At 36.2% G+C, this 144,179-nt stretch overlaps 5 protein-coding genes, 2 non-coding genes and 1 pseudogene across 10 annotated transcripts; 6 read left to right on the top strand and 2 right to left on the bottom strand.

Annotated features, from left to right (window-relative positions):
- Positions 1–73,995: 73,995 nt before the first annotated feature.
- On the bottom strand, positions 73,996–74,098 carry LOC120087365 (small nucleolar RNA R71). The gene has a single exon (XR_005484503.1). It is a non-coding gene; the product is annotated as a small nucleolar RNA R71 (small nucleolar RNA).
- Positions 74,099–90,528: 16,430 nt separating this feature from the next.
- LOC120085014 (U-box domain-containing protein 52-like) lies at positions 90,529–95,377 on the top strand. 4 transcript variants are annotated; one of them, XM_039040832.2, is made up of 9 exons: positions 90,529–91,070; positions 91,235–91,332; positions 91,625–91,746; positions 91,837–92,070; positions 92,515–92,674; positions 92,863–92,964; positions 93,090–93,527; positions 93,767–94,549; positions 94,798–95,377. In XM_039040832.2, the coding sequence occupies exons 1-9, from the start codon at positions 90,887–90,889 to the stop codon at positions 94,855–94,857; spliced, it is 2,181 nt and encodes a 726-aa protein (XP_038896760.1). In that variant the 5' UTR covers positions 90,529–90,886; the 3' UTR covers positions 94,858–95,377. The 4 variants fall into 4 exon arrangements, with proteins under 4 accessions (XP_038896760.1, XP_090173422.1, XP_038896759.1 ...); XM_090317296.1 differs by having other exon boundaries at positions 90,529–91,074; XM_039040831.2 differs by having other exon boundaries at positions 90,544–91,074; positions 94,848–95,377.
- A 10,700-nt stretch (positions 95,378–106,077) lies between these two features.
- On the top strand, positions 106,078–107,035 carry LOC120084841 (mitochondrial import inner membrane translocase subunit TIM23-2-like). The gene has a single exon (XM_039040657.2). It carries the CDS (start codon positions 106,169–106,171, stop codon positions 106,739–106,741), a length of 573 nt encoding a protein of 190 aa, XP_038896585.1. The 5' UTR covers positions 106,078–106,168; the 3' UTR covers positions 106,742–107,035.
- A 3,508-nt stretch (positions 107,036–110,543) lies between these two features.
- LOC150033577 (uncharacterized) lies at positions 110,544–116,294 on the top strand (annotated as a pseudogene).
- A 7,893-nt stretch (positions 116,295–124,187) lies between these two features.
- On the top strand, positions 124,188–127,097 carry LOC120086582 (eukaryotic initiation factor 4A-11). The gene is made up of 5 exons (XM_039043309.2): positions 124,188–124,512; positions 125,214–125,283; positions 125,388–125,494; positions 125,586–126,016; positions 126,263–127,097. Exons 2-5 carry the CDS (start codon positions 125,216–125,218, stop codon positions 126,896–126,898), a joined length of 1,242 nt encoding a protein of 413 aa, XP_038899237.1. The 5' UTR covers positions 124,188–124,512; positions 125,214–125,215; the 3' UTR covers positions 126,899–127,097.
- Positions 124,904–125,014, top strand: LOC120087428 (small nucleolar RNA snoR98). The gene has a single exon (XR_005484569.1). It is a non-coding gene; the product is annotated as a small nucleolar RNA snoR98 (small nucleolar RNA).
- A 4,805-nt stretch (positions 127,098–131,902) lies between the features above and the next one.
- LOC120086334 (uncharacterized) lies at positions 131,903–132,536 on the top strand. The gene has a single exon (XM_039042929.2). The coding sequence runs from the start codon at positions 132,046–132,048 to the stop codon at positions 132,394–132,396; it is 351 nt and encodes a 116-aa protein (XP_038898857.1). The 5' UTR covers positions 131,903–132,045; the 3' UTR covers positions 132,397–132,536.
- Positions 132,537–133,351: 815 nt separating this feature from the next.
- On the bottom strand, positions 133,352–139,549 carry LOC120085739 (ATPase E1-E2 type family protein / haloacid dehalogenase-like hydrolase family protein). The gene is made up of 11 exons (XM_039041909.2): positions 139,178–139,549; positions 136,630–138,554; positions 136,428–136,538; positions 135,946–136,222; positions 135,759–135,847; positions 135,572–135,656; positions 135,270–135,479; positions 134,996–135,121; positions 134,815–134,913; positions 134,495–134,686; positions 133,352–134,410 (listed from the first exon to the last, which is right to left on the bottom strand). The coding sequence occupies exons 2-11, from the start codon at positions 138,474–138,476 to the stop codon at positions 133,736–133,738; spliced, it is 3,711 nt and encodes a 1,236-aa protein (XP_038897837.1). The 5' UTR covers positions 138,477–138,554; positions 139,178–139,549; the 3' UTR covers positions 133,352–133,735.
- Between the last annotated feature and the right edge of the window lie 4,630 nt (positions 139,550–144,179).

Below are 144,179 nucleotides of genomic sequence, written 5' to 3'. Positions count from 1 at the left end.
TTTTGGTCAAGGCAAAATGCTGATATACAGGGCCACGTTGCAACACTACATATTTTGATGGAACGATAAAAAAATGCTCGCGCCTACGCAAGGGAACTTTGCAACGGTGCGACATATGTGTAAAAGAAGTTTTTTAGCCATTTTTACGAGAGAAAGACCCATTTTTACGATTTTGAGAGCTTTTCTCTATATATTTTTTTAGAGAGATTTTCGTAATTTTCTTCAATTTTTTTACAAATTCTTGCAAGACTCAATGAGTTTCTTGAAGATTTTGTCACTTTATGAGTAGGTAAGTTCTTTGATATTGGGGATTATGTTAGGTTAGCCAATTCTTGAGATTTTTCTTTAAATTTCCTCTTGTAATTTATTGTTCTTGAATGTTCTTGCTGTTAATTTCAATAAAATCTTATAGAAATGAGTTGATGCCTCAAATTTGTTAGATTTTTTTATGCAAAATTACATGGCTTTATAGCATAATTGTAATAAAGTTGCAAGAACTAGTAATTTTGATGGAAAATTTAGACTTCTTTTCCTATTATCTTGAAAAGATTTATTAGTTTGGAACATTTGTATTAATGATGCTTGATTTTAGTCTTTTTAATTTCAAGAATGTCATAGTTGAGAAAACCCAAGAAATGCATGCAATTTAGGAATTAAATGTGGAATGTCTTTAGGAAGCATTTATGAACTAAATTAGAGTTAATTGACCAATTTAGGTTAATTGGCTAATTAGGGCATTAGGGTTTAGCCTTAATGAACTGTAGAACAATTGAATTGCTTGAAATTAATTAAGTCTATGATAAAATTAGGTCAATCTATATAAAATCCCCAATATCCTTTTTCCATTGAAACTCTTGCATAATTTTTTTATACTCTCTCTCATTAATTCCATTACCAAAATTAATAAAGGTTCTCTGTGGATCAACCTCGTGCTTCTACTATTACTACATGTTAGTATTAGTAGTTGTGTATGTTTTACAAATTTTACTTGTTTTAGATTAAGTTGAAACTAATGACATCATTTTTAGCTTAAACAATATCCATCTGACAAATTGATTTAAGTAGAAATAATCAACTACTTGAAAAAGTAAGTGATTGTGGATCTCATTGACAAGGAGAGAAGTAGCTTTAGAGATAAAGTCAAACTCTTATGTGAAATTAACCATTCCATGCACCCTAGAGATAGGACAAATATGGCATAAAAAATATTGAGAGATAAATGCTTCATTTATGAGCTAATACATGGACGCAGGCTCGTGCATTGCTTAAGAAAATGCTAGTAAGCCTTCTCAACCAACTTTTATCAACTGATATTTTCTTTCTACTCCACTCTATTTCATTGTGATTACAATCACCATAATCACTTTCACTACAAACACTCGACACATCATCATCCACTCTCACTCACACCAATCACCATCATCTACTTTCACCACACTTGTGATTTAGTCATTTAGTTAGTTGTATGAAATATTCTCAACACATGTTTGAAAAACTAATTGCGTTAAGATCAAACCTGAAACAATATTCTCAACACATGTTTGAAAAACTAATTGCGTTAAGATCAAACATTAGTTTCAACGAATCTCAGTCGACAGTCCCCGTGTTTGACCCTAAATTTACCAGGACTCTATTTAGGCTTGCACTTGGGTCTTACTAGATAAAACATTTTGTTACCCATTTCCATTATTAAGAAAGGCACAACATGAGGCTCTAAAATTACGGCACGTCAAGAAGACTTTGGTGCTAGAAAGTAAAAATGCATGAAACAGTTGATTATTTCTACTTAAAAAGGAATAAACTTAATTATTCATTCAAAGTAGCTAATTCATACAATGCATCCAAGGATAAAAAGACTTTGAATGAAAAAGCAAAAACAAACAACACCCTCAAATTTCCTGTTTTCACATTCTCTTTCTTTTCAACCAGATTGATTGCTATCCACTCCATAGAGGATGTGGGAAGGTCTCTTGTCTTGTTTCAGGGTTGTGCTCAACTTCCTCTACCTCAACACTTTCATCAGAAGACTCAGTGCCTTTGTTTCTCTTTGTCTTTATTTGTAGGGGCACAAACTTCTCATCCTCTTCCAACTCCACAAGGTGAACGCCAGATGTTGTCGCCTTGTTTTCTTTCTTTTCTTCTTCAATTAATATCTTCTTCCTTGCTGACCGTATGGCCAACTCCTCTTCTTTAGGAGCTTTCTTATTCTCTGCCTCTTTCTTCTCAAATACGGCAAACATCGTCATGATAGACACATCCTTAGAGCAAATAGAGCTCAGCTTGTTAGATAGAAGCTCTTTAGGGCTGCTTGCCATAGGGATAGACCCATGCGGCGACACTTCTTCCTACTACTCAATGCTCTTTTTAGCCACCCCCTTGCTTGGTTGATTTACCACACCTTTACCATTCAAGCTCTCCAGTGGCTTCATGTTAGTGAGAATGTCTCCGAAGACATCTCTTTTATCTATTCTTCTTGCCTCGCTGGTGCCCACCAGGTCACTCGCAGATGGTTGAAGTGGACGCATTCCTAATTCAGGACTGTTGGGATGGACCTTCTCCTCGCATGGTCATGTGATGGTTTGGCTCAGCCTGCCTCCTCTTTAGGTGAAGACGAACATGATAGGGCTGGTTTTCATGTAAAAACAATGGCTAGAGATGAAAGGATACACGAGTAGCCATTGCGGAAAAGATCGCGTCCTAATTTTAATTTTACATAACGCGTAAAGAATATATGTGACAAAAATAGAATACACATGATCAATCAAGCATACACACACACACATACTTATATATATAGAAACTAAAAAGAAGAAAAGATTCGAAAAACGTACCCTTGAAAACTAATCTCTCCACGATTTCCTCTCCAAAAACTCCGAACACGAACAATAAAAAAAACACAGGAACAAGTGTTAAAAAACAACAGACATCACTAGGTGGAGACCTTGGTATTCTTAGGGTAGATAACCGTAGAGAGTTTATGGGCTTGAATAATTTGGAGAGGGAATGATTTTGTTTTGAGAGAAAAAACAATTTTTCAAAACCTTCAACAACTTCAATACTTAAAATCCCTTACAACTCCAACACATTTTGGAGTATTTTTAATAGTGCAAGTGGAAGATGAAAAAACCTTTCTTTTTATCTTCCAAATAATAATGAAAGAATTTATTGAAGAAAATGAAAGGTTTATGCAATTAAAAAAACTACATATAATTAAATAAAACTAATCTTCATTTAATTAATATGTACTTTAATTAACAACATATTTTATATAATTAAAAAACACACATTATTTTATTTAGTTTATATATATACTTTAACTTAATATTATAAAAACAAATTCTCTCAATTATTTAATATGAATCAAATTCATTATAAGTTTGATATTTTCTCTCAAATTATATCTCATATAATTTTATATAATTATTTTCATTTATTAATTTGAACAATTCAAATTAATCTGAATGAATTCGATTTTTTTATCCCAAATGAGCTAAGAGGGGATCATATGAACTTATAGTTTAAAGCTCCCATGGTACTTGATTAATTAATCAAACTCTTTGATTAAATTAATCAACTTCCATTAACTGTTAGTCACTCTACTAAAGACTGACAGCTTCATATTCGTACTACAGATATATTTTTGTATCCATTGGATATAACCAATTAATGGTGCATTGACCCTTCAAAAATTGCTCGTAAGTATAGCATGGCCAAAATTACCATTTTGCCCCTATAGTTACATTTAACTTCTTAAGTACCCCTATTCTCTCTAATGAACAATAAGTCATAGTCAAATTATGACCAAACCCCTCTTGAGCCAGAAAAGGGTATGACATCACATTGTTTATGCCCCAGAATCAGCTCTTAAGGGAGCAATTTATCTACAGTCTCTAACTATAGAGAATGAGTGAATTCCTTCTTTTATAACTGTGTTCTCAGCTCCCTAATCAGACAAATCCTCAAAATGGTAGGCATATTGAGTCGGCAAAACTAGCCACTTTCACCCGTACAAATCATAGAATTGCCTTCATGATGGAACAAACACATGTACAACGAAAGAAATAAAGGATCTAAAGTACTCTAATTATGTTAATTTCAAATGGATAGAGAATATACAACCTTTGTAGTTTTAATTCTTCTCAAAATTCGCTCCAATCTCCTTACAGTGGGTTCGTAGACCATTAAGAGAGTCTTCCTGACTATTCTCGACCTTAGAACGGGATGGTGGGATCCAGTGAGTGACCAATTTGGATAAAAAAGGGTAAGGAATTGAGAGAGAATTAGGTCAAGATTTTTTTAAACAAATCTCATAAAAGTCCACTTAGCCAAGAAGATTAAACATCATAGAACTCTTCTATTTATAGACCAAATCATGCAAATTTAAGTTAATAAGAATTTGACACTCAAATTCCATTAACTCAAAGTGGGATTAGTGTCTTTAAGTGGGATCGACACCTAGAATTGCAAAAATAGGATTTTCCCACTAAAAAATGTAGGGCTTTTCCACTAACTAGTTCAAAAGTCTATCTTTGATTTTAAAAGTCCGAAGTCAACAATTTGACTTTTTGACTTTTCAAAGTCTAAAGTCAACATCTTGACTTCTGTTGCAAATTTGACCTAGTCAACAGTTTTGACTTTTGTTGCAATTTTGACCAATTCCATTTAATTTCAAAATTAATTCTAATAATTAATTTAAAATTAAATAATAAATTAAAATTTTTCATTAATTTAATTTAATATTCAATTATTAAATCCAACGCTAATCCCAATCAGTATGGATCCCTATTCATAATCTTGATATTTAAATCTTATTTAAATATCTCCAATTCTCTCTTTATGTGTTTAATTCATAATTAAACATTAGATTAAGTATATTAGATATATTCAACACTTTACTCTAAAAACTGAATTTGAACACTTCAAACTCGTTTGTCACAGTGTTCTAAGGTTTAGTCCAATATGAGCTAGTAGGGGGACCTCATGGACCTATAGATCATGGGCTCTAATGATCCGAGATTAACCGGCTAAACTCTTTAACCCAATTAATCAACATTTGTTAACTATCGAGTCACTCCAATAAAGCCCAGTAGTTGCACTCCCCTCACTGTAGATATATTTTTTTCCACTTGATATAACCATAATTAGTAAGTCAACTCTTCACAGGTTGTTCGTAATAACGGTTGGGTCAAGAACTGTTTTACCCCCGAGATTACATCTTATTCCTTAAGTACCACTGATCCTCTAATGAAAAATTGGTTAATGATCCGATCACCAAATTGATTTCCTCTCAGGCCAATGAGAGGGTGAGGCCCCTTGTTTAAGTCTCAAAGTCAACAATTAAGGAAACAACCTCTGTACTATCCCTAAAAGCAAGTAGAAGTGAATTTCATCTTGCATCCTATGTCCCCAGCTATCTACCCAATCTTACCCCTGATATGAGAGGCCTATTGAGACCCATGCAAATCTAAGGATAATGTCGAAGAAATAGAAGTTCATAGTTAGTCAAGATTAAGGTCAAGTTACCTAAGTCATTGTTGGGTTTTATGTCCTAAAACTCATGGTTTGTAAACATTAAACTTATTTTGAAAATTCAATAAGTTGTTGTTGAATATATGAATTGTTTATTTCGTTTTAGAAATAAATTCAATAAACTAAAAGATCCATAATTATTATATGAGTACTTGAACTTTCTGTGGAGACAAAAAAGTGGATTAGGTTCAAGTAAATAATCAAAATGATCTATAGTATATGAATAAGATTGGGTGTCTTATTCTAGTAACACTATTGGATGTGACCCACTCTATAGTTGTTACAAAGAGTTGTAAAGTGCTACAAACGAATTGATCTTAATTCGTACATGTCATGACATGAGGAGTGGGGGCGTCCTGTGCAATGAGTTTGCACAAGATCGGACCACGAAATAAGTCACTCTTACTTTATAACGTTTTTTAATGTTTAAGACTGACTATTTCAAAGCGATGACCTAGGTAACTTGACCTTAATCCTGGGCTAACTATGAACTCCTATTTATTTGGATTATCCTTAGATTTTCATAGGTGAGGGTTAGCTCAATAGCGTCAGCTCAATAAGCATCTTATTCCAGGGGTAATATCGAGTGGACTATAGTGAGGGGAGTGCAACTACGGGCTTTAGTGGAGTGACCCAGTAGTTTACGAATGGGAGTTAAGTCGATGTAAAGAGTTTAGCCAATTAATCTCGGATCGCTGAAGTCCATGATTTGTGGGTCCACCAGGTCCCCTTACTAGCTCACAAGTGGATTAGCCTTATAGTAGCGTTATAAGTTTATTTGAAATGTTCAAATCAGAATTAAGAAAATTAGTAATTATATGTGATATAATTATACGTTTAATATTGGAATTAAACAGAATTGGAGAATCAATTAATATTTAAATATGATTTAAATATTAAATTCATGAATAAAGATTCATGGTAAAGGAATTGGTGAGTAATTAATTTAATATTTGATATTAAATTAATAAGATTAATTAAATTGTCTAATTAATTTATTGATTTTATTAAAAATATAATTATTGAATTAATTTTGTAAAATTAATAAAATTTCAGTTTATAAATTAAATTGATTTTTGAAACCAGATTTAAAAAGAAATTATAAAGAAAATTTGAAAATGTGGAAAAATCCCACTTTCAAATTTCAGCAGCTCACTCGCTTTCCATTCTTCTTCAACTCAATTAATTCAAGCATGAGTTGTGATTCATACAAGGCTATTAGTTGCATGAAAGTCATGCAATATAAAGCTATAATTCTGAGTGGAAGAAGAGATGAATGAGTTGAAACTTTATTGAGAAATAATGTTTGAAGAATTGTTCTTCAACTAGTTGATAAACCAAACCTCCTCTCCTTATTCCCTTAATCCAAGCTTATTCTGAATCCCACAACTCAATCCAAAGCACCAAGAGGATAGTAGGGAAGTCCTTGGAGTGGTTCACGAGTAGAAATCAAGGAGGTTGCAACTGGAGATCTCGATTCAAAGGTACTTCAAATGTTAGTGTTGAAACTCTATTTCTAGTTTATGAGCATGCTTAGTTTGAAGCCAAGATTAATGAATTAGAGTGCTTAATGATCCTGTTTTACTTTTGATGCTTGCTTCCTCAATTCAACAGTCATCGCTTTGACATAGTCAGTCTTAAACAGTAAACAACGTTATAAAGTATGAATGATTTATTTCTTGGCTTGGTCTTATACAAACTCTTTGCACAGGATGCCCCCACTCATATGTCTCCACATGTACGATTCAGGATCACATCATTTGTACTAAATACAAAGTAGGCTGTATCCGATAATATCCCCAAGATAAGGTATCCAGCCTTATCCGTATACTATAGACCATTTTTGCTATCTACTCGAACTTGATCCACTTTTATGTCACTACATAAAGTCCAAGTATTCATGTAACAACCATGGATCTTAGTTTATTGGATTTAGGTTCTTTCTAAAAATGAAATGAGAAATTCATATATTAATTAACAACTTTATTGAATAAACCTCAATAATATCTTTATTGATAATAGAATAAGTTTATTGTTTACAAACCACGAGTTTTAGGAAAATAAAACCCAACACTTCATAGGCAGGAGTTCACAACTCACTCAAGATTCAGGCCAAGTCACGGTCATTCTGATGAAATGCAAGTCTCGTCTATCAACGTTGTTATATAGAAAGACTATACATTTCGTGGTCTGGTCTTATACAAACTCTTTGCATAGAACACCCCTACTCACACATGAATGATCAGGATCAAATCATTTGTAGTACTTTACAACAATTGTAACAATTACAAAGCAAGTCGTATTCGTAGTGTCACTAGGATAAGGTACCCAGCTTTATCTATCTACTATAGATCATTTAGGTCATCACTTAAACATGATCCACCTGTATGCCTCTATATACATGTTTAAGTTTCAGAAAATAACCCTGGATTTTAGTTTATTGGTTTTTGTGGATAAATGCAACTAAATGATAAATAATATACCTCTTTATTTTATTAGATAAATAAATTATTTGTACAGTACAATTACAATTACAAGACCCACGAGATTTGGGGCATCAACCCCAACAATCTCCCACTTGTCCTAAAGCTAGTGGGGTGTACAAAAGAAAGAATAAATAAGTATAATGTACACAAAAACAAGAAACTAGGGCATACAATACCCACCCAATAATATCTCCCACTTGCCCTAGACACAGTGAGCCATGTCTTGTAGACCTAGACTCTCCAGGTGACCCTAAAAAATCTTACCATAAGGGCTTTGTAAATGGATCATCAATGTTATGTGACAATACCATCAGCGTGATGATCACGTTTCCTCGATGCACAATATCTTGAATCAAGTGATACTTGCGCTCAATATGTTTCCCACACTTGTGACTCCGGGCTCTTTAGAATTAGTCACAGCACCACCATTATCACAGTAAAAGGTTGCCTTTGCTGGTTAATTGCTTGCTTATGCGTGGGTTGCAGTTGCCTGCTTGTTCATCCAACCAAAATTTTAGATTTTACTTTCAGCTTGAATAACTTAAATTTTAGACTTAACCTCATGAGATTTCCTTCTAAGAACTTATCCTTACACGTCTTAACTAGCTTACCTTAAAATTTCAGCCTCTGATTCTTCTTCATGAGCTTGGAACTTATCAATCTTTTTTACTCGTCTGTATAGCCTTAAATTCTTGAACACTTAAAGAAATTCCTCAACTTTCAGCTCAATTCCATGGAAACTTTTCCTCTGGTAGCCCTGTTTCAACTCCTTCAACATTCAAGCTTCAAGTTGGCAAAAGTTCTTCTTCCTTAGCTCAAGTAGAACAACCAAACCAAGCACCTCAATTCAAACTCTCCTTTTATACTAAGGTTGTATGCTTATAGGGCTTTCTTAAAATGATATTTGACACACTAATTGGGTGATTAAGCTGAATGCTTAAGTTCTTCGTTAATGCCCATGTTTGCGTCCTATTTTGTCTTTCTTCTCAGCCAACGCATACCCCAGCTAACGTCGCATCCCTTTGCTCACGCATCACTAATCAACGCATACGCTGGCTTTACCCATGCTTAAGCCTGTTGCTCATAAATGCCTCCCTTAACTTCTAATACGCCTCAGCGTCTATCATGCTTTCACCTAGGCAGACTTAACTACCCGTATACTATCCATCATAGGCCTTTACTGGCCTTTAAAGGCCTTTGATGCATGATTAACTAAAATAGGTTTAGGGGTTTGCAGAATCCCTCTAGTTGCTACATATAAATGGTATCCTCAAGATTTTCATTCAAAAATGCAGTCTTAATGTCCATTTGCCAAATCTCATAGTCATAATATATGACAATGGGCTGGAGTATCCTGATAGACTTTAACATGACAACAGGTGAGAGAGTCTCCTCATAGTCAACTCCCTCAATCTGGGTATAAGCCTTTGCCACAAGTCTAGCCTTGAAGGTTTGCACATTACCATCTGCACCCCTTTTTCTCTTGTAGATCCATTTGTAACCTATAGATTTTACCCCATCATGTTGATCTAAAGATCCCAGACTAGATTGAAGTACATAAACTCCATCTTGAGATTCATAGCTTTGATCCATTCATCTTTGTCAACATACTCCAATGCTTTCTTATATAACAATGGATCTTCAACTTCATCATCAGATATGGTGACTAAGGTTTCTGTTAAACCCATATAACGACCAAGCGGATTCGAAGCCCTTCCACTACGTCAAGATTCCCTCAACGTTTGAGGTGGAAGTGACCTTCTAGAAGAACTGACATCAAAAACTCTTGTTGATGTACTTGGCTCTTCAATAACTCTTGTTGATGGTTCAATAGTTTTGCTGGAAAGCTCATTCAATACTATTTTACTGTGTGCTTTGTGCTCCCTTATGTAGTCCTCTTTTAAGAGTGTAGCATTTATCGATACAAACACTTTATTATCTTTTGGATTGTAGAGGTAACCACCTCTTGTTCCTTTGGGGTAGCCTACAAATAGGCATAATTTTGAACGAGGTTCTAATTTCTTAGGATTGGCCTTAAGCACATATTTTGGGAAATTCTAGATTTTGAAATGGTGTAAACTACCTTTACGACCATTCCATAATTTCAAAGGTGTTTTAGAAACACTCTTGGATAGAACACAATTCAAAATATAAGTTGCAGTTTGTACTGCATATCCTCATAACGATCAGGTAAAGAAGTGTAACTCATCTTGGACCAAACCATGTCCAACAAGGTTCGGTTTCTCCTTTCTACTAGACCATTTTACTGAGGCGTACCGGATGCTAAGAGTTGGGATACAATTTCATGTTCCATAAAATAGTCCTGAAATTTTAAATCCATATACTCTCCACCTCTATCAGATCAAAGTGTTTTTATTGTTTTACTTAGTGCATTCTCAACTTCAGTCTTGTACTTTTTGAACTCTTCAAAAGCTTCAGACTTATGTTGCAATAAGTAAACATATCCATACCTTAAATAATCATCTGTAAAGGTGATGAAATATTCAAATCCCCCTCTTGCTTTAACATTCATAGAGCCACATAGATCTGAATGTACAAGCTCTAAAGGTTATTTGGCTCCATGACCTTTACAATAAAATATCTCTTAGTTATTTTTCTTTCAAGGCATGACTCACATACTGGTAATGAATCGTTTTCTAACTCACTTAAAAGTCTGTTCTGAATCAATCTCTCAATCCTATTGAGATTAATACGACCTAATCGTAGATGACAAAGATGGGCATTTTCTTTAGGAGAAACTTGTTTGTCTTTTCTTTTGAGTTATCGTAGTTTTAAATAATTCAGTATTAAAAAGGGACTTTGCTACTAACAGCCTTAGCATGTAAAGATTACTCTCAAACTTTGCAGAACAAATCTCAACACCATTTTTTAAATAAACGCTTTATTCACATTAAAATCCAAAGTATATGATTGTTCTAATAAGCATTTATAGAAATCAATTTCATTTTTAAGTCAGGAACTACATAAACATTTTCTAATAAAAGGTAAGATTTTTTAAAACAAAGTCGGAGTCCTCCTACTGCCACAGTTGAGACGACGTGCCCAGTTCCAATCTGCATCATCATGTCACTAGTCTTCAACTGCTGCCAGGAACTAATTCCCTGAAATGAAGAACAAACATGGTTAATGGCGCCTGAATCAATTATCCAAGTAGAATTATCATTCTCCACTAAACATGTTTCTAACACTAGTAAATCACATCTACCTTGTTTAGTTTTCTTCTTTTCTGCCAAATATTTGGGACAATTCATCTTCTAGTATCCCCCCTCATTGCAATGGAAACAGATTCCCTTTACATCTTTCGTCTTCTTTCCCTTTTACGCAACAGAGGGGTTAGCTTTCCCCCATCCTCCCTTATTCTTATTTCACTTTTTGGTGCCAGAAGAGAAAAGTGCAGACTTTGTTCCAGAGGTCGAACTTTTATGGAACTTTTTGGAGGACGAGGCAACATTTGCCTTACCCTTCTATTCCTTGACTTTCATCAAAGACTGATATGTCTGCAGCTCATTGAGTAGGGTAGTTAGGTTGCAGTCAAGCTTGTTCATAATAACGTTACTACAGAGCTGTAGGAAACTTTCAGGTAAAGTTTCTAGGATGAAACTAATCTGACTGGCCTCATCAATGATAGACTCATTCATCTCCGCCACGTTAAAGTGGACCATCATGTTCAATACATGTTCACGGTTAGATGTTCCTTCTTTCATCTGGGCATTGAAGATATATTTGAGAGTGTCATGCTTGAGTTGTGAGAATAATTGTCCAAACATTCCCCTCAGAGACTCCATGATCTCACGAGTAGTGAGCATGAGCTCATACTTCTTGGCTAAAATTTCAAACAAATTGGCTAAGATATACACTCGGGCCTTTTCATTCACTTTTGCCCATCGTTCATATGCCTTCTGAACATTTCGGGATGCATTAATGGTTGAGGCTTGAGGACGATCCTCAACGAGGGCGAATCATAATGAGAACCGTATTAATAGTATTTTTCCAGCTTATATAGTTATCATCGTTTAACTTATCAGTAGAAAGCATGTTTAAAGTAGCGGTTGTCATTATGAAATTGCTAAAACCATACAATTTATTTATATTAGTTATTAAATGCTTTACCCAATTAATAAATCAATCAATTTAGCAAAAATCTAATGTAACCTATGTGACATCTATTTTGCAATGATACTTCAGTGAGGTAGGGTAAAAGCCATCATAGGATGATCAAATACCCCTTCACTGAATTCAGACAGTCTTAACCAATAATTACACCAAAACAACGCTTGCCTCTATAATTATTAGTCACCATTGTTTGGTCCAGAAAATATTAACTTAACTTTTTTTTTTAAGTGTAACCCCTTATTTTAGATTCTAACGTTCCACCCAAATGAGCCAACCGTAGGAAAAAACCGATTGGGACAAAATTAAAAGCAATCCTATCCATTTCTAGAGATTTGATAAAAACTTCAAGCAAATGCCATCCATAGAGGGACACAAGAAAAGTTGTCTTGAGGCCGAACATGAAAGTTTACTACAAACTAATGAGAGAGATTATGGGATGTGTTGACATACGTCTCGCTCCCACTTACTATAAACAATCTCTCTGTTCATCTTGATATTGACATTTAAGTAGAACATTTAAGTAGAAATGTAAAAGAAAAGGTGCCTCGAGGTCGAGCATAGATTTCATGGTGTGAACATTTAAGTAGAAATGTAAAAGAAAAAAATAAAGTATCAAATACCCATTTTCATCCCACTAAGTATTTTACCTAGGGTTGATTAACTTAGAAAATTCGACTAATAATTTTACTAAGTGTTTGTTAAAATTTACCCAAAGTAACATTTGCGTTGGATAGTTTAACAACATTAATTTATGTTTATTAAACACTTTACTAACATGAATCACTCATTGTACGCATGTAATAAATCTATCTATTCACCTTTCAGGTTAGTTCCCAGGCAGGGGTATTCCGTCTCCATCAGCTTAAATACCCCAGCCTGGGCAGAATTGTCCTTAAACAAAAGTCCCAAATAGATACATTTGTTACACATTTAATATTTTATTCAAGAACTCAATTTAATCCTATTAAACCAAAATAAAAGATTAAACCTATTTCTAATCGAATTAAACATAGGCCTTATTATGAAAGCATGCAATTCCTTTTCTATTACATATATAACACTTATATATTTAAAGTAATGAAAAAAATATATATCTATCCATACATCTAATCCATATATTACAGCAATTATGATATAAATTATGCATGAACATGCTTAATTTATCATGCAATTTTATGATATAGCATTTACATTAAAAAAATTATGCATAAACATATGTATCCTATGGTGGAATTATGCTATATGACATACATTATGACATACAACAAAAAATATCATATACCAAATGCATAAAATAAAAGCTTCAATTTGGATCAGGATTAGTTTCCTAAACTTTTAATTAAATTAATATAAAAATATTATTTAATTAAATCAAAATAATTAAACTAAATTATTACAATTAATAATGAAAAAAAAAACAATTGGAATCCAAACCATCAGAAGCTGAACCGTCAAACCATGTAGTATTGCAATGTTGTTCGCAGTGTGGCAACGCTCCACACAACTCTTTTGCCCGTTCATCCGTAATACTCCATCCTTCTCCGTTTTTCACCAAATTGAAGCTAGAACTTGATCACCATCGACACAGACATCAAATACAGACTCGATAGTTTATATACAAATTGTCTAAAATAACGAACCCTTTACATATCGAATCTTTAACAAGTAGTAAAAATCTAAAACCAATCTCAAAAACATCCAAATGAGAAAACCTCATTCAACATAAAACTATGCAGAATTAATAGTCCCACCATTATTCTGTATACATTTGAAAATAAATTAGAATGGAGATGCACACTCTGATACCAATTGAAAGGATACGCAAGTACCTATTGGGGAAAAGATTATATTCTAATTTTAATTTTACATAACGTGCAAAGAATATATTGTTGGATTCAGGAAGTAAGCAACGGAAGCAAAACAGGATCATTAAGCATTCTAATTCATTAATTTTGGCTTCAAACTACGCATGCTCATAAACTAAAGATAGAGTTTCAACACTAACCTTTCAATTACCTCTTGAATCACGAACTCCAACTGCAATCCTCCATTCCTTTGGATGTGAACCACCACAAGGTCTCAAAACAAGCTTGAATTAGGGAACAAAGGAGAATAGGTCACTGATTTTACACAGTATGAGGAACACTTCTTCAAACACAAATTCTCAGCATTCAGCAACGATTGCTCTGCCCATTCCACTCAAAATTTCAGCTTTATATTGCATGACTTTCATGCAACTAATTGCCTTTCATGAATCACAGCTCATGCTTGTGAATTTGAGCAAAACATTTGGTGGTTTAGTGACTAAGGTGCTAGCACCTAAAGTGGAAAACATTTTTTCCATTTCCAATTTTTTCTTTTATTTTTGATTTCAAAAATCAAAAATTCATTTCAATTAAAAAATTGAAAGTTTATTAATTTAAAAAAATTAATTCAATAATTAATTTTCTAACAAAATTAATAAATTAATTAAATAATTTTATTAATTTTATTAATTTAATATCAAATATTAAATTACTTCGTCACCAATTATACTACCATGAATCTTTATTCATGAATTTAATATTTAAATTATATTTAAATATTAATCGACTCTCCAATTTTGTTTAATTCCAAAATTAAGCATGTAATTATATCACATATAATTACTAATTCCCTTAATTCTAAATTGAACGTTTCGAATTAACTAATCACAATACTCTAAAGCTAATCTATTTGTGAGCTAGTAGGGGGACCTAGTGGACCTACAGATCATGGGCTTCAACGATCTGAGATTAATTGGCTAAACTCTTTATACTGAATTAACCCCCATTTGTTAACTACTGGGTCACTCCACTAAAGCCCAGAGTTGCACTCCTCTCACTGTAGATATATTATGTCCATTCGATATAACCATGATTGGTAAGCTAACTCTTCACAGGTTGTTCGTAATAATGGTTGGGTCAAAAGGTTGTTTTACCCTCGAGATTACCTTTTATTTCTTAAGTCCCACTGATCCTCTAATGAACAATTGGTTTGTGATCCGATCATCAAACTGAGTCCCTCTCGGGCCAATGAGAGGGTGGGCCCCTTATTCAAGACCCGGAGTCAGCATTTAAGGGAACAACCTTTCTACTATCCCTAAAAGTGGGTAAGAGTGAACTCCATCTTGCACCCTATGTCCCCAGCTATCTACCCAGTCTTACCCTTAAAATGGGAGGTTTATTGAGCTGGCATTGTTGAGCCAACCCTCACCTATGCAAATCTAAGGATAATCCCGAATAAACAGAAGTTCATAGTTAGCTCAGAATTAAGGTCAAGTTACCTAGGTCATTGTTTTGAAATAGTCAGTCTTAAATAGTAAACAACGTTATAAAGTAAGAGTGACTTATTTCGTGGTTCGATCTTGTGCAAACTCATTACACAGGACGCCCCCACTACTCATGTCTCTACATGTACGAATCAAGATCACTTTGTCTCTAGCACTTTATAAGTCATTGTAACAACTACAGAGTGGGCCACATCCGTTAGTGTTACCAGAATAAGACACCCAATCTTATTCATATACTATAGATCATTTTGACTATTTACTTGAACCTGGTCCACTTTTATGTCTCCACATAAAGTTCAACTACTCATATAATAGTCATAGATCTTTTAGTTTATTGGATTTATTTCTAAAATGAAATAAACAATTCATATATTCAATAACAACTTATTGGATTTTCAAAATAAGTTTATTTTTTACCAACCACAAGTTTTAGGATATAAAGCCCAACAAACTTCCACTTGGACTAAAACTCCACTAGTAACATACATATGAATATATAATACTGAGGTTTTAAGTTTTACGGAGAAATACAATAAATTAGGGCATCACATACCCATGGTTTGCCTTTAGGTATATCTATGGGTTTTTCTCCCAGTTGTCCTAGGTTATATACCTCGTAGTCCTAGCCTTACTAGGAGACTCTCGAACACTTTAGCCGAGAGAATCATTGTAAACACGTTAATATACAATAGACTTCTTATTAAACTATATAGGGAATTTATTGAAGAAAATGAAATGTTTATGAATTATTCGAAGAAAATAAAAGGTTTATGTAATTAAAATATATATATATATAATTAAATAAAACTAATATTCATTTAATTAATATGTACTTTAATTAATAACCTATTTTATGTAATTAAAAACACACAGGTAATTAAATAAAACTAATTTTATTTAATTTATATATACTTTAATTTAATATTATAAAACAAATTCTCTCAATAATTTAATATGAATCAAATTCATATTAAGTTTGATATTTTTCCCTTAAACTATATCTCATATAATTTTATATAAACATTAATTTGAACAATTCAAATTAATCCGAATTAATTCCATTCTCATTTTTATCCCAATTGAGCTAACGAGGGAACCATATGAACCTACAGTTTGAAGCTCCAAATGTACTCGTTAATTATTCAAACTTTAATCATTAACTGTCAGTCACTCAACTAAAGACTAACAGTTGCACTCTTCGCACTATAAATAAATTTCTGTATCTATTGGATATAACCAATCAACGGTTCGTTGACCCTTCACAAATTGCTCGTAAATACAACTAACCAAAATTACCGTTTTTCCCCTATAGTTACATCTAACTTCTTAAGTACCACTGTTCTCTCTAATGAACAATATGACATAGTCCAACTATGAACAAACCCTCTCAGACCAAGAGAGGGTATGGCGCCACATTGTTCAAGCCTTGGAATTAGCTCTTAAGGGAGCAATTTATCTATAGTCTCTAATTATAGAGAATGGGTGAATTTTTTCTTGTGTAGCTGTGTTCCTAGCTCCCTAATTAGACGAATCCTCAAAATGGTAGGCATATTGATCTTGCAAAACTGACCACTCTCATCCATACAAATTAATGGACCGCCTTCATAGGCTTGAGTTTACAACTCACTCAGGATTTATGTCAAGTCACTTATAGTCATCCGGATGAAGTCTTATTTATCAACGGTGTTATATAGAGAGACTATATATTTCGTGGTTCGGTCTTATATAGGCTCTTTACATACAACACCCCTACTCACATGTCTATACATGAATGATCAGGATCATATCATTTGTAGGACTTTACAACAATTGTAACAATGATTTGTTCTGCTAGGCTTTGAATTCTTCAGGGAACTGCTTGCATACCAAGTACTTTACTATATCTACAAACCAGAATGAAAGGTCGTCAATTTTAAACGGTGTTTCATCTAGAAATTGGGCATTAATTTTAGGTTCCCTTTTTTTGGTCGCATCATTCTCAAATCTAGACAAATAGTCAACTATGTTGTTTTAGGTGCCTTTGCAATCAACCACTTCGCTTGTGGTAACAAGACCCATCAAATGAGTCTTGGATTGTCATCGAATGAGTTGTTATTCTTACTTATTAGGGTCCGTATGAATAACAACTTTGGACCCTAATAAGTAAGAGTGAAATTTCTCCATTGCAAAACCTACGACTAACAACTCTTTTTTCATGGTTGCGTAATTTTTCTTGGCATCATTTAGAGTTTTACTACAATATGTGATCGAGTGCACCAATCTTTCTTTGCATTGACCCAGCATTGCTCCTACTATGACATTGCCGATGTCGCACATCAGCTTAAAAGGCCGCATCCAGTCAGGTTTAATTAGTATGGGAGTAGTCGTCAATGTATTAACTAAAGTCTGGAAGGCTTGATGGCACTTCTATCAAAATCATAAGTTCTATTAATCTCAAGCAATGCGTTCAGAGGCTTGGGTATTTGAAAAAATCTCTTAATGAACCTCCGGTAAAATCTGGCATGTCCCATAAAGTTTTCATTACCTTAACATTGGTTGGAGAAGGGAGATTGAAAGGAGTATGTGAATACCCACAACGGGAAGATCGTGTCCCAGTTGTTATTTTACATAACTAGAATTAATAGAGAATGGAAACTAATATACATTTAACTCTAATTAAGCATGCTTTCACAGAAATTTGGAGAGGAAGAAGGATTAAGAATGTATGTCTCATTCTCCCTCGAACACTGAAACTCATGAACATAAAAATTGAACAATACCACGAGGACTTCTTTGTTATTCTCTAGGTTGAATCTTTGGTAAGGGAGAGTTTTGATTTAAGAGCAAATTCTTTACAGAGAAATCATACACTGACATCCCAAGAATAGAATGGAGCAGATAAAAATCAAGATCTCTCTCTAAATACTTTGTATACTTCATGTCGGTTATGAGAGAATGGGTTGAAGGAGTTAAAATAACTCCCTCCCCAATTTTAAATTTCAAAAATTCAAAAAATTCAAAATTTGAATTTTAGTGTGTATATATATAAACTAATTTACTATATATAAATATTAAACCATATGTTATATCAAATATAACACATAACCTATAGTTTATATTATATTTATATATAATGTAACCTATGGTTTATTAATCTCTCATATAACCTATAGAATTAATGTAAATCATATTCATATTAATTTTAACCTAAATTTTTTATATGAATCATATTCATATCATTAATATTTGAATAATATTCAAATATTTATTTTCTTTCAATTAAAACTTTATAATATAATTTATTATATACATTATATTACGTATATCTCATATAATAAATTTTTTTATTATAATGTATCACATATATTATATTAATCTATCTTATATAATTAGTTCCCTTCAATTAATTTGAGCAATTCAAATTAATTCACAATTAATTCGATTCTTATTAATCTCAATTGAGCTAACGAGGGGACCTTATGGACCTATAGATTGAAGCTCCAATGGTACTTGATTAATTAATTAAACTCTTTAATTAAATTACTCAGCTTTCATTAACTGCTGGTCAATCCACTAAAGACTGACAAGTGCACTTTTCGCTACAGATATATTTCTATGTCCATTGGATATAACTAATCAATAGTGCGTTGACCCTTCACAAATTGCTCGTAAGTACAGTTGGACCAGAATTGCTGTTTTGCCCCTATGGTTACATCTAACTTCTTAAGTACCACTGATCCCTCTAATGAACATTTAGTTATAGTTCAACTATAACTGAACCATTATTGGGAAAGGAAAGGGTGCGCCACCACATTGTTCAAGCTTCAAAATCAGCCCTTAAGGACCAATTTCTCTACTTGCCCTAACAGTAGGGAATGAATGAATTCTTTTTTGTGTAGTTGTGTTTCCAACTCCCCAATTAGACGAATCCCCAAAATGGTCGGCATATTGCATCGGCGAAATTGGTCACTTTCACCCATGCAAATCAAAGAACCGCCTTCATACGTAGGAGTTCATAACTCACTCAGGATTCAGGTCAAGTCACGTATGGTCATCTTGGTGAAATGTAAGTCTCTTCTAGCAACAGTGTTATATAGAGAAACTATTCATTTCATGGTCCGGTCTTATACAAACTCTGTGTATAGAATACCCCTACTCATATGTCTCCACATGAATGATCAAGATCAGATCATTTATAGTACTTTATTATTGGGTTTTATGTCCTAGAACACGTTGTTTGTAAACATTAGACATATTCTATTGACAATAAACTTGTTATTGAGGTTATTCAATAAAAATGTTATTGAATATGTGAATTGCACCCTTTTAACCCTAAATCCAACAAACTAAGAACCGCTGACTATAGTATGAATACCTGAACTTTATGTAAAGACATAAAAGTAGATCAAGTTCAAGTAATAGCCAAAATAGTCTATAGTATAGGGATAAGGTTGGGTACCTTAACCTGGTGACATTATGGATGCAACTCACTTTTTATTTGATACAAACGATGTGATCCTGAATCGTTCATGTAGAGACATGTGAGTGGGGTCGTCCTATGCAATGATTTTGCATAAGATCAGACCACGAAATAGTCAACTTTACTTTATAATGTCGTTTATTGTTAAGATTGACTATTTCAATTGGATGGCCTAGGTAACTTGATCTTAATCCTGAGTTAACTATGAACTCTTGTTTATTCAGGATTATCCTTTAACCTACATAGGTGAGAATGACTCAACATCGACAACTCAATAAGCCTTCCATTTTAGGGGTAAGACCAAGTAGATAGTTGGGGACATAGTTCTACAAGATGGAAATCACTCCGACCTGATTCTAGGAATAGTAGATAGGTTGTTCTCTTAAGTGCTAACTCTGGATCTTGAACAAGGGTCATTACCCTCTCATTGGCCTGAGAAGAACTCGGTTTGGTGGTTGGACCACAAACCAATTGCTCATTAGAGGATCAGTTGGCCTAAAGGAGCAAGATGTAATTATAGAGGTAAAAACGGTAATTTTGACCCAACTGTAATTACAAAAAATCTGTGAAGGATTGACTTACTGATCATGGTTAAATCAAATGGACAGAAATATATCTACAGTGAGAAGAATGCAGTTGTTGGGCTTTAGTGGAGTATTCCGTAGTTAACGAATGTTAGTTAATTAGGTTAAGAATTTAGGCGGATAATCTTAGATCGTTGGAGCTCATGATCTGTTGGTTCATTAGGTCCCACTGTTAGCTCATATCGAACTAAATCTTAAGACAATGTGATCAAAGAATTTGAAGTGTTCAAATTCAGTTTAGAGAATTATTGTTAATTATATGTGATATAATTAATGTTTAATTGTTGAATTAAACAAATTAGAGAGTTGGAGAATATTTAAATGTGACTTAAATATTACACAGGAATAGTAATTCATGGTCGGAATTGATGTTTTAATTAATTTAATATTTATATTAATTAAATTAAATTATTTAATTAATTATTTAAAATTAACTATTAGAATTAATTTTGTTCAAAAATGTTTTAAATGAAATTGCTTTTATTTAAAATAAAACTTGAATTAATTTTATTTAAAATTGAAATTTGGATTTATGAAATTCAAATTTAAAATTAAATTAAAATCCATTTTAATTTAAATTTATGAAATTTAAATTCAAAATAGGATTTAGGGTTAGTGGAACATTCCCACTTTTCCTTCTACCAAAACACCTCACTTTCCAACTTCAAATTGGTGTCATTTGGAGAATAATTTCCTTTTGCATGAAATCTTCTTTAAATAAAAGATTTTTATTTGAGAAAAAATTCATGCAACTTGATTATTTGAAGAAGAAATTGTTCTTCAATTTATACACCAAAACTCTCAACTCTCTCAAAATTTCCTTCAATCTCACCATAAATTGGATCCCGCAATTCGTTTTAAAGCCAGAGAATAGTAGAGAAGACTCTAGCGATGATCCACAATGTGTTCATGATCAGAATTAACCAAGAAGTTGCATCAATTTTGAGTTTCTACAAAGATGGGTAATCTCAAACGCTATTCTCCTATTATGAACATGCATGCTTAATCCTCAAAATTAATGTAGTTAGAGTGCTTATAGTCTTAATTGCTTCTGCATGCATATTGTTGACTCTTTCATTTACAACAATTGTAACAACTACAAAGATATACATGTTTAAGTTACATTAGATAATCTTGGATCTTAGCTTATTGGTTTTGGGTTAATGCAACTAAATGTCGAATAAAATACCTTTTATTTTGTTAGATAAATAAATTGTTTATACAAATACAATTACAAACTACAATACCACAAGATTTAAGACATCAACTCCAACAGTTCAGAATTCACATTGATCTTCGCAGGATCGACCTCCAACCCATCCTTTAAAATCTTTTGTCCCAAAACTATTTTTCGATTACCATAAAGTGGCACTTCCCCAATTCAGGAACAAATTTATTTCCATGCGGCATTGGAGAACAGACTCCAAAATGATCAAACATTCATCGTAATAATTTTTAAATACTAAAAATTCATCCATAAAAATTTCAATCGAGTGCTTCAAGAATTTTGAAAAAGTGGTCATCATACACCGTTGGAAAGTACTTGGCATGTTACACAGGCCAAAAGGCATGCGTCAAAATGCGAAGGTTCCATAAGAACAGGTGAAAGTTGTTTTCTCTTGATCTTCAAGAGCTATCAAGATTTAATTGTAACCAGAATCCGTCCAAAAAGTAGAAGAACTCCTTGCCAGCTAAGCGGTTCAACATTTGATCCATTAAAGGTAGAGGGAGGTGGTCTTTTCTTATGGACACCTTGAGCTTCCGATAATCCATGCAAATTCACCAACCAGTAACTGTTCTAGTGGATATGAGCTCATTATTACTGTTGGTAATTGTCGTCATCCCCTCCTTCTTGGAGACACACTATACGAGGCTGACCCATTTGTTGTCAAAAATAGGGTAAATGACTACTGTGTCGAGCCATTAAATTATTTCCTTTTTTACAACCTTTTTCATAGTAGGGTTAAACCTTCGTTGACATTGCACAAATCCTATATGTTCTTCTTCCAGTCGTATCTTGTGCATGCAACATACTGGACTTATGCCATGGATGTCTATGAGTGATGCATTCTATTCATACGATGAAATAATGATACTTATGAGAATTAAACACTTAGTTTTCTTTAGTTAAACCCAAGTGCAAATCTAATAAAAGTTCCTAGTGAGTCCAGGGTCGAACACAAGGATTGCTCATAAGTATGTGATGAAGCTAAAAAATATTATCTTCGCGTGTGAAAAAAATTTCAAATGAGTGATTGAATAAATAAACTTAAATCTAAATATGCGATGGGGAATATGTCTAAAGTGAAGTAATGTATTGGATAACAGATATACGATAGGAGGGTTGAGAAATAATTTTACTAACATTTTTCAACAACTGAATGAAATATGCGATCAAGCTATACATTCAATATTACAACCAACACTTCTCAGTGTCTTTTGCCACATTATCTTATATCTAAGATGCATGCGATAGGTGTAATATGCAGAGAATATACTTATTTCTAAGGAATATTTTCTTCGTTTTATGAAGTCTTAATCTAAAGTCTCTTAAACTTAATTAGCTTTACTTAAAAAAATTATCAATTGATTCAAGCAACAAATTTAAGCATGCATAAAACAAGTTGATCGCATGATTCCTCCAGTTATTTAGTCGTGTTAGCTACAATCTTCCCAACCCATTAAATAATTTAGTTATGCGTGATATAGGTGGAAATGATAGATAAGATGTATAATAAACATGTATTTATACTGAAATTCTGGATTTTCCAATCAAATAAATACAATATGAATACACAAAAAGAGAAAAGGGTCAAAGAGTCAATTCGTGGTTTGCAGTGTCTTGCTTCCTCTAGCTTGTTTTACATCTGCTTCCTTAGATAATCGAACAAAATGATCTTCTTCACCTAGAACCCTAAGCTCTCACCAAGAAGTTTCTATGGAAGAATGACAGAAGTTTCAATCAGAATCCCTTCTCAGGGTGTTCTTCTTGTCTCCCACAATATATCCCCTAGTACAATAAGAACTTCGAACTCAGAATTCTAACGACTACTCCTCTCACTATTCACATATATATCTCTATATATCACTCTACATGGCATTTTCATGGGTATTTATAGGCGTTCACGATCACTTCTTTTCTTAAGTTTATGATTAAGTTGATGGGGCATATCAAATTCCATATCCTATTACGTCGATTGCAACGTATTAGTGGTTCATTGAATCTTCAACAAAGCTTTCATGTGGCCACCAACGCAGCTTGTGATGTGAAACCCACCCCTCAAGTCATGTCATGCCTCATCGCTTGCACCCTATACGATCGTCTTCATTTTCTTCTCAGGCCGTTTCTTGCTTTGAACGCATTAGTGGGCATACGATCATGCGATCATCAAACTTCAAAAGGGTATACTGCACAGAAGTAGCGTAATTAGTCTGGAATTTAAATATGATATGTGTTAGAAGTAAGTAATACCATGCTTTGCTTTTTGTATAAGTTTATTGGCAAAATTTATCAAAGTTGTGTGCCTTTGTCTTATTATTTTAAATAAAAGAGATATAATAACTTGTATTTTTACAAGTTATCAGCGAGCGTCTATTCTATAACCTTGCTATGTTTCTTTAAGATTTTCATAAGTGCTTCTTCATTTGATGCACTCAGTTGGATGAAATAATAACTGCCAACGTGTTCTCTCCCAAGTAGGCATATTTTAAATGTGCTAATAGTGCTTTTAGTTCTAGAATTGTGGCTCTTCTAAAGATGGCTTTGCCTTCTTAGTTTCACTGTTGTCAAGATCAAGTGATTCAAAATTCCTCTTTGGGTTGCTTAACGAATAGACAGATTCTAGAAATTCTTCTTCTTCACTTTTTAATGATAATTATAATTCACTCCCGTCAATCTCATTGGTCCATTCCACATCCTCTATCATATTGCATCATTCTAACTTGTAAGGATACTTAAATGCGTCAAATACATTGAATTTTACTTGATGATCATTTATGTGTATAGTGAGTTCACCTTGTGAACATCAATCAAAAACCTCTCGATGGATAGAAAAGGTCTACCAAGAATGATTAGGATGTTTTTGTTAGCTTTGTAGTCCAAGATAATAAAATCTACACGAAATATGAATTTGTCTACTTGGACCAAAATATCTTCAATCTTACATACAAGATATGTAATTGAACGATCAACAAGTTGAAAAGTTACTGTTATAGGTTGAGCTTTTCCAATCTCCAATTTCTTGAAGATTGACAAAGGCATCAAATTAATGATTGCTCCAAGGTCACACAATGCACGACCTACATCTATTCCCCCTATTGAGCAGGAAATGGCAAAACTACCAGGATATTTCATCTTCTCATGTATATTGTGTTGAACAAATGCACACTTTCATGCGTCAATGCAACAATGTCAAAATAATCAGGCTACTCTTTTTGGACAATATGTCTTTCAAAAATTTAACCTAGTTTGGCATTTGCTCCCTTCCATTAGTGAAATGTTGATGTGCAGTTACTTAAGCACATCGAGGAAGCATTTGAATTGCTTTTCATCATTCTTTTTCTTCAACCTATGGGGAAAAGGAGGAGTTGGATGCAACTCAAGTGTTGTGCTTGAAGTTGAAGCATTCATGGATGAATATCTACGTTCATTATCATTTTCATATTCTTGCTGCTTTTTCTTTCTACATTGAGATGATTCATTATGCACTATTTTTTCTTTTGTTGATTTCTCTACGATGTGATGATCACTGGTTGTCTTGGTTTGGTTAGTTAATGATTAGGTTGAGGGATTGCTTTTCTCTAAGTTGTCAGCAGTTAGGGGTTTTCCACTCCGTACTGTCACAGCATGACATTGCTCTTTACTTGAACTTCCTTGACCTCTAGGAGCTTTCGTGTTACTTGGCAATGTTACACATGGTAGATTATTTAGTTCTTCAGCAATCTGACCTATTTAAAGCTCTAAATTTTGTAGAGATGATACTTGGCTTTGCAGTAGGGCATCATTCTTCTGCATATATTCCTTTAATAGTACCTCTATTAGGGACGAGGAGCTTGATGCTTGTTGCAGCGGGTTTTTCATTTCTTGTCTTTAGTGTCCTTGATTAAACCCAGGTGGTCTACCTCGATTTATTTGTTACCCGCCTGGCTTATCTGTCTGCGGTTGCTTATTTCCACCTGAAGAATAGTTAGGATAGTTTCTCCACCCAGGATTGTAAGTATTTAAATACGAATTATTTTGGATGAAGCACACAGATTGTGGATTGTGTAGGCACATGTCAAATGAGTGTGGCTCCCAACATCCAATGCATCCAATTTCAACAACTTGGCTTACCGTGTTTACTTGATTACTGTTTCCTGCATTGTTTTTATTCAACGCTGTCATCTGTAGTAGGTTTGTCAAAGCGGTCGCTTAAGTTTGAAGTGCAACTACTGCATCATTGTCCATTGTTCCTTAATTGTTTCCTTTTCTGCTTGAGCTTGATCGTGATCCAAAACCATTATCCTCCTAGTCTTCATGATTCTGTGAAATCCTATGCAGAATGACCTTTGCCTCCATATATATATTTTCTAATAGGCCCCTTATCGTAGTCGAGTTTGTTGAAGTATGAGAAGCTTTAATAAGTCCATCATAAAATGTCTCCATCTACACGCAAATCAATAAACCATTATGCTGGAAATTTTCTCTAATCTCTTAAATCTTGCCCATGCGTCACTCGAAGTCTGCCGGCCCTTTTGTCAAAAATTGGTAATTTCTCTTCGTCTTTTTGCATTTTCAGTAGGCAAGAATAATTTCTTCATAAATTTCACCACCATCTACTCCCAAGAAGTAATTTTGCCTGGTTCTAACGCATAGTTCTATTGTCTTGTTTCATTCTTTAAAAAGAACGGAAACAAAAACAACAGAATCTCCTCCTAGGTGATATTTGGGATCACAAAGGTGTTACATATCCCAATGAAGCTTTTAAATGGGTGTGAGGGTCTTGCTTGGAGCTCCTCCAAATTGTTTAGTTGGTTGGATCATTTAAAGCATTACTTACTTTATTTCTTACTTGGCCCCTTAAGCTATTAGTGGCATAATTCCTGGTCAAAAATCCTATAAATTAGGTGACGTATACTCTCTTATAGGTATGTTCCTATTATTTGTAAGAAGTATGAGATTAGCTCATGTCAATGCATTGTTGACCACATTGTTGGTCGCATTTACTGCATTGTGATCATTGCTAATCTCTCATGATTCTAGTTCTATTCTTTTGTCTTCTTTTTCAATTGGTTAGAATTTGTTTGTAAAAAGTTTGCTCAATTTCAAGCTCATACAATGGTCCAGACATGGTGTCTTCACTCATATGATTTTTTGCAACACTTCTCGGTCAAGTGCACAATATTTCTTCTATTGAGTGCTTGCAAAAATAAAAAAACACAAATTTCAAACACAAATTAATTACACAAATTTCAAACACAAATTAATTACCAAAGTCCCTGGCAACAGTGCCAAAAACTTGTTGCGTTTCAGAGTGGTATGTAATTTTAGAGCCTTATGTCGTGCCTTTCTTACTAATGAAAATGAGTAATGTACTTTAAATGCAACGTTTATCTATTAAGACCCAAGTGCAAGCCTAAATAGAGTCCTTGTGAGTTTAGGGTCGAACAAAAGGACTGTCGACTGAGGTGTGTTGAAATTAATGTTTGATCTTAGCACAATGGGTTTTTCAAATATGCATTGAGAATGTTTCGTACAACTAACTAAATGACTAAACTAAAATTTTGGTGGAAGTGGATGATGGTGATTGGTGTGAGTGATAGTGGATGATGATACGTCAAATGTTGGTAGTAAAAATGATGATGGTAATTACAATTACAATGAAACAACATGGTGTGAGAAAAAAATATCAATCGATAAAACAGGGTTGAGAAGGCTTACTAGTATTTTCTTAAAAGATGCATGAGTCTGTGTCCATGTATTAACTCATAAATGAAGCATTCATCTCTCAATGTTTTTTATGCCACGTTTGTCCTGTCTCTAGGGTGCATGCGATGGTTAATTTCACACAAGATGTTGACTTTATCTCTAAAACTACTTTTCTCCTTGTCAATGAGATCCACAATCACTTACTCTTTTAAGCAATTAATTATTTCTACTTAAATCAATTTGTCATATTGATCTAAGCAATGTAATTAACACACATTAACAAGATGAACTTTAACTCATGCACAACTTGTGAAAATTATAATTGAAATCTTTTAAACCCATTAGGAAATTAGTTGCACATGATGAAAAAGAGAATACAAATGAATGGATGAAATGTGGAAGAAATCATATTTATATTAAGAAGAATGAGTTTTTCAATCTTAATTACTTAATACAAACGTAAATGAAAAGAAAATTATTATAAATAATAGAGAATGAAAGTGTCAAGCCGCCGGTCACGATCTTTTGTTTCCCATGGCTTGTATGGTGGTTGCTTCAACGGAGGTTGTAATGATGGTGACGGAGCTCTTTCTCCTTTTTCAGAGAGGAACACTGAGTTCTCACTCAAAATTCTTCAAGGAATAGCTTTAAGGGGTGGTGGTAATGGCGGATTGAGGTAGAGTGTAAGCAAAGCTTCAACCTATCTCTCGATGAGAAATCTATTGTCCTTAGCCATGTTTTGATGGGCTATTTATAGGTGTAAAAAATGGAAGATTCTTTGCCTTTTTCTAATGATTCACTGATACCTTTGTATTTAATTCCATGCTCTACTGTACCAACTACTTACATCACAGGTTCATTGGCCCTGCCGTGAATATCTTAAATCAACTACCAACTTGCGTTTTGATTTGACACCCACCACTCATGCCTTTTTTGTTTTCTTTCATGTTGTCTACTAAATGCCTGATCCCCTGCATGCAAGATTGGGCATCGATCTGATCACTTTCTATGCATCCATGTTTGCAGCTTTTGTCTCCTTGGTCGATTTTTACTTCATTTTATTCAAATCCTGAGTTCAAAGATAAAGATTTTATAATTTCCAAGATTTATGAGTTTTGTGATGCATGAATGCACGATGTGATTATTTGCATGAATTTCATATCAAGTTAATGCATTTTTCTCTAATTTTTCCTAATTATTCTAAATAGAAAGATATAATTGTTGGAGTTGATACTCTAAATCTTGTAAGTTCTGTAGTTTGTAATTGTATTGTACAAACTTTTTATTTATTTAATAAAATAGGAGATGTTTTATTTTACATTTAGTAGCATTAAACCTACAAACCAATAAACTAACATCCAAGGTTATCATCTGTAGCTTAAACATGTATATAGAGACATACAGGTGGATCATGTTTAAGTGATAACCTAAATGGTCTGTAGTAGATGGATGAGGTTGGATACCTTATCCTGGTGACATTTTGAATACGGCTTGCTTTGTAGATGTTACAATTATTGTAAAGTGCTACAAATGATCTGATCCTTATCATTCATATGGAGACATGTGAGCAGGGGTATTCTATACAAAAGAGTTTGTATATGATCCGACCGCAAAATGACTAGTCTCATTATATAACGTCGTTCATAATAAAGACTTACATTTTACTAGGATGACCATAGGTGACATGATCTGAATCCTGAGTGAGTTGCGAACTCTTGCCTATGAAGGTGGTCTTTTGATCTATGTGGGTGAGAGTGGCCAGATCACAGACTCAAAAAGCCTACTATTTTGGGGATTCGTTTGATTAGAGAGCTAGGAACAAAGCTACACAAGACGGAATTCACTCCTTCCCCAATGTCGGGGTAAGTAGATAAATTGCTCCCTTAATGGCTGATTCTGGGGCTTGAACAATATGGCACCATACCTCTCCTGGCCTGAGAGGGGTTTTGGTTATAGTTGGACTATAACTTATTATTCATTAGAGGGATCAGTGATACTTGAAGAGTTAGATGTAACTACAGGAGTAAAACGATAATTTTTGCCTAGCTGTACTTACGAGCAATTTGTGAAGGGTCATCATACTGTTGACTGGTTTTATCCAATGGGCATAGGAATATATCTATAATGCGAAGAGTGCAGTTGTCAGTCTTTAGTTGAGTGCTCGACAGTTAATGGATGTTAAATAATTTAATTAAAGGAGTTTAATTAATTATTCAAGTACCATTGGAGCTTCTATCTACAAGTCCATGATGTCCCCTTTATAACTTAACCGGGATTTATGAGAATCAATTTTGGGTTAATTTGAATTGTTCAAATTAATTGAGGAAATTAATTATATGTGATATAATTAATTGAATTTAATTATATATGATATAATTTATATAATGTATTTGATACATTATAATCTAATGTTTACTTGAGAAGAAATAAATATTTGAATATGATTCAAATATTAATTATATGAATTGGATTCATATAATTAAATTTAATATAAATGAGATTTATATTAAATATCATTGATGAGAAAATTAAAACTATAGGTTATATTTATATGATAAAATATTAAACCATAGGTTATATGTTATATATGATATAATATATATACTATATTAAAGTAAAACTAATTTATTGATTATTTTAATGTTATTTTAAATTAAATGAAGGGAAATAACTTCCTTCCCCTAATTTCTCTCAACTCATGTAGTGGGTGGTGGTGGTTTTTTCTGGGGTTGATATTGCATTTCCTCTGGCGGACCCCCTCTTTCCACCGTACTGGAGCGATCCGAGAAGAACGATTAGGGTCTATTACGTCCAGCCTTACTAGAAAGATAGACCCTGGAACTTCCAAGGCCAAGAAGGAAGACCTGGATGATCCGCTCCTCGTGGAGTAGATCCCGCATCCAACCAAGTCTTTGACCAGGGAACGGGAGAATTCCCACTACCGCTGGCCGAAGGTTTTTTGTAAGTTATGTTACAGAGTAGAGAGAGGGGTATAATCAGTGTGTTCGCTCTGTAAAAAAATCCCAAAAAAAATTCTCTATTCCTCTCAATTCTCTCTTCCCTTTTTCCAAAAATCAGAGAAGCCCACAATTCTCACTGTAATTCTCATCCCAATAGAGAATACAAGAGATTCTAATTGGTGGTGGCCATAGGAGATTGTTTTGACCATGAAAATTCTTGGAGAAGAGGATCACGTGAAGAAAGGTTTTTCAAGGGTAAGGTTCTCTAATTTTCTTTTTCTTTTCTTTAATGAATGTTGTAAATTTCTGATTATGCATAATGTTTCTATTCTGTAATTTGCACTATGTGAAAATTGAATTTGGGACCGATCCACGTTTTCGCTCAGGGTCTTCATAGATTCCTACAGTAATAACTTGTATTTCTACAAGTTATCACTGCTCGTAAGAGAAAGAGTTCGATTTCTGAAATTCTTTCAAGAGATGGCCATAGTTTGTTATCAGTGGAAGACATTGAATAGGAATTCTTGGATTTTTACTCGAAGCATTTTAGTCAAGATCTGGCACAACGTTTGATTTCTTCTAATCTTTATTGGTCTTCTTTAACCCCTTCTCAGGCTATTAGCCTCAAATGACTTTTCACTGAGGATGGCATATTTATTGTCGTCTCTTCTTTGGGCTCTTCTAAATCCTCTGATTTTGATGGCCTCACTGCTAAATTTTTTAAGTCTTTCTAGTCCACTATCAACTATGATATTATGTCACAATCATTGTTTTCTTCTCCTTGAGCATTATTAATGCTTCTTTGAATGAGACATACATTTTCTTAATCCCTAAAAAGGTTGATTCGAAAACTATTTTTGATTATTGACTTATTATTCTTATTTCTTGTGCATATAAAATTATTACTCAGGTGCTCTCTAATTGTTTGAAACTTGTACCCCTCATACTATTTACACAAATCAGCTTGCTTTCGTGGTTGATATTTGATTTTGGATGCCTCTTTAATGGAAAATGAGTAGATTGATGACTAGTTTCATAGTAAAAAGGTCGGTGTGGTTAGACCTTGAGAAGGCTTCTGATACTATTGATTGGGACTTTTTAGATGATGTGTTACAGGCAAAAGGTTTTGGACTGATTTCGTGTCGGTGAATTTGTGGTTGTGTTGCTGGTTCAAAGTATTCTATCATTCTTAACGGTGATCCTTGACGGAAGATTTTTCTTTCTAGGGGTATTCGACAAGGAGATCCTCTTTATCCCTTTTTGTTTATTATGGTTGATGATTGTTTGAGTCACCTTTTGGATCATAGTTTTGCTCTAGGGCATATTACTTCTCATCCTATTGGTACTTTTTCTCTCACTTTAAGCCATCTTCAATTTGCTGATGATACTTTATTATTTTCTATTGGGGATCATTAAGCTTTGTAGAATCTATTTTATGTGGTTGGTATCTTTGATCATGCTTTTGGCTTAAAAATCAATCTTGCTAAAAGTGAGCTACTTGGTATTTATATTGTTGATTCTGATTTTCATCGGATGTTGAACACTCTTGGTTGTAAAAAGGGCTCATGGTCGTCTTTTTATCTGGGTTTTCCCTTTGTTGGTAATTTTAAGTCTATGGCTTTTTGGCTCCCAGTTGTTGAGAAAATTAAGCACAAGCTTCATAACTTGAAATATGCATATATTACAAAAGGTGGCAAATATACACTTATTCATGCTATTTTGTCTAATTTTCCTACATACTACTTATCTTTGTTTCGAGCTCTCAGCTCTGTCATTTCTTTGTTGGATAAACTGGTTCCTGATTTCATTTAGAAAGACTCTCGTGATATGGGTGGTATTTATAATGTAAACTGGGAGACGACACAACGTTCCAAATTGATGGGTGGCCTTGATATTGCTAATTTCAATCATCGAAATGTTGTGCTTCTGGTTAAACGGATCTGGCATTTTCTTACTGAGTCTGACGCATTATTAAGAAAATTTATTGCTACTAAACATCATTTGCCTACTAGGGGTTGGCCATCTTTCAATTACCGTGTTCATATCTTCCCTCTTGCTATATATTTCTCAGAACATCGAGTTGATTGCTAGTCGCTTCGTCGACATACTGGTGATGGTGCTACTACCGCTTTTTGGATGGATCCTTAGCTTAGATATGGTATTTAATCTACTAATATTCTTCATTTGTTCCATCTTACCCTTCATCCTAATGATATGGTGGTGGAGGTCTGGATTTTTGTACTGATTCTTGGAACCTTAACCTTTATCGTATTCTTAATGATCAGGAAATTTCATAATGGGTTGTCTTATCGCACCATATCACATCAGTAAGACACCGTTCAACTGTTGATGTCTGGGTCTAGCCTTTAGACTCTTTAGGCTACTATATTGTCAATTTCCTTATATACGATTTGACTAGTTCTGTCAATTCTCACCGGAAGGATCTCTATTATGCTATGTGGAAGGACTTCTATCCAAAGAAGATTAAAATCTTTTATAGGAACTCAGTCTTGGAGCCATAAATACAACTGATAGATTGCAGCGTCGTATATCTTATATGCATCTTTCACCTTCTTGGTGCTCTATGTGTTGCCATAGTTATGAATCTCAAACTCATTTGTTTGCTCATTACTCCTTTACGAGGTGTGTTTGGAATATTATTTTGGATGTTTTTTTTTGGTCTTTGGTTCTCCCTAATTCACTTTTTGAATTCTTAGCTACTATGTTCGTGGGGCATTCCTTTGGTGGTTCTAGAATAATTCTTTAATTGGCTGTTGTGAGGAGTTTCTTTTCGGCTCTTTGGGGTGATCGCAATGGTCGCCTCTTTAGAGATATTCTTTTCTTTTGACAGATTTTTTGAATCTGTGTTTATTTATGCTTTCAATTGGTGTAATTATGAGTCTCCGTTAACCTCTAATAGCTTATCTTTCTTTCTCTCACATTGGAGAAGTTTCTTGTAATGACCTATTTCATTCATCAACGAAATGTTTCTATTTTCAAAAAAAAGAAAGATAAAAATATGGCGTCCATACTTGCTTTAAATTCTGTTCACAAACATTTTTAACTATACTTCCATTGCCAAATAATATTTGAAATTGGGTAATGATATAATCTATTTTTCGAATTTTTAGGAAGTTGAATAGGAATTTGATTTTATTTTTGTCTTAAATGACATAATTTCCCTTCTAAATCCAAGATAATCCACTTGGTGAAGTTTATTATTAGCTAATTTTAACATTCACCTTCCCAATAAATATATATATATAGAATGTTTAGATATAAAGACTAAATTAGGTTTTTAAAAATAAAAGTTAAAAATACACATATATTTATCTGTTATAAAATAGAGGGAAAATAAGATCAATAATAAAAACATAAAGAGATGGAGAGAAGAAAAATAGAGATCAATATGCATTATCTCTATTGAGGTGTGCTTACAAATGATCTCTAAAACCTCTATTTATAAGGTTATGAGAATAGTGATTACAATAATAAAACATATATATGGGACAAGAAATCATGGAGATTAATAAGAGGTTGATGTATGAATTTGTAACATATGGAAGTTATGGACATCTATATAATTATAATATTTATAACATTATCCAAATTTTTACGATCTAAATTGGCATGAATTTTTCTTTAATACCCCAAATTGAAGGAAAATTGTACAAAATGATCCAAAAAGCAAAAAATTTTCTATGACCAAAAACTCTTTCTAAAAAGTTGTTTTGTTATTAACCCTTTTAGCATGTGAAATACCACTTTTATTCTAAATATTAAACGTTCTCTTCACTTGTATTATTTATGTTTCTTTTGCCTTCCCAAAATTATTATGGGTGCAGAAAAGATGGGTGATTGTTGAAATCGTGGAGCACGATGGTTGACATCATGGTGGGCAATGCATGCATCATGGTGGGCGATCACTGACATCATGGTGGGTGAACGCTCACATTATGGAGCGTGATCGCTTTGCAATTTTGTTTTTGTTATATCTTCATCGATACAACTCCGTTTTAGCTAAATGACCATTAATTTTCATACGTTTTTCGTGTTCTTTCCGGTCATGCTTGTAAATTGAGCAAACTACTAAAAAATAAGAATATAAATGGCATTATAACATTTAAACTTAGATAAAATTTACTTTTGGAGTAATAAAGTCAGATTATCTAAGTTTTTATTAAGTTTACATGCATAATTGAAAAGCACATGGAAAAATGCATGAAAATGAGTGGTCATTCAGAAAAAATGGAGTTATATCAACGAAGATATGACCAAAACAAAATTGCAAAATGAAAACTGAGTGATTGCGTATGTTGATGTAGGTGATTGTGTATGCTGATGTCAGCGACGCATATACTAATGTTAGTGATCACGTACGCTGGCATCAACGATTGTACACTTTTTATGCACAAACGGTAATTTTGTGTTTGTCATATCTTTGTGACTCTGTTTTATCTACCATTTGTTTTCATACGATTTTTCGCATTCTTTCCAACCTTGCTTAAGTAAGCAAAATGTTAAAGTAACCACCTTTGAATTTTTTGTTTTGTTGTTGTTGTTAGAAGGAAAGAGTAAAAGAGACGTAGGTAATACAAGTGAAGAGAGCTTTTAATATTGAGGGTAAAAGTGGTATTTCACATGCCAAAATGATCTATCAAACAAGTTTTTAGAAAGATGTCAGTCGTAGAAATGATTTTACTTTTTGGATCATTTTGTACAATTTTCAAAATTGAAGTGGAGTCACTTTCAAGGTAAGGAAATAAGTAAATAAGTAAACCGCCTTTCTGACAATTAGATGTATTTACGATTTTCAAAATAATTCTAATCATGATACTAAATTTTCATTGACATTCATATTTTTATGGGCTCGATATGAGCCTGAAAAGTGATTTGTTATTTATAATATATTATAAAAATCTATGAAATATAAAAAAATAAACAACAAGATATCACTAATCAAAGTATGATATAAACAAGAAATATATTAATTGATTTAAAAAGCATACAATGTTTGTTTATTAATTTAAATAAACTTTTTGCATTTTTTACTTTTTATAATTTTTATTAGAAATATACATCAACATGGACATATTATCGATATTTCTATAAAATTGAAACTTCAATATTTCTATAGACATTGAATTTTATAACTTAATCCTAATAAAAAGTCTAGATTGATTAAAAAATTGTAAGTATGATAGATAGAGGTGTACGTAGGTTGGGTTGGGTTGGGTTGAGGGTGTTTTTTGGACCGACCAGAAAATTCGAATGGGTTGGGTTAGTAACCCCAATGACCCAAATAAATTCTCAAACCCAACCCGACCTAACTCTTAAAAATCGGGTTGGGTTGGGTTGTCGGGTTATAACTTGTATTCTCAAACCCCAATGACCCAAATAAAACACATGATTAATAACTAAAATTTCATAAAACTCAAATGTTAAATACCAAATATCTATGATATATATTGCAAATTTTAAACAAAGATAAATATCATAATAATTTTAAAAGAAAAATATTAAAATTATTCACAGATTAATCAATACAAAGTAATCAAACTTTAAACAAAGAGAAATATATATATATATATATATATATATATATTCTTAATATATATAAAATTCGGGTTGAATTGAGTTGACCAATACTATTTTTAAGCCAACCCCAACCCAGCCCAACAAAAATAGAAACATTTTATCCCCATCCAAATGCGTCTCTTAAAGAGATACATTCGTGAATATTTTATTATTTTTTTCCCCGTACGCTGCATTGAAAAAAACTAAACCGCTCAGAATGCGTATGTTGAACACGATTGTTTAGTAATCGTTTAGTAAATTACTATGCGATCGTTTAGTAAATTATACACGATCGCTTAGTAATTTATACACGATAACTTAGTAATTTATATACGATCGCTTAGTAATTTATACACAATCCGGATTGGAATGAGTCCAGAAAAAATTGTGTTGATAGTCATATGAAAGGTCTGAAAGTTAGAAATGATATAACAGTTAGTAAATTAGTGAGTATGATGCACCAACGACTGAATATCGATCTGGATATGTTTGATATACACTTCAATTGTACTATACAATATGTAATTTTAGCACCAATTTTAGCACCAATTATATTCTATACAATACCAACTGTATGGTACAATATGTAATTTTAGCACAAATTTATCTAAATGATCGCTTAATTATTTATTTGCTTAGTTAAATGTACAACACCAATTGTATTCTACAAATTTATCTAAACGATCGCGTAATAGTTAACTTAGCGATCATTTAGTATTATCTAAACGATCGCATAACAAAACCTAGACGATCACTTAGTATTATCTAAACGATCGCATAACAAAACCTAAGCGATCGCTTAGTATTAGCCAAACAATCACTTTATAAATTAGTACACGATCGTGTAATGGATATCTAAATGATCGCGTAATAATTAGCTAAACGATCGTTTAGTATTATCTAAACGATCGAAAACAAAACCTAAGCGATTGCTTAGTAAGCCAAACGATCGCTTTATAAATTAGTACACGATCACGTAATGGATATCTAAACGATCACGTGACAGTAGCTAAACGATCGCTTAGTATTAGCTAAACGATCGTTTAGTATTATCTAAACGATCGCTTAGTATTAGCCAAACAATCGTATAATAGATATCTAAACGATCGCGGAACAGATAGCTAAACGATCGCTTAGTATTCTCTAAACAATCGTTTAACAAAACCTAAATGATCGCTTAGTATTATCTAAACGATCGAATAACAAAACCTAAGCGATCGCTTAGTATTAGTCAAACGATCGCTTTATAAATTAGTACACGATCACGTAATGGATATCTAAACGATCGCTTAACAGTTAGCTAAACGATCGCTTAGTATTAGCTAAATGATCGCTTAGTATTATCTAAATGATCACTTAGTATTAGTCAAACGATCGCTTAGTATTCTCTACGATCACTTAGTAATATCTATCTGATCACTTAGTATTCTCTCCAATCGCTTAGTAATATCTATCCGTTCGCTTAGTAATATCTATGATTGATTTGATAGTAATATTGTTATTTTGAGATTAAGAAATTGCTATGATTGATTTGATATACTCAATATTAATTTTAAATTTCAAATTTTTTTTTTTTTGCTTAATGTTGTTAGAAACTTATGCAAAAATATAGATGTTTACTTTCGACTATTGTAAATAATAGTCAAGTTTTTTTAAGATGTGTTGTAGACTGCAAGTGCATTTTCGTAATTGAATTTCATTAATAAATTTAATCATATGTACAATGTTCTTTATTCACGACTGGAAGAAGATCCCCTATTACGCCTAGATCGATCATGTTGAGTGACATAGTATTCATGATCGCCACGCCCTCTTACACTTGGTGGTTGACTTTCCTCTGGAAAGTACATACCCTCACTACGTTGTCAATATGTAACATACTGGTCATAAATATTTGGATGGATATGTGAAGTTCGTCCTTCTTCCATGCTTAGTGTAATAAGGGTTGTTGGAAAAAAATCAAATGTTGAGGAAGAGGACATCATGGAAGTGTACTGATCGAGTGGTATTGTCGGATATTCATTTCGAACATTAGGTTGAATAGGAATATCCTCATGTCTTGCTGGATCACCTTGTTCTTCCATTGGAACGTCACCATCGAAATATCACACTCGATATATTGAGGTGAGTCTACGCAAGGCTCTTTGAGCAGATATTGGCAAATTTGGAAGTTCGGCCTGAAAAAGAATTGAATAACAAGTTAATGACTTTAAAATTTATTTTGGTGTGCAATGAAGAAATAAAATCAAACAATAATAGTAAATAATAAACCCATACCAATAAATGATAGAACGCTCCTGCTTTAGTTATGTACCGCCTACTTAAAGTGGAAGACCATTCACTATATCTAGGCTCGGTACTGTTGGAAGGTACTAATGCGTAGCGGAAGAAACTAGGATCCATAAGCACTCTAATTCATTAATTTTGGCAGAAAAGAAAACATGCTTCAACAGAAATGAATAGGTTTCATGACATACCTTTGAAGAACTTCCTCTAAGCTTTGAACCAGCTGCAAATCTCCACAAAATCTTGTAGTAAAATAATGGTTTGTAAAATGATGAAATAATGGTGTATAATTACGATGATCGTTTATGCATTGCACATGCAAGTTTTCCTAGTAAAACCCAAGTATAAGTCTTACTAGGTTGCCTGGTAAGTCCAGGGTCGAACATAGGGATTACTGAGGTACTATGCGTTAGTAAATTTTGATTTCTTTGCGGTGGCAAAAACAAATAAGTTTGGTTGGTGTTTTGTTTGAGTATAAATTCCATGCGACGGATTCGAGTAAAGAGTTGATGAAAATGAGAAGTACAATGAGTATACGGTGAATAGGCTGAAAAGGGATTTAGCTAACACTTCCTAAGATTGCATTCAAGTTATACGATCATGCTACACACACAACAGCAAATCATCTTCTAATGCAAATGCCATAATTCTTATTTCTAGGACGCATGCGATGTTTATGATAATGTCAATAGGACTCATTCCTAAGCCTATATTCTTGTCTATGCAATGATGAATGATGCATACATATATAAGGTGACTGCATACTATCATAGCATATCTCTAGGGTGCATGTGATGCGTTAATAGCAAACAGAACTTATTCCTAAGTTTCTATCTCTTGCTTATGTGATTCTAATCTAACTCTCCCGAGCCTAGATTCTAATCTGACTTTCCCAAACTTTGATTTTATCTTTAGACCACCCTCCTGAGCATCTCTAAAAGATGAATGATGCATACATAAGACAAGATGATCGCATAAAGTGAAGATCTCAGGTCATGCTAGCTAAGTACTTCTTAACCCATTTGGAAATTTAGCTACTCATGCAGAATATAGAGATATTGAGCACAAGTTGAATTATGATTTCCATTGTTTATAGATTAAATGCAGAATACAGAATACCAATAGAATGCAGAAATAAGAAGCCCGGTAGCAATGTTTTGCTTCCCATGGCCTTTACACTGTCTTTTCTTTCCAACTCTACTCAGATGATTGTTCTTGATTCAGCAAGTGTTGACCTTTTCTCCTTTTTTAGCGCTTCCCGACAATCTTCCGAGCTGTCCAGGAATGTCCTCTCAGTGTTTTCTTCCCTTCGCTCGCCTCGGCCTTCTAAGTAAAAAAATAACTATGAACAACTACAGCTATCTATCTTCTATAAATGGCGAACTATCAGGCTAAGCTCCTTTATTGGTGGTGGCCTTCGGTATTTATAGAGCTCAAGGTGAAGAAGCTTTTCATCTAATGATTGCAATGATGAGAGGTCATTAAATCTTCTGTCTGATGCGCCGATTAATTGTCACTGAAAAGTTGAATGTACTTGCTACAGTGTGTCATTAATGGCTTGTCAACTAAATTTGGATTCGACCATCATCAGCATTTTGTCCCATCATGATTTATTATGCTTTCACCTTGATGCGACGTCTTTATGCGGTCACCTTCTTGAGCAGATTCTCACGAGCGCATACAATCGTATGGCTTTGCGGTCGCAATCTTTTAATGTGTATGGTTCCTGAATTCCTTGGATCGCAATTTGCTTTAAGCCAACGCGTGTTTCCTACATAACGTAAGTAAATTAGCTGCTTTATGCGATGGGCGCATGCGATCGCAATATTCTTAGTTTAACACTTTTGGACATGATTTTGTATATTTTTACCATCGCATTCTTGCATTGTTTTACTTATTTACACTGTAATAACGTGCATTTCTGCCCATATCACACCCCCAAATTTAAAACAATACTTGTCTTCAAGCATAAACTAAAGATTTTCTTTAGAGAGTTAGCCGCCTTTTCCTACCTAGATTTCTCGAGGTGCCTTACTCAAATTTTATGACCAAAATCTTCTTAATTTCTATCCTGGTTTCTTCCTAAAATATTTCAAATACTTAGGGACCGTAAGTTTAACCTTCAAAAAGACTTTACTTGTTTCTAGGACATCGCATGATTTATTTCAAAAAAAATTTCCAACCGGGGTGTTTCTGAATGATTTTTATCTTTACGCGTTTTAGATTTTTTTTTTTTTTTTTTTTTTGTGGCCTTGTGCTAATCCAAGTGCCTTGCCTTCATTTTGGCTTTCTTCCACAGGTGTCATGCGAGCATCCAACTACGAGCACGATGCTCTTTCTCGGTCTAAACTCATACCCATTTGGCAACGGAGTTGTGATCACTTGATTTATGCGTTGATCACGATTCCTACCTTCGTTTTGGCTTGCCCCCATGAATGTCATGTTGACATCCAACTACGAGTAGGATCCAATCTCAACGTTATGATTTTTTTTTTTAATTGAAATGTCTAAAAGTAGCAAGGTTGAAAATAAATAATGGCACCCCCAAATTTAAATGCAGCAATGTCCTCATTGCTGATAGACTGGAATGATTCATGCGAAGTACTTAGGAACTTTCGTACGGATCATTTTGAAAGAAACCTGGTGGACCACTAACTTCTAGAAATATTTCATGAATTGACCATCCTTAAATTAAGTTTATTCTAGTACATGCGATGAGAAATAAAGGTATGCATTTCATCATTGAAATCATACTTGGTACGGAAAAAAATACGGTGACTAACTAAAGTAATTAATCATTCAATGATTGCGCCAATTAAAGAGGATGCGATGATAAACTTATCACTGTTAAGAATGAGATGCAATAGTGCAAAATTTGGAATAAAAAGTCAAAGAAAGATACAACTCGCAAATTTGCTTTGTTGCCCGCATCATCTGTGATCGCATCCTTCCTTGCAACGGTTGTTTTCTCGATTGTGATAGGCTGAACAAACTGGTCGCGTGTTTCAGTTATCGTGTAACTCCATCACAATCGTTTTCTACGATCGTTGCTAAAAAATCAAGAGGGTCAAAAATATGAAAGACAGAGCTGAAAATTCCAAAGAGTAGTGTTTGTACCAAAAAAATAAAGTAAGTTCAAGAAAGACATCAAAAGGATACTTCAAAAAAAAAAAATTTGCGTCTCTAATGAGTTTATGTCGTAGAACAATGCAGGGACCGCTTGTTTCTTCTTCAGTAAGGATGCCTCAGGTCCACAGAGGTATTTTCGCGATGAAAGTCGCCTCCGTGATACAACTTGACTCTTTGCCCATTGACCTTGAATGCGCGGGTCCCTTCTTCATTAGTCAATTCGACCGCACCGTGCAAGAATACTGCTTTGATTATAAAAGGTCCGGACCTGTAACAACCCAAATTTGTACGCATACACTACAAGAAATTAAATGTCAAATGTTAAGCAAGACAAAATTTTATTTAAGGGGTAGTAAATGTAATACCCTAACCCTAATTTAGAAAGCAGGAAAACAAATAAAATATATAATTAAGAATGAAAAATATATAAACTTAATAGGATAATCGGGTGAAAATTTAGAATTGAAAAAAAATAAGAAATTTATTAATTATCTAAAAATAATGAATAAGGGAGCAGAATCAGGGAGGATTAATTAGAAGTTGGACGCTAGCTAATTCAGGAGACAAAGAGCAATAGATAACTTTTGTTTGGGCACTGCTCATTGGAAGAATTGGAGGTGAATTAATTGCCCATATACTCTTAAAATTTGAAAGAGTTAAAAAGGGGAAGTGGAATCCACAAGGAGTGAAGGCAACCACGCGTGAAAACTAGCGAGATTGGAGAGAAAATTGGAGAGAGTGAGATTGGAGAGAAAATTGGAGAGAGCGAGAGTAAAGAGAGCAAGATTCTCAGCAAAACAGTGGGAGAGAGTGGGAGCGAGAGCGAGAGCGGGAGCAAGAGTGGGAGCAAGAGCGAAAGCGAGAACGAGACCAGCGAGACCAACGAGAACGAGAGCGAGAGCGGGAGCAAGAGTGGGCCATCCAAGCTGGAGAGTGCGAGCTTCTGAGAACAAAGAGAGCGAGATTTGGACAGAAGCATGGATTATGCATTGAATTTGGTCACGATCTTATAGATTATACATGGAGTACCCTAAAATTAAATACAAACAAAGGTTGAAGACGTAAGGGCAAACGTTAGCCAAAATTAGGTGTCTTATTAAGAGAAATTCTTAAACCAAGTAATTTTAAAGAAGCCATTTGTAGGATGAGTTGTCATACTGAGAAGAGCTGAAAACCACTATAAATAGGACCCTTTGTCGAAAGATTTAACCCATTCTCAAACAAATCCCAGTAACTAAGAATCTTGTGAAAGAGTAAGTGTGAGTAAGGAAGTTCTGCGAGGTTAAAAAAGATAAAGCTCGGGTGAGGTGCTGCCCAAATTTCCTTCTAGTTTAATAGGGAAAGCTCTACTGATCAAACCATAAGAAATAATAAGGAATAACTAGGATCGCAGTCAAGGTAAGTAGTTATCTCACCAGTGTTTCATGGTAATGTACCTTTAATATGTTGCATAATTATGTTATTGTTATGTTGCATTACATGTTTAAAATACGTTTATCGACAAGGAACCCCATGCATTATGTTTGTTCATAAGATTAAATTTTAATTAGATAAAGGTTATGCTTCTAGGGCTAGCAGGGCATGTATGGTTGCACCCCTCTAGACCCAATTCTATGTTAAGATTATTCTAGGGCTAGCAGGGCATGTATGGTTGCACCCCTCTATACCCAATTCTATGTCAAGTTTATGCTAGGGACTAACAGGGTATGTATGGTTGCACCCCTCTAGTCCAATCTTACGTTTATGTTAATGGTTGATGTTGGATGCGACTCTAGCTCTACTGACTGCATAACCCGCTAATCATCAGATGGGTTAGTTTCCGCCTAAGTCCTCATCTTCCTATCAGGGCGGAGAAATTTACGTTAGAAGCATAACCGACCACCACATGTTATTATATGTTTTCGGTCCCAATCATATGCTTTCAGAACATGTTGCATTTGATTGTGCATTTGGTCACTACCTTATGTGAGAACTACTTACTGGGTATATTATATACTCATCCTATTTTTACAGACTTTGTAGGTAAGGACACAGCATAGGTGGCAGAACTGGACGTCGCTCAAATAGCCAACCATCAAACTCACTATTATAGGCATATGTATTTTTGTATCACTACGCTAGTGTTTTATGGATCCTGGAGTTTTGTAAAATAAACTTTTTATATAGTTTTCTACCTAATTAATAAAATCGATATGTTCTTTTGAGATTTTTACCAAAACTCATCTCATAATAGAAAAGTTTAAGCATACATGTCGTACCAGTCAGATCATAATATGTAAGGATCCGGTCGTTACAAGACCAGTGTGACTTTAATTTACCGGGAAAAAGTCGTAGACGAGAATTGTATAATAAGACCTTCTGTCCAACTTGGAGATTCTTCTCGCATAGTCATTTGTCATGCCAATGTTTTGAGCGCTCCTTGTAGACCTTGGAATTTTCATATGCTTGAGTTCTTCATTCGTCTAGCTCGATTAACTGAAGTTTTCTTGCCTCCCCTGCGGTCTTCAAATCAAAATTGAGCTTTTTCACTACCCATATTGCTTTGTGCTCCAACTCAAGCAGTAAGTGGCATGCCTTTCTAAACACCAGTGCATATGGGGACATGCTTATAGGTATTTTATAGGTGGTCTTGTATGCCCACAAGGCATCATCCAGCTTCATGACCCAATCTTTGCTAGGATCAGCTTGATTTCCCTATTGGACACCTCAGCTTGGCCATTTGTCTGTGGATGGTATGCGATGGCGACCTTATGGTGGATATTATATTTGAGCAGCAATTTGTTGATGACGCCATTAATAAAGTGGGAGCCTTCCTCACTTATTATGGTACGTGGGGTGCCAAAACGAGTGAAGATATTTTTCCACAAGAACTTGGAGACTATCGCCACATCGCTTGCGACGCACGATACCGCTTCAACCCATTTGGAAACATAATCGATGGCTAACAGAATGTATTTGTGACCATTTAATGGTGGGAATGGTTCCATGAAGTCTATGCCCCATACGTCAAATAGCTCCAATTCTAAGATAATATTCATTGGCATCGCATTCTTCCATGAAATATTTTCTGTGCATTGGCACCTGTCACATTTTATTGAATAGTCTCTCGCGTCCTTGAATAAAGTTGGCCAAAAATATCCACTTTGTAACACCTTTGCTGTTATGCATTGACCTCCAAAATGTCCACCATATGGCGAGTCATGGCATTGAGATAGTATGCACAGGTGAGCAACCTCTGGTACACATAGACGTAAGATCTGGTCTGACCCCCTTTTGTAAAGATTTGGCTCATCCCAATAATAGGATTTACATTCGTGTATAAGACACCTCTTTTGGTGGGCTGTGTAATTCTCCGAAAATTTTTCACATACTAGATAATTGACCACATCAGCATACCATGGTAGCTCTTCAATTCTAAGCAGATGCTCATCTAGGAATGTTGCGTTCACCTCCGTCTGGTTGCAGTCAACTTCCGAATTTTCTAATCTTGATAGGTGGTCCACAACTTGGTCCTCCATCCTCTTATGATCAATGATTTCCATGTAGAATTCTTGAAGGAGGAGAACCCATCGAATCAACCTCGGCTTTGCATCTTTCTTTATCATTAAATATTTGATTGTCGAGTGGTCGGTGTGAACAATCACTTTGGATCCCAGCAAGTAAGCTCTAAATTTCTCCAGTGCAAAGATCACCGCAAGAAGTTCTTTTTCAGTGGTAATATAGTTCGGTTGGGCAGGGTTCAAGGTTCTACTCGCATATGCGATGGGGTGTAGCATTGTTTTCTTCTTTTGTGCTAGCACCGCCCCCATTGCATAACTGCTAGCATCGCACATCAGCTCAAACGGCTCTGTCCAGTCAGGACCGATCAACACAGGTACGGTTATTAATGCGTTCTTCAGTATCTTGAATGCGTTTAGGCACTGTGTATCGAAGTCAAATGTTCTGTCAGCCTCTAACAACGCACTCAATGGTTGAGAAATCTTCGAAAAGTCCTTCACAAAACGACGATAAAATCATGCATGTCCCAGGAAACTCCTGACAGCCTTCACATTTGCTAGTGGTGGAAGCTTTTCAGTGGTCTCAATCTTTGCCTTATCCACCTCCAGCCCTTCCTTGGAAACTTTGTGCTCGAGCACAATACCTTCATTCACCATGAAGTGACACTTCTCCCAGTTCAACACAAGATTTGTCTCTTCACATCTCCGTAGTATCTTCTCCAAATTGTTTAGACAGACTTCATATATTTGCCCATAAACCGAGAATTCGTCCATAAAAATTTCCATCGAATCTTCAAGATTCTCAGAGAAGATGGCCATCATGCACCTCTGGAATGTACTCAACGCATTGCATAATCCGAACGGCATGTGGCGAAAAGAGAACATTCCGTAGGGGCAGGTGAATGTGGTTTTCTCTTGGTCTTCAAGAGCAATCATGATCTGGTTGTAGCCCGCATACCCATCCAAAAAGCAGAAGTAATCATTTCCTATTGGGCGGTCTAGCATCTAGTCAATGAAAGGCAACGGGAAATGATCTTTCTTTGTCGCCGCATTGAGTTTGCGGTAGTCCATGCAGATCTGCCAGCCAGTGACGGTTCTTATTGGTATTAATTCATTGTTTGCATTTGGGACCACCGTCATTCCTCCCTTCTTGGGCACACATTACACGGGGCTGACCCACGTGTTTTTGGCGATTGGATAGATAATGCCTGCGTAAAACCGTTTGATTATCTCCTTTTTCACAACCTCTTTCATCGCAAGGTTTAGTCTGCGCTGAGGTTCGATCACCCTTTTTGGTTTTCTTCGAGACGTATCATGTGCATGCAATATGCGGGACTGATTCCTCTTATATCTGCTAGCGTCCATCCTATTGCTTTTATATACTTCTTCAGGATGCTAAGCAGCACATTCTCATGTTCTTCTTGAAACGCGGAGGAAATTATCACTGGCAGAGTTTCATTCTGCCCCAAGAAAACATACTTCAGGTGGCTTGGCAAGGTCTTCAATTCCACGGTAGGTGGTTGTTCCAAGGATGGTTTTTGTACTTTTCTCTCTTCATTCAACGTCAATTTTTCTTCTTTGCTTGTCATTTCCTTGATCGCATTGCAGGTTGCTACGGATGCGGTTGCATCCTCTCTTTCATCTTCATCTTCGGACTCTTCTTCTTCATTATAACTGGATTCATTGTCGGAATCTGTTAGGTCTTCTTCTTTCGAATATTTCATGGCTTTAATAATGCCAAACTTGAGCTTCTTTCCATTCATACTCAGTGTGATCTCTCCCTTGTATACATCAATTTAAGCGCGACCAGTGGATAAAAATGGTCGTTCCAATATGATGGGTACATCCTTATCCGCTTCATAATCGAGAATGATGAGTCTGCCGGTAAAATAAATTTGTCAATTGAGACTAGGACATCCTTCACCGTCCCCTCTAGATGAACTAAGGACCTGTCAGCCAGCTAGAGAGTCATCGTCGTGGGTGCCAGCTACCCCACATTCAACTGTTTAAAAATTGAAAGGGGTATTAAGTTGATACTGGCCTCGAGATCACAAAGCGTTTGACCTATATATATCCCGCCAATTGAGCAGGGTATCGTGAAACTTCTGGGGTCGCGCATTTTTTGTGGAATAATGGTTTTTGACCTTTGCGTTAATGCCACCATTGCGAACTTCCCTATGCTTCTTTTCTTCGTCACCATGTCCTTAAAAAACTTAGCGTACCTCGGCATTTATTCAATCGCTTCAGTGAAAGGAATGTTGATGTGCAACTGTTTTAACCTGTCCATGAAGCGATGATACTGCACTTCAATATTTTTCTTCTTCTTAAGTCTCTGAGGGAATGGTGGTAGCTGTATTTTCACGGTTCCATGTTCCATAGGCTTAGAAGTGGACGCAACTTCTGGTTCCATCATCTCATTTTCTTCTGTTCCTTTTGTGTCAATGGGTTCTGGGATTCCATCGCAACTGGATTAGTCCAACTTGGCTCCTTCTTCTTTCTCGCTATTGTTTTCCCGCTTCGCAAAGTCACAACTTGACATTGCTCCTTTCCCATGTTCCCCAGGTTACGAGGAAGTTCAGTTGAAATCAGTAATGCCCCTTGCGGTCTACTTTTAAGCTCGCCCGCAATCTGTCCTATTTGAATTCTGAGATTGCGGATTGAAGTCACCTGATTCTAGAGCATTGTTTCATTCTTCTCAATATACTGCTTTAATAGGCTCTCCAGAGATGAAGATTGCAGCACCTGTAAGCTGCTAGCTTGATTTTGCGATTGACCGTTTGTTCACGAGAAAAATCCCGGCGGCCCTTCTTTTTGCGCCATGGGTTGAAAATTTCGTTGTTGTTTTTTTCACGCAAAATTGGGGTGGTTTCTCCACCCAAGGTTGTAAGTGTTGGAGAAAGGATTGTTCTTTACGAAATATACAAATTGTGGATTCCTCGGACATTCTTCCATCGGATGAGCTTCTCCACAAGTGGCACAACTTGCACTCATCTGATCGATTGCATTGACCTGCCCTCTTTGTGTTCCCGGGATGTTGATTGTGATTCCCTGTATCAGATTCATCATTGCATTCATTTGATTTTGTAGGGATGCGATTGCCCCATTGTTTGTATCATCTTCTCTAATTTTAAGTCGTTGATTGCTTTCCCTCTAATCTTCGTGATTCTTCGAAATGCGATCAAGGATATATTTAGCCTCATCATATGTTTGGTCAAGCAAACCTTCAGCTGCTGACGCATTAGAAGCCGTCAGCGATGCAGGGTTCAAACCATGATAAAAGATTTCCATTTGGAGACAGTCGAGTAAGCCATTGTATGGACAATCTTGCACCAGTCTTTTAAACCTCGCCCAGGCATCACTGAGCGATTTGTCAATATCTTGTTCAAAATTTATAATCAACTTCCTCCTTCTTGCATTCTCTATCAAGGGGAAGTATTTCTTCATGAACTTTTCCACTACTTGTTCCTAAGACGTTATCTCCCCTGGTTCGAGAGAATAGGCCCATTTCCTTGGTTGGTCGCATAATGAAAATGGGAATAACATTAGTCAAACCTCTTCAGCTGAGATTTTTGGGAATACAAAAGTATTGCAAATTTCAATAAAACTCCAGAGATGGACGTGCAGATCTTCACCACACCTTCCACCAAACTATTCGGCCGTCTAAATCATCTGCAACATAACTGGCTTCATCTCAAACCACGATCCATCCAAGGCTAGACTCATGATTCCTGGTGAGAAATCATAGAAGTTGGGCGATGCATAGTCCCGAATGAGTCTATTGCGATTGTTCACCAGAAGAATGGGGTTTCCCATGATATTATTTTCGTTTATTGTTCTGTCTTCTGGTTGTTCCGCCATGTTGGGATTTCTCTCTTGTTGTTGTCGACAGTTGTCTCGTTGTCTTCTTCTGAACGTTCTTTCAATCTCTGGGTCGTAATTGGGCTCAGGAACTTATCCTTCGCTCATACCACCCCTTCTTCCCTTACCAAAGGAAAGGCAGTGCACAGAGGTTGAAAGTTGCAAAGAAAATCAAAAAGTTACTGTTAGCGCAATATGTATTGTCGTAGTCCTCGATAATGGTGCCAAAAACTTGCTGATTTGTAAAAGTGATGAAATAATGGTGTATAATTATGATGATCGCTTATGCGTTGCACATACAAGTTTTCCTAGTAAAACCCAAGTATAAGTCTTACTAGGTTTCTTGGTAAGTCCAGAGTCGAACACAGGGACTAAATTCGGATTTGACCGTTATCAGCTTCTCATCCCATCATGATTTATTATGCTTTCACCTTGATATGCCGTCTTTATGCGGCCACCATTTTAAGTAGATTCTCGCGAGCGTATACGATCGCATGGCTTTGCGGTCGCAATATTTTAATGTGTGCGGTCGCCGAATTCCTTGGATCGCAATTTACTTTGCGCCAACGCATTTTTCCTGCACAAAATAAGTAAATTAGCTTCTTTTATGCGATGGGCGCATGCAATCGCAATATTCTTAATTTAACTCTTTTGGACATGATTTTGTATATTTTTACCGTCGCATTCCCTCATTGTTTTACTTATTTGTACTGTAATAACGTGTATTTCTGCCCGTTATCATAAACCACCCTAAAATCTTCCCTACTATCCTCTTGGAGCTCAAGATTGAGTAGTGGGACTCAAAATAAGCTGGAATTAAGGGAAATTAGAGAAGCTCACAGCAGCAACCCAACAGAAGAATAGTCTTCTTCTCTCACAAATTTTTTCAGAAAAATTGTTCGGTTGCATTCACTTCAAAACACCCCAATCTCTTCAATATATTGCAGACATTCATGCAAAGAAATTTGATGCATGAGATGCAGTTCAAGCATGGAGTTAATGAAGAGTTAATGTGGGTTGTTGGTGAGCTAGTAGAAGAAGACAATGGAAAATCTATTTTCCAACTTTTGTGTTTTTTTTTTCAATTTTATTAAAATTGATTTAATAAATCAATTTTATTTAATAAAACTGAAAATATTATTAATTTTACAAAATTAATTTCATAAATTAATTTTCTTTAACGAAATCAATAAATAATTATTTAAACAATTTAAATAATTCTAATTAATTTAATATCAATTACTAAATTAATTTTTACACAATTCCATCTTCAAATATTTAAATCATATTTAAATATTATTTCTCCAATTTCATTTAATTCTAATTTGAACACTTCAAATGAACTTATCATGCTATTCTAGACTTATCCATTTACAAGCTAGTAGAGGGACCTCGCGGACCTACAAATCATGGGCTCCAACGATCCGAGATTAATCGGCTAAACTCATTAGACCGATTTAACCCCCATTCATTAACTAATGGGTGATTCCACTAAAGCCCATAGTTGAACTCCCTTCACTATAGATATATTATGTCCACTCGATATAACCACGATTAGTAAGTTAACCCTTCACAAGTTGCTCGTAATAACGGATGGTCGAATCTCTGTTTTACCCCGAAATTACTTCTTGTTCCTTAAGTGCCACTAACCCCCTAATGAACAATTGATTTGTGATCCAACCAACAAATCAAATTCCTCTCAGGCCAATGAGAGGGTGAGGCCTCCTATCAAGACTTAGAATCAGCACTTAAAGGGAACAACCTCTCTACTAACCCTAATCGGGTAGGAGTGAATTCCCTATTGCACCATATGTTCCCAGCTATTCATCCAGTCTTATCCCCAAAATGGTAAGCTTATTGAGTAGAGGCAGTTGGTCTACTCTCACCGTTTGCAAATCAAAGGATAATGTCGAACAAACAAGAGTTCATAGTTAGCTCAGGATTAAGGTTAACTTACCTAGGTCATCGCTTTGAATAGTCAGTCTTAAACAGTAAACAGCGTTATAAAGTAAGACTGACCGGTTTCATGGTCCGATCTTGCACAAAACTTATTTGCACAGGACACCCCCACTTCTCATGTCCCAACATGAACGAATTAGGATACTTCGTTTGTAGCATTTTACAACTCTTTGTAACAACAACAGAGTAGGCCGCATCCAATAGTGTTACCAGAATAAGGTACCCAATCTTATTCATATACTATAGATCATTTTGACTATTTATTTGAACCTGATCCACTTGTATGTCCTCCACATAAAGTTTAAGTACTCATATAATAGTCAAGGGACTTTGGCTTATTGGATTTTTAAAAAAGAATATATTCAATAACAACTTTATTGAATTCTCAGAATAAGTTCTATTATTTACAAACTACGAGTTTTAGGACATAAAACTAACAAACTCCCACTTGGACTAAAACTCCAGTGGTAACTTATATATCTAATATATAAGACTGAGTTTCTGAGTTTTATAGAGAAACACAATGAACTAGGACATCCCATACCCATGGTTTACCATTTGGTATGTCATACCTAATATTTCTCCTACTTGTCTTAGGTTATTAACCTCTGGTATTTCTAGTCTTACTAGATGATTCTTAAACACTTTAGCTAAGAGAATCATTGTAAACATATTACTGTACAATAGGCTTGTAATTAAATTATATGGGGAATGCATCTAATTCTCAATAATGGTCAGGAAGAACATTTCCTCCCACTACATTAAGGTACTCCCAACTCTTTGATTAAGATGCGTCTGACCTACTGTAACAACTCTTGTTAACAGTCAGATCTAGAAATCTTAAATTCTTATACTTCGATCTTGGCTATTATAAATATCTGAATATTTGCAAATGGCTTTTAACAATTTGATTCTTAACAAAAGTTGCTATGAGATAGAATAGACATATTTCTTGAAAATGAACATTTCATTCAAAACAAAAATATGTACAATAGGTTCATTACAAAACTTTAAAACCAGGTAATAATATCCTCATCAACAATGTCTCCCACTGGATGAGCTGAGCAAACGGTCTCCAAGATCTAAGCAACCTATTTATCTTTCTTTGCTCTCTTCTCTACAAGATATTTAGGCCAATTTCTCTTCCAATTCCCTTGTTCGTTATAGTGGAAACATTTCCCTTTCTCTGCAGCGGTTTTCTTGCTCTTCTTGCCAGCAAGCTTTTTTTTCCCTTTCTCTTTGTCTTTCTTCGCTGGAATACTCTTAGTCTGCGAAGAGGAGGCAACTTCAGGCTTGAAGGACATTCCTCTCTTTTTAGCAGAAGCAACATTTACTTCTGGTTCCAAACCCTTAGTTCTTAATATTGTCTGAAAAGCTTGTAACTCATTCAGTAGAGTTGTCAAGTTGTATTCAAGTTCGATTTCCAGGTTTCATAGTTGTCCCCAATCAGTTTTTCTGAAGCCAACAATTGTATAATTGAACTCATCATTCTAAAATTATAAACGAATTTTATAAGTGAATTGTTTTTAAATCCAATCATGTTTTAGCAAAGTGATAATGCACCCATAATCATTATTTTTGCAACGATACTTAAGTGATTTAGAACAAATGCTACTGTGGAGCAGTCAAGAATTCCTTCACAAAAGCAAGACAGTTCTTAACCAAATACTATCTCCAGAATAACTCATATTCTGATAATCATTTAGTTATCCTTTTCGGTCAAGGTCATTACTAATATTTAGTAAGTCTCGTAAATGTAGACACGCCATTTTCAGATCTTACAGAACGGTATGAGTATGCCTCTAAAATAGAAGACAATACCCAAGACGGAACTATAAGACCCTATTCATTTTACTGAAGCCTAGGTTGTTCTGAATCCTATGTTACAACCCTCTGTAGGGGTCGTCGCGGTTAACGACAGCAGGCGCGACATAAGAATCTCACAGTTCAAACTAATGGAGGAGGCCGTAGGACAATGTTGATACATTTCCTTCACCCACTTACTATGAACAACTTCTCTCATTCACCTTGTTATTGACCCATGCAAACACTTTCTGTATGGAGTAGTCGAGGTAAAATTGACAAGAAGCCGAGTATGGATCTCACGATGTGAACTCTTGAGGACGTGAGAGCTAATAGATTTTATTCTCCCACTGAAGTGTTTTAAATGTTTGGGTATATTTATACTTAGGTTCTTTTTGGCTAATAAAAACAACCCTAAGTCTAGGTGGTTTATCCAAGTATAACATTTATGAATGGATTTTAAACCTATGATGTCTAGGTGATAAACCGTTTATATTACCTCACACCGTTCACGATTGCTCATAAAATCGGTTACCAACGCTCAATTATTCGGCCATAATTCCCAGGTAAAAGGTGTTTCGTAGACCGTCAACTTAAATACCCCCAGGATTCGACAAGATTATATATCGGTTGAGTTTGTAACCCTAGTTTTACAAGTTTAACGACCTATTTTAACTATTAAAACAAGTGGTTAAACTAAGTGAACATGCAGCTGTTCTTTGTTATGGATTTTAAATGTCTAACCCAATTTTATAACAATTTACAAAATTTTAGACATGCTAAACATCCACGACAAACAGCAAAGGCATTTAATATCTAATATAACTATTATATTAAAGAAACCCTAACATGCATACTATATATTATAACATTTTATAACATACTTTCAATGCATGTAACATGCTTCCTATGGTGGGATTTTAAATCTACATGACAGCACATACAAGATTTAATTAATTATAACATACATCACATGCATAAATAATTAAACACTATTTAATATGGCTTTAGTTTTGGCAAAAACAAGCAAACAAAACCTAATTATTACAAAATAGCTTCTAAACCGCTCCCAGACTGCTCGAACAACTCCAAAAAAAACTCAAGTAGCTTGAGTCGGACCCGAACTGTCTGAACCAGACCAGCCAAGAACCATTCGAAGCTGAACCGGACCGAACCACAAGAGAATCGGTCGAACCGGCAGCTCTCGTTCATGTTCGACATCTCGCTAAGTCTCATCATTTAGCAATGACGACCATCGTCTTGCATTTTGCCTGATCATTTAGTATTTGCTTGATCGTTTAACAAAGCTACACAATCTTGTAGTATTTTCTTTCTATCGTTTAGTGTCTAACACTATCGCGCAACTCTATTGTTTAGCACGGATAATTTACTACACGATTGCTTAGCTCCATGTCTAACGCTTGAAGTCGATCGTTTAGCGCGCGTAAAAAGTAAGTGATCACTTAATGCCATCGTATAGCATTCAACACATCTCCTAGCTGCCGCACATAAGTAAGCGATCGTGTAGTGCTATCGTTTAACAACTCGACACATCGCTTAGCTTCCCCATAGAGGTAAACGATCGTGTAGTGCTATCGCTTAGTAACTCAACGTATCGTTTAGCTCCAGATCAAAGGTAAAAGATCATGGTAAATGATCGCTCAATGCTATCGTATAGCTCTTCATCGCATCACTTAGCTCCTTCCCGAAGCTACACGATCGTGTAATGCCATCGCATAGCAATACAACACATCGTTTAGCTTCAGCAGGTATATGATAGTCTAGCACACAACACCTCAACGATCAACGCCCAAAGCTACACAATCGCTTAGCTTTTCTTCACATCGTCTAACGCATGAATCTAAATGATCATTTAGCTACTGAAGCTCAAGGACAATATGAACAAAGGCTGATTTTCTGAAACTGCAACTCGGCCTCTTCGCTTCTTTCTTCGATTTACAGTTTAATTTTAACTTTAATGACTCCAAATAAATTACTGACTCTTGGGAACACATTAAAGTTCATCAAGCAAAAGCCAGTTACAAATTTAAATGAGAAATTAAAGACAAATTAAAAGCCAAAATTCAAAAAACCATATTAGTACAGCAGTTTCATATTTTTCACATAAAACACTCACCAAACCAAAATTAAATCGAATTGAATGCTTATTGATGCTCTGATACCAGATGTTGGAAGGTACCAATGCGCAGCGGAAGAAACCAGGATCTATAAGTACTTTAATTCATTAATTTTGGCAGAAAAGAAAACATGTTTCAACAGAAATAAATGTGTTTCATGACATACCTTTGAAGAACTTCCTCTAAGCTTTGAACCAACTGTAAATCTCCATAGAATCTTGCAGTAGACCACCCAAGATCTTCCCTGCTATCCTCTTAGAGCTCAAGATTGAGTAGTGGGACTCGAAATAAGCTGGAATTAAGGAAATTTGGAGAAGCTCACAGCAGCAATCCAGCAGAAGAACAACCTCCTTCTCTCACGAATTTTTCAAAAAAATTGTTCGATTGCATTCACTTATAAACACTTCAATCTCTTCAATATATTTCAGACATTCATGCAAAGAAATTTTCTGCTTGAGATGCAGCTCATGCTTGGAGTTAATGAAGAGTTAATATGGGTTGTTGGTAAGCTAGTAGAAGAAGATAATGGAAAATCTATTTTCCAATTTTTGTGTTTTTTTTTCTTTTTCAATTTTATCAAAATTGATTTCATAAATCAATTTTATTCATTAAATTGAAAATATTATTAATTTTACAAAATTAATTTCATAAATTAATTTTCTTTAATAAAATTAATAAATAATTATATAAACAATTTAAATAATTCTAATTAATTTAATATCAAATACTAAATTAATTTTTACACAATTCATCTTCAAATATTTAAATCATATTTAAATATTATTTCTCCAATTTAATTTAATTCTAATTTGAACACTTCAAATTAACTTATCACGCTATTCTAGAGCTTATCCATTACGAGTTAGTAGGGGGACCTTACGGACCTACAGATCATGGGCTCCAACGATCCGAGATTAATCGGCTAAACTCATTAGATCATTCTAACCCCCATTCGTTAACTAATGGGTGATTCCACTAAAGCCCATAGTTGAACTTCCCTCACTGTAGATATATTATGTCCACTCGATATAACCATGATTAGTAAGTTAACCCTTCACAGATTCCTCATAATAGCGGATAGTCGAATCTCTGTTTTACCCTAAAATTACCCCTTGTTCCTTAAGTCCCACTAATCCCCTAATGAACAATTTCTTTGTGATCCAATCAATAAATCGAATCCCTCTCAGGCCAATGAGAGGGTGGGGCCTCTTATTCAAGATCCAAAATCAACACTTAAGGGAATAACCTCTCTACTAACCCTAATCGAGTAAGAGTGAATTCCCTCTTGCACCCTATGTTCCCAGCTATTCATCCGATCTTATCCCTAAAATGGTAAACTTATTCAGCAGAAACAGTTGGTCTACTTTCATCATTTGTAGATCAAAGGATAATGCCGAACAAACAGGAGTTCATAGTTAGCTCAAGATTAAGGTTAAGTTACCTAGGTCATCGCTTTGAAATAGTCAGTCTTAAATAGTAAACAGCGTTATAAAGTAAGAGTGACTGGTTTTTTGGTCCGATCTTGCACAAAACTCATTTACTTAGGTGATACGTTGGTTTATCATGCAATAATCATACAAGTTTTCCTAACAAAGCCCAAGTATAAGCCTTCTTAGGATCCTGGTAAGTCCAGGGTCGAACACAGGGATTACTAAATAGATATGCGATGGACTCTCTGATTCTATTGCGGTGGTGATAAAGAAGTAGATGGTGTTTTAAGTTAGAATTTCCAATGCGATGGAGTTAAACGCAGAGCAATGAAAAGGTAGCGTTGTAGCAAGTATGCGATGACGGGGTTGAGAAGAGATTTAGCTAACATTTCTCAAGATTTTGTACAAGTCATGCGATCATGCTATACACAAATATTAAGTACTACACTTTTAATGCATAATGCCACATTTCCTATTTCTAGGACGCATGTGATGTGTATGGAATGTAGCAGATAACACTTATTTCTAAGTCTCTACTCTTGCTTATGCGATCTAATCCGACTCTCTCAAGCCTAGATTCTATCTTTATACTACTCTCTCAAGTATTTCAAATGATGAATGACGCATACGTAAGACAAGATGATCGCATATAATGCATAGCTTAAGTCATGCTAGCTAAGTACTTCTCAACCCATTCACAAATTTAGTTACTCATGCATGGTGTGGAGAGACTGGACATAAATCGAAATGAAGTTTTCATTTTTGCAAATAAAGTGTTGAGTACAAAAAAACAAATGGAGTGAGAAATATCAAGCCAGGTAAGCAATGTCTTGCTTTCCATGGCCTTTTACACTGCTTTTTATCACTTCAACTCTGTTCCGATTTGCGGACTCTTGCTCTCGCAAGGGTTGGACGTCTCTCCTTTGTATTATTTTCTGACAGTCTCTCGACCTCTCTGAAAATCGATTTCTTTCCAAGGATTCCTCTCCTTCGGCTTTGCCTCGCCTCCTTGCTCTCTCTCAATTTGTTTGTAGCATTGGGTATTTATAGATTTCAAGGTGAAGCAGCTCTTCTTACTAATGATTGCAAAGATGGGTAGCATTAATTTCTATACTCTGTTGTGACGTCTGAAAGTGACTGGAAGTTCAATGTATTTGCAACGTTATGGTCTTTACCGGCTGTCAACTGTATTTCGAAATTGACCGCTATCAACTTTACGTCCCATCATGATTTATTATGTTTTCGCCTTTATGTAAGGTCTTTATGTGATCGCTTTTGAGGTACTTCTTGCGATCGCAAACTCAAGTGCGCCATCACATTGTATCCTTAGATTGCAATTTCATATGCGTCATCACATTGTACCTGCATGGAAATAAGAAAATTAACTGCTTTTATGTGATGAGTATTAGCGATCGCAATTTCTTTTAGTTTGGCACATTCAGACATAATATTGCCTGTTTTACCATCGCTTTCTCCCATTGTTTTAATAATTTGAGCTGTAATAACTTGTATTTCTATCAGTTATCAACAAGAAACCCCCACTTCTCATATCCCAACATGAACGAATTAGGATCACTTCGTTTGTAGCACTTTACAACTCTTTGTAACAACTACAGAGTAGGCCGCATCCAATAGTGTTACCAGAATAAGGTACCCAATCTTATTCATATACTATAAATCATTTTGACTATCTACTCGAACCTGATTCACTTGTATGTCTCCACATAAAGTTCAAGTACCCATATAATAGTCAAAGGACTTTGGTTTATTGGATTTCTAAAAAAAAACAATATATTCAATAATAACTTTATTGAATTCTCAGAATAAGTTCTAATGTTTACAAACCACGAGTTTTAGGACATAAAACCCAACAAGTACCTACACCGTTGTTAATAAGAGGTCCATTAACAACCAAACTGTGTCGGTTTTCTCTGATTGTAATTTGAGGATCCAGATATGCAATCCAATCTCGCTCATGCCTGCCCCTTAGATCGTGTGAATGAAGTCGGGCGTCTGTGTTGAAAGGTTGAGGAATTTGTTGCAACATCCAATATTGACGCATCACATGATCTATATGATGCCACTCCACAATGAAGAAGCATATGAGTGGACACCTGGATGTCCATATCTCATTGCTATTGAGACAGTTGAAGGAACTCTTATTCAAGAGTACCTACGAGCGGAAGCGGATCTTTCCAATTCATTGTGACAGAAATACCGCGTATACATTCAAACATACTTTCATAATGCTAAAGGGATCAAGAAATCATACCAGATGAAGATTTCTCGAGTCTGAAGCCCAAACATCTACCTCGAACAGTCACCACTCGAACAGAAGGAATTGGAGGAGACAACACCACTTAGAGCCCTCAGTATTCTTGAAGTGAGAAACCAAATTAAGGACTTTGTTCGGATTTGGTAGAGGAAAGAAGGAGGAGCGACCATACACAACGATCAAGCAAGTGGGAGATGTGGTCGTCTGTCGCATAGACAATATGCTTGATTGTTTAGTTTAAGTATACGATCATGTAGTAAAAGTAAGCGATCGTCTATACAATCGTGTAGGAAAAGGTAAACGAACGTCTAAACGATCATGTAGAAAAAAGGGTGAGCGATCGTCCAAACGATCGCGTAGGAAAAACTAAGTGATCGTCTATACGATCGTTTAGTAAATACCGGGAGCTAAACGATTGCTTAGGAAAAAGGTAAACGATCGTTTAGATAATAGCGTGAGACAGTGTAAACGGTATGCGATCGTTCAGCAATATCATATATATAAGCAATCGTGCAGTCACTATCGTATAGACACTGTTTTTCTAAACAATGACACTATCTTTTTACCAATATCTGCGCAAACCGAGATCAACACACCGTCTGCTATATATAATGCACTCATCCGTTATTTTAAACAAAGGGGCGTCTTCCCATTTCCTTTATAATCGTCCAACGAATGTGATCTTATCACATTCATAACTTATAAATTAATATCAAATACTAATTATAATATTTTTTTTCCTCTACTAGATATAAATCATATTTATATCTAATTTCCTCTAAATTAATGTATCTCATACATAAAGTTAATTATATCATATGTAATTAACTCGTTCAATTATATCACATATAATCGAACTCCCTTTTGTCAATTTAAACATTTCAAATTGACCCAAAAACTGACTCTCAATTTGTATCCAAGCTACCAAGGGGACCTTGTGGACCTATGGCTCGAAGCTCCAATGGTACATGAATAGCTGACTAAACTCTTTAGTCACGATATCCACCATCTGTTAACTGTCAGGCATTCCACTAAGACCAACAGTTGAACTCTTCTTTCCATAGATATATTTCTATACCCATTGGATATAACTAATCATCAGTACGATGACCCTTCATAGATGCTCATAATTACAGCAAGCCAATTTACCTTTTTTCCCCTGTAATTACATCTTCCTCCTTAAGTACCACTGATCCCTCTAATGAACAATACAACATAGTCCTACTATGTGTGAACACCTCTCGGGCCATGAGAAAGTGCATGGCACCACATCGTTCAAGTCTTGAAATCAGCCTTTAAGGGAGCCATCTATCTACTTACCACTACCTCGGGGAAGGAATGAATTTCATCTTGTGTAGCTGAGTTCCCAGCTCCCAAATCAGACGAATCCCCAAAATGGTAGGTTTGAGTCGGCGTTCTAGCCACTCATACCCATGCAAATCAAAGGACCGCCCTCAATGGCAAGAGTTCCCAACTCACTCAAGATTGAGGTCATGTTTGTTGGGGTTGATGCCCTAAAGTCTCGTGTTCTGTAGTTTGTAAACAGTATATACGAACACCTGTGATTGTTAATATATGATATTTACTTTACATCTTATTATTTTTCTCGGTTATTTGTTTTATTTGCTTTACCACAAACCAATAAACATAAAATCCCTGGTAATCTGTATGTGACTCAAGCACGTATATGGTGACGTGCAAGTGGATCATGTCTTGAGCGATAACCAAAATGGTCTGTAGTACATGGATAAAGGAGGGAAACCTTATTATGTTAACGCTACAAACACGGCCCGCTTTGTGGAATGGTCACAAGTGTTGTGACTTGTCACAGATGGTCTGATCCTGATCATTCGTGTTGGGGACATGCAAGCGGGGGGCATCCTATACAAAGAGTTTATATAAGACCTGACCACGAAGTGTTAATGTCTTGTTATATAACACCATTCATGATAAAGACTTCACTTCATTAGGATGACCATAGGTAACATGACCTCAATCCTGAGTGAGTTGGAAACTCCTGCCATTGAGGGCGATCCTTTGATTTGTATGGGTGCGAGTGGCCAGGTCACCGATTCAAACCTACCATTTTGGGGATTCGTCTAATTTGGGAGCTGGGAACTCAGCTACACAAGACGGAATACACTTCTTCCCCGAGGCAGAGGTAAGTAGATAGATGGCTCCCTTAAGGGCTGATTCTAGGGCTTGAATGATGTGGCGCCACACACCTTCTCTTGGCCTAAGAGGTGTTCACACATAGTTGGACTATGTTGTATTGTTCATTAGAGAAATAAGTGGTACTTAAGGAGTGAGATGTAACTACAGGGGAAAAACGATAAATTGGCCCAACTGTACGTACGAGCATCTGTGAAGGGTCATTGTACTCATGATTAGTTATATCCGATGGACACAAAAATATATCTGTGGTAAGAAGAGTTCAGCTGTTGGTCTTTAGTGGAATCATTGATAGTTAATGGATGGTGAATCTCGTGGCTAAAGAGTTTAGTCAGCTATTCACGTACCGTTGGAGCTTTAAGCCACAGGTCAATTAGGTCACCTGGGTAGCTTGGATAAAATCGAGAACCAGTGTTTAGGTTAATTTGAAATGTTCAAATTGACAAGAGGAAGTTCAATTATATATGATATAATTGGACTGGTTAATTATATATGATACAATTGGCTAAATGTATGAGATACATTATTTTGGAGGAAATTAGATATAAATATGATTTATATCAATTAAGGGAGAAAATACTATAGTAGATATATGATTCAAACTATAGGATACAAATATAATATGATTATATTTATTAATTAAATTAATTGATTAATATTTTGATAATTAACGGATTAATCCACGTTCGGACGTGGGAAGTGGGGTTGTGATAGTTATGGTAACCGGCAGATTAAAATAATGAAAATCGTTTTCATTTTATTCAATTCGTGCATTCGTATTATCGCGCGCCCAAAAGAATCCATGAAAGCGATCACAAGAGCCTATATGATAGAAGCTCGTTCATCTAAATGATCGTCTGTTTCACGCTTTCTCTAAACGATCGCATACATTTTTCCTACACGATCGTTCAGTTTTTCCTACACGATCATGTAGCTCTACTATACGATAAGCATTTCCGCTATACGATAGCAGAGTTTCATCTCCCACTTGCTTATCATCTACACGATGTCTTCTCCTCCGTCCTTTACCAAATTCACCAAAGCCCACTCTTTTGATTTTTGACGTCGAGAATACCCGGGTTTCTCTTGTGGTGGTATCTTCCCCGTTGCATTGTTCGTGTATGCTTTGATCGTGCTGTTGTAGTCGACATACTCGTCGGGTGCCGGTAGATCGATGGGAGGTTTTTCGCTACTTAAGGTTCAGACATACGAGGAGAGTCTTCATCTGGTATGAACCCTTTTTCCATGTTAATTATTGTTTTCTGAGCATGTCGATAATGAGTTTTATATGCATAACTGTATGTGTGGAATGTATGTCGTTTATGTTTCAATCACTATGAAATCAGAGCGATCTAAACCCGCTCATGGAACTCTCGGTATGAGATCCTTCAATTGGTATCAGAGACAGGTTTCTGATACTCCAATTTCATCTGTTGCAATGAAATAACGTATACACAACAACGTTAATTCTGTTGTGGATGTGCCAGATTAATGGATGTTTTCGGGATGAATTGCCTCGGTTTATTTAATTCCTTTTACATTTACGGTTGTTTGTAAAGGCCCCTGCGTTTTTTGGCATAAATAATCGTAATCGAGTCTGTATACAAAATGTTTGGAGGCTTAAGTCGTTCGCCAAAGTTATGGGCAAAGGTTGCGGCTCTTCGAGAAAGGAGATGATCTAGGGTTGATCGCATCATGTTGAAGAGGTTTTATGTGATCGCTGTCTGTCGCATCGTGAAGATGAAGAACTATGCGATCGCAGTTGAATACATCGGTTAAACGATGGGGTATGCGATCAAGAGTTGGTCATATCGAGTTGATGATCGGCCATGCGATCGCTGAGTATCGTTTAATGTGCGCGCGAGCTAGACGATCGTTTAGGTCAGCAAGCTTCATCACTTAGTAACTGACTAAACGATTGCTTTGCATCGTAAGGTAAATCGTTTACCAAGTTGCACGCATTGGTTAGACGATCAGACGCTCGCGTATCGTTTAAAGCGCGCTAGACGATCGTTTAGGTCAGCAAGCTTCATCACTTAGTAACTGACTAAACGATCGCTTAGTAACTCAAGGTAAATCGTTTACCTGTCGTCGTGCTACACGATCGCATGGACGATCAGGCTTCGCAGCCTCGTCGTCGTCTACGCGATCGTTTGCTAATGTTCCTATCGTCTAGTGCACGCTGAACGATCGTCTACCTGCGGAAGTTTGTTACATGATGAAGATCTCCTGGCGGTTCAAAACCCAGTTCGCCTATGAACCTGTTTGCTCGATGAAAAATGTAATAGATAGGGTTTTTCATTCCGATTTTTTTTTGCTTATCCTGGTCCATTAATCTCTTTGTTTAATACATGTGATGTATGTTTTATATGTCATATGGTATGCATATATAGTAAATCCCACCTTAGGTTATGCAATGATCATGCATCATCTCTTTATTGTAATTGTTATAATTTAGAGGAGCATCATTTTTAATTATGTAAAAGCATGCTCATGCATCATATAATATAAGAGTTAATTTATGCATGCATAAAAAGCATTAACATACATCATCTTTATATTATAATTGTTATAGTATAAGGGTGAAGGATAGCATGTTTGCTTGGTTATTACGCATATATATAAAAGTTATATAGTAATGAACGAACATTGCATGAAGCATGACACATAGGTTACTTTATAATTGTTATAAACGCCACGTTATGCGCAATATTTTTTTTTTTTAGTTGTTTCTTTTTAAGAGTTAAAGAGAAATTAGAACTAAAAGAAATAAGAAAGACATGCATGCTCACTTAGGTTTAATTCATAGTTTTAAAATGTTTAAAACTTGGATCACATAGACCTAAGATCATGGTTCTAATATGATTAGCAACCTTAAGGCTTTAATCTTTTAATCGGCTTAATAGGATTAAATTGGCTAATAAAAGGTTAAAGTGTAGCAAATCTATCTATAAGGGACCTTTTGTCTAAGGCGGGTTCTATCTAGGTTGGGGTATTTAAGTTGACAGAAATGTAACACCCCCACCTGGGAACTTGCCTAAAAAGGTGAATTAGATAGATTTGATGCATGCATGTAAGTTAAGGACAGTCCATTAAAGTGTTTAAATGTGTCTACTTGAACTTGTTTATATTTCATAAACAAACGTCATTTATGAGCAGGCTTTAAGAAGACCACTTAGACTAAAATCAGTAGCCGGATTGTCTAGGTTAATGAATCCCTAGGTAGAACATTCAATGGGAGGTACTTGGGGCATAAGATGCTTCACTTAAACCTTTCACTTTTCTCCTAAAATCCACACCATGAGATCTATCCTCGGCCTTGCGGCACCTTTGGCATGACCCTTCAACGGATGGTGTTTGGGTAGGTCAATATCAATTGTGACAGCATATCCCTCGGTCTCCCTTGTTAGGTTGAATAAAGTTTCTTCGTATTGCCTCGAGGCACCCTGGGAGTGTCCCCCTAAATGATGGCAGTTTTGCGCGTTTCTTTATTTGATCTCTTGTAAGAGGATAAGGTAACTTAATCTCTTGTCCTAATCTGTCTTTTCCCTATGGTAAGCATATTAGGGCTGGACTCTGGCACTGAAAACAAGGGGTCACACTTACACGGAATAGTTAAAGGTTAACGATTCTGGACCCAAAAATGGTGGCTGTTAGGTTCAGTTCCAAGAGTTGGTTCTGTCTAATAGTTGAGAATATCACTTCCCAATGAAGGGGCAACAAATCACCCCACCGGTGGCATTTGTCCTGACTCACTGGGGCATCATTGCAAAATAGAAGTCTATAACTTAGGGTACTTAAAAATGTTTTGCAAAACAAATTAGTTTAAAGGTGGTTTAGCAAAAATCTAATAAATATTTGTTCGTATTTTTAGCGACTTTTTCAAATGGCTATAGACAACTTATCATTGTTAAGTGCCGAAAAATTAACTGGCGATAGTTTTTCAACATGGAAACACATGATCACGACGATCCTAATCAACGAGGATCTTATGTTCGCTCTCACGGAGGCTTGTCCTCCTATTCCAGCTCCAAATGCCACTCGAAATGTTCGGGAGGCATACGAGCGATGGACAAGGGCGAATGAGAAGGCCCGAGCCTATATCTTGGCAAGTCTTTCTGACATCTTGGCCAAGAAGCATGAGCCTATGGTCTCAGCCCGTGAGATCATGGAGTCCCTACGAGGGATGTTTGGACAACCGTCTGAACAGTTTATGCATGAGGCTCTTAAATACATATTCAACTCCAAAATACAAGAAGGCACCTCTGTTTGTGAACATGTGCTAAACATGATGGTCCACTTCAATGTGGCGGAGTTGAATGGGTCTACCATCGATTAGGGCAACCAGGTTAACATAATCCTGCATTCTTTGTCGGAGAGCTTCCTGCACTTTATTAGCAATGTGATTCTTAACAAAGTGAAATATAACCTTACAACTCTCCTCAATGAGTTGTAGACATACCAATCTTTATTGAAAAGTAAGGAGAGCCAGAAGGATGAGGCAAATGTTGCTTCATCCTCAAGGACGATCCATAGAGGTTCGACCTCAGAAACGAAGTCTGCACCTTCTACTTCTAACTCTGCAAAGGGGAAGAAGAAGAAATGTGGTAAGGGAAAAGGGAAGGCACCTGCTAACCCACCGTCTGTCGCCCCGAGGAGGCATCCACCAGTTGCTAAGGGAAAGTGTTTCCATTGCAACCAAGATGGACATTGGAAAAGGAACTATCCTCGGTATCTAAAGAAGAAGAAAGCAGTCAAGGCTAAGGTCAAGGCAGATAAAGGTAAATGTGATTTACTTGTGCTCGAAACTTGTTTAGTGGAGAATGATGATTCTGCCTAGATAATTGATTCAGGCGTCATTAATCATGTTTGTTCTTCTTTTCAGGGGATTAGATCTTGGCGACAGCTGAAGGCTGGTGAGATGACGATGCGAGTAGGCACCGGGCACGTCGTCTCAATTGTGGCAGTGGGAGGACTCCAGTTAACTTTACAGAATAGGTTTCTAATTTTAAATGATGTATATATTGTTCCTGAACTAAAAAAGAACCTTATTTCTATAAAGTGTTAGTTGCAATGTAAATACACTGTTTCTTTCAATTTGTGTAAAACATTTATTCATAAAGATGGTGTCTTTATTTGCATAGCAAATCTGGAATCGAATTTATATGTGCTAAGGCCGTTAGCCATTAATTCCCTCCATAATACTGAAATGTTCAGAATTGTCGTAACTCAATCAAAACGTCGACGAGTTTTTTCAAAAGAAAATGCCCAGCTTTAGCATCTACGTTTAAGGCACATCAATCTCAATAGGATTGAGAGATTGGTGAAGAATGGACTTCTAAATGAGTTAGAAGAAAATTCTTTACTAGTGTGTGAATCTTGCCTTGAGGGTAAGATGACTAAACGACCTTTTACTGGAAAAGGTTATAGAGTCAAGGAGCCTCTTGAGTTAGTACATTATGACCTTTGTGGTCCTATGAATGCGCGAGCCCGAGGTGGCTATGAGTATTTTATCAGTTTTACTGATGATTACTCCAGGTACGGGTATGTTTATCTTTTGCAATGGAAGTCTGAATCCTTTGAAAAGTTCAAAGAGTTCGAGGCTGAAGTTGAAAATGCATTAGATAGACATATTAAAACACTTCGATCATATCGAGGTGGAGAGTTTTTGGACTCCGCATTCCAGGACTATTTGATAAAATATAGAATCGTGTCCCAACTCTCAGCATTGGGTACACCTCAGCAGAATGGTGTAGCAGAGAGGAGAAATAGGACCTTGTTAGACATGGTCGTTCGATGATGAGTTACGCTTCCTTACCGGACTTGTTTTGGGGTTTCGTAGTGGAGACTACGGTGTACATACTCAACTGTGCTCCCTCCAAGAGTGCTGCAAGAACACCTCTGGAGTTTTGGAACGAGCGTAAAGCTAGTTTACGTCATTTCTGCATTTGGGGTTTCCCTGCACATGTGCTTGAGGCTAATCCTAAGAAGTTGGTACCATGGTCGAGGCTATGCCTCTTTGTAAGCTACCCCAAAGTTACACGAGGGGGTTATTTCTATGATCCAATAGAAAATAGGGTGTTTGTTTCAACAAACGTTACTTTTCTAGAGGAGGATCATATAAGGGAGCACAGTCCACGAAGCAAAGTCGTGCTGCGTGAACTTTCCAATGAAACTATTGAAACTTCAATAATAGTTATTGAAGAGCCTACTACATCAACAAGAGTTGTTGATGGGAGTTCATCCAGTAGGTCGATTCCACCTCAAAAGTTGAGGGAACCTCGACGTAGTGGGAAGGTTGCGAACCCACTCGTTTGCTATCTGGGTTTCACGACATTGAGGAGTCGTTTTCATATAAGAAGGCAATGGAGGATGATGACTAGGATGAATGGATCAAGGCCATGGATCTCGAGATGGAGTCGATGTACTTCAACTCAGTATGGGATCTTGTAGATCAGCTTGATGGGGTTCGCCCTATAGGTTGTAAATGGATCTACAAGCGCAAACGGGGTGCTGATGGGAAGGTATAGACCTTCAAGGCTCGACTTGTGGCAAATGATTATACCCAGGTAGAGGGAGTCGACTATGAGGAGACTTTCTCACCTGTTGCCATGTTAAAGTCGATCCACATCCTTCTGTCCATTGCAACTTATTATAATTATGAGATCTGAAAAATGGACTGGTTAATTATATATGATATAATTGGCTAAATGTATGAGATACATTATTTTGGAGAAAATTAGATATAAATATGATTTATATCAATTAGGGGAGAAAATACTATAGTAGATATATGATTCAAACTATAGGATACAAATATAATATGATTATATTTATTAATTAAATTAATTGATTAATATTTTGATAATTAACAAATTAATCCACGTTCAGACGTGAGAAGTGGAGTTGTGATGGTTATGATAACCGGCAGATTAAAACAATGAAAATCGTTTTCATTTTATTCAATTCGTGCATTCGTATTATCGTGCGCCCAAAAGAATCCGTGAAAGCGATCACAAGAGCCTATACGATAGAAGCTCGTTCGTCTAAATGATCGTCTGTCTCACGCTTTCTCTAAACGATCGCATACGTTTTTCCTACACGATCCTGTAGCTCTACTATACGATAAGCATTTCCGCTATACGATAGCAGAGTTTCATCTCCCACTTGCTTATCGTCTACACGACGCCTTCTCCTCCGTCCTCTACCAAACTCACCAAAACCCACTCTTTCGATTTTTTACGCCGAGGATACCCGGGTTTCTCTTGTGGTGGTGTCTTCCTTGTTGCATTGTTCTTGTATGCTTTGATCGTGCTGTTGCAGTCGACATACTCGTCAGGTGCTGATAGATCGATGGGAGGTTTTCTGCTGCTTAAGGTTCAGACATACGAGGAGAGTCTTCATCTGGTATGAACCCTTTTTCCATGTTAATTATTGTTTTCTAAGCATGCCGATAATGAGTTTTATATGCATAACTATATGTGTGGAATGTATGTCATTTGTGTTTTGGTCACTGTGAAATCAGAGCGATCTAAACCCGCTCATGGAACTCTCGGTATGAGATCTTTCAATATTACCTATGGTCATCCTAGTGAAGTGAAGTCTCAGTTATGAACGGTGTTATATAACGAGACGTTAACACTTCATGGTCAGGTCTTATACAAACTCTTTGTATAGGACACCCCCGCTCCCATGTCCCCTACACGAATGATCAGGATCAGACCATCTGTGAAAATTCATAACACTTGTAATCATTCCACAAAGCGGGCCACATCCATAGTGTTACCAGGATAAGGTTTCCCTCCTATATCCATATACTACAGACCATTTTGGTTATCACTCAAGACATGATCCACTTGTATGTCACCACATACATGCTTGAGTCACATACAGATAACCAGGGATTTTATGTTTATTGGTTTGTGTAAAATCTAAATGTGCAAAGTCAAGTAGTGAAGTAAATATCATTTATATTATACATCACAAGTGTTCATACAAATTTGTTTACAAACTACTAGACACGAGACTTTAGGGCACAAACCCCAACAATCTGCCACTTGTCCTAAAGCGAAGTGAGGAGTACAAGTAAACAGGCACAAAACAATAAACTAGGGCATAAAAACCCAGTGCAAAAAAATCTCCCACTTGCCCTAGTCCAGCCGCGGGCGGTCCCGTAGACCCATGCTCTGATGGTGACTCTGAAACACTGTAGCCGTGAGAGCCTTCATAAACAAATCAGCAACGTTTTTCTTCGAGGCGATCTCCTTGACGATCACGTCACCTCGATGCACTATCATGCGGATCGACTTTAACATGGTGAGAAAGTCTTCTCATAGTCAACTCCCTCCACCTAGGTATAACCCTTTGCCACAAGTCGAGTATTGAAGGTTTGCACCTTCCCATCAGTACCTCGTTTGCGCTTGTAGATCCATTTACAACCTACAGGTCTTACGCCATCACTTGATCTACTATATCATATATTGGGTTGAACTACATCGACTCCATCTCGAGATTCATGGCTTTGATCCATTCATCCCGGTCAACATCCTCCATTGCCTTTTCATAGGACAACGAATCCTCAATGTCACCATCTGTCACCATAGCTAGGATTTTCGTGAAACCTAGATAGTGATCAAGCGGGTTCGTAACCCTCCCACTACGTCGAGGTTCCCTCAACTCTTGAGGTGAAACTGACCTACTAGATGAACTATCATCAATAATTCTGGTTGATGAAGCATATCCTTCAACAACTCTTGTTGAAGCTTCAGTAGTTTCTTTGGAAAGCTCACTTAACACGACTTTACTTCGTGGACTGTGCTCCCTGATATGATCCTCCTCTAGGAAAGTAGCATTTATGGAAACAAACACCTTGTTTTTAGACGATCATAAAAGTAACCTCCTCGTGTACCTTTGGGGTAGCCTACAAAGAGGCACAACCTCGATCGTGATTCCAATTTCTTAGGATTTGCCTTAAGCATATGTGTTGGGCAACCTCATATGTGGAAGTGATGTAAACTAGCTTTACGTCTGTTCTACAACTCCAGAGGTGTTCTTGCAACACTTTTAGAAGAAACACAGTTGAGAATGTATACCGCAGTCTCCACTGCGAAACCCCAAAACGAGTCCGGTAAGGAAGCGTAACTCATCATCGAACAAACCATGACCAACAAGGTTCTAGAGAAACTCGTTGGCGTTTAGACTAAGTTACGGCAGATTTAAACATCTCTATGTTATGGAGAGAACTTACAGCTAAAGGTCTTAGCAGATATAAGTTATTTTCCAGTTTAGCTGTACAAATTTCAACGCCATCCTTCTGAATAAACGATTTCTTCAATTTAAAAGAAATAGTATAATTGTATTGTAACAGACACTTTACAGAAATAAGGTTCCTTTTAAGTTCATGAACTACAAAGACATTTTTTAACATAAGAAAATTATTCTGTAAAGTAAACTGGATATCTCCCACTGCCACAGCTGAGATGACGTGCCCGGTGCCTACTCGCACCGTCATCTCACCAGCCTCTAACTATCGTCAGGATCTAATCCTCTCTGTCTGCCTTGGCCTTAGCCTTGGCAGTCTTCTTTTCCTTCAAATAACGAGGACAATTCCTCTTCCAATGTTCATCCTGGTTACAGTGGAATCATTTTCCTTTTTCAACCAGCGGTGGACGCTTCTTCTGAGCGACAGGTGGCGGGTTAGCAAGCACATTCCCTTTCCCTTTACCACCCTTCTTCTTCTTCCCTTTTTCAGCATTAGAAGTTGAAGGTGTAGACTTTGTTCCTAAGGTCGAACCTCAATAGAACCTTTTTTAGGATGAGACAACATTTGCCTCACCTCCCTTTTTCTCCTTACTTTTCAGCAAGGATTGGTAAGTCGGTAACTCATTGAGGAAAGTGTAAGGCAGTATTCCACTTTGTTAAGAATCGTATTGCTGACAAAGTGTAGGAAGCTCTCCAGCAATGAATGCAGGATAATGCTAACCTGACTACCTTCATCGATTTTAGACCCATTCATCTCCGCCACGTTAAAGTGGACCATCATATTCAGTACGTGTTCACAAACAGAGGTGCCTTCCTCCATTTTGAAGTTAAAGATGTGTTTCAGAGCCTCATGCTTGAGCTGTTCAGATGGCTGTCCGAACATTCCCCGCAGGGATTCCATGATCTCATTAGCTAAGATCATGTCGTGTTTCTTGACCAACACGTCACTAAGACTGGCCAGAATATAGGCTCGAGCCTTCTCATTTGTCCGTGTCCAATGCTCGTACGCTGCCCGAACATTTCGAGTAGTGTCCTGAGGTGGAATAGAAGGACATTAGTCCATAAGGACAAACTTCAGATCCTCGATGATAAGTATTGTCGTAAGCATATGTTTCTAACTTGAATAGTTTTGGCCGTTCAAATTTTTGGCGCTAAGCAAATTGATAGTGGTTGATGCCATTAAAACTCGTTGCTAAAGAAAGCAAATAACCTTGTATAAGACTTTGCAAAAACCACATTTTAATTAACCAATTAATTTTTAGCAAAACAAATTCCAAGTACGCTAAGTGAAAAGACTTCTATTTTACAATGATGCCCCAGTGAGGCAGGACAAACGTCACCGGTGGGGTGATCGGATGGCCCTTCACTGGGATGAGACAATCTCAACCATTAGGCAAAACCAACTATTGGAACTAAACCTAATAGTCACAATTTGTTCGGTCCAAAATAATTAACCCTTAACAATCCTGTGTAAGTGTAACCCCTCGTTTTCGGCCCCAGAGTCCCGCCCCAATGCACTCACCGTAAGGAAAAGACAGATTAGAATAAGATACTAAGTAACCTTATCCTCTTACAAGAGATCAAATAAAGAAACGCGCAAAACAGCCATCCTATAGGGGGACACACCCAAGGTGCCATGAGACGATGCGCAGAAACTTTATTCAATCCAACGAGGGAGACCAAGGGATATACTATCGCACTTGCCCTTCCCACTTACTATGAACACTCTCTCCATCCACCTTGATATTGACCTACCCAAACACCATCCGTTGGGGGGACATGCCAAAGGTGCCTGATAACTTGTAGAAATACAAGCTATTTTTGCTCTTAAGTTAGAACAACTAAGGTTTTTAATGATAAATTCTCCCCATTTTTAGTAGAAACGCATGGAATTACTCAAACATTAGCAAACTCATGCAAAAGAAGTTTTATTACTAAATACTGCAGTGCTAATGCACTGTATTGCAGGATCTTTACAAAACGCTAACGAATAATTAAGAAGTGTCGCAGGGAAAGCTCTAACGCATGGGTTATGCGTCGGAGGGAATTCAACGTAGAGAAGATACATTGATCTAGGCTGATTGTGTCAAATCACCATTTGAAGTATGAGCATCTGTAGCAGGCGGCGTCTGAAAAGCTTCCGAGAGTCAGGCGGCTGACCAGGGCATGGACTTTAATGCTGCCCATTCACCAAGTGGACATGACCAACACCTAGATGAAGTTCCTTCAGAGTTAGTTAATAAGAGTTAGTACATAGAAATTATCAAGACTCTCACTCTCTGTAATTAGCGTAGTCGTAGTTTAAGTTGTGCTGTGGTGTCATGACGATCAGAAGGGTTGAGAACCACCACCACCGCCGGTCAGGGAGCGGAGGAAACCAAGCTTAAGAAAGATACTTTGTCCAACTCCTATACAAGTGATTGTATACAATAGAATTGAGCCAATGAGATACAAGAGATTGTACTCTGCGGCTTGACTCAGTTTATTTCATCTCATTATTCGCTTTCATTGCATTTGATTAAATATTGCTTTTGTAAAGACACTTTGTTTCTTTATAAAATTCATATATTTGATCTATCATACTTGCCATTGTTTATTTATTGTTTATGTTGAATGCATTAATACGCTGTGCAAAACTTCATTTCAACGCTTAAGCCAACTTGATAAATTGGTAAAAGCATCTTTAACTTAAATTGTTCAAGAGAATAACTAAGCCACATCAAGTAGAACGCCTAGTACGGGTAGAGATAGACTTACAGGTGTTTATTGCATTCTGTGTTAGACGCATGCATCCTAGAGATAGGTTTTGTATGTTGTTCGCATTGAGAAGTGTTGAATAAAGTCTAACGCATGAACAAAAGATAAGCAAATCATCCCATCTCATCCACATCACATTCTGGTTTGTGTACACTCATCATAGACCGACGCATATCACTTACATTAAAATCCATTTTCGCATGATCCATTTAATCACTACTCAACTCTTTTGTATCTTCTTGCACAGGCACAGCACTTTAGTGTAAATAACACATTTTTCTCATATATTTAGGAAAACCCCTATAATAGCTACAACGCAAGGTCTGCGTTTGTTTAACTGAATCCCTGAGTTCGACCCTGGACTTACCAGGAACCTAAATTAGATTTATACTTGGGTCTGGCATGATCCATTTAATCACTACTCAACTCTTTTGTATCTTCTTGCACAGGCACAGCACTTTAGTGTAAATAACACATTTTTCTCATATATTTAGGAAAACCCCTATAATAGCTACAACGCAAGGTCTGCGTTTGTTTAACTGAATCCCTGAGTTCGACCCTGGACTTACCAGGAACCTAAATTAGATTTATACTTGGGTCTGGTTTAGGAAAATTTGAACGTCAATATTAGGAGTGTTGTGCGTTCTGTGCATATCTTTAACGCACCAACACGTTACAAACACATAAACGCATCAAAGCATCAATACACCATTTATATTTGGAACTTACTTTTCCAATTTATTTTATACAATACACTCCCAGCTCGAATCACGATAGCAACGAACAAGTTTTTGGAGCCGTTGCTGGGGATTCAAAAACAAAACTAACTAGAAATTTTGTTTGTATCTGTTGTAGGAACACTTCAGTCGAGGGAGTATTACAAGCTAAGCCTAAGCTTGTGAACGTTTATGAGCAGGGAGAGCACTCCTGAATTCATATACGACCCCAAGATTGAAAGGACCTTCCGATGTAGGAACCAATCTAATCATCGTTGAAGGTTGAGGCAGCAATTTCTCAGACAACAGAACAGGCAACAAACAATAGCGGAAGAACAAGCAAATCAGTAACTAGCTCATGCTACACAAAATCTGATCCTGATGGCGAACAGCAGCACACGTCCCATGAGGGAGTACGCGTCCCCTGTACTGTATGATTTCTCTCCAAGAATCATATACCCAACGCCAAATGGGACGAGGTTCGAGATGAAATCTGTAATGTCCAAATGCTTCAGACTGCTAGACAATTTGGGGGTGGTCGAGGTAAACATCCTCACACCCACATGAAGCATTTCCTGGAAATGTGTAATTCATTTGTGATTCTTGGAATCAACCTAGAGGCGATCAGGCTGTCTTTATTCCCCTATTTTTTACGTGATGACGTAAAACAATGGGTAAGCTCACTGGAGCCTGGTGAAATCACCACCTGAGAAATGTTGGTGAAAAAATTTATGTAAAAATACTTCCCACCTACCACCAACGAGAGGAGGCGTCAAGAGATTATGAACTTTGAACAAGAGGAAGCTGAAACCTTAAGCGCCGCATGAGAGCGTTTTAAGGGTTTGGTCAAGAATTTCCCGAACCATGGACTACCACTAACTATCCAAATGGAGGCGTTTTATGGAGGATTAAATAGAGCATCACAGATGGCAGCAGATGTAGTAACGACTGGTGGAATTATGGATAAATCTTACTCTGAAGCTAAGGAGATTTTAGACCGCATTGCTAAGAACAACATGGAATGGGTGGACGATACGTATGATGGAAGATCTGACAAGAAGAAGAGATCTCAGAATGTTAATTCTATCGATCCCAACACAATAGCCACAGGCTGGTGCATCTGTATGGATTACAGGAAGCTCAACGCAGCAACCAAGAAAGACCACTTCCCCCTTCCTTTCATCGACCAAATGCTTGACAGGCTTACTGGCAAAGAATTTTATTGCTTTCTTGATGGATACTCTGGTTATAACCAGATTTTGATTGATCCAGAAGATCAGTAGAAGATAATGTTTACCTGTCCCTTTAGAATATTTGCATTCAGACGTATGCCCTTTGGGTTGTGTAACGCACCTGGGACATTTCATAGGTGTATGATGGTGATCTTCTCTGACTTCTTAGAAAAAACCGTTTAAGTCTTCATGGACGATTTCTCAGTCTTTGGAGACTCATTCCAACCATGCCTAGATAATTTGGAGGTTGTTCTTGCTCGATGCGAAGAAACAAACCTTGTGCTAAATTGGGAAAAATGTCACTTCATAGTGACTGAAGGAATTGTCTTAGGCCACAAAATATCCAAGGCTGGGTTGGAAATAGATGAAGCCAAGATAGATGTCATAACAAAACTTCCACCACCATCGAATGTTAAAGCTTTACAAAGTTTTCTAGGGCATGTTGGCTTCTCTCAAAGGTTCATTAAAGGATTTTCTCAAATTACGCGACCTCTGAGCGCATTACTAGAAGCGAACCGACACTATGATTTTAATGAAGACTGCTGTAATGCATTTGAAACCTTAAAATATGCATTGACGACAGCTCTGGTACTAATAGCACCGGATTAGGCGCAACGTTTTATTCTTATGTGCGACGCGAGTGATGTGGCAGTTGGAACAATGTTAGGGCAGAAGAAGGGAAATTTGATACATCCCATCTCTTACATATCCAAAATGCTAAATGACTCTCAGGAACACTACACCACCACTGAAAAAGAAATGTTGGTTGTAGTGTTTGACATCGAAAAGTTTCGATCTTGCTTAGTTGGTGCGTCAGCCACCACATATACCGATCACTCAACCATAAAATTCTTGATGAGTAAGAACGACGGGAAGCCAAGACTAATAAGATGGGTGCTGCTACTACAAGAATTTGATATTGATATTTAGGACAGAAAGGGGACCAAGAATCAGGTGGTTGACCACCTGTACAGGCTAGAAAATCAAGATATACAAAATCAAGAAAGTGAAATCAAGGACGCATTTCCTGATGAAAGCCTATTCAGAGTTGAAGGCAGGGAACCTTGGTATGCGGACATAGTCAATTATTTAACCATCAAACAATTCTCTGGAACTTTAACTCTCAGCAAAAGAAACGGTTAGTGCATGATAGCAAATTTTATTTTTGGGATGAACCGTTTCTCTATAAACAAAACCCCGACTCCATAATGTGTCGATACATTCTGGAGGAGGAGACACAATGCATCTTAGCTGAGTGTTATAACTCTCCTTACAGAGGGCATTTCAGTGGGCAGAGAACCGTTGCGAAGATCCTTCAAAGCAGATACTTCTGGCCTACCCTCTTCAAAGACATGAGGGAGTTTGTTCGTAATTGTGACCCCTGCCAACACACCGGGAATATTTCTTCAAGGGACAATGCCCTTAAACAATATTCTCGAAGTTGAGCTATTTGACATTTGGGGTATTGATTTTATGGGACCTTTTTCCTTGTCCTGCGGCCAACAGTATATCCTGCTTGCAGTAGACTATGTGTCAAAGTGGGTAAAAGCAGTAGCTTATGCTAGGAATGATGCGTCCATTATTTCCAAGCTTCTTACTAGGAACATTTTCATGCGATTTGGAATGCCAAGAGCCCTGATAAGTGACGAAAATTACTTGCAAAATATAATGTCAGGCACAAGATCGCTACTGCCTACCACCCACAAATAAACGGTCAGGCTGGATGAAGCGCTCTGGGCCTACAGGACTGCCTACAAAACCCCTATAGGTATGTCTCCATACTCTCTTGTATTTGGAAAAGCTTGTCACTTACCTTTAGAGTTGGAGCACAAGGCGTTTTGGGCAGTTAAGAAGCTAAATTTGAACTTGGATGCCACGGGCGCTCAACGCAAACTTCAGCTCAATGAACTTGAGGAATGGCGATTGAACGCGTACGAGAACAACAAGCTATACAAAGAGAAGACAAAACGTTGGCAAAACCAACGCATCAGTAAGAAAGAGCTTGTTGTTGGCCAAAAAGTTCTATTGTTCAATTCACGTCTACGTTTGTTCCCAGGGAAGTTAACATCCAGGTGGTCAGAACCCTTCATCATTAAGATAATCTTTCCATATGGAGCACTAGAATTAACACGAGAGGATGGCACCAACGCATTCAAAGTAAATGGCCAAAGAGTGAAGCTATACTTTGAAGATGGACTGGAATGCCAAAACTCATCTCTCGCACTACGTGAAACTAGCTGAGGCCCGCGTCGAAGCATCCCTGCGTTTGCATCGCCATATATTCCAGGGACGCTTCCTCTATCTTTGTCTTTTTGCATTCTGTGTTTTACACTGCGGTTGAGTTTGTTGGTTTGTTTGTTTGTCTATGTTTTTAAGATTGATTGTTCTTTGTTTCTGCCTTCATAAGTTAGAAATTTTTCTTTTCTTTTTTTAAAAGTTGTGTACAATTGGGATGGGAATAACGGACGCGTTAGACTCAAGTCAAACGCATGGCCCACTTGAAGGGACGTGTCTCAAGGACACAAAAACACTCGAGTGCTTAGAAACCCAAGACGTCCCTTCAACTTCACATTTATTACGAACGTCAGGCGTCACCTGATGTCACCCACTATCTCTCTCAGCCTATAAAAAGATCGAACGCTTCATTTTCCTTCTTCTTCCTCATTTCTCACTCGAGCCATCTCTAAAACGAAAGAAAAAAAACCCTAGCCTCTCCGTTTCCCTCATCGTCGATCTGTTCAAACTCCTCTCCGGCCACAATGTTGTCTGCATCAGATAGCCAGAACCAAACCATGAGCTTTGGGAACGACTCACCAGTAAGTTTCTACTCTTCCTCGTCTGTTTCGATTTCACCTCCTCTAAGCCCTAGAAAAACCTCCAAAGCTTCTATCCAAATCAAACCCACGCACGGCGAAGCCACTTCCTCTTCCCAGTAGCCATCTAGGTCGAAATCTTCTACAACACCCACAAAACCCCCTTCTAAAACCATCAAAGCCATCGAAACCCTTTCTTCTAAAACTCCTCAACCAAAACCCAAAACTATCCCTAAGCCAAAACCCAAAACACCTTCAAAACCGAGGCAGCGTCCGTCATCTACGGCTGCCAGTAAGCCCTACACCAAGCTTGCCCCACCACCATTCATTCCTAATATAACCCCAGTGGGTGCAATGCATGACCCACTTCCAGCCTACCTTCACAATGCACCGTTACCAGTCATGTGTCCACCGCCTCCACTTACTCCACCCAGACCCCCCTCTGACAGTCCTGCGTCAAAGCTCAACCCTGAAGAGTTGGTGGAATTGGCTCGACTGGACGAGCAGGAACATTTTGGTGCTATTTTGGCGAGTCTCAATCAAAGCCAAGAGGAAGACCAAGTGATGCATTCAGACCCACCTAATGCATCACTTTAAATGGACGAAGCGGAGCAGTACACTATGATGCTTGAAGAGGAATTAGAAAAAGAAGAATTAGAAGAAGATAAAGAAGAAGAAAGGAGAATTGGCCCAGACACGTCTCAATCACGCCAATCTGATGCGAATGAAGGACCCTTAAAATCAAAAAGAGTAACAAGGAAAAGAAAGTTATATTGGAGGAAGAAGATGAGCAATCTACATCCGGTCCTGAGGATACAATACATGGGAGTTGCTCAAGGCATGATGCACTAGAGAAGGACTTGGAAGAGTACCAGCCCGCGAGGCAAGGGGGAAAGAAGACAGCTCTCCCAAGGGAATTGGAGAATGAATTGAGAGAGTTAGCAAGGGAAGCCAAGGAACACACGGCAGGAAAACGCAAGGTAACCGACGCGTTACCTAAGAAGACCTCGGGAAGAAAACGCCAATTCAATGATATACTTGTAGAAAAAGGATTCTTTCCCGAGCGCCACCTACTGCTAATCTATATAACAGAAACAATAAACGCATTGGGTTGGAGTCAGTTCTGCGTTGAGCACACACGTATTTGGCCCAACCTCATCTGCATGTTCTACAATAGTGAGTTTGATATGAAGAAGTACACAGCCTTCGTTGATGGGGTATTAGTGCGTTTCTCAGCCAACAAGATCAACGAAGTGTTCAACATCGATAGAAATCCGAACGCGGAAGGTAATCGCATCTTGGAGCAGCCAACGCCAAGCCAACTGGAAGATGCATTAAGAACGGTAGCCAAACCTGGAAGCAAGTGGCAAACATCTAGAAACGGAGCAAAGATGCTAGCTTCCAGGAACTTGACCCCAGACGTAAACTTATGGTACTATCTGATCAAGAGGAGCATCATGCCTACAACGCATGATGAAACACTGTCAAAGGAGCATCCTGGCCACCTATTGCGTCATGCAATGCATCCCTTTAGACGTTGGAAGAATAATAAGGGATCAGATCAAGGCCATCAAGACTAAACCACAAGGGCAACTCTACTTCCCATGGCTGATTTATGCACTATGTAAAGACGAGGGCATCCCTCTAGGGGATGATCATGAAGAGATCGATGGTTTGATAGATATCAAGTTAGTAAGGCGTTTACTTCGCGGTTCACCGCATCAACCTGCCTTACCTACCAAAGAAGTGGCAACTAAACCTCGATCATCTAAGCGCGCCCCTAAAAGAAGACGCATCCAGATTGTTGAACACAGCGATGAAGCTTCAGAGCATGAAGAATACGAAGCTGAGCTTGATCTTACGGGTGAAAAAACATAGCCAATCCTCAACCTTACTCTCCATGACTCACCAATGGCCCCACCAGAAAGGAGTCTTGATTAAACGCATCAAGAACCTACTCAGATAGATCAAGACATCCCTTATTCCCTTCCTTCGCCCTCACCAAGTCCAATCTCATCTTTGTGCCTCCTCCAACAATCTTTTAACCAATTGAGTTATGATCGAGCAACGAGTAAACTTTGAAGACCCAGTTGGAAGAAATGAAAAACCAACACCACCTCAACGCAGCAATGACCTAGAAGAGTTGAAAGCTTTCATCAGTGATCAGCTCAGACCACTGGCCGTATCCATCAAAGGTCTTTAGCAATAGAACCGGGTTCTAAGAGATTATCTAAGGCAGTAAACAAGATGGATGCAAGACCAATTCGTCTATACAATGCAGTACATCAACCAGGTCTTGGTTAGGATGTTTGCTCTGCCTCCATTGCCTGCCCAGCTTAGAAACCCCTTGCGCTTTATGGATGAAGACCCTGGAGAAGAATGCAGAGATGATGTGCCAGAACAATGAAGTTTTGGGGTGTTTGGTTATTTTTGTATTTTGATTTAGTTGGTGTTCTTTTGTATCTACTTGACCTATTTGTTTGTTTCATGTGAATCTATGAAATGAATGAGAAATTCCTATCATTTTGTTCCTTGCGTTTGACCTTAGCATACTTGATTTTTGTTCTTTAGATATTTTCTAAGTCTTGTGCTTTGCCTGACCTCAATGATATCAACTATATGAAATCTATAAGTATAGAATAGGCGTTAGAAAAATCAACAAAGCCTGAACTTCTCTAAAAAGACTATGTTTTCTTTCTAACGTGTGCAAGCTTTAAGTCTTGAACTCCTTTCAGACTCTAAAAGCCTTTTTAAAATTTTGTTTCTCTTTTAGCAATGAGGATTTAGCTCGTCTTCAAATTTGGGGATGAGGGAAATCCGAGTTAAGACGCATCAAATGAGTACATAAAAAAAAAGGGAACAAAATAAGAAAAATTGTTAAACACAACTCCTCTGTCATTTACTTTAAAAGAAACACCTCAAAATGGCATGAGTTAAGTTGGAACAGGCACTTAGCCATAGTTGGATGCTCACATGACACCCGTGGGGGTAAGCCAAAATGAAGTTTAAGTCTTCTAGACCAACGCGTCCCATAGAACTCCTCTATCTAGTCTAAAGAAATTATATCTTGAAACATATGAATATTAGATATGAGTTTAGTTGTGAAGGGTTTTCACCCGTAGTTGGATACTCGCATGACACCCATGGGGGCAAGCCAAAATGAAAGTGGGATACCTGGAACAATGCATGGGTAAGTGAAAATCCATAATTTTTTCTTTTTATCCGGCATTTATCTTAAAAGGAGCATCTAACGCATTGCTGGTTTAGAAAAAACTGGAATGTTTTGAGAAACGAAAGGAGTTGTTGATAAAAAGGCTTACTGCATCTGAAACTAAACATTAGTCCTTTTAGAAAAGAGTCAATCTGAGTTACATTTTCCAAACTCTTATCTCAAGCTTATGACTGAATATGATGAGAGGCGAACTCTGCACACTTAAGACAAAGAAGTTAACAAAGAATTATTTTGGAATGCTTGAGAACAAGCATTGTTCGAATTTGGGGGTGATGATAACTTGTAGAAATACAAGTTATTTTTGCTCTTAAGTTGGAACAACTAAGGTTTTTAATGAAGATTCTCCCCAATTTTAGTAGAAATGCATGGAATTACTCAAACATTAGCAAACTCATGCAAAAGAAGTTTTATTACTAAATATTGTGGCGCTAACGCGTTGTATTATAGGATCTTTACAAAAAGCTAACGTATAATCAAGAAGTGCCGCAGGGAAAGCTCTAACGCATGGGTCATGCGTCGAAGGGAATTCAACGCAGAGAAGATACATTGATCCAGGCTGATTGTGTCACATCACCACTTGCAGTATGAGCATCTGCAGCAGGCGGGGTCTGAAAAGCTTCCGAAAGTCAGGCGGCTGACCAGGGCATGGACTTTAATGCTACCCATTCACCAAGTGGACATGACCAACACACTCCAGAGTTAGTACATAGAAATTATCAAGACTCTCACTCTCTGTAATTGGCGTAGTCGTAGTTTAAACTGTGTTGTGGTGCCAAGATGATCAGAAGGGTTGAGAACCACCACCACCATCGGTCAGGGAGCGGAGGAAGTCAAGCTTGAGAAAGATACTTCGTCCAATTCCTATACAAGTGATTGTACACAACAGAATTGAGCCAATGAGATACAAGAGATTGTATTATGCAGGTTGACTCAGTTCATTTCATCTCATTATTCGCTTTCATTGCATTTGATTAAATATTGCTTTTGTAAAGACACTCTATTTCTTTATAAAATTCATATATTTGATCTACCACACTTGCCATTGTTTATTTATTTTTTATGTTGAATGTATTAATACTTTGTGCAAAATTTCATTTCAACGCTTAAGCCAACTTGATCAATTGGTAAAAGCATCTTTAACTTAGATTGTTCGAGAGAATAACTAAGCCACATCAAGTAGAACGCCTAGTACAGTTAGAGATAAACTTACTGGTGTTTATTGCATACGCATGCATCCTAGAGATAGGTTGTGTATGTTGTTCGCATTGAGAAGTGTTGAATAAAGTCTAACGCATGAACAAAAGATAAGCAAATCATCCCATCTCATTCACATCACATTCTGGTTTGTGTACACTCATCTTAGACCGACGCATATCACTTACATTAAAATTCATTTCGCATGATCCATTTAATCACTACTCAACTCTTTTGTATCTTCTTGCACAGGCACAACACTTTAGTGTAAATAACACATTTTTCTCATATATTTAGGAAAACCCCTACAATAGCTACAATGCAAGGTCTGCGTTTGTTTAACTGAATCCCTGAGTTCGACCCTGGACTTACCAAGAACCTAAATTAGATTTATACTTAGGTCTGGTTTAGGAAAACTTGAACGTCAATATTAGGAGTGTTATGCGTTCTGTGCATATCTCTAACGCACCAACGCGTTACAAACACATAAACGCATCAAAGCATCAATGCACTATTTATACTTGGAACTTATTTTTCCAATTTATTTTATACAATACACTCCCAGCTCGAATTGCGATAGCAACGAACAGTGCCTCGAGGCTGAGGGTAGATCTCACGGTGTGGACTATGAGAGAGAAACGCGAGAGGTGAAAATAAGGCATCAAATGCCCTAAGAACCTCCCACTGAATGTTCTACCTAGGGGTTTATTAACCTAGACAATCCGGCTACTGATTATGATCTAAGTCATTTATAAAATTTGTTCAAAAACAACTTTAGTCTTTTAAAAAAATCTGAGTAGTCACATTAAACTCTTTAATGGACTGGCGTTAGCTTGCATGCATGCATCAAATCTATCTAAATTACCTTTCCAGGTAGGTTCCCAAGTAGGGGTGTTCTGTTGCCGTCATCTTAAATACCTCAACCTAGATAGAACCCGCATTCGACAAAAGGTCTACTATAGATAGACTTGCTACATATTAATCTTTTACTAATTATTTTAGTTCTAATTTCATTTTATAACCATTTATAAAATAAATAACTAAAACACTCGTCCCACATAACGAAATATTTATAACGCTTATAAATATAACGATAAATAAATAAAGCATACATAAATATAACCCTTATATTATATGATGCATGAGCATACATTTATGTAAATTAAAACATGCTTCTCTAAATTATAACATTTATAATAAAGAGAATATGCATGACCTAAGGTGGGATTTAACTATATGTGCATACCATATGACATATTAAAAACATACATCGCATGTAATAAATAAATAAAAGATTAATGGACCGGGATGAGGCTTTATAAAACCAGAATGAAATAACCTTATCTATTACATTTTTCATCGAGCAAACCGGTTCATAGGCGAACCGGGTCTTGAACCACTAGGAAGACTCCATCTGTAGTAAATGTCGTAGGTAGATGATCGTCCAATGCGAACTAGACGATAGGAGCAAAATTAAACGATCGCGTAGACGATGACGAGGCTGCGAAGCCTGATCGTTCATGCGATCGTGTAGTGCGACGACAGGTAAACGATTTAACGTGCGTTACTAAGCGATCATTTAGTTAGTTATTAAGCGATGAAGCTTACTAACCTAAACGATTGTCTAGCATGCACGAGCATCTCATCATCTAACCAATGTGTGCAACCAGGTAAATGATTTACCTTGCATTACTAAGCGATCGTTTAGTCAGTTACTAAGCGATGAAGCTTGCTGACCTAAACGATCGTCTAACGCGCGAGCGTTAAACGATATGTGAGCATCTCATCGTCTAAATGATGCGTGCAACCAGGTAAACGATTTACCTTGCATTACTAAGCGATCGTTTAGTCAGTTACTAAGTGATGAAGCTTGTTGACCAAAACGATCGTCTAGTGCGATCACTTAATACGGCTTCAGGTAAACGATTTACCTTGTGTTACTAAGTAATCATTTAGTTAGTTACTAAGCGATGAAGCTTGCTGACCAAAATGATCGTCTATACGATCACTTAATGCAGCGTTAAGTAAACGATTTATCTTGTGTTACTAAGCGATCGTTTAGTCAGTTACTAAGCGATAAAGCTTGCTGACCAAAACGATCGTCTATGCGATCACTTAACGCGGCGTCAGGTAAACGATTTACCTTACATTACTAAGTGATCGTTTAGTCAGTTACTAAGCGATGAAGCTTGCTGACCAAAACGATCGTCCAGTGCGCGCCGCATTAAGCGATGCGCAAGCATCACATTGTCTACACAACCCAATACTCAGTGATTGCGTAACCGATCTTCGACACGATGCGATCAACCCTTGATCGCTTACCCGATCGTCTACGCAATGCAATCATCAGCGATGGCGTACCCCCATCGACTGCACGATGCGATCAACACTTTATTGCATACCCATCGTTTAAGTGATGCGATCAACAGTGATCGCGTACTCCATCATCTTACCGATGCGTTCAATAGCGATCGCGTACTCCATCGACTAACTGATGCGATCAACAGCAATCGCGTACTCCATCTACTGCACAATGCGATCAATACTTGATCGCATACCCCATCGTTTAATCAATGCGATCAACACTTGATTGTCTCCTTCCTCGAAGAACCACAACGCTTGCTCCGATCTTCTTCGTGAACGATTCAAAAATCAAACAGACTTTGAATACAAACTCGATAACGATTATTAATGTCCAAAAATGCAGGGGCCTTTACAACCGCAAATGTAAAAGAACTCAAACAAATTGAGGCTAACATCCACGAAAACATCCATAAATCCGCACATCCACAGCAATTTGACGATTAGACAGTGTAGAAATGCACCCACCAAGAATATATTTGCAATTCTTTTGCAGCAATGAATTGGAATATCAGAAAACCGAGTGCTCTGATACTAATTGAATGAACTCTTATTCAAGAGTACCTACGATCGAAAGTGGATCTTTCCAATTCATTGTGACAGAATTACCGCATATACATTCAAACATACTTTCATAATGCTAAAGGGATCAAAAAATCATACCAGATGAAGATTTCTCGAGTCTGAAGCCTAAACATCTACTTCGAACAGTCACCACTCGAACAGAAGGAATCGGAAAAGACAACACCACTTAGAGCCCTCAGTATTCTTGGAGTGAGAATCCAAAGTATGGGCTTTGTTCAGATTTGGTAGAGGAAAGAAGGAAGAGCGACCGTACACAACAATCAAGCAAGTGAGAGATGTGGTCGTCTATCGCATAGACAATATGCTTGATCATTTAGGTAAAGTATACGATCGTATAGTAAAAGTAAGTGATCGTCTATACTATCGTGTAGGAAAAGGTAAACGATCGTGTAGGAAAAAGGGTGAGCGGTCGTCTAAACGATCGAGCGATCGTCTATATGATCGTTTAGTAAATACCGGGAGCTAAACGATCGCTTAGGAAAAAGGTAAATGATCGTTTAGATAATAGTGCACGACGGTGTAAACGGTATGCGATCGCTTAGCAATATCGTATATGTAAGCAATCGTGCAGTCACTATCGTATAGGCACTATTTTTCTAAACGATGACACTATCTTTTTACCAATATCCGTGCAAATCGAGATCGACACATCGTCTGCTATATTTAATGCACTCATCTGTTATTTTAAACGAAGAGTTGCCCCCATTTCCTTTATAATCGTCCAATGAATATGATCTTATCACATTAATTACTTATAAATTAATATCAAATATTAATTATAATTTTTTTTCTCTATTAGATATAAATCATATTTATATCTAATTTCCTCCAAATTAATGTATCTCATACATAAAGTTAATTGTATCATATTTAATTAACTCGTTCAATTATATCACATATAATTGAACTCCCTCTTGTCAATTTGAACATTTCAAATTGACCCAAAAACTGACTCTCAACTTGTATCCAAGTACCAAGGGGACCTTATGGACCTATAGCTCGAAACTTCAACGGTACGTGAATAGCTGACTAAACTCTTTAGTCATGATATCCACCATCTGTTAACTGCCAAGCATTCCACTAAAGACCGACAATTGAACTCTTTTTGCCATAGATATATTTCTATGTCCATTGGATATAACCAATCATCAGTACGATGACCCTTTACAGATGCTCGTAATTATAGCAGGCCAATTTACCATTATGCCCATGTAATTACATCTTCCTCCTTAAGTACTACTGATCCCTCTAATAAACAATACAACATAGTCCTACTATGTGTGAACACCTCTCGGGCCATGAGAAGGTGTGTGGCGCCACATCGTTCAAGCCTTGGAATCAGCCCTTAAGGGAGCTATCTATCTACTTACTCCTGCCTCGGGGAAGGAGTCGATTCCATCTTGTGTAGCTGAGTTCCCAACTCCCAAATCAGACGAATCCCCAAAATGGTAGGTTTGAGTGATGTTTTGGCCACTCGCACCCATGCAAATCAAAGGACCACCCTCAATGGCAGGAGTTTTCAACTCACTCAAGATTGAGGTCATGTTACCTATGGTCATCCTAATGAAGTGAAGTCTCAATTATGAACGGTAGTATATAACGAGACGTTAACACTTCGTGGTCAGGTCTTATATAAACTCTTTGTATAGGACGCCTCCGCTCACATGTCCCCTACACGAATGATCAGGATCAGACCATCTATGACAAGTCACAACACTTGTGACCATTCCACAAAGCAGGTCGCATCCGTAGAGTTACCAGGATAAGGTTTCCCTTTTATATTCATATACTACAGACCATTTTGGTTATCACTCACGACATGATCCACTTGTATGTCACCACATACATGCTTGAGTCACATACAGATAACTAGGGATTTTATATTTATTAGTTTGTGATAAAATTTAAATGTGCAAAGTCAAGTGGTGAAGTAAATATCATTTATATTATACATCACAAGTGTTCATACAAAATTGTTTACAAACTACTAGACACGAGACTTTAGGGCAAAAACCCCAACAACAGTATGGCGGCAATAGTTGGATCAGATGATTAAATTTATTATGAATACAATCAATAAATACAATCAATTAAATACAATGACAATTAATAAAGAATAAATAAGTAAAAGAAGTTATAATCAATTAAATACAATGAGAATTAAAAATAAATAACTAAGTCGCATCACGAGCTCGATTGGGACAATTTCGTCTATTATGCCCTTCTTGTCTGCAAATTGTGCATCCATCTCGTTTTGCATGCGAGAAGTACACGGTCTGCCAACCTTCCTAACTTGTGATTCGTCTGGATAAATAGTTTGGAAGTTAGGATCAGGCCAGCATTTTCTATCGGGGATGAGTTCGAACTGGGGTGAATAACATGCCAAATAAGTGAGAATTTTGTAATAGTCTTCAATGTAGAAAAAGTAGTCTACCCCAATGGTCTTACACGCAGCCATAGCGTGAGAACAAGGGATTCCAAAACTCTACCACTTATTGCATGTGCATGTTCTTTCACTTAACTTTACTTAGTGTGTGTTTCCACCCTTTAATGTTATTGGGTTGATTGAGGTGGTGACTCCACACAACCCTATTCGATGGCCAAATATGTTGACAGAATGTTTGGTTGCACGTTGTTCTCAATGACTTATTTTCTTTACCGCATACCTATGACAAATACGACAATTACTTAAAATACCTCGATGGTTAATATAAAAACATGGGTAACTAAGATGTGAATAATTTACCTCGTGAAACACTCTCTCGATTCAAGAGCAGTCTCTATTTCTACACGACAAGCAGTGAAATAAGCAATAGTTCGATAGAATATTGCTTGGACTAGTGCAGTGATCAGTAACTTTCTGGCTCTTTTCAAAACAACATTTGTACTTTAGGCCACATTCATGGTTAGCGATCCATAATGATGACCACCATCATGTGACTGTGTCCACTGCTTAGGATCTATGGAAGCAAAATATCATAAGCAATTAGGGTTTGCTGTTTGAAATTTGACCATACAGTTATTAAACTTCTAAACTTGAAATTTTGATCCTGCACTATACACCAAACTCTTCAATAAACTATTTTTGAACTTGTCGTTAAAATTACTCGCCACATGTCGCAAGCATAATCTATGATATACTCCAACCCAACCGTTGTTAGGGTTTCTAATTGCACATATAATGCATTTGTGTCTATCTGAAATTAGCCCTCCCTTCTTTGCACCACATGATCCCATAAATTCCTCAAAAACCAGACCCACAAGTCAGTACTTTCCTCCGGTATAATGACGTACGCAACCGAATAGACGTGACCATTTGCATCTACTGAGGTAGCTATCAACAATGTTCCTTCATACTTCCCATACAAATGGATTCCGTCAATTTGAAGTAGCAGCCTACAATGCTTGAAACTCTCGATAACAGGTCCAAACGACCAAAATACGCTACTGAACATTACAAGCCTTTCATCACAATCCACCTCATTTAGCCTCCAATGGACGACTGTACCAAGATTTGTGATTTGCAAGATATTCATCCATTTGGACAGCAAATTGTACGATTCGATCCAATCTCTGAATATCTTCGCAATTGCCTTTTTTCTTCCGTCCCACACTTTCCAGTAACTGACAGAATAACCATACTGTTTCAAGATAATATCTTGTAATGTTTTGATGTCAACTGATGGATTTTTTTTTACTATGTTATTTACCTCAGATGTAATTAGATCTGAGTCCAATTGACATTAACATTCAAACATTCAATATTCAATAATGAATACATCATTCCAAATAATGGTAAATAACTATATACATACCTTTTGAAATGACTTGATTGTAGAGTTTTCTTAGAAATAATAGCCACTATACAAAAAAAAAAAAAAAAAAAAACAAAAAAAAAAAAAAAAAAAAAAACAAAATTATGGATATTTTTTTACTATGTAATATTTTTTTTTAAACTAAAATAATAAACATTAGAAACATATTAATAATTTTACATTAATAGTCATTAGGAACATATTATATTATTTTTATTAATGACTTTTTTATATGTTTCTAAATTCTTAATTTTTAACTTTTTTATATTTTTTTTTCTTTTCTCAACAAAATAAAGTAATATCACTATTTTTTTTCCATTAGGAATATATTCTTAATTTTACATTAAAAACTACTAATAAATTTTAAAATTTTGGCAAAATGAAAAAGATTTAAATATAACTTTTATATAACTTTTACATTTAAAAAGATTTATTTTTTCCATTAAGAACATATTTAAATACCTATTTTTAAATTCCGTTAAAATTTTCTTTCAAGGTAAATTAAGGATAAATTTGTGTTAGATTATTTTTACTAAAAGTATGAAAAAAAAATATTTTTACTATGCAATATTTTTTTTATTAATGACTTTTCTATGTGTTTAAACCTAAACAATTGAACGTTTTAATTTAAATCTAATACCGTTATTAACTTTAAATTCTTTCTTTAATTCATTTTAGTTTTTTTTTTTCTTTTCTCCACAAAATAAAGTAATATCACTATTCTTTTCTCCATATATTCTTAATTTTACATTACAAACTACTAATAAATTTTAAAATTTTGGTAAAATGAAAAAAAGATTTAAATATAAATTTTACATTTAAATAGATTTATTTTTTTCCATCAAGAATATATTTAAATACGTATTTTTAGAATTCGTTAAAATTTTCTTTCAACCTATTTTTAGATTTATTTTTTTCATTAACAACGTTAATTTTTTTTTATTATTAATGATTTTTTTATATGTTTAAACATATATAATTTGAGACTATGATGTAATATTTTAAAAATCATCGTTGAACATTCTAAACTATATTTTTAAAATAATTATAATAATTTGATATACATAATAAGAAGACATACTTACAGTTTATTATATTTAACCAAATAAGACATACTCATTTTGATAGCTAAATATCAATCAAATACCAATCAGAAAAGCAAAATGTATCAACTTATTAAATATATCAATATACTTACAGTTTCTTTAATTCGTTTTAGTTAATCACATGTAATTCTCCCTTATGATAACCAACTATAAAAAATATATCAACTTATTAAAAGAAAAATATTGCATAATACCAAAAAAAACTTTACACTTTATCAAATATTTCAACTTACTAAAAGAACTTTGAATAATATCCACTGTAAACAAAATAAACATTAAAAAACCAGTAAAAATTATCAAAAACTTAATTCAAAGTTAAATAACAAAAATATATAACTTACCAAATAAAATACTACATTGAAACAAATGAAGGTAGAAAATGATTGGTATTTGAAAATAAATGAAGAATGCGGAAGAAATGGAGGAAATTTTGTTTTGGGTGACGATGAAATGAGGGCTTTGGTGATGAAGGGGAAGATGAAATGAAGGTTTCGGTAAAGGAGAAGATGAAATCGGTGAAGGATGATGAAATCTGTGAAGGAGAAGATGAAATTGATGAAGGAAGATGAAATTTGTGAATGGAGAAGATGAAAACAGTAGAATGAAGAAAAAAAGTGGGCTTTTTTATGCTAAAACGAGGAAAACGCCAAATTTGGTCAGAATAGACGCATTTTGACCGGTTTAATTTTTTTTTTAAATGTGACATACGAGAAAAAAATAATAAAATATTTCCAAATGCATAAAAAAAAATCTCCATTTTTCCTAAATAAGTTCAAAACCTATCCTTTTCCCAATTAAATTTTAAAATAACCCCTAATCTAAATAACCCGGATTCCTGGAAACTTTTGAAATAACATGGAGTAGTTGGAAGGAAAAATATGTCCAAATAAATAAAAAAGTAAATAAAAAATTATTTTAAAAAAACGATTTGAAACAAAAATATGGCCAAGCGAATGTTTGGTTACGTCTCTGTTATTTGGATTCCAAAACAGAGCATGCATTGGAGGGATGATATGGTTTCTTCTACAACTCTTCAAAGCAATGCGTCGCTTTCAGTTTAGAAAATCCGCGTTACAGAGAGGTTAAGCTACAGCTACTTTCTTCTTCATAACCCTAATTTTAGCAATCACAGATTGGATTTGAGGTTCTTGGCGAAGAAGATGGTGCTCCCTTTCTTGTTTCTGTTCCCCAAATTTAGTAAAACAATCGTAATCAAACCCACTCCCCACTCCCTTTACAGCAACTTACATTCTTTTCGTTTCTCCTCACCGTATTCCAATTCCGTCAGCTCTGTCGACGGCAGTGGGTGCGTTTTCGGGCTATGGAAACTCCCGTAGCTGAAGAAGAAACCAACGATTCACATTCCACTGCCCACACGGTGATCGCGATTAGTAGGGATAAGAACAGTCAATATGCGGTTAAATGGGCTGTGGAACATCTGCTCAACAGGAAGAACACTGGCGATTGCATCCTTATTCATGTTCGGGACCAGAGCTTGCATCCCCGTAGGTACCCGTCTCCCTTGTTGTTGACGTCGTTTGGCCGTCGTCATTTTGGTTAATTCTTTTATATGATTAAATTGTCGCGTCCTTAACCGAAATGTACTGGAGTACGCTATGGCGTTTGGAGATGAAGCAATGATTTCTTGTGATTTTGCCTTTATATGCAGAGGAGGCGGATACGGTTCCTAAGGAGTGTCGTCCACCGACTGAAGCTGAGTTGCATCAGTTCTTCCTTCCCTATCGAGGATTCTGTGCACGAAAAGGAGTAAACAATTTCCCAATTCTTTGTCATAAGCAGATAATTGGATAGTTCTCGTTTTCTGATGTGATAATGAATCATTTATGAATTAGATCAAAATGTTAGCAAACACTCCTATAATATTATTCCATAAGATTAGTTTTACACATATCCAACAAGGAACTACGAGCATGGCATATGGCATATTGAGTTGGTTCTGAGAAACCATTCGATTTAATTAGGGTTATTTTTCCCTCTTAAAATGCATTTTTAAGTCAACTTCTTAAAAGGAAATATTTGTATTTTTCGCAATTTTCAGATAGTCGCAAAGGAGATAATCATCCATGACATTGACGTTCCAAGTGCACTAATTGACTATGTCAGTAAACACTCCATTAGCAATATTGTTGTGGGTGCTTCCAGCCGGAATGCTATTTTGAGGTCTGTCTTTCTCTTTGCCTCTGGTAGGGAAGATTTTAACGGTGTATTTAAGAAATTAGTCTATAAGCTATTAGTATTACATTGATGCAGGAAGTTCAAGAATCCTGATGTCCCAACGTCCTTACTCAAATCAACTCCAGAATCATGCTCTGTATATGTCATAGCTAGAGGAAAAGTTCATACTAAGAGATTGAGAAAGCGACATAAGTCACAAACTGATGCAAGAGAAACACGAACCAGAACTCCACAAATCGGCAGGTCTCTATCAAAAATACAAAAATCAGCATATTCTAATATCTCAGGACTATCTGAAGATATAAACAGGTAGAAATTCAATATATAATTTTTTGGGTATATACAACATTCCACAACATCCATCTCTCTCATGTGTGACACATTTATTTGATTAACTTCTTTTTTTGCATCTTCACTAATTTCCTGTGTAGATAGAATTATTATCATTAGCTGATTGGGATACCGATGTAGTGGCTTTCTGGAATTGCGTACTTGAAATGTAATCCAAGTAAAAGAGCAGATAAAATTTCTGAAAAATTTGATTCTTTTTTTCTGGTGTGCCAAGACAAAAGCCCAATTTTCCTTTTAACTCATTCAGTGCTCTTTGTTTGTGTAGACTCATAGGATAAGCATACAGTCTCTTAAATTTTTTTCCCCTTTATTCTCCGTTAGTAGCTTTGGCTGCTAGCCTGGAACTGCCTCTAGAAGTGATGGTTGAAACAAATGACTAACAACAGTTTGTTTCAATTGTAGGGATAGTTCTGGCACCAGTAATGATTCAATGTCAGGCATTAGTGACTTTTCGGGGCCTCTCAGTTTCAAATCAATTGATACATCCTTTGAGAACACAGATTTTTCCTTAACCACCTCCTCAGAGAATAGTTCGAGGAGCTTTGTTTCCTCTAACACCCCGGTAAGTAAAGAATTAAACAATTTCATGTCCAGCTGAGGAGCTGTCTGATTTTGGTCAATTAATGGTTACATTTCAAACATCAGTTTTATTTGAGTTTATATTTGGGCGAAAAAATTTAATACCTTTTAAGTTATGTAGTTATAAACATGGATGATTGACTAAATAAGTTAGCTTATCTGCATTTGCAGCCTTCCATCGAATCTGAGATGAGAAAGTTGAGGTTTGAAATCAAACGGACAATGGAAATGTATGATTCAGCTTCCAAGGAAGCTGTAATAGCAAAACAAAAGGTAAGAACCGATGGCTACATTTTCTATATCAAATGATATTCTTAATCTAAGAAGTTCTAGACGGTATATTGTTTGAAGCCTGTTGATCCTGAAAGGAAAATACTATGTTTGATAACTGATATCAGGCAAAGGAACTCCAACAGTTGAAGATGGAAATGGAAGAAGACAGAAAAAATGAGCACAGTAAATCTGCAGAAGAGACTCTAACAGCATTGGCAGAGTTTGAGAAGCAGAAGAACAAGGCTGCGACAGAAGCAGCTCTAATGGCACAGAAGTTGGCTGAACTAGAGACCCAGAAACAACGAATTATTACTGAAGAAAAAGCTAGGATTGAGGCAGAGGAGAGGAAGAAAACAATGGAGTTATTTGAACACAGTAATATCTGCTATAGACGCTACAGCATTGACGAGATTGAAGCTGCAACAGATCATTTTAATGAGTCAAACAAGATTGGTGAGGGTGGCTATGGACCTGTTTACCAAGGCTCACTTGATCATACTTCCGTTGCCATTAAGATCTTGCGACCAGATAGATCTCATGGGCAGAGACAATTCCAGCAAGAGGTAAATTTCCCTTTTCTTTGTTTATCTTGGCTGGAAATAACTGCACTCAATTATCAGCTATTCGTAAGTTTCCTGTAATAGTACATCGTTTAGTTGACTGCTACTTCTTTGTCTCCGGTTGTGATAACATGAAACTGAATAAGAAAAATATATTTACAATGAATTATAATGCGTAAACTTTCACCCAATTTATGCATTTAAAAAAAAGTTCTTGAAGATTCGATGTTCATCATTTGCAGATTGAGGTTCTAAGCCGCATGAGGCATCCACACATGGTTCTCCTCTTAGGTGCATGCCCAGAATACGGTTGCCTTGTTTATGAATTTATGGAAAACGGGAGTTTGGAAGACCGTCTCTTCCAAAAAGATAACACTCCTCCAATCCCCTGGAGAACCCGTTTCAAGATAGCTTCTGACATTGCCACTGCCCTACTCTTCCTTCATCAAATGAAGCCAGAACCTGTAGTGCATCGTGATCTCAAGCCAGCCAACATTCTCTTAGATCAAAACTACGTGAGCAAAATAGGCGACGTGGGTTTGGCCAGGCTAGTTCCACCATCAGTTGCCGATAGTGTCACTCAATATCACATGACTGCTGCAGCTGGAACCTTCTGTTACATTGATCCAGAATATCAACAAACAGGAATGTTGGGGGTGAAATCAGATATTTACTCATTTGGTGTTCTGCTACTTCAGCTCATCACTGCAAGGTCACCCATGGGTCTTTCATATCAGGTTGAGGAGGCCATTGAACATGGCAGATTCCCACAGATACTTGATCCTGCAATTACAGATTGGCCTATTGAAGATACTCTAGGACTCGCTCAATTAGCCCTGAAGTGCTGTGAGCTAAGGAAAAGAGATAGGCCTGACCTCCGTTCAGTTCTATTGCCAGAACTAGTCAGGTTAAGAAATCTGGGGTCCGGCGAAATGCCACCAAAGGGCAAGCTCCCAAATGTCAACAAACCACATGATCAATGGGCGGCTAACTCGGCTCCAATTTTGAAGGGATCAGAAAGTGAGGTTAGTTTGCACTTGACATCTTAATTCCTAAACCAAAACTACAATTTCTTTGTTCTTGTGTACAGTTTCCAAAAAGCATCATGAAATGGGAAGGGATTAGGGAATTGCATCTTTAAAATCTCATGCTAAAACTTGTGTGAAAAAAGGTTAAACAAAAAAGTTTGGTCAATTTTTATTGTTACCAGGCTTTAAACTTTTTCACACACGAGAAACCTTTGCATTTATATCGTGTTATTATGTATAATCAGGAAGGAATGAGAAACAATCCTAACAACCTGCCAATGGAAATTCAACGTAGATCTATGTGAGAAAAAGATGGCAGCGATTGAAAGCGAATACGAGATTTTGGAGCCAAAAGGGTATTGGTTTGAATACCGTTTCTCCACAGATAAAGAAAAAGTGGAGCTGGAGCAACAGTGATGCAAATGTCTTAAATATGCCATTACCAATGAGTGGAAAACGAGTTGATGTAATGTCAAAGAAGCAGCAGCAAAGCAGCTCTGAACGCTGTTGGTCTTTTGCAAGTTGTGCTTCTGCTGCTAGTATGGGGTTGAAGAAACTACACTCCTTTTCATAAAAAAGAAAAAATAAAAATAAAAAAGAGAGAGAATTTATTGTGTAATTTCATTGTTTTTATATTTCTGTTCTTTCTGACCAAGCACTTAAATTCACTTGTGATTGCCTGCAAATGTGGTGTTTGTTCCCACATCAACAACCCACTTGCAAGTTGTAAGTTGTAAGTTGTAAGTTGTATTTCATTTCATCACACTTGGGTTATATTCTATTAATTAATTATAAATCAGTGAACTTTCTGATTCATAGCTCAAACGTTTTCCAGCTTTTTTTTTTCCCCTCAAGGTTTCAATTTTGTTTAGGGTACAAAGGTTGGATTAGGTTGAGAGAGATTTTTCGGACCAACTCGAAAATTTAGGTTGGCTATTCGAAAGATCCGAACAGAGTTTCCAACCTAACCCATAAAATTTGAGTTGGGTCAGGTATTTGTTTGTTTTTTCCTTATTAATTTAAAATACTTAAATTCATCTACAACACATGATTAATAACTAAAAATTCATAATATTCAAATGTTAAATACTAAATACACATAATATTCAAATGTTAACTTTAAGCAAAGACAAATATTGTAACCATCCTAAAAGAAAAACATTAAAATTTCAATCTAAAGTTAAACTCTAAAAATTAAAACATAATATGTATACATATAATTCAGGTTGGGTTTGGGTCCAATTGGATAAAAATATATATTTAACCGAGACCTAACCCAAACCCACAAAAATAGAAAATATTTGACCCAATCCAAGAACAAAACTAAGTCAATCCAACTTTTACTATTTGAGTTGGATAGTCCAAATTATTGGGTCATTTGAACACTCCTAATTTTGTCCATGTGATGTAAAAACTTGTATTATAGCACTATAATAATATAGCCTTTTTCAAGAAGAAGAGATCGAGAGATGATATAATTAGGGATGGCTTTCCTTGTTACGTTCATGCGTTTTATTTAAGGGACAGTTGCAAAATAACAATCAAACCTAAAGTATTAGGAGATATAACATAATGTAAAAAAAATTACAAATATGACAAAATTTATATAGTCTATAAGTGATAGATCATATTATTGATAGAAGTCTATCAATGATAGACCATATCACTAATAAGAGTCTATCAACGATAGAAGTCTATCGCTAGTAGATTTTGTTATATTTGCAATTTTTTAAAATATAAAAATGTTACCAAATGTAATTACCATTTATTTAATTGTTCGTTCTACTATGAGATAATCATACAAGTTTTTTAACAAGTGATGGATAATTATTATATATGGAAATAATTGATGTTTTTGGTTAAACTAGTTAGTTTAAGCTATGTGCATTGTACAGATTTGATAAAGTTGAAAATGAATTTTACATATATGAGTTGGAAACAATAATCTTATAATTGATAGTCATTTTTTGTTTATATATATATATACTTTTTTTTTTAATTTTCGATTTAAATCTGTAATCTCTTAGTTTAAGTATTTGATAGTAAGAAAACAAATAAACTAATAATATTGTCATTTATAATAAGAAAAAATTAAAATAAAAGCTAATCACTTTTATTAGAAATAAAAACATATTTCTAATATATTTGTAACTTCTATTTAACTTCCTTTATATTATATATATATATATATATATATATATATATATATATAAAATAAAAAAAAAAGAGAGAATTCAATCTAAATCTCAGTCACACACAAAGGTTAAAAAACACCATTCACATTAAATTATAAGAAAAAAGAAAAAATTGAAAAAGATGGCATACCTTAAACAAATAAAAAAATGAAGGTGCGATGCCTAGTGTCACGGTCATGCTTTCCAGGACCTGTTGCCCATGGCCACATGCCTATCTCAACTCCTTTTTATCATGCTTTCATCTTATGTATTTCATTATGTAAGTTAGTTTGCTTTATTAGTTCATCTTGTTATAAGTGGCCGCTCGCCTATGTCTATATGTAAGGGTGACAGTCACAAAATTGCTTAGAATGCACTATATGGGGATAAGACTAACTATTATATTTTTATACCTAGAGTGGTATGCTATAGCCGTTGTTGTTGCTTATTACTTTTGAGCCTACTACAGTCTTTCTTCTCTCAACTCATGCTTTCAAATGCTTGCAAAAACCTTTTCCTCTAAACCCGTTTTCTAAAACCGTTTTCTCTAAAACGGGGGTAGAGGTTGCAAGAGGCACTCAGTGTACCATCGGCGATCTGAATTCGAATTGGCTGACTTGTTTATGAGCGGGAACAAGTGTTGCACAATGGCTAAGTGAAGATTCTGAAAGTACGATTGTGACAGTTGGTATCAGAGCTAAGTCAGCTCACAAAGAGAAAAATCAATAATCATGTTGGCGACAAAGAATTTGAACAAGTACCAAACGTATAGGTTGGTAGAGATGGAAGAGCAAATGCTCTACCTAAGAGAAGTCCTTGATAGTATTCGTTTATTGGAAACTTGAGTGCAAAAAGTTGCAGAGAAAGTGGACGGAATTGATGCGGTAGTTGGCGGCCTAGACGGGTTACTCGTTAGAGAATTGATGATGAGGGTTGAGACCCTAGAGACAAAGACTGCACGATCTAGCAGTTTCGAATGTGGGGATAGCTTAATGAGCTCTATTGCTCATATAGAGGAGTGCGTCGAAGAATTAGATGGCTCCCATAAAGCAATTATTCAAATGGTAACTAATTTGTACGAAAATTTTCGATTGACCCTCGACGTCATCAGAGCCGAGATTGCGGATGTGAGCGCAAGAGTGAATCTCACTATTCGAGTAGTAAGGAACCAAGCCCCACCTAGGGGAGCAATCCAAGTTAACAAGATAAAGATCCTGGAACCAAAACCCTTCCGTGGAGTACGGGATGCGAAGACCTTGAAAAATTGTCTCTGACCTTGAAGAATACTTCAAGACGATGAACATCGTGATAGAGGACACAAGAGTCACACTAGCAACCATGTATCTAGCTGAAGATGCAAAATTGTAATGGAGATCACGATTTATGGACATGCAAGAAGGGTGTTGCCTGATAGATACCTCAGATAAATTGAAACAATAACTTCATTCATAGTTCTTTCCTGAGAACGTTGAGATTTTAGCGTGCGTGTGCGTGTGTATCTGTGTCTGTGTTTGTGTCTGTGCGTGATTGTGTGCATGTGCATGTGTGCAAGGCCTATTGTCAACCAATTGTACTTTTCTAGTTATAACTACGAAAAGGTGCACGATCCCGCGAATTACTTCTAACAAAATGAAGAAATCATATTGAAGAACCATAGCATTTCGTGATTCAATGGTAAATCAACTTTGATTCTCTATCAACCAATAATGTGGGACTATTAATATGGTTAAAGCTAAACCGTTTGATGTCCGGACACAGCATGGTACTCTTTCTACTATTATGTTAATACATAAATTGTTTCAAATTTGTTGGGATTTTTTTTTCGATATAGAACACTTATGTCAATAAAATGATTTGAACCCCATTTTTTTTCGTTTTTTATCCAATGCTAAATCGAATTCCATTAAATTTTGGCTCCGATTAATGTTTACCCATTATGTTTGGACTTTAGATTCGTATTTTGGAGGTTGAGAGTGTGCTATCCAGTTTTACAAAACATTGATTTTGGGTGATTCTAGCACGATTTTGGGTGAGTAGTTTGGTTTGGATCCTCTATTGGATCTAATATAATTGTTGTAATTTGATTTCTAATATAATTGTTGGATCTAATATAATTGTTGTAATTTGATTTTTAATTATCCATTATTGATTTGTCCAAAAGGGGTGATTTGTCGTTTAAAGCTTTGGAGGGATTTGGTTGCTAATTGTTTGAGCATAAATTATAGTGTTATGATTCAAGATTTTTGTTAAAGATTGATTTGCTTGAACATTATTTGGGTTTGTTGTTGAGGTAAGTAATCTTACTACTGGAACCGTCTTTGAGTTAAGGTACTAAGAAAAATGATTTAGTAGATTTGACTGATGATATTAAGAAGCAAGATATCTCTAGAATTGCTTTGTGAGCATGATGATTAAAGTATGTGACTGATATGATTATGATTAAAGTATATGACTAATATAACTGTAATATAAGTAAGTTATTGATATAATTATGTGTGGAACCAAGAGACAAGTACTATAATTTATGTTGTGAATTTTACTAAAAGCATGATATGTTTATAGATAGGAGTGATGATTTACTCTCCTAACACTACTATGTTATCGAAAGCCGACGGGTTTCCTACCACACTATCGGACATCTACGGTTTTCCTACTATGTTATCGGAAGCCTACAGGTTTCCTACTATGTTATCGAAAATCAATGTGTTCTCTACCATGTTATCGGGTATCGATGGATGCCCTACTATGTTTATGAACCTTCGGGCCACCAGATGCGTGTTAGGTTGAGTTAAATCGTTCACTAGATGACCATCCAGGATTTTGTTTATTATATGCATGTCTCACTAGTATGTTGCATTTATTGGATATAACTGCATAGCCTGACCTTGGTATGTTTTTCAGGTAAGGAAAAGGATACATCGGCGAATGACAGTAGGAATCCGTGATCGTGTCACTGGGACTAGACAAATGTTTCCGCTTATGTTTTTTTATGTTTTCATGATTTAAAATCTTAGTTTTTTTTTTTAATTAAAATTAAAAAGTTTTCAGTGTTTGCTCTGTTGGTTGTTTTAGACAAAAATTTTTAGTAAAATTTTGTTTAAATTAAGGGTACCTGATTAATGATTTTTAGTTGTTTAGTTTTAATAAAAGTTAGTTATTTTATAATATTTATTTGGTTTTAGCCCATTCATGAAAAGTATTGTTTTTAGATGTATGTATACATATAGTAATGACCTAGTATCATGGAATCGGATCATTACACTTCTAATTCTAAAAGGGGAACGCGGGGAGGGGGGGAGGGGGGTAAAAATGAAGAGATACATAAAGTGAAAAAATGGTAGGTGATGCCTAGAAGCTTTGAAAGAAACTTAAAATGTTAAAGAATAAGGAAAAAAATACAATGTGGTAATATTGCTTAAATAAGTTTTAAGAAAACATGCTACATAAACTTAAGAGGGCAGGTTAATAAAAGTAAAATTAAAAGAAGAAAAAAAGTAGAAGAAGAAAAGGAAGATGAGATATGGAAACTAAAAGTTTAAGTCATCTATATATTTATTGAGGAAATTTGGACTTGGAAATTCTTATTTGATTTTACAAAAATAATTTAAATAGATAATTTAAAAAAAAAAAAAAATCAAAGTAGATTAGTTAGAGATAAAATGTGATTTTTTTTTAAAAAAAAATTCTTTATTTAACATAAAATGGGTATTAGTTAGAGATAAAGTGTGATTCTTTTTTCACATTTTTTATCTTTATTTAACGTAAAATAGATATTAGTCAGAGATAAAATATAAAAAGTTTATTGATTGATTTTAAATATCAAATTACCTATAATAACCCTATGACCATCATCCCGGGAAATCAAAAGTTTCTTCTCATAACCCCTTCTAGCTCTTTATTTATTGTGAAATAAATATTAGTTAGAGATAGTGTGTTTTTTTTTTAAAAAAAAATGGTTTATTTAATATGAATAATATATTAGTTAGAGATAAAATGTGATTTTTTTTATAAAAAAAATCTCTTTATTTAACTTAAAGTAGATATTAGTTAGAGATAAAATATGACTTTTTGATTTAAAAAAACTTTTATTTAACATGAAGTATGTTTTTTTTTTTTTTTTTTTGTTAATATCTTTCTCTTCCAACGTATCAATGACATAAAAAGTATAAATCAAATTTTGATTTCTTTTTAAAAAAATTTCGTGTGATGCTCAAAATTAGGGGAAAAACTTTATTTAATAATTTAAATATCAAATTATTTAAGACAATCCTATGACCATCATCATCTAGAAGGGACAAAAGATGAAATCAAAAGTTTATCTCCTATAGCCCCTTTTAGATAGTACTAATGTGAGTTGCACGTGTTACATGAAGTTCTAAAAGGTAATTTGTTACGAAATTTTAATAACACAACTTTAATTTATGAGTAAGAGAGTTTTATTTTTTAAATAAATCATAAAAAACATTTAATAAAATTTTGGAAGTAGAGTGTGAAAAACTATAGTTATTTTAATGGAATATAGAATGTATTATAAAAGAATATATAAATTAAACATGCATAAAATAAAATATAAATTAAATATTTTGTACTACTTTTTTAAAAAGTGTGATAATTATCATCTTAGTAAAAAAAATGGTTCTATTTTAATCAGGACTATTTGATCATCTTCCTAATTTTATATGAACAAAATTTATTTTAAAATTCATAGTTACTTGGTTAAAAAAATGTATTTGATATTCGAATTTGGATTATTTGATTATCCTGTTAATTTTGTAATATTTTTCATTAAATTTCTTGATAATTATCATTTAGCTAATTTAATTCCCAAGATTTGATTGTCTTCTTAATTTCAAACTTTGATTTAAACCAAGTTTTTTTTTTTCATTTCATGATAATCCTTTCTTATTTTTGTTTAAACTTTTTTATAGGATGATTTGACTCTTACTTTTATTTTTTTTTCCTTTTATTTAATGTGAAGGAGAGATATTAGAAATAAAATAAGGTTTTTTTTTTAATAATTTAAATGTGAAACTACATAAAATATTCTCATTATCATAAGCTAAAGGAGCAAATGGAAAAATCAAATATTTCTCCCATAACCCTTTTTAAATAGTATAGATTAAAATTTTGTTATAATAATCTTATAGTTTGATTTTTCCTTTTTTGATTATTTGATTATCTTTTTAAATTCAATTTTTGATTTGAACCAATATTTTTTTCTATAAAAAATATATTGCGATAATTTTTCTTATTTAATAAAAAAAAAATTATTGGATGATTTGATTAGCCTCCTAATTTTAAACTCTAAATTTAAAAAAAGAAATATTTATTTGGTTTGGATGATTTGATTATTCTCCTAATTTTAATTTTAAACTTTAATTTCAACAAGAAAAATATTTTTTCCTATGCAAACAAGAATCACAAACTTAATGCCGTTTGATTTGCAACGATCTTTTTCATAATTTTAAATTGTATTTTCAAATTTGTATGAATTGGTGTGCATTTACAATATTTGTTTTTTTTTTTTTTTATAAAGGTATTGTAATTAAAGTATGAGGTGGGGAAATCGAACCTCAGACCTCGAGGTCAATAGTACGAACAAGTTGAACTACACTCTTGTTGGTTATTTACAACAAATTTGAAAAGAGAAAGAAATAATAAAAGCATGAAAATAGTAAATATATATATATATATTATAAACCCCAAACTCATTGATGTGCATTTACAAAAATTAAAAGGTGAAAAAACTACCAAACATTAAAACAATTACTCTCTTCTTTGGCACTTTGTCGGTATGTAATTAAAGCAAGGTATTTTCTCCACCATGTTTAATATGTGAGGATTAGAAAGTGAAAAAAAATTAAAAAAACCAAAAAAGAGAGAGAAAAAGAGGTGATATCTTCCTCAAGAAGATAGAAGATATATTTGAAACAGATAAATTAAACTTCTTAGGAATAGAAAAGAAACATCGAAAAACATATTGCTATTAATGAAATTAAAAAATATATATTTACAAGAAAATCCCTAAAAAAAAAAAAAAACAAGAAGTTAGAGATAGTCAATTGGGAAATTAAAAGAACAAAAAAAAAAGAGAGAGAGAGAGAGGAGATATCTATGGAAAATGAGAGGTTTAAATTAGCTATTTATAGATAAATTTTTGACATAAATCATAATTTTATTTGATTTTATTTTTAAAATTTCTTTATTTAATGTGAAGTAAAAATTTTATTAGGGATAATATGTGATCTAAAAATATCATGGACAAGAAATTAGAGAATTAAATATGATTTGTTTTTATTTTTATTTTGTCTTTATTTAATTTGAAGTAAATATTATAGATAAAATGAGATTTTAAAAAATATTTTCGTGAATAAGAGATTAAAGATAAAATATGATTTTTTTTTTAAAAAAAAACTTTTATTTTTAGAGAAGTAGAAATTATTAAAGATAAAATATGTTTTTTTAAAAGTATTTTTTGGAAATTAGAGGTTAGAGAACGAAATTTGATTTTTAAATTTTTTTTCCAACTATTTGATGTGGAGTAGATATTAGAGATAAAATAAGATTTTTTTTAAATAATTTAAATGTGAAATTAAATAAAATATCCTAATTACCATAAACTAAAAAGGCAAACGAAAAAAATGGTTCTCCTCCACAATCCCTTTGTATATAATATAGAATATAGATACATAGATACATTACAATATTGAATCTTAGTCGACCTTTAGTATTGTGTATGTATCTACTTACAAAGAAAATTAAAAATTTGAATCTGAATAGATTTTTACTTAATTTTGTGTTTACTAAGTTTATTCCTATTGTTCACACAATTAGTTATTGTTTATGAGATATGTTAGATTATTTTATTTAAGGATTATATGACAAGTTAATTTTGGGCTAAAAAAAACAGTGATGTAATACATTGGTAAAAAATTAGATATATTATTAGATAAAATTATAAAAAGGTTAGTGTCTAAACAAATATTTTAAGGACCACTAATTTATATCCTCAAACTTTGCACGTTTTGTTAATTAAAATATCGAATTTGTATATGCGAATGAGTTTAAACTCTCTCTTTCTATTCATGACTACATTAATTTGTTTTCATAAATCAACTCAAAATCATTTCGATAACATTATTCTTATCGAGTATTATGCAATTATTCTTAAACAAGTATAGAAAAATAGATGAATAAGAGATGATTTTATCCAACATTTCTCTCGGTCTAAATTCATTCACATTTAAATAATTTCCAAAACTTAGGGTATAGAAGTTTAAGTTTTTTTATTAACACAACCACTAGTATCTGATTTTAAATGATTCAATATGCCCATTTAGGGGTATATGTTGATGGTTATATTATATAAATACCCTTAAGTTTTGAGATATTGAAAGTTTCATTTGTACATTATAATTTTGAAATTTAACTTGGTTCATAAATATCATTGGAGAATTATTTTTTTCATTAAAACAAGAAGAAAATTAACACTGTTACAGATTTGTAAAAACTAAAAAACATAAGTATTTACAACATCATTCATATGTAAATTGACTTGAAAACTAATGTGTAAAAATTGATTAGGCATGTACATTTAATAATATATAAAAAATAACAACAATCTTATAACTTTAAATAGTATCAATGCCTTTTATTTAAAAAAAAAAAAAAAAAATCGACCAATTTTAAAGTTTAACAATATATATATTTCTTGTTGTAAAAGAATTTATAAACTTTTAAAAAATGTAGAAACTTAATTGAATAAAAAAATTTTTATATAAGAAACCTATCTCTGGTTATATATTTTCATAAATGTCTTTTTTTCAAATAGATCTTTTTAGTGTTATTTTTGGACAATTTTATCCTTTTTATATTTATTTATATTCGTTTTATTTATATATTTTCCTATTTTCGAAGCTATTTTAATGATTGAGAGAGAAAATACATTTATTATAAAGAGAGAAAATACATTTAATATAGTTTTTCTCATTTATCAATTGAAGAGAGAAAATGCATTTCTTTTGTTTTTTTTTTCTATTTTCCAATTTGAAAAAAAAAATCATTTAATAAAATTTTATTTTCTATTTATGTTGGTTTTCACATATCAATTTATTGGTTTTTTTTTTAAAAAAAAAATGTACGGATTAATGGTTATTCTAGATATACCTTTGAACATTTTGACAAATTCATGATTATTTTAAATATACCTTAGAACATTTTGTTAGGTATTTGAAAATATTCTAACCAATATATGAAATATATTACCGTTTTTAAATTAGAGATGAACTTGATACTTGACATAAATCATAACATAAACCAATATATGAAATATACTACGGTATGTAAATCTTCATAAATTTCATTTACACCATAGTATGTATATCATAATACAACAAATCTAAATAAAAAAAACACTTGTTTATATCAAATAAATGAATACATATACCACAATATATAGCAAATTTCCCATAAAAGCTAAATAAAAAAAAACATATATATCACAATATATATAAAAAAATAGGAGAAAAATAAAGTTCATATTCATATGGGGTTTATAATACATAACCCTCCATCTTCAGCTCTTCTTATTCAGCCATTATCGTCATGAATCTCTACCCGTCATTGTCGACCGGATTTGCTCACCCCTTCATGCCGTCAACCGAATCTGCTCAACCCATCACCGTCGATTTGTCCCATGCCGTCTGCACCATCGATTCGTCTCAAGTCGTTTGTGTCATCTTGTCGCCCCACATCGTTGTCTACCACCTGCAACTCACATCATCGGAAGGAGAAAAGAGAGGGAGGAGAAAGGAGAAAAAGAGGGAAGAGGAATATATGAGTGTGAATTACAAGGGACAGAATATGTGAAATATATTATTTGAGAGAAAGAATATGTATGACGAGAGAATACATAGAAAAGAGAGAAATAAATAAATAAATATATATATAATAGTTAAATTGTAAATAGACACTGATATTAGTGAAAATAGAGAACATTGATTTTTTTAATATAAAAAATGAAATGTTCAAGAATACCTAACTATTCTTTAGGTATTTTAGGTAGAAATCCTTGAATAAACCTCAAAGGGAAGGGAATGTTTAACCTTTTAAAATAAAATAATTAGAAACTTCACGTGGACAGCACGGGAGACTAAATTAATCTGCTGTATCTTACAAAAACCGACTTTGTAGCTGACGTGTTTGGGTTCGGCTGAGTTGAGCCGCCTTATAACCTCGGTCAACCGGAGATAGACTGGAAACTAGAAAGAGCAAAATTGAACCGGAATGGGCGGTTCACGGCTCCCCTCAACGGAAAACCGGTGTGATTCTTTTTCCCGCATAAAATAGGGAGAATCGCGGTTCTTAAGAATTTCTCTCTCTCCTTCATTTCTTTCTGGAGAGAATTGAGCGTAACCCTAAGCTTAGAACTCAAATCTCAGCTATGGCGGACCGTTCTTCCAATCGCGATTCTGATTCAGGGTTTGATCATGGGTCATCTCAACCACGTCTTTACAATCCCTACAAGGATCTTCAGGTTCCTTATCGAAACTTCCAGCTTCCAACCTCCCCAGAGTTTCTTTTCGATGAAGAAGCTCGCCGCCAGCGTCGATCTTGGGGTGAGAATCTCACCTTCTACACTGGTTGCGGTTACCTCGCTGGTGCAGTAGGCGGTGCGTCTACAGGACTCGTATCCGGCGTCAAATCTTTTGAATCAGGCGATACTTTGAAACTCCGGATCAATCGGATCCTCAACTCGTCTGGTCATTCAGGGCGTCTCTGGGGGAATCGGCTCGGCGTGATTGGGCTGCTATATGCTGGTTTGGAGAGCGGGATTGAGGCTGTGAGGGATACGGACGACGTGTGGAATTGTGTTGCGGCGGGACTTGGCACCGGTGCGCTTTATCGTGCAGCAAGAGGGGTGAGATCGGCCGCGGTAGCTGGCGCTATTGGTGGTGTTGTCGTTGGCGTGGCGGTGACGGGTAAGCAGATGTTGAAGCGGTACGTGCCGATATGAAGGTGGAAAGGAATGTTATTTTGCAATTTTGATCGATATACTTCGTGTTAGGGAGTCATAGTTTTATATGGGAAACTGTGATGAGAATGCTGAGGATTGAATTAACTAATTCACTTGATATTTTCTATACGAGGTTAACTCGTGCTTCTTCATTAGCTTCATTGAGTGATGTAATTCGTCGAGTTCTCTGATAATGAATAATCTTCAAGAATTTAGACTTGTGGTATGGGAATGATCAATTATTTCCATTACGTCTGATAATTTGGTTGTAAGTAAGGAAATTATTTGAGGTTTGATCGTTGTCTTATCTCATCAATTAGTAGTAGCTTATTGTTCTGCTGCTTAAGCAATTGTGCAATACATTATTTTCTTGTTTGAGAACAGAAGAGAGATCCATGTTTGATGCTTTCATGGCTTGATGGAGTTCAAAAGAATTGTGATCCCGTGGTCTGTGCGTGCCAATAATGGTGAAATTTGTAGAAAATTAGAATGCCCTTCTTGAGCTTAGGAATTTGGTTAGTCTTATATGTCTGGTATGAGCAAATGAATTTCAACTTTTATTTCTTACCTGCTCACGCTCTAATGGTGTTGATATGTGAGACTACCTGGGGTCATAATTTTTACCTTGCCGGTCATCCTTCATTCATCAATTCCAATCCTTTTTGTTGTAGAAAACTTTTATCTTGCTTATTGTTAGCAATTATCTGATCATCAAAGGGCACGAGAAGTGTTCTTATCAAATGAAATATGTTCTTTCAAGTTACCATCTTTTATGGAGATTTTGTTCAACTTCGGAAAAGTTAGGCTTATGTTTTCGATTTTCTGTATGGGAGACGAAAACGAGGAAGGTTATATTTTGAAGCAGGTTCGTTATAAATGTAATGGTAACTATTTAGTGTCTTGCTAATAGTTGGTTAGTTACAAATACGGCCTTATTTGAATGGATCTATTCTATAGGTTGTATAACTGTGTCCTTGAGTTCTAAGTTAGTTAGTTACAGATGAAATGTTATCTCTACAATGGCTTGTTATCTTGATATATGTCCTTTCAAAAATGATATTGCATATTGATTGAGCTCGGAATATTAAAAAATAGGAAAGATATGCTTTGAATTTCTCCATGCACTACCCTTGATTGTTATTATTTGAGAGGGTTATTACTTGGGATGATGAGACAAATCTGGGAAAATCGATCTATGGCGGTTCTGGAATCTCAATGTCCTTTGAATGCTTTGAGCCATTGGAGTGTCAACTGCCTCACAGGTGCATTTCTTTTATTGTTTCACATCTCTTTATTTACATCATGGTCAACTGTTCTCGTTTTAGCAATCTTAACTATATTATAGATTACGCTCACAAGCCTAAAAGAACTGGCAGGTACTACCATATTTTTACCACATTCTTTGGCTTCATCAGCCTGAGAAATTTACCAGTATAAGCTTTCTTTATGGCAACTGAAGGTATGGAAAGGATTCTCGCTGTAACAAAACTTATTGGAATTGACTGAACTTTGACATATGAACTAAAGACAATTTGGCAGTTTGAACAACTAGAGGAGAGGCATTCATCTCGTGGAGGATGACAAAAGCAACTGTTGAAACGAATAATAGATGGATATTGTCACTCAACAACTAGTCAGCTGAGGTATGTAAAAGGTTTCACTGAGATGAAATGGCTTCTCCTCTGTTCATAAAGCTCAATTTAAGCCAGTCAAAGCAATTCCTTTTCGTTGACTCTTCTGATCTTCTAATCAATCTTCAAGGTTGAATTAAAAAAACGATGATATTTTAATATCAGAAAGTACCCACCTGAATCCCCCCACCCCACCAGCCCACATCATGTAAACACAGAAAAGTCTTTGTATGTTCTTTTGTTGTTAGATGTTTTTATTTACTCTTTCCATTATGTTAATTCTTGGGGAAGCTTTGTTTATCCTAATTTCACTTTAGAAATTTCTTTTAAATCTAAGGTTTAATTCTTATTTTGGTATATGAACTTTCAAGTTTATGTTGTTTTTAGTCTATTTAATTCTTGTGTTGATCCATTTGTTTCCAAACTTTTAGAAGCTCTTTTTTAATCTTTACTTCTAGTTTGGTTTTAACAAATTAACTCAAAGCTTTGAGTATGCATACTAGCATTTACGTTAACACGAACATTGGACAAAGTGGATTTAAGGTAGAAAAGTAACATAACATGAACTAGAATGATTTCTTTAAAAAATTGAAGACTTGAAATAAGCATTTTGAAAGTTCACGAGGTCTTGAAACATCCTGAATTTTCGGAAGTAGCACATCCTTTGATAAAAAAGAAGGTAAAGAAATTGGAATGTATGGCCAAAGTCTGGTGTGTTGTATATGAGTTGAGTTATTACTATACGAATGATGGCATTTTGTTCTCATGAGCTGTTCAACATTGCTGATTTTTGTAGGCTTTCAATTTATGATAAAAACTTAATTCATTTTTAGGAATTGCCTTTCATAGCCATCTTCTTCCAAACAAAGTTGGATTCCCTTTTTTCTTTTTTCTTTTTTCTTTTTGAAAGCAAAGTTGGATTATTATTAGCAGTGACAATTTTGATATCTGCTAAAAAAAGAAGAAAAAGCCCGATCATTTTAATATAATTTACACAAAATATCACAAAAAATTGTGGCTACAAATCTAGTAAAAATCCCGAGGAATGCATTCCTAGCGTTAATTGTTTATATTAAATTCACAATAAAGAAGTTAAAGAGTTTGGAAAATATATTATTTAAATTCACAATAAAGAAGTTGTTGAAGGATAAAATTTTGGATCAATCACAAGTCACCACGTTGTTTGCTAAATTAATAACGAATTTCTAAATCATTAAATTTGGGTCCAATTAGAAGTTGACACATGTCCTAAATTGAATTATTAGAAGTTGACACATGTCCTGAATTGAATTGAAGACAAGTTTCGATGACGTAGTTGGCCCAATTTGATATTATTATTTGGGTTTAAAGTTCAAACTACAAAAAAAAAAAAAAAAAAAGTTGAATTGAACCTAAATTTCAGATCAGGCCCAAAATCAATTAATTGGGCCCAGGTCCATGGATCAACCAAACCCATGAAGCCCGCCTGAGAAGGATTTTTTTTCTACATCCAGAGGATCCTTGAAGACACAAAGACTCTTCCAAGACTTTTACTCCAAGATTTCTACTTCAAGCTTCCAAGACTTCTACTTCAAGAACGTTCGACGCTTTTCTTCTTCAAGTCAAGCACATTCACCCAACTAAGAGAGAATTAGAGGATCAAGTACTAGAGATCGAACCACATCACATCAAATCAACTTCAACATCAACACCAACTCAAGTTCAACTCCACGAAACACGTTTCTCTGAAAACCTCGTGTGAACAAATTAGCACAACCAGTGGGACCTCTCTACCTCTCATATCTCTCAGCATCCAAACAAGCCAAATGGTACCTAAGAAGATGGCATCCAAAGCTTCCTCCACAAACGGCTCGTGCATGGGACCTGTCACCTGCGGCTGCTCAAGAGAAATCATGCAGAAGCAAGAGCAGAGCTCCCTCATCGCCCACAACGTCTTGAGGAAAATGATGGAATCCCCGTAAAGTGGGGTTGTCATCAAGGAAAACCCCTTGTTTGACAACTCTACTTCCGCATCCAACAGGCTGAAAAGAGATTCACCGCTAGGTGTGATTTCTGTCATGATGGTGGATGTAACAGCGGAATCGGCCATGGCAGAAATGGAAAGGAAGATTAACCTCCTGATGAAAGCCGTCGAGGAGCGAGACCATGAGATCGCTGCCCTGAAAGAATAAATGCAGTCTCGAGAGGCTGCCGAATCAAGCCAAGCACCCACGGTCAAAGCAATTGGCAAGGGGAAGACCGTGCTACAAGAAAACCAATTGCAACAGTCAGCCTCGGTGGCCTCTCTATCGGTCCAACAACTGCAAGACATGATCATAACCTCCATAAGAGCTCAATATAGAGGGTCGGCTCAAACTTCCTTCATGTATTCCAAGCCATACACCCAGAGGATTGACAACCTGAGAATGCCTACAGGGTATCAACCACCAAAGTTCCAACAATTTGACGGAAAGGGCAACTCAAAGCAACACATCGCCCACTTCGTAGAAACATGCAAAAATATGGGAACAAGGGGAGACCTGCTAGTCAAACAGTTCGTCATAACCCTCAAAGGGAACACTTTTTACTGGTACACAGACTTAGAGCCTGAGGTGATTGACAGCTGGGAGCAACTTGAAAGAGAATTCTTGAACCGCTTCTACAACACTAGGCACACCGTCAGCATGATGGAGCTGACGAATGCTAAACAACAGAAAGGGGAGCCAGTCGTCGACTATATCAACCGATGGAGAGCTCTGGTCTGGATTGCAAAGATCGACTCACCGAATTGTCTGCTGTGGAAATGTGCACGCAGGGTATGCATTGGGAACTCCTCTATATCCTTCAGGGGATAAAGCCCCGTACCTTTGAAGAATTGGCGACCCGCGCTCATGACATGGAGCTAAGTATTGCCAACAGAGGAACGAAGGACTTTCTGAGCCACGAACTGAGGAAAGACAAGAAGGAGGTGAGGGGCTTCGAGAAAATTGTGAAGGGCGCCACAAAGGAATCAATGGTCGTTAATACAACCCCATTGAAGTTCTCCTCAAAAGGGAAAGAAAAGAAGATAAAAAATAAAGACGAAGAAGGCGAAAGACGTCGCCCAACCCTGAAAGAACGATAGGAAAAAGTCTACCCATTCCCCGACTCTGACATGGCGGATATGCTTGAGCAACTACTAGAGAACTACCTTATCCAGCTGCTAGAATGCAAATGACCGGAACAGGTCGGCAAGATGGATGATCTCAACTACTGCAAGTATCACAGGGTCATTAGCCACCCGGTCGAAAAATGTTTTGTACTGAAGGAATTGATCCTTAAATTGGCCAGAGAGAGGAAAATAGAGCTGGACCTAGACGAGGTGGTCTAAATGAATCATGTTGCACTGACGGTAACTCCAAGCGTGGCAGCACCAATCATATTTTATGAAGAAATGGAGAGTTCGATCCAGTTTGGGACCTTTGAACCTGTAGTAGTGCAGTTTCAGCAGGAAGTCCAAACTACAGATCCTCAAAATGGAGAAGAGCGTACCGACAATGACGATAACGAAGGTTGGATCCTTGTGGTGCGTCGTAAGAAGGAAAGACTGAACTTTACCCAGAAAGAGATACGCTCTCATAGAAGCTACAAGAGAGGGAGCAAGGCACAAAAAGAGAAGGATAGAAAAAAGGCTCGAAGGCCCAAGGTTGTTGACGGGAGAGACAAGGATGTTCCTCGTCCCAGACGACAGATGACCTTAGCAGATTTCCTCTCGAAGAACTTCTGCAATTGGGGTTCAGAGGAGATACCAGAGGCTACCGCATGTCGTGCTGTCAGTATCAGGGAGGAAGAAGATACCATTCCAGGCTCATTAAAGTCGACAAGAGAACCAAAGGGTTCGTCACTATTTAACATAGACGACCTGCTTTCACTCCCGCAAGAAGCTAAGACGACCCTTATTGAAGCGCTGTTAGAATCCAATGCCTCTGGTGCATCGACCTCCGCAGCACGTGCTTATGCCTCGTGTTGCACATCCATAGGCTTCTCAGACGAAGATCTGCTACTGGGATCCAAACTGCATAATAGGCCTTTGTACGTCTCTGGATATATTCAAGAACAGAGAGTAGGTCGAATCCTCATCGACAACGGATTCGCCATCAGTATAATGCCTAAGACGACTATGAAACAGTTGGGCATACTCATGGACGAGCTATCAAACAACAAATTAGTAATTCAGGGTTTTAATCAAGGCAACCAAAGGGCGATAGGCATGATACGCTTGGAGCTCCTCATTGGCGATCTAAAGGCCGACGCACTGTTTCATGTGATAGACTCAAAGACCACCTACAAACTGCTATTGGGACGCCTTGGATTCATGGGAATGGTGTGATTACATCGACACTACATCAGTGTTTCAAGTTTTACCAAGACAGGATTAAGAAGGTCGAAGCAGATTATAGTCCATTTTCTGAAGTCGAGTCTCACTTCGCAGATGCAAAGTTTTACCTAAAGAGCGAGAATTCCGGTGAGACTATCCCGGTAGAGAACTTGTTGACAAAGAAAGCGGGTGGATCCCGGTCGAGGTCGCCAGTAGACACAAAGAAAAGGGCAGGTAGCAAGGTACGAGCCTCCAGCCCAAAGGAGAATAAAATGTCCCTCAGCGTTGGAGAAACACCCGTGGTGGGGGATGAGAAAGCCTCAAAACCTCCGATTCTGCGCTATGTTCCTTTGTCGAGACGAAAAAAAGGTGAGTCGCCTTTTAGGGAATGCTCAAAAGGTTTGCAGGTCGGCGACATAGAAATTTTAAAGGAGAGTTTCGTCACACCCCTCATGCCGATAACGAAGCAGGAAGTCCACAAGCCAGAGGCGGAGGTGACGGGGCTAAAGCTGCCTGAGAGGCGGACTGAAGACGGATTCGATCCCAAAGCTTCCAAGCTGTTGGTGAAGGTGGGCTACGACTTCATAACTCACACTGAGTTCAAAAGTTTGAAGATTTACGAGCAACCCCAACTCTCGCCAACCCAAAAGAAGCTTTTGCAAGAGGGACACACTATACCCACGTCGAGGGCGGGACTCGGATATGAGCCGTTAAAGCCAGTCCGCATAATCAGAAAGGCAAAAGGGAAAGTGGCCAACAACAATCACATCACTGTGGAAGAAGTTGATGATACAGGAGAAAATGAGGGCAAAGATAAAAGAGCCTCAGCCTTCAACCGTATTAGACCACCCGCCGCACGTGCCTTGGTCTTCGAAAGATTAAGCATGACAAAAGCAGAAAAGGGAATCCCACATGTTATTCTCAGAGATACTCGACGCTCAGTCTTTCGAAGGTTAACTTCGCCAAATGAAGAAAATGAGGAAATCATCCGTCAATTGTTGGTGGTGGTGCGATCGTCAGCCTTTGGAAGACTAGGCACAATTCCAAAGGAGAGTGAAGGAAAAACCCGTACTCCCATTTTTTATCGCTTGAAGCACGAGAGGGTTGAAGATCCCCTTGACCAATGTGTCCCTAGTAAGACAAAGGGGAAGGGAAGAGTCGGCGCTGACGCCCCCGAAACAACTACAGGAAAGAGGGGGCCGATACCCTGAGCGTCCGTCTGGCGGTGAATCAACCTTAAAAACGCTGAAGCATTATCGGACCGGAAGCCATCAGGAGAGGCAAGAAGTGATGGAGAAATCCGTAGTACCATCCCCTCACGCATGAAGAGAAAGACCTTCGTTACCTTAAACACAAGTGAGGGCACACTCAAAGTAAAGCGGCGCGATGTAGTTTTCACCAATCCTCATAATGGAAATTTAGAGCAGGAGGAAGGCGAAACTTCATGCCACCACATCACCATCACTGAAGAATCCGAAGAAGGTATGACCGAAGAGGAAGTGGAAGACGCTCCACAAGGTCTAGAGGACGGTGGTCAATCCACGGTGGATGAGCTAAAAGAGGTGAATCTGGGCACCGTAGAAGAGCCACGTCCGACTTTCATTAGTGTGTCCCTCTCGGAGGGGGAAGAGGACGAATACATGAGTTTACTCATCGAGTACAGGGATGTTTTCGCCTAGTCATACAAAGAGATGTTGGGACTAGATCCAAAAGTAGCAGTCCACCATCTCACGACCAAACAGGGGTGTCGACACGTTAAGCAGGCTCAACGACGCTTTTGGCCAGAACTTATCCCCCAGATTAAGGTTGAGGTCAATAAGCTGATTGAGGCCGGGTTCATTCATGAAGTTAAACATCCAACATGGATAGCCAACATTGTCCCGGTTAGAAAAAATAATGGACAGCTTCGGGTTTGCGTAGACTTTCACAACCTAAACAGTGTCTGTCCTAAAGACGACTTTCCATTGCCCATCGCAGAGATTATAGTCGATGTGACAACGGGACATGAGGCCCTATCCTTCATGGATGGATCCTCCGGGTATAACAAGATACGGATGGCCCTCGCAGACAAGGAAATGACAGCATTTTGAACCCCAAAAGGGATATATTGTTACAAGGTAATACCATTCGGGTTGAAGAACACCGGTGCTACTTATCAACGTGCCATGCAAAAGGTGTTTGACGATATGTTGCACAAACATGTGGAGTGTTATATAGATGACCTTGTGATCAAGACTAAGCGACGACAGGATCATTTGAAAGATCTAAGGATTGTGTTCGACCGCCTGCGAAAGTACCAGTTAAAGATGAACCCCCTCAAATGCGCGTTTGGCGTAACTTCAGTAAATTTTCTGGGTTTCGTTGTGAGACATCGAGGGATAGAGATATACCAATCCAAGATTGATGCCAACCAGAAGATTCCTAGACCAAGAAATCTACATGAGTTGAGAAGTTTGCACGGACGTCTGGCCTACATCCGGAGGTTTATTTCTAACCTAGCAGGGCGGTGTCAACCTTTTCAAAGACTGATGAGAAAGGGAGAGAAATTCAAATGGGACGAGGCCTGTCAGAATGCTTTCGATAGCATAAAGAGGTATCTGATCAGCCCTCCTGTCTTAGGAGCCCCAGTAGCGGGCAAACCATTGATACTGTACATTGCAACGCAAGAGAGATCACTGGGGGCACTATTGGCACAAGAAAAAGAAAAGGGAAAAGAACGCGCTCTTTATTACTTGAGTAGAATCTTGAATGGAGCCGAGATCAATTATTCCCCTATGGAGAAGACATGTCTCGCGCTCTTCTTCGCCATAGATAAGTTGAGGCACTACATGCAGGCCTTCACAGTCCACTTAATTGCGAAAGCCGACCCCATCAAGTACGTCCTGTCCAGGCCGATCATCTCAGGATGTTTAGCCAAATGGGCAATCATGCTTCAACAGTACGACATTGTTTATGTACCACAAAGGGCAGTTAAAGGGTAGGCATTGGCCGACTTCCTGGCAGATCACCCGGTCCATCGGATTGTGAGTTAAGTGAAGACTTTCCCGATGACGAAGTTCTCTTCACAGAAATCTCAGGACTACGGGTTATGTTCTTTGACGGTGCGACACAAAAAAGTGGTGCGGGGGCAGGTATCGTCCTCATTTCGCTAGAAAAGCACATGCTACCTTATAGCTTCGCACTTGCCGAGCCATGTTCAAACAACGTCGCCGAATACCAAGCTTTGATAATTGGCCTCCAGATGGCCTTAGAGATTGGAGTAGCTTGTATAGAAATCTTCGGTGACTCAAAGTTGATAATCAATCAACTCTTATGCCAGTACGAGGTGAAGCATGACGACTTGAAACCCTACTTCACTTACGCTCGTCAGTTGATGGAGAAGTTCGAAAGCGTGGCATTGGAACATGTCCCGATGACGGAGAAGAAGAAAGCGGATGCCTTGGCAAACTTAGCCACTGCATTAACGAATCTGGATAATGTGCCCCTTAATATATCGCTTTGGCGGAGATGGGTTGTACCTCTGATTGGGACTGCATATGGGGGAATGAATGCAATATCAATCTACCTAACCGATGAGGAGGACTGACGGCAGCCCATCATAGATTACCTTTAGCATGGAAGGCTCCCGGATGACTCCCGCTGTAAAATCAAGGTTCGCAAGAGGGCCGCGCATTTCATTTACTACAAATGGGTCCTATACCATCGATCCCTTGAAGGACTTTTCCTTCGATGTCTCAGTAAGGAAGAGTCAGCGAAGGCTTTAGAGGAAGCACACTCAGGCGTATGCGGCGCGCATCAAGCGGGACCAAAGCTACAATTCCAGCTGAAAAGAATGGGTTATTATTGGCCGAGAATTATCCAGGACTCAATAGATTATGCAAAGAAATGTGAAGCCTGTCAATATCATGCGAATTTCATTCATCAACCGCCCGAGCCTCTACTTCCGACCATAGCCTCGTGGCTCTTTGAAGCATGAGGGCTCGATCTGGTCGGCCCTATAACACCTAAGTCGACAGCAGGGCATTTCTACATCTTTGCAACCATTGACTACTTCTCAAGATGGGCTAAGGCTGTCGCGCTAAGGGAAGCTAAGAAAGAAAACGTGGTGGATTTTATCTGCACTCATATTATTTATCGGTACGGTAGTCCCCATCAGATCGTGACGGATAACAGAAGACAATTCTCCAATAGTTTGATGGATAGGTTGTGTGAAAAATTCAAATTCAAGCAGTACAAGTCGTCCATATATAATGCTGCCGCAAATGGGTTGGCTGAGGCATTTAACAAGACATTGTGCAACCTGTTGAAGAAAATCGTTTCCAAGTCGAAGAGAGATTGGCAGGAGAAGATCGGTGAAGCGTTGTGGGCTTATCGCACCACTCACCGTACCCCTACAGGAGTCACCTCGTACTCTCTCGTTTATGGGGTAGAAGTTGTTATCCCTTTGGAAAGAGAAATTCCATCGCTAAGAATGGTAGTGCAAGAAGGGCTGACTACAGAAGACAACACCAAACTGCGGCTCTAAGAGTTGGAAGCGATGGATGAAAAATGATTAGAAGCTCAACAAGCGTTGGAATGTTACCAGGCGCGAATGTCTAAGGCCTTTGATAAGCATGTAAAGCCTCGGTCCTTTCAAGTAGGTGATCTAGTGCTCGTCGTAAGGAGACCAATTATCAAGACGAGACATACGGGGAATAAGTTTACACCTGGGATGGGCCTTACGTCGTTAAAGAAGTCTACACTAACGGAGCGTATAAGATAGTTGATCAAGATGGGGTAAGAATTGGCCCAATCAATGGCAAGTTTCTCAAGAAATTTTACGCATAAGAAAAAAAAACCTTTATACGAACTACGTTACGACTTGATCCCTGTCATTATAAAGGGTACGTAGGCAACTTAAAGAAATTTAAGTTCAGTCGCGTGATGAAAAAATATATATATATATGCATGTACATAAGTAAATAAAATATATATATATGTATATAGATAAATAAACAAATAAGAGAAGTAGAAATTTAAAGGAGGCTACAAGGCGCTAGAGAACATCACTGAGAAAATGACAAAAAAAAAACTTCCATTTGAGATATTTAAGCACTACATTAGTCGAATGCAGTAGCTATGCCTAGGAGTACGCCTAATCCAATAAGACGAGCAACAGCAAATCAAGGTACCCAGTGGTAGTTCCCCATCTCATGCTGCATGGCTTCCAACACATGGCAAGGACATCCAAAGCTTTGACATCCTTGTCAGAAAGGATTGGGGTGGTCTCGATCTTGTTTATCGCCTCCCACATCTCCGAGGCCTCAAGCTTATGCCGAGTCAAAAAGCCTTCGCTCTCAGAGATCAGTAGCGATATTTTGGCCCATTCGGCCCTGATGGCCTCCAACCCAGCTAGTAGTGTCTCTTCTTCTTGTAAGGCTCGAGAGTCACGTTCAAGTAGCGCCTTTCATTTAGCAAAAGCACTACTCTCATCGTACAATATCTTCTCCAGATCAGACTTAGCCTTCTTTAGACGTTGCTCCTTACTTGTTTGAGTTAACTGAGAGGAATAGGATAACTAAAACTGATTGTACTTCTCCACGTTTCAAAAGTACTCATCAACAAGTTTTCCGAGAGGAGGGAGATTGGCACCACAAATGTTGGTAATGGGTCGGAATATCTCATGTGTTTCTTTCTCCAAACTAAGAACCTTCTCGAAAGGAGTACGCATGATCTTCTTGTGCATAGTCTCCCACATGGCCGAGGCTGCATGGCGTCGAACGTCGGAAACTACAGTGGCAGCACAGAACTCAGAAATCTCGGGGACAATCGGGGGTGTTGACCTATCTACTTGTCTCGGGAACTCACTATCCCTTGGACTGGCCAAGACCCTCGACGCTTCTTCAAATTGGAGAACCCTTCCTGCCACAGACACCAAGGGGGAATTAGTTTCCTTAACTACAAAATCTGAAGCCTCGATGTTCTCGATGACCACCGCCTCCTTGACATGAGGAATGTCACCGGGGATGGCACGCACTGGATAGAACCTTGGCATGGGATCCACCGGCAGCACTTCGGAGGTACCGACGCCCTCAACAACTGAGTCAACGGCAAAAGGGCCCACCAAAGATTCTTCGCTTCGTGAGGCTTCAAGTCCTTGAAGAGAGAGGTTTAAGGTGACTGCAGAAGGGGAAACTAAATGTAAACCGTACAGTTTTTTTTTTTTTTTTTTTTTTTAAAAAAAGAGACGAGACGAGATGACTTATATATATATAAAGGGACGACATACTAGTAGGTTGAGAGCGTTAGAAACCACTAGATCATTCTGAACCCTCTCAAGGAAAGCGGCATCCGAGGCCCTGGGCTTTTTGGAGGGTCGCTTCCAACAACGATCGCCGGTACTATTATGACTGTCCTCCTCAACCGGTTTGGAAGCGTCTTTTTGTACAATCGCCGCCACCTCCTCAGTCAGGCGAAGTTGCTTCCCCCCATGGCTGATCTCTCTACCTTTGGGTAATCATGGCGGCACTGGGGGAGGAATAACACTAGTCACTAACAAATGACTATTCTCTTCGAAGTAGTTCTCGTGCTTTGTTAACCACCAATCCTTGAACCATGGGGTAACATGAGTATGCAGATCCAATGTACGGGCCGACAAGAATACCTGAGACGAGGGCTTGCATCTCATGCATACTCTCTAGTAATGTAAAACGTTCTTCGGCGTAGGGGCGGGAGGTATTCCCCCTATATCATTCGGAATGTCTTGATGGAAGTCGAACTGTCGGCTGAAACGAAAGGGACTATACGACTTTATAGTTCGAACATTCCCATACTGGGAGGATATGTAGTCTGATCACATGCTGGAGAAATAACTGGACTTCTGAAAAGATAGGTCTCTATCGTTAGTTAGGCGTTCATACCTGCTCCTGTTCAGAATGCTTGCGTGCCACTGAATACTGGCATTTCTATGGATCATCTCTCGTGCCTCGTACTCGTCGAAGTAAATAGAGCCACCTTCGCTAGAAAAGCAGGCCATCTTGGGACTTCGAACAACTGCCGGAACAGGGTAATACGTGTTGAAGTAATGGGCCAGCCAACTATGGACATAATGCATGGGAAAGTGAAAGTCCATGCACCCGATCGGGTTTGAAGCCTCTGCTATCAGTCCTAGGCCATGATAAATGTTGGCCAAGACTGGAACGATGAGATTATAAACAGTCCCGTAAGCCATCAAACTAGCTATTCTGAAGACCTCGGGGCGAACCTCCTTTCTCGGGAAATACAAAGAGGCATAACCAGCAGGATAGAAAGGCGGCCATATAAGTTTTGTCCTTCAACTCATCTTCGACCTCTAGCTCCACGAATAGCATGTTCTCCCTGTTTGACCAATCTCGAAATGCAATCTGCGAACCGTTGGGATTTTGTGTGGACCGAGACCGAGAGGCTTTCTTTTGCTTCCGTGTAACGGGATTGTCATATTTGTGAGCCCTTAGGAACCAAAAAGAGATCCAGGAGCTGATAAACACTGAGGAGTCATGCTTCGAGGGAGTCGTGCGATTTTCTCTTTGCAAGCACACTATCGAAAAATACGCCTGAAAAAGGTGTTCACATGTCTTCGGCAAGTACCTCTCTTTTTCGCGGTGACCGGTTAGTCCTTTGAGGGAAGGAACCACCTCCTCATAAAAGCTTCCTCTCACTGGAAGACCCCCGAGCAACCAGAGGTCCCACAAAGAAATCGATGCTTCGCCCACCGCGGTATAGAGAGTGTTGGTCGAAGGGCACCAGGCTTCACAGAAAGCTCGAACTATGTCACCATTGCAATCATACGTGTACAAAGAGGCCGTCACTGCGCCAAGCAAACTGACGTCACGAAGGAATCGCTCATTTCGACCTACTACAACCTCAAGCCACTCCTAGTAACAGTCAACGAAGCCGAATTCTCCAGGGACTTTCGTCACGGCGATCTAGTGGACCTGACCCTCAATTATGTGACGTCCAAGAGTTAGCACTCGATTGGGATTTAGGGTCTCCTCATGAATAGAAGATTGTAGGATCCATTCACGTTCTCCTCAGGTCAAGGGCACTTCCATCGACAATTTGGAAAGGATCATGTTGTTGTCTAGACTTGGCCAACGATCGGCGAAAGGATCGGCTAATGACTTTGCTACAGAAAGGCTAAGTCCTTCCTTCATGGGCTGATTCCGGTCTTTAAGAATCACGAGATGCCTCTCATCAGATGAAACGTGCTCGGTGAAGTGAACCATTGTTTTGCAAAAAAAAAAAAAAAAAAAAAATCACAGGGTGGATAAGTTTCAACCATTCAAAGAAAAAATAAGGAAAAAAAAGAGAGGAAAATAAAGCCCCTATCCTCCGTGACAACTCCTACAAAAAGCAAGGGGGGCAAGTTAGTAAAAAAAAAAAGCATATATATATATATATATGAAAACAAAAAGAAGGGAAACCCCAATTTTCCATCTTTTTTTTCTCTCACTTACAGCCCCTTACGGTAGTTTTGAACGGGCGATCGTCTCCCCATAGCAATCCAAGTCTGATTTGCAACGGCGTGCAAACTGCAAAGGACGCAAGAAGAAAAAAATCACACTTCAAGATGAAGAAAACCATGTGTCCTGCCAGTATATATAGGTAAGTTCGGACGGGATTTTCTACTAATCAGTTGAAATTTGATAGGATCACGGGTTATCTGAACTGAATGCTGGTTGTTGGGTTTTGGAATCCCGATTTTAGCTGAAATTGGTTAAGATTAAAAAAAAAATCACATTCGATTGGATGTTGGTTGTTGGGTTTCGGAATGTTGGTTGCTGGTTGTTGGGTTAGCTGAAATTTGATGAGTTCAGACTCAGTGCATCTTTAACAACATTGGCAGCAGGTGGATCAAGAGTTTTTTGCAGCAAGACAGTTGGATCATTAATTGCTTTGGATTTTGTCGAGTAAATTGAAAATACTTGTTGCCTCAATGATAACCTCAAGATATCCAGTCATTCAAAATCTTCAAAGTTGTGGTAAAATGATCAAAATATAAACCTTGAAAGAACTAAGAGACTTCAGAAGATGCCATTGTTGCTCTAGGACGAATTACGAAGCATTTTTAGCTTTTTTTTTTTTTTTTTTTGAGGCAGCTGCTTGAATTGGGGGCAATGATGAAGTTTTGAATCTCCAGATTAAACGACGAGGAATTTTGAGCTTAAATTTTAAGAGAATCTGTGCATAAGCAGACAACTTCTTGAAAAAAAAAAAGCAAACTCATATGGAGAAGGAAATCTCGCTATAAGTTGGGTTGGTATCGCTAGTAAGTGAGTATTGCTGGTATCCTGGTAGGTGGTATCGCTGGCATTGCTGGCAAGTGAGTATCGTTGGTATCGCTGGTAATTGAGAATCGTTGGTGTCGCTGGTATCTTTGGTAAGTGGTATCGCTGGCAAGGGAGTATCGCTAGGAAAACTTGATCTCGCTCATGAGGAGAATCTCGCTCATAAGGATCTCGTTCATGAGGTGAATCTCGCTAGTAGGGTTGTCTTACAATACTTTGGCTCTCCAAAATTTCTTCCATTTAAGTTCAGATTCATATTCCACTCAAATTGGAAATAAATTCAAATTTTATTCCAAATTTCAGTCTAAAGTTTAAGGATATTCTAATTCAAATTTTATCCTAAATTCGAGCCAGCCAAATCGGGTGGTGAGATAGATGTCAAATTCGTCCCAAATTAAGATTTGGCCATATCCCAAATCTTATCAAAATTCAAATGGTTAACCTTGATATTGAATTATGAATAAAATGTCAAGTTAAAATTTGGCTATATTCCAAATTTTATCCTAAATTCGAGTTAAACTTATGTACTGAATTCATAGTTTGACTAACACACCAGTTGAGGTCAAATTCAAGAATAAATATATTTGAATTCCGATCATAACTTCATTTTTTTTCTTTTTTTCAAGATTCACCCACACGTAAGCATGCATAAATCTCAAAAGGGGCATTTGTTGAAGGATAAAATTTTGGACCAATCACAAGTCACCACGTCGTTTGCTAAATTAATAACGAATTTCTAAATCATTAAATTTGGGTCCAATTAGAAGTTGACACATGTCCCGAATTGAATTGAAGACAAGTTTCGATGATGTAGTTGGCTCAATTTGATATTATTATTTGGGTTTAAAGTTCAAACTATAAAAAAAAGTTGAATTGGACCCAAATTTTAGATCAGGCCCAAAACCAACTAATTGGGCCCATGGATTAACCAAGCCCACGAAACCCATCTGAGAACTCTATAAATAGAGAAGTTCTCTTCATTTGTAGGGAGGATTTTTTTTCTACATCCAGAGGACGACACAAAGACTCTTCCAAGACTTCTACTCCAAGCCATCAGAGGATCAGGTACTAGAGATCGAACCACATCGCATCAAATCAACTTCAACATCAACACCAACTCAAGTTTAACTCCACGAAGTTTAATTCCACGAAATACGTTTCTCCAGAAATCTCGTGTGAACATTGAAGATATATATATATATATTTTTATAACATGGTGATAGGAGAAACGAACCTTTGACCTCTAGTTTGATTATACAAGTTTTATGTAAGTTGAATTATGCTCACAAAATTTTAGTATATTATATGATTTTAATTGATAAAACTAAAAAAAAAATCTCATGGGGACTCAATTCTCGAACAGAGATCTTGATGAAGAATATCTATGGGGATAAGATGAAAGTGCATCCTTAGTCCTTTTATTGTCATCTTTATCCCCCTATTCATTCTCAACTCCACGAAATTAGCTACAAGAATTGGGTCTTTGTGGAAAAAAATATCTATTTGATATATATTTTTTTAGTTTATTTATTTTCTTAACTTTTAAATTTATTCTCCACATTAATATTCTATGTGCTAAATGAATTATTTCCAATAGATTTTTTATTCAAAGAAAACATTATAAAGTTTCATACTAAAAACAATAATGTAAATGAATCAAACTTGCTTATGAATGTGTGTATACATATATGTGTATAGTTAAACAATTGGACGAGGTTGGACAAGGCGAAGAATCAGGGTTGGGATAGGGAAGTAGGGTGGAGAATATTCCCCATCCCCATTTAGCCATAGAGAGAAAAATCTCCCCGCCCCCTCCCACATTCCCGGCCTAATAGGAGATTTTTCATCCCATTTGGGGCGGGACTCAGCAAGGCTTTGGCCTTGAGGTTAAATGGACGTCACTAATTGTTCATTATGGTATGAAATTTAGCCTTATACATCATGATAGGTGATGAAAATGTATATATAAATACAAAATGGGGTATAGCCACCATGCTATAGTGGTAAAAAGTTTTTTTTCTTTATTCATAAATAATTAAAACATATAATTTTTTAAAACAAAAAATTTATAATTATTTTTTTCAGTGAAAATTTATAATTAAATCTTACCTAAAACTTGTAGAATAGGAAAAATAATTCTTAACTATGTTCAAACAAATCAACCATTTATTTAGTAAAGAAATCTACCAATATAAACATTTAAAAAATACATAGGTTAAGAAAAATAATAAAAAAAAGTACATGCAAGATTTGCAAGGAGCACATAATAGGACAAGAGAAGGGTAGTTTGGGAATTTCGTCTGATTATTCTCAGTCCAAGGGTTACACTACAAAAACCTAACAGCCTTCACAAAATTTTCCCTCTTTCGCTCGCTGCGCTTTGCCCAAACACTCGCCTCCAACTCCACGGATCAGATCCGAAGAGTTTGGCAAACCCTAGCTTCCTTTCTTCAATCTCCATCTCTTTCATCCTCCTCTTTCTTCTCTAACAATCCCCAGGTTTGCTTCATTTATTTTCTCTTTCGATTTTGCTTCCCTTTCTACTTACTGCACTGCACGAATATGGTTGTATGTATGTATGCGCCTTCTTTTACGCTCGAACAACTCTGGCTTTTCTTCCCTTTTGTTTTTGTTTATGTCAGGATTTGTCGCTAATCTCGACTTGTGGTTGTGGGTTGAGTTCTTTATTATTCTATGGTTTCGTTGTGGCTGTGGGTTGTTATTGTTTCTGTAATTTACATGAATCTGTTTTTGCTTGTTTAGACTAGCTCTATTCTTTGCCCTTCCGTATGGAACGTTTGTGTTGTTTAATTCATACATGAATCGTTGTTTATAGCCTCTGCTTCAGGAAAAGGTTAAGCGGTGTCTGGTTATTATTATTATTTTTTTTGATAAAAAAAATATCAGATGTATCTCAACTCCTTTTCCTACATTGAGACAGAAGTTTAATGCTTGTTCTCCTCCTTATATGGATTGCAAGTTTGGCTTTTCTGTTACAAATTTCCTTTCTCAGAATAGCTTTGGACAAATTCATAATGTTGTTCTGTTTATTTATCGAACGGGTTGATGAAATGATTATAATTTTTTTTGTTTGTTGGCCGCATAATTTTGGATATTTTTATCTGTTTGGTCTCTCTGTGCATCTTAGTGTTACCTTTCTGTAGTAATCTCTTATATTTTGCACTATTTTCCACGTACAGCCATGGCAGGTTTAGCTCCAGAAGGAACCCAGTTTGATTCTCGTCAATATGATGCTAAAATGAATGAGATGTAAAGTTCTCTTATTCCTTTTTTCATAATTGGCCCTTCGACTTCTCTTTTTCCCCCCTTCATGTGTATGCACTGACTCAGTTTTACTTTCTTTCTTGATGCAGTCTTTCAGCCGAAGGGCAGGAATTTTTTACCTCATATGATGAAGTTTATGAAAGTTTTGATTCGATGGGGCTGCAAGAAAACCTCCTTAGAGGCATTTATGCCTATGGTAAATATTTATTTGCTTTTTTTTTTTCTCTTTTTGTCTCAATTATTCCTTGTAATTTCCTACTTAATTCCTAGAGATTTCCCCCTTTAAGGTTTTGAGAAACCATCTGCAATTCAACAAAGAGGTATTGTTCCCTTCTGCAAAGGCCTCGATGTGATTCAGCAGGCTCAATCTGGAACTGGGAAGACTGCAACCTTCTGCTCTGGGATACTTCAGCAACTTGATTATGGTTTGATCCAGTGCCAGGCATTAGTTTTGGCGCCGACTAGGGAGCTGGCTCAACAAATTGAGAAGGTTATGAGAGCTCTTGGAGATTATCTTGGTGTTAAGGTTCATGCTTGTGTAGGAGGGACAAGCGTCCGTGAGGATCAACGCATTCTTCAAGCTGGTGTTCACGTAGTAGTTGGAACACCTGGTCGTGTGTTTGACATGTTAAGGAGGCAGTCTCTTCGCCCAGATTGTATTAAGATGTTTGTATTGGATGAAGCTGATGAGATGCTTTCTCGAGGTTTCAAAGATCAGGTGAATTTATTATCTTGATTCAAATATTTCCTTGTTGAACTAGCATTTTCATGATGTTTAAGTAGGCAGGAAGTCGACATGAACATTATATTATTAGGTTCATCAGTGCTGAATTCGTTTCTTGTTTCTCCTGAAAGTCGGAGTTCCTTAGCCTTGCTGTATATTGGTATTTTGTTCTATTCATTTGTTATAGAATTAAAGATTTCTAATTGCTTTCTATGTTGACTGCTTTTTGTGTGGTGGTAGATCTATGACATTTTCCAGCTGTTGCCATCAAAAATTCAAGTAGGTGTATTCTCGGCCACAATGCCACCGGAAGCTTTGGAGATCACTAGGAAATTCATGAACAAGCCTGTCAGAATCTTGGTAAAACGTGATGAGCTTACTTTGGAAGGTATCAAACAATTTTACGTAAATGTTGATAAGGAAGATTGGAAGCTCGAAACTCTGTGTGATCTCTACGAGACTCTGGCTATCACTCAAAGTGTTATCTTCGTTAACACACGTCGTAAGGTCGATTGGCTTACAGACAAGATGAGAAGCCGGGACCATACTGTATCAGCCACCCATGGTGACATGGACCAGAACACTCGAGATATAATCATGCGTGAATTTCGGTCTGGCTCATCTCGTGTTCTTATCACAACTGACTTATTAGCTCGTGGTATTGATGTTCAGCAAGTCTCCCTTGTGATAAATTATGATTTGCCAACCCAACCAGAAAATTACCTTCATCGAATTGGTCGAAGTGGGCGTTTTGGAAGAAAGGGTGTTGCCATCAATTTTGTTACAAGTGATGATGAGAGAATGCTTTTTGATATTCAGAAGTTCTATAATGTGGTCATCGAGGAGCTGCCAGCCAATGTAGCAGATCTCCTATGATGAGGTTTTTGTTTGTTTTTTTTTTTTGGTTTTGTTTTTTTGTTTTTGTTTATAGGGATGGGATTTTCTCTTATCTCTGAATGACACTATTTAGCCTCCCCCCACTGGAACTCTTTTCTATTATCTTCACTTTGTTTTCATATATTAGTTCTGTCAAACTGACATTTTGTTAATGATTTATTGTCTGCTTTCTGTGCAAGATTGAGATTGTGTCAAGTTGCATTTGAAACTCATGAATTTATTAACTTATATTTTTTCCCTTTTCTTTCTGAGGAAGATGCCTTCTGCTGCATGTCAAATTTAGTTCATTTACGAAGAATGGTACTTTTCAAGGGGTTAGATTAGATTTTCATCTCCTATATTTTCACTTTTTCATTTTAGCATTAGAAAACAGTCGGAAATATTTTCAAATATAACAAATGTCATGGCATATATAGTGATGTTTTCAAATATAGAAAAATAAATTGCATATATAGTGATGTTTTGTTATATTTAAAAATAAATTAATTTATTTTTCTATATTTGAAAACAGTCCAATAAATTATATGTTTTATTTAATATCTAAATTGGAGTTTTTCTATTTATTTTACTTTACCAATAGTGATTATTATAATCAATCATAGATGACCCAAATATATTTGTGTATCAGTTGTGTTTTTTTCTTTTTAATATATCATGATGTTAACCAAATTATTAAAGTCTTACATGTATTTATGAAATTATTAAGGTCAATCTCTCACTTGGAGAAATATTAAAGTAAAAATGTCAAAAAGTCAATTTTTATTAAATTTAGGGCTTCTTGTAAATTTGTCAAATTAAGTTTTATAAATTTGTTAAATTACTTTTGCAAAAATGCGAAGAAGAAGTCCAGTCAGCAAATGTCAAAAAAGTAGTTCGAATACATCTAATATATACATGATACACGTTTGATACACATGAACTACTAATACACATATGATACACTTGAACTATTAGTATATACTTGATACATGGCTGATACGTATTTAATAGATATTTGATATATTATTGATACACGGATGAAAATGATTAGTTATTTCAAGTGTTTTAAATTGAAGAGCATTTATGTAAATTAAGACTTGTGATAATTTAGTAATTAAATAGATCTTTAATTAGGGTCCTTTATGTTGGAAAGGGGAGGGGCTATCGCACAAGGAGAGATAGAGAGAATCGCAAAGAACTTATCGATAACAATTGTCTTCTTATTATTCGTGAATGCTCTTGCTCCCTTCCTCTGCTCTACTTTTAAAGGCTAAAAGTGAGTTCAAATGCTAATGACCCAACATTGTAAAGCACAATCGGCTTCTTTCCGTTGTCCTTGAATGCCCTCATAGACTTCAACTCTGCTCCATCATTTTCGCCGTTTATTTTTGACGCCATAGTGCAACTGTTATCCGGCAACTCCACCAAATCCAGATGACCTAGAGATCGAGACTAGAACTTGAGAGTTGGAGAGACGACTTAGAAGAGAGGGAGTCCATGTGTGAAGGGTGTGGGCGAGGATTTTGTTGTTTCTGGAAAAAAAAAAAAAAAAAAAAAACCCTAAGTTACCCTTGCAATTCTCTTAATTAGGTTTTCCACCCACTACCATTTTTCTTAAATTTAATAGAAATTATCTAAAGGTAAGTAAGAATAGTATCTGTTAAAAAAAAAAAAAAAAAGGAATAGTATCAAGATAATAGTCCTTTTTAGACAATTAGATCTTCTATAAAATAAACACAACAATCTATATGTTATAGAATTTATATTTCTAAAGTAAAATTTTGAGACATTTGAAGATTCATAGTAATCAATGAAACTATTTGTCTAGATTAATACACTTCAAAGTTTCACCTTTTCCAAATAATAATCATCATTGGTAGCATTAGATTTACCAACTAGCTAGTTTCCATTATTTTACTTCTCCTCCCCGCCATCAAAGAGTAATAATAATTTGTTTGACTATCTATGAAAAATTTTCAAGTATACATCACTTGAAGCATAGGATGACGAAGTTAGGAGAACAAGACTTAGTGAAACAAGAAAGCAGGTTAAAGAGATGAGAGAACTCATTTCAATCGGGTGACCTATTTCGTGGGAATGGTCTATAGGGTTCATAACTACTCTTCTTACTACAGGATGCTTACTTAGCCAACATTTAGATCAAGCTCTACCCAAACTTTCTAGTTTACTCTAGTATTCCCCACTTGTCCGACTGTTGCTGAGCAACTTTTGGATATCTAGTAGACCTCCCCAAAAGGTAATTTTAAATGTGGTCGATTTTTCCTCTTTGGAATCGATTTCGCTACCGCATCTGCTGCTCCCAAGTGTGATTTCTATGTTATGTATGGCTGTGCTTAAGGGCATATCGATTGAAGTAGATTCTTCTTTTTGATCAATCAAAACCCTTTCCCAAATTGTACAAGTTTCTTCTAAAGCATATGACTTTTTGGATGTAGATGATGATATCTATACAAATGGATATTATATATATCGTACAATGAAGTACTGCATGATGTACATATATAGGAATCCAAATATTCCAAATCACTCATGTTATGACCTTCTACATTCTAGGTTTTCCCGTTCCTTCATCAGGCTTATGTTCTTCATGTAGCATTAAGCCTGAATGACTATGAAATTATGCCGATACTTCCACATATTATGGGTAACGTAGGAGACATCTCTATTAGGTAAATTAATGTCTCAGATGGCAAAAGAATCATCGTATCTCCTGAAAGATAGATTATTACGAGCCATACTTAGCATTCAGATATCCACTTCAAAAGAAATCTATCTAAAAGTACCTTTTGATAGTAGGGATCGAGTTATTGATGTGAGATGGATCCATAAAAATGGGATTTGAGTTATAATCCAGAAATGATTCATGTATATATTTCACAAAAACGTGAATTCAAAGTAGGCGATAAGGTAGCGGGAAGACATGGAAATAAAGGTATTGTTCCAAAAAAATTTGTCTCATCTACACATTCCCCTCTACCCCATAACGTACAATTAGTTAGGACTTTGAAAAAAATGGATAACTTAACTCACTCATAAGAAAAGTCCTTCCCACATCAAGCATTAATATAGTTTTAACGTCTATTTAGAACAGAGAATCATTCAAATTAAGAACATAAGCCCATTACTTTTTATTTCTCTATAATTGGAGCATAGTGCCCCATCCATTTATTCATCGACTGACTTGATCTAACTTTTCTTTTTCCGCATCAAGAATTCAAACAAGGTTTGGCCTAATCTAGTAAGGTAAAAACATTGATACGACATGTTGCTTTTTCCATTCATTTCTTTTAGGATCAGACGTACTTGTTTGGAATTAATTTTTAAGTACTTACAAGAACCTTTTATTTAAGCACTTGAAAAGTCATTCCAAATAAATCTTTAAAAGATCTTACCGAAGAGATTTGACTTCAACATATCTATAAGCAAGTAGGTTGGGTATGAAATTATGATAAAGTGATAATTTTCTTGCTCCTACAAGTATGAGGCTCATACTCAATATTGATCATTTAGTTACATAATTTTTTTTTTTCCAATTAAACTCCAATACATAAACTTCAATTTCATTTCACTTAACCATCAAAGGGTGTTAAGAGAGTACGCCCAAATCACTTGTATCACTTCTCTTCCTCTTTCATCCTAGTCGTTGAGCGAGTCACACACAACTTTCCAACCGAAGCAAATCGTAATGCGGTAGTCTACTTACTGGGACTGTCTCTACATTCCTCACCAGTCAAACTCCAGCAAAATGTCCTTCCAAGATCAACTCTTTACTCCATTAAAGCCGATGCCCTTTTTGCCCCTTAGGGCCACCATCATTGATGGCCACAACCTTAGAACATTCATCAATTGGAATATGTTACCAAAGCCAGCCAATGCCTAAGCTCAACAGACCATCTCATTTCACTGGCTTTCAATGAAACCTTGAGCTGAGGGGCCCTCTTCCTTTATCAAAGAAGAAAAAGAGAGCTATCAATTCAATTGAAGAGAGGATACAGCTGCAACTAGCTAATAATTGAGGGCCACTGGATCAACTTTATTGTACTCTATAGGACTGCAATAATGGAAATGGGTGGTGAGATTGATATCTTAAAAACTCCTCACCCATTTGATGGGCAGTTAGACCCACTTCACTCCATCAATCAATGAACAAGTAGTATCGCTTTTCTTAGTGTTTTGTTTATTACACCTCTTTTCAAAAGTTTCAACATTCTCATTTTCCTTCGCAATCATTTAATTCCTTCTCTAATAAGCAAAATATATGCCGTCATCATAAAATCACACAATAAAACTTATGAGATAAGCTAAAGAAATTTTTCGTCACATTTTTTATCTATTTATTTGGAGTAATTTTTAGTAACATCGTAGTACTTTTTCCCATGTTTAGTACGAGGGGACTAGGAAGGATGCATCTTTGGTGTACTAGATATCGTACCTATGGTAAATATTGGGTAGCCAAGTGTTGAGGGTATAATTGCTGAAAGCATCTAAGTTGTAAACTCACTCCAATGATAAGTGTTCTCCTATTCTGATTTTTTCAGAACATTCAATAACACAGTCGAGACAGCAATGAGTTTTCTAATCCTACAAAAATGAGTAACAGAAATTTTAAAAATTCAAGAGAAAGTTGTTTGTACTAAGATTTTTCTTTTATAAACAATTCTTTAATGTAGTTGTATTCTACCTCATTTAAAATGATGTTAATGAAAGTAGTATTCATACTCCCGCAGCGTTCAAACTTCCAATTAGTTTATTTTCTCTCTCTCATTAAGGAGGAGCTGTTGTAGCCACTCACTTTCATTGGCAATGTTGACTTGATGGAAAGGGTATTTTGTGAGCCTCGATTCAAGTGTTTTCATTTAAATAAGAAGTGACTTGATGACCTATTCCACGTGCCAAAGAGTCAACATTTTGCAGCTCATGCAATTCCCTCAACTGAAGACAAATGGAAATGGCAATCCCTAAATTTATTATTATACGTCTGGATCTTGAACTGCTCCAGTCTAGAGAGAAACCTCAATATTACTTATAAATAGCCATTACCCTCATCTAAAACCAGCATAAAAAGCACACCCACAACCCTTTTTCCTTTTCCCCTTTTCCAATTTAGTCTCTTTGGAGTTTGGGTAATGGAGGATTTCAGATCCAAATCTTGCAGAGAAGGGAAAATGCAGATTGAAAGCTACCATGAAAGCAAGACTGCCCCAACAAATATGCAAGATCTGAGGTCTTACAGTGTCAATTATGCAAGTTCTGTGCAGCAGAATCAATCAAACAAAGAGGTAAAGATGAAGAAAGCCAAAACCAGTAATGGATCTACTTCTAAAAGCTGGAGTTTTAAGGATCCAGAATTGCAGAGGAAGACAAGGGTTGCTGGTTATAAGGTTTATGCTGTGGAAGGGAAGATGAAAGGGTCTCTGAGAAAGAGTTTCAGATGGATCAAGAACACTTACACTCAAGTGGTGTATGGATGGAGGTGATATGTTATAGCAATTTGTTGTGTCAGTTTCTGTTTTGGATCTTGAATTTCCTGAGTATTGTATACTATATGTATGAATCTTGATCTTCCTGTCCCTCAAGTTCGTGAAGAAAAGAAAAATGAAAGTTTGAGTTTTGAATATGCTTTTTTTTCCCCCTCAGATTCCATTGAGTTGTGTAATTGTAATTATGTAATCAGTGGGGGCTCGGTTTACTCTGTTTTTGCTCTTGCTATATATATAATCCCAATAGAAAGAACAAAAGGGTATTTGAAAGGGATCTCTGCAATGACTACAAAGATGATGCAATTGCAATCAGAATTGTTTTCTGCTCAAAATTTGGGGTAAATGGGTTCAGGGAAAAATGGGTTCTTTTTGAAATGATGTTTTTCTTCACAAAATCAATGTTTTCTGATATTTTTCTGCGGAGAGAGAGAGAGAGAGAGATGACAAAGAAGTTACTTTCTCTCTCTCCTTCACCGACACCAAACAAGAGTAGAAGAGTAAGGTGGAATGAATGATTCAGTCAAGAATTGGGAGACAGTTTCACATGACAATTATTGTTATCACGTTTGCTTCTCTCACTGATCGCCAACCTATCAAATCAGGCATTGAAAATTCTTTAGGTTCTCGGTCGGTGTAAAGCAGCGAAATGCCAATCTTAAACTAGCTTAGTGGATAACGCCGTTATCGCCATTTCAGGAGTCGATCGATTCTAACATTCAGGGGTTGATAGTTCGACTCTACCGTTTCAGAGGTGGATAGTTTGATTTTCTGCCCACATTTACATTAAAATAAAAGAGACAAAAACCATTACCAATCATCAAGTCAGCCAGCGAGAGATCTGGCTGAAACTGATGAAATTATGCATAGTTTATTGATCAAATGGTCATAAGAGGATTGGTGAACAGATCAAATTTGACAGCAAAACAAATTATCATATAAATGAATGTGCATATAGATGAAAATATAAAGCTATATATAAATTTCAGATGAATAAAGTGATTGAAACAAAGTTGAATGAGGTGACATAGTCAGTTTTGAATCTCTGAATATGAATAAGGGGATATACAAACAAAGCAAAGGGGGGAAAGAATGGGAACAGCAAGCTTTTAGGGTGGTATCAGCTATTCTACAAGCTCTTAACATTTCAAATTCTTTTTTAAGTTATGATACATACATAAGCTCCGGATGCACATTCTTTTTTGGTATAACGAATGGGGTGGCAATAACCCATTTGCCATAACAAGGAAAAAATTTCAAAAGAAAAGAAAAAGATTCAAATGGCCGGAAACTCTAGGAAAAAAATCCAAAAATTTTGAAGATTTAGGTGGAGATATTTTCATGATATAGCAGTAGTAGTAGCATTTGGAGGCACACCAAGGGAAGAGTGCTTCTTTTGCAGCCTTCCTTTCAACTGTCTGATCTTTGCTTCTACTCTTGCTGTGAATCCTATCTTGGTCTTTTGCCTTGCTTTTGATCTTTCCCTTGTCCACATGTGTGTATCTTCAACATCCTTTCTGTAGTATTTGATTTCTTGGATAATGTGATGATCCATTGGATGGAAGCTTCTTTGGAAGGATATGTGGGCAAGATATGGGAGATTACAGGTAATCGTTACTAAAATTGTGGCTATCCAGTAAACAGGGGCAGGACCTAGTGCTTCGACAAAGATTTTATATGCATTCCCAGAGGATATTATCATTCCATAGAGTAAGATGAACAAATACCACATGGCGATACTACCCCAGACGAGAAGGTGTTGGATCCAGGTGAAATGGCTCATTGTGAGAGCAATCTGGCAATTTACTGCCCATATGATGCAAGTAAACATGGTAGTTCCTACGGCAGTCAGATCTGCTGTTTGGCCACCCGAGCGGAATGCCTGGTCATAGAAGATGATGAGATTGAGGAAAAAAGTAACTAGAGATGAGTAGAGAGCGTTCCCCATCCATCCGAAAATTCGAGGCCAGTCAAAGAACAAGTTTCGAGGTCCTTGCTGATACAGTGCAGGGAACTGCAAAATGGATGATGGTTGGTTAGCATATGAACTTGAACACAAATCAGTTTGCTGATTCATATTTAAAATGCCTGTCTTTACCTGTAGGCACACCTCAGAAGAGACATCTTGCTCAAAAACTCCAAGGGAAATTACAGGCAATGAGGTGAGTATGACGTTAAATGATAGCATGTAGAAATCATCATAAATTGATTGCCCAGAAAATCCCGCATATGCTTCGAAGTAGAATAGCGTTAATCCGAATGCAATATTCTTATAGAAGAAATAGCAAATCTGAAAACGAAAATTACCATGTTAGATCAACTGATAATATATAATTAGTTTGTTGACCCTTGGTTTCTTGGAAGCAAAACTTGCTAAACATGACACGAAGAACATAGAAACAGATTGTCTAACTTTACCATTTGTGCTATCCTCTTGTAGCACCAATGACCATGGACTACCAGAAGCCTTTCAAGAAACCGAAATTGAGCAATAGAGAAATCACTAGCCATCACAGCCTGAAAACATCAGGGGTTAAAAGAGGGGTAGAGATATTTATTTAATAGACAAAGTTTAGAAAGGAGAGTCCTTTGTGCGTACCTGCATACCTTCAACCCCACTGATACCGACACCAATATCGGCCTCTTGAATCATTCCTACATCGTTTGCACCATCACCAATTGCTAAAGTGGTTTTCCCAGTACCTTCTTTCACTAACCTTGTTACCTGCAGAAACACCCCCCAAAGAGGTCAAAGTCGAAATCAGCAATTAACGTCTAAGTTTTCCATTCAAATGAACAGCTTAAGTATGATATAAGAACAGTACTAGAGTATACAATATCGGTTAACCATAGCATGAAAATGGACTTCCTACCAGTGCCTTCTGCTTGGGGGAGACTCGACAGCAAATGACTGATGCACAATCAACAGCGAGTCCAAGGAATTGAAGCTTCATATCATCCTCGAGAGCATAGGTTAGAGTCTTCCCATCAATGATTAAAGCAAATGCAGCATGTGGATCATTTTCCAGCTTGATCATTTGAGAGGCATTGGTGATTTGATTCAAAATATTTTCTTTCATGGCCTGGGGTGTAACAAAAAGCAAAAAGTCCTAATTCATATGAAATCAATTTCCTGTAGGTAGTCTCCTGTGCTCTCTCTCAAAGTATCAAATACCTCTTTACCATCCTGTGCTAAAGAATCTGAGGTTGTTGATATGCAGATCCGCTTCATTCCCTGTCGTAGTAAACTGCATGCATATCTGAAGACAGAAACAGTGTCTTTTGCTTAACACACGTATATATATTTTTGAACATGGCATATATGCTGTAAGAAATGCCTTCAATCAATTAGCAAGACTGACCCTATGTTGATGGCAGTTTCCATCTTATCTCCTGTCAGAACCCAGATCTTAAGACCAGCTTGTGCAAGTTTGTCTATGCATTGGGGCACCTAGAACAAAAATATACAACTAGGATAAATAACATATAATAATAATGTATGACTATACATACTAGTAATGGTTCTAGATAAATAGATATTCTGCTCACCCCATTCTGTAACTTGTCCTCCACAGCAGTAGCACCAACAAGGATTAATTCTCGCTCCATGAGGTCGGATACTCGCTCGAGCATTGCATCTCTATCTCCTCCAATGGACGTCTTAGCCTTCTGAAACTCAGTGTTCCAAGCATTATATTCGGCCTCCTCAAGCTTTCTATAAGCAAGTGCCAGAGTTCGCAGCCCTGCTTCTCCGTATTCATTCAAATGCCTTGTGGTTGCTTCCTCATATGTTCTTCCATTCTTTGATAGTCGATCGAAGATGATACTGCACAATTGAAGCGTAAGAGAATTCAGAATGAAGAAAGGTGTTTCTTGTTCATAAAAAAGGAAAAAGAAAAATCCAGTTTGTAGGCCAGTCTTCCGCCGACAGCACCCAGGCTTTCTCTCACACACTAACTTAAAAGAAGTAGTTGATATCTCTACGAAATTCTCATAAATAATCCGTATGAGCCTCTACTGATGAGACTCACCTATCGGCACCTTTGCAGAGAAGAAGAATCTGGCCCTCCTCGTCCCTAATGATTACAGACATTCTCTTTCTCTTGCTTGTGAAATCCAAAAGATTCAAAATTTTGTATTCCCTGTACGAATTCCAAGAGACATCAGCAATGCATGATACAGAACATTCATGGAAAAATAGGCCTGAGCGACATAATCCTAAAGTTAGTTTACCTTTCGATTACTTGGTCAGGTGAAGGATATCTTTCACGAACAACCAAAGTTGATTGTGTTCTCTTACAAAATTCAAAACCAAACTCTCTTGCTGCAACAAGAAAAGCACCTTCATCCGGGGACTCTGCCTCATATGTATAAACACCAGTCTCCTCATTCAGCTCGGGAATTGCAGTGTGACAAATTGCTAAAATTCGGAAGAATAATAGAAGAACATCATGATTGGGTTCATTCAACCAGTTTCCACCTGTTAGGCGGCTGTCCTCAAAACTAAAATACTTTATAGCAGACTTCGGATCCTTGCCATCACTTGAAGTAATAACAGTCTCCAGTTCGATCTCGGACCCTGCTCTGCTATTTGGCATTGGAGACAGTTGGCTATTCTTTTTCCCTTGGACATCGGAATATTCTTCGTCCTGCTCCTCCAAGTCATATGCCATCTGCCTTGCAGCTGCAAGTTCAACCTCACTAGATTTAACACCATATGCAGTGCCAGCAATGGAACATTTCAGAAAGTCCATCTGGTTGCAAGTCAAAGTGCCTGTTTTGTCAGATAGGATTGTGTCTACCTGACCCAACTCCTCGTTCAAATTTGAAGTTCGAGCTCGAGCTGGATTGCCAGTCTCCTCACAATACATGTTAATATCTTGGTTAATGAAGGAAGCTTGCAGAACCTTAACAACCTCGATGGAAACATATAATGAGATGGGTATCAAATATCCATAAAGTATAAGAGCAGTGATTAAATGTATGAGCCCTGATAAGGTTGGCTTACGAGGGTTGTATAATGGATCATGATCATCACCAGTAGTTCGTAAATACCACCAGTCTGTCATTTGGTACTTTGTTTTCACAGCAAAACCTATTGAGCTGATTGATGATATCAATATAAGGAGAGTAAAAAGGATGTAAATAATTTTGTCCATTTTTCTCTCTATTCTACTTCTTTTCGAAGGAGATTTTGTAGCATTCTGCATGACTTTGCTATCATGTCCAGTAAATATCACAACCCCATAGGCATAAGCTGTATTCCTCAATTTTGAATCTCTGAGAAGAATCTGACTAGGATCAAGAGGATAAATCTGCCGATCATACTCAAAGTTACCTACAAAGGTGTAAAGATTCGGGTTTGGATCTTCACAGTAAATTTTTCCAGTAAAATCTTTGAAAGTTGCATCATCATCCAAAGATAAGGTTACTTCCAAAGATCTCTTCACTTTGAGATTAGTCTCACCATCCAAATTCATCGTTTCTACATAACATATACCGTCCTCATAGCACGATGACAAGAGAAGCAGATCGGCTGGAAAGAACTGATCCTTCTCTACTTTCACTATATCTCCTACTCGAATCTTATGCCATGGTCTGTAACCAAAAACACCTTCCCCTTTGTGGACATTCACTTTCCTGAGATTAACCTTCATATCCTGCACAAATCGACGCCAGTCCTCAAGAGCTTCTTTAGCCATACTGAGCCCAACAACAAATACCAAAGGAGCAATCATGCTCACGGCAGAAAATGGGGCAACTGGTGTGAGCGATAACAATGCAGCCAAAAGAAAGTACAAATTGGCAACCCTCCGGAATTGCTCAAAGAGAGCCTTAGGTACGAAAGAAAGAACATTATACTTGGTCGTGGATATGTAATTCGAGCAGTATTTCAATGGCTTTCTCTCATGGAGTTCAGGTTGATTACAACAGACAGTTCGTGAGAAGCCAGGTCCTGTTAAAGGATTTGACGTGTCAACCTCCCGCGCGCTGTCTGCCCGGAGGCAAGCGAACGTATAGAGATGGCTTCGGCGGATCCTCTCCCTTATCCTCCCCCGTCTCATTGACTCGATTTTCATCTTGAAAGGTATATGATAAGGACACCAATGTCAACACGAAATCCCACCTGTCCTTACTGCAATTTCTCCATTTTCAGCCTAATCACAACCATATAAATGAATTAACAAAGAAATCATCCGTTTGAACAATGGCGCAAATCCACCACTAGCAAACGAATACCTAGACAGGTATAAACATTTTAACAAACATTTGAGCTGCAGTCAAAATTCATCTCACAACCATCAAGGTAAATCACGAAAAAGTAATATAACCTCCCTCAAAAAAAAAAAAAAAAAAAAAAAAAAAAAAAAAAAACAAGAAAAATCATGAGAAACTCTAAGAAAATTACAGCCAATGCCCTCGAAACAAAACCATTTTTTTCCCGTAAAAGAAATTACACCCAGCAATCCTTCCCAACAACGTCACAAAACAGAAATGGATCAAAAGAAGACGCTAAAACAACAAAGAACCCAGCTCAACGAATTGAATTCACCTCAAATCTCAATCACCATTGACGGTTCAAACAAACAAAAAAAGGGGGGGAAATCCAATTATTACTAAAAATCAATAATGTGGAGCTGAAACATGGATGCAATCATCACCACAGCCAGATTCCTGAGTCAAGAACGCAAGAAGAATCGAAAACAACAGATTTTGATGAAGACTCAAGCCAAAAAACAGAAACCCAGAAAGCAGAAGCAAGAGAAAGAAGCAATGGTACCTGTGGAAGAATCAAGAGCGAAATCCATCCATAAGCGGTGTGGGGAAAAGAGAGGAAAAGAAAAAAGGAAAAGAATGAAGGTGGAAGTTGCAGATCAAGGTGGAAAAACGAAGAAGAGGAAGAAGAAGAAGAAGAGAGAGAAAGTGTTTCTTTTTTTTTTCAATTGTAGAGAGAGGAAATCTAGAGAAAGACAGAGAAACAGAGAAAAACAGGGTTTTAGGCCAAAAGAGAAAGAAAGAAAAACAAAATGTCCTTTCTCTCTCTTTCTCTCTCTTTCTCTCTGTCTTTCTGTCTCTCTCCTTTTCTTATTTTCTCTCCCTCTCTCTCTACCTTCAACTCTGAACCAATGACACGAAATTCCGGGCCCTCCCCTCTCTATATTTATATATATATATATATATATTATTTTTTTAAAAAAACTATTTTCTTAATTAATTAATTAATTATTTTTTTTATTTTTTATTTTTTTTTGGGGGGAAGGGAGAGGGTTTTTACATGGTGGGTTTTGTTAAAATGACCTGTCAAGTTTTTCAAAGTGGAAGAAAGGCAACTCCAAAGGGGGGGGAGAATCAGTCTCTTCCATCCCATGCCATTCGGGACCCACGTGATCCTACGTGGCATTTTTTTTTTTCTTTTTTCAAACAGTATCAAATTTCTGTTCTCTTCTTCTAATTTGTTTTTATTTTTATTTATTTTTCCTTTTTTTTGATTTGTAATTTTTGTAAATGAAAAAAAAAAATTGCATATACATCTGGAATAAGTGGACTGGACCCACCTAATCTTGGAAAACATGGCAGTTAAACCAAACCTTCCTTAAATTTAGACTCATTGTATTCCCTTATTTATCTACAAATGGTTTTTTGTAACTTTGATTTTGGAGTGATTAATCTTTGCCCTATTATTTATTAAGAATTAGAAGTTTTACCTAAATATGTTTTAAATATTAATAAGAATGTAGTTACCATCGTTTTGTGTGGAATCCCTAGATTATCATCCAATTGTCTGATTCGTTCTCGATGGGGATCTCTTCTACATAAAATTTGTATGCAAATTGAGGTGTACAGGGTGGTGGTTGGCGGGTCGTTCCACTCAAAGGTTAGAGAACCAACTGAGAGAACTCTACATACGAGAAGCTTTTATAGAAATTAAATGTTGGTGCATCTTGGCGCGGGAGGAATTGGCTAGATTATTCTTGATTTGGCTGGCTTTCCAGTCTGTGTTGGGTGTGAAAAAGTGTTGTTGGGGTGGATTGTTACCAACTTGGAGGCTTTTGCAATGATTAGGGCCTTTCAAATTTATTGAACCGGGTTAGTGAATGGTCTTCCCCCTTTCCCCTTTTATTATGGAGTTCGATTGTGTTGATCTAATTAATGTCGTTAATTATGCAGCCAGTAAGTTGTCTGAGTTGTGTGTTTTGATGGAGGAGATTGTCTCATAATCTTAGGTTGCCTGGTGTCTAAGAGCAGTGAATAGGACGACGCACCCACCGTCTTGCTCGTGTAGCATGTCGTTTTTTTAAATCTCTTTTCTTCCTTCTCTGAAGAAGTTGTTGTGGATTCTTTTGGATTACTTGTGTTGATTCTCCTTTGCCATCTACAAGGAGGCTTGTATTTTGGATTCTATTTAACTTATGATACTTCTTTTCAAAAAAGATTAAAAAAAACATTAATATTTTTTTTATCCCAAAGTTATAAGTTGAATTAAAGTTTTAAAGTTTGGTCTCTTTAGTTTTAGAATTTAAAATACTCTATAATGTATACCCATTAATTTTCAAAACTATATTTGTTTACTTCACATGTTTTAAAAAGTTCAAGTTATTAATTGTGTTCTTACAATATAAAACAATCTAAAATTAACTTGTATACTCTTCAAACGATATGGTTAGATTGTGATCCAGTTTTTTTATTTTTTTATTTTTTTTATTTTTAGTTTGAACCATGATTCTTGGAGTTGAAATGATACTCAAAACTTTTATCTATCGAACTATGTTGAGATTAGCGGTGTCATCTTGAGATTAAGTTATAGATTCAATACTGAAAATGTATGAGTAGAGATGTTTAAGGGATGAGGCAGGCCGGGAATGGTAACTCCATCTCTGTGATATTTTCCACTTATTTTCATGGAAATCGGAGAGGGGATTCGATGGAAATTATTCTCCATTTAAAGGGGAAAAAAACCAAAATACAATTAATTTTTTTTTTGAAAAAATAAGTTTAATTTGTAATTTCCAACATAATTTTTATTTAAAGAAAAAAATTATCGAATATTAAAAAAAATAATACTTCATATGTCAAAATATAATTAAAATATAAAGAACGGAGTGGGAACAAGAACAGAAAATATAATCTCTATTTTTCGTTTTCATTTAGTCAACACAGAAAAAATTCATCTTAATCCTTTTCCATTCCATGCCCTCGAATGATAAATAGACATTTCTAAAAAAAAAAAACAGATAAAAAATTTCAAAGTAAAAAAGTAAAAACAGAGATGGAAAGTTTACCCTATTGAAAAATTATCAATGGTAAATATGTAAATTGACATGATTAGTTTAGCGACCAAATATTATAATTTAACGAAAGAAAAAGTGAAAGTAATTAGTTTCATTTAATAAAAGTAATCGAACAGATTCTTTATTTTGTTTAGGGGTATAGTCAATTAATGGTAAAGTTATCTATCTGAAAATAAAGAAAATGTTGAATTGGATAATATTTATTTCCACAAATAAGAACAAAAGTAAAAGTCCCTTTCTTTATAGTGTTTATTTGGGATTTCGCCTTTAAAAAAATCCAACATCATGAAGGCTATTATAGTCCAAAAGATCTTCAATTTCATACTTTGGTTTCTTTTCTGTTGTTTTCCTAGGGCATGTGTTTGTTAACATTATTTTTGGATAATTTTTCATTTTTTTATATATTAAATAATTTATTTAGGTTCCGTTTGATAACCATTTTGTTTTTTAAAATTAAGTCTATGGATACTGTTTCCACCTCTAAATTTCTTCCTTTAACCAAATTTTGAGAACTAAAAAGAGTGGCTTTCAAAAAGTTGTTTTTGTTTTAGAAATCCAGCTAAGAATTCGACTTAAAAAAATGTAAATCATGGTAAAAAATGTTGATGAAATAGACTTAATTTCCAAAAAAAAAAACAAAAAACCAAATAATTAACAATCGGAGTCTTAATTATCATAAGGGTTGTTTTCAAACAAAAAAAATCAATCAACTTATTTACAAATATGACAAAATATTACTATCTAACCGTGACAGACTGTGATAGACATGTATACGGTCTATCGTCGATTGATAGACGTCTATTATAATTTATCACTAATAGACAATGACATTTCGCTATACATAAAAATATTTTCAACCATTTTACTATTTAAAAATAATTATTCTTATCATAATTCTTTCATTATTTTAATATATAAGGGTGATAATGAAATTGGCTTGTTTGTTACTATAACAATTAGTTAAAATTGACTTCCATTATCATAATATTTTCACAGTAGTTTAGGTTCACATTCTTGCATATGGTGAATTAGATTTTTTTTTTTAAAAAAATTCATTGTATGATACTTGTGGACCTATTTAAATGAACTATTTTATCCTATAACCTAGGTAGGTTGGAAATTCTCCAACTACCAAGAAAGGGTTAACAAACAAGAAAACTTTTCAAAATTTTGAAATTCAAATTTATTATAAAAAATTTGAAATTTTATTAGTTTTATATTTATAATATATATGAGATATATATGAAAGCCAAAAAAAAAAAAAAAAGTTATTTTCTGAAGACATTTGGAAATTTTGGATATATAGTTGAATAGGACACAACAGCAAGTCATTTCAACATCAAAATTGATAATTAACTTTGCTTCAACCTTACTTGTCTCATTATTTGACAATTCCATTCAACTTAATTTGTAAATGCAAAATCTAGATGCGTTAGGTGGAAATTTGCATCTAGATTTTTTTAAAAAAATTTATTTATTGCAATTTTTTTTTAATGATAATTTGATATTTAAAAATTTTAGAAGTCACTCTTTACTATTGAAATGCCCATTGAAATGAATGTTTATTTAAATACCTATGTCCTTTACAATAATATTTATTCTTAATTATTTTTCATTTTCTTGCCAACCATATGATTTGACTTTCAAAATTTAAATCATTTTAATTACATTCCTAGCATTTTAAAAGTTTCAATATTATTCTCAACATAAGCATTTGACTAAGTCTATAGCATAGTAATGTTTCTAAAATTCAATTAAAAAATTGAAGTATAATAATATTTAAAATGATGGCTTTCAATTAATTGAAATTAATTAGGTTAAACATCCACCTTTTCTTATCCAAATAAGAAAGAAAGAGCTAAGTTGGAAAAATAAAAATGTAATATTTGAATTTTGATTATAAGGAAAAGATTAAATGATAAAGATACCTTACTTATTGGCAAAGTATTATTTTGCCTTTTTCATCATGCCCAATATATTCTCTTCCCTCCTCCTATAAACTTTTTAATAGTATTTATGTTTATATACAATTTTAAATAGGTTAAAAAAAATCATTTTAATCTCTATAATTTTACTTTAATCTCTATACTTATAGGTTAGTATTTGTTCTTCTAATAAAACATAAATTTAGTCACTATTACTGCTTCATTATTAATCTTTTTTCATCTTTTTATATCTTAACATTTTTACCACTAATTTTGAAAACATATTCAAGTACTATATGTTATGACATGAAAATTATTACTATTATTGAACCAAATTTGATAAAAATTAACTTTGAGAAGCAAAATTTAAGATTTACTAAAATTAAAAATTTGAAAGAAAAAAAATAGAGACTAAAATTGAAAAAAAAACTTCAAAGTACATACACCAAAATAGTATTCTAATCCATTTAAATATTACACTAATATTTGATTTTAATATAAAGTAAATGAATATGGGCATTAAAGTTGAATGAATGGGCGATGAAATATTCATTTAATAGTCATATAT

Source organism: Benincasa hispida, chromosome 9, assembly GCF_027475165.1.
Source record: "Benincasa hispida cultivar pf3 chromosome 9, pf3_genome.v1.1, whole genome shotgun sequence".
Lineage (NCBI taxonomy): Eukaryota > Viridiplantae > Streptophyta > Magnoliopsida > Cucurbitales > Cucurbitaceae > Benincasa > Benincasa hispida.
The sequence above is the reverse complement of the archived record's forward strand: the minus strand, read 5'-3'. Positions and strand labels throughout refer to the sequence as shown.

Excerpts from the sequence above, each read along its gene's own strand:
- LOC120084841 (XM_039040657.2), top strand. The coding sequence starts at position 106,169 with ATGGCGGACCGTTCTTCCAATCGCGATTCTGATTCAGGGTTTGATCAT.
- LOC120085014 (XM_039040830.2), top strand. The coding sequence starts at position 90,887 with ATGGAAACTCCCGTAGCTGAAGAAGAAACCAACGATTCACATTCCACT. Across the intron at positions 91,747-91,836 it reads AGCCGGAATGCTATTTTGAG|GAAGTTCAAGAATCCTGATG; the intron begins GTCTGTCTTTCT and ends ACATTGATGCAG. Across the intron at positions 92,675-92,862 it reads TTGTTTCCTCTAACACCCCG|CCTTCCATCGAATCTGAGAT; the intron begins GTAAGTAAAGAA and ends CTGCATTTGCAG.
- LOC120086582 (XM_039043309.2), top strand. The coding sequence starts at position 125,216 with ATGGCAGGTTTAGCTCCAGAAGGAACCCAGTTTGATTCTCGTCAATAT. Across the intron at positions 125,495-125,585 it reads TAGAGGCATTTATGCCTATG|GTTTTGAGAAACCATCTGCA; the intron begins GTAAATATTTAT and ends TCCCCCTTTAAG. Across the intron at positions 126,017-126,262 it reads CTCGAGGTTTCAAAGATCAG|ATCTATGACATTTTCCAGCT; the intron begins GTGAATTTATTA and ends GTGTGGTGGTAG.
- LOC120085739 (XM_039041909.2), bottom strand. The coding sequence starts at position 138,476 with ATGAAAATCGAGTCAATGAGACGGGGGAGGATAAGGGAGAGGATCCGC. Across the intron at positions 136,539-136,629 it reads CCTGACCAAGTAATCGAAAG|GGAATACAAAATTTTGAATC; the intron begins GTAAACTAACTT and ends GAATTCGTACAG. Across the intron at positions 134,411-134,494 it reads CTTCTGAGGTGTGCCTACAG|TTCCCTGCACTGTATCAGCA; the intron begins GTAAAGACAGGC and ends TCCATTTTGCAG.
- LOC120086334 (XM_039042929.2), top strand. The coding sequence starts at position 132,046 with ATGGAGGATTTCAGATCCAAATCTTGCAGAGAAGGGAAAATGCAGATT.